General features: G+C 48.2%; 4 protein-coding genes, 1 long non-coding RNA gene and 1 other non-coding gene across 9 annotated transcripts in view; 3 read left to right on the forward strand and 3 right to left on the reverse strand.

Annotated features, from left to right (window-relative positions):
* Window positions 1–25,367: 25,367 nt before the first annotated feature.
* On the forward strand, window positions 25,368–25,531 carry LOC142870673 (U1 spliceosomal RNA). The gene has a single exon (XR_012919036.1). It is a non-coding gene; the product is annotated as a U1 spliceosomal RNA (small nuclear RNA).
* A 6,664-nt stretch (window positions 25,532–32,195) lies between these two features.
* PTPN5 (protein tyrosine phosphatase non-receptor type 5) lies at window positions 32,196–92,008 on the forward strand. Of its 3 annotated transcripts, none has more exons than XM_012780618.3 (15): window positions 32,196–32,313; window positions 50,171–50,302; window positions 56,003–56,079; window positions 76,869–77,062; window positions 77,607–77,714; window positions 77,920–78,003; window positions 78,486–78,727; window positions 80,031–80,220; window positions 82,486–82,570; window positions 86,518–86,597; window positions 86,782–86,919; window positions 87,420–87,530; window positions 90,021–90,181; window positions 90,273–90,386; window positions 90,817–92,008. In XM_012780618.3, exons 2-15 carry the CDS (start codon window positions 50,283–50,285, stop codon window positions 90,908–90,910), a joined length of 1,698 nt encoding a protein of 565 aa, XP_012636072.1. In that variant the 5' UTR covers window positions 32,196–32,313; window positions 50,171–50,282; the 3' UTR covers window positions 90,911–92,008. The 3 variants fall into 3 exon arrangements, with proteins under 3 accessions (XP_012636072.1, XP_012636071.1, XP_012636074.1); XM_012780617.2 differs by lacking the exon at window positions 32,196–32,313 and adding an exon at window positions 32,532–32,750; XM_012780620.2 differs by lacking the exons at window positions 32,196–32,313; window positions 50,171–50,302 and adding an exon at window positions 56,841–56,962.
* Window positions 74,052–77,105, reverse strand: LOC105879962 (uncharacterized). Its single transcript, XR_002223635.2, has 5 exons — window positions 77,020–77,105; window positions 76,333–76,554; window positions 75,200–75,267; window positions 75,026–75,100; window positions 74,052–74,157 (listed from the first exon to the last, which is right to left on the reverse strand). It is a non-coding gene; the product is annotated as an uncharacterized LOC105879962 (long non-coding RNA).
* Window positions 92,009–94,109: 2,101 nt separating the features above from the next.
* IGSF22 (immunoglobulin superfamily member 22) lies at window positions 94,110–113,766 on the forward strand. The gene is given in 27 exon segments (XM_076001386.1): window positions 94,110–94,825; window positions 96,833–96,967; window positions 97,639–97,775; window positions 99,071–99,170; window positions 99,254–99,293; window positions 99,487–99,661; window positions 100,491–100,548; window positions 100,551–100,600; window positions 101,133–101,295; window positions 101,942–102,016; window positions 102,019–102,210; window positions 103,129–103,413; window positions 104,169–104,213; window positions 104,216–104,286; window positions 104,369–104,510; window positions 104,650–104,946; window positions 106,038–106,340; window positions 107,605–107,781; window positions 107,960–108,088; window positions 108,692–108,988; window positions 109,451–109,539; window positions 109,933–110,056; window positions 110,059–110,124; window positions 110,785–111,167; window positions 111,881–112,077; window positions 112,079–112,188; window positions 113,528–113,766. Coding segments are annotated over 27 exon segments (4,020 nt in total). The 5' UTR covers window positions 94,110–94,716; the 3' UTR covers window positions 113,599–113,766.
* On the reverse strand, window positions 113,757–119,415 carry TMEM86A (transmembrane protein 86A). The gene is made up of 3 exons (XM_012780631.3): window positions 119,226–119,415; window positions 116,828–117,092; window positions 113,757–116,497 (listed from the first exon to the last, which is right to left on the reverse strand). The coding sequence occupies exons 1-3, from the start codon at window positions 119,244–119,246 to the stop codon at window positions 116,061–116,063; spliced, it is 723 nt and encodes a 240-aa protein (XP_012636085.1). The 5' UTR covers window positions 119,247–119,415; the 3' UTR covers window positions 113,757–116,060.
* A 6,745-nt stretch (window positions 119,416–126,160) lies between these two features.
* Window positions 126,161–142,600, reverse strand: part of MISFA (mitochondrial sheath formation associated) — a 51,842-nt gene continuing 35,402 nt past the window's right edge. Inside the window, exon 3 of one of the 2 annotated variants that reach the window (XR_001157944.3) lies at window positions 126,161–126,462. The gene's annotated coding sequence lies outside the window, so the exon portion shown is untranslated. Of the gene's footprint in view, window positions 126,463–142,115 lie in introns of those variants that run through there. The other variant, XR_001157946.3, reaches the window with a different exon arrangement.

Raw genomic sequence — 142,600 nt, forward strand, 5'->3', positions numbered from 1 at the left:
TAATCATTGTATTTCAAACCATGCCAAAAATCTCTTTTTTACTTTATTACTGTTGGTTGTTTGTCCAACAACATGCCCTGCAGCCTCCTGCCTTCACTCTCTTCTTATCCAGGGTGAGGTTTTAGATGATGTCTGAGTGCCCTTCTCTCCCACACCTGTTCCACTTAGTCCTTGGGCCAATCTTCCTCTGCCACTACTCTGACAAGATCAGCAATGACTCCACATTGCTAAATAAGCCCAGGGTCAATTTCTTGACCACTCAACTGTAACTCTCACTAATTACTGACCAATGACTCCATCGCTTGGGATCCTGGGACACTGTACCCTCCTGGTTTCCCTCCTTCCTCACAGTTGCTCCTTTACCTGTTTTGCCCATGATGTTCACATGCAACCCTTATCATATACTAAATTCCTATATGCATTTCTCTCTGAGTCTAAGATGGTTGCTCCAAGATAAGTTTCTCTATGGATGGTTTAATAGGATTTGTCCAGACTCTTAACAGCTGGAACAGCTCTAAACCCCTTCAGGCCTCTTCCTTTTTCAGTCTCTATTAACTGTTCACTCAGCTCCCTGAGGATAAGCTCCAAAAGACTATTATCTAGTATTATTTACACTGAAGATCAAATGTCTGACACAGTGCAGATACATAGCATGTCTCTATTAGTTTGCTAGGATGGCCGTAACTCAGCAGCACAGACTAGGTGGATTCAACAACACAAGATTATTTTCTCACAACTCTGGAGACTAGAAGTTTGAGATGAAGGTGTGGACAGGATTGGACAGTGTCTTATTCTCTCTCCGTCTTCATGTGGTCTTTCCTCTATGTGACTGTGTCCTAATCTCCTCTTGTCTGGGATCACAAGTCCTGTCAGATTAAGGCCCAGGTCTACAGCCTCTTTTAAACTTGATTATCTTTAAGTCCCCATGTCCACATACCATACAGTAAGATTCGGACTAACTGGGGTTAGGACATCAACATATGATTATTAGAAGGACCAAAATTCAGCCCATAACAAAGTCCTTATTAAATAGTCATTGAAAGAGTGCATTCAAGAACTTTTCTGAATACTTAGAATCTAATTCAAATGACACTTTTAAAAATGATGATTAGTTTAATTTGCCTGTAGCTTGAGGTAAACAAAGAATGAAAGCACAGGATAAGATTCAAACTGGATTTGCACCCAGGTTTGAGGACACCTCACCTTCTCATTGGGTATTTACCCCTGTGTGCCTCTTTTTGCTGCCTCTATAAAACAGACACAATCATTCACACACTGCAGGTTGGTCGTAACACACAGACATCATACAATTGTTCTCATGTCTTGTTTGTGTTCCCAGGGGCACGAATTCAGCATTTCTGAGCATGGATTCAACTACCCCAGCCTGGAGCATGGAATTCACAACAAAGAATGGAAGTAACGAGACCTATTCCCAACCTTGTGGATTGGAAACTCTGATCTTTCCTTGCCTGACCGGCATCATTGCCCTGGTCGGGCTGGCGGGAAACGGCATTGTCGTTTGGCTGCTGGGCTTCCGCATGTGCAGGAACACCTTCTCCGTCTACATCCTCAACCTGGCGGTGGCCGACTTCCTCATCCTCTGCTTCCCAATGATACAATCTCTGAAAAATCTCACTGAGTTCTTCCATTATCCCTTCTTCATCCCTTTTGTTTTCATCTATGTGTTGGCTTTTTCCTACCTTGCAGGCCTGGGCATGCTGAGCGCCATCAGCGCCGAGCGCTGCGTGTCTGTCCTGTGGCCCATCTGGTACCGCTGCCACCGTCCGACACACACGTCAGCTGTTGTGTGTGGCCTGCTCTGGGCCATGGCCCTCCTGCCAAGCACCATGAATCTCTTCTGTGTATTTCTGCACATTGGTGACCATTATGCTTGTAAGACATCTAAAATCATCGCAGCTGCGTGGGTGATTATTTTGCTTGTGGTTCTCTGTAGCTCCAGCCTGGCCCTGCTCCTCAGATTCCTATGTGGTTCCGGGCGGATGCGGATGACCAGGCTGTATGTGACCATCCTGCTCACAGTGCTGGTCTTCCTCCTCTGTGCCCTGCCCTTGGGCATTGCCTGGCTGTCATATTCATGGATGCAGCATGATGTTCAAGTCAAATGTTATTTACCTGTAGTTTCCATGTTCCTGACGTCTGTCAACAGCAGCGCCAACCCCGTCATTTACTTCTTTGCGGGCTCCTATAGGCAGCGGAAGCAGGAAGGGCGGCAGACCCTGCGGCAGGTTCTCCAGCGGGCTCTGCAGGACACCCCTGAGGTGGATGACCCCGGGAGCAGCCTTCCTCAGGGACCCCTGGAGCTGTCGGAAAGCAGATAGGCCAGGGAGGAGCAGCCTCTGCCCTGGGCAGTCAGATGTGACTCACACAGCAACTCTCTCTGGCAGCTTCGCCTTTGCATGCATTTCTCTCAAACCTCGTGCCACTGAAATGTCTCAGTAATTCCCCAATGCCTTCAAATAGATCTCTTTTTAACCTGGCTTTTCTAGCTTTACTCAGAGAAAGCATTATCTGAAAGTACATTGTCTCCATGCTTCCTGGCATTACCAATAGTGTTCTCATGTTATCTTCCTCTGAATCTTTCTATTGAACACATTTTGTTTGCAAGTTTCATTGTAGTGGAAAGCATGCCTGTCTCAAACCACACAATTCTTCTACATAATTGTTTTCTACTGACAGTATCAAGAAAGACTCCTTATTTATCACTCAGAATATGTTCCCCTGAAAATTACGTTCACTCTGTGACCGGGAGGCCATGCTGCAGGGGGGAAGCTGGCTCTGAATGAGTGAGCTCTGCTTCCCATAAATCTCACTGAGTTCTCAGATATTAGAGAAAATAATGTCCTTAGAGACAGATTCTCTGCCTTCATAAAAACATTCTAGCAAATTGGTTTTATGAAAAGTATCCTTTGACCATGGCATGTCATTTTCCCATGGCATGGTAACAAGTTAGCCTTGGTTTCTAGTAAAGAAAACCATGGCCCCCTGCCCTGGAAAACTTGTGAATGCTCATGTAGGTCATCCTGCACCTGGAGACCAGTGTAGGGTCTATAAATATTCCCCATTTCCACCTTCCCTATTGGCAACCTCAGTATTGTTTTCAGAGAGGAATTTATCTCGAAAACCATTTATTAGATTAAACTTTCCTTTATTTTTAAGAGGACTTCGTATACTTCCAGTTTTTGCAAAATTGTTCTGCCTGTAGTTTTCAGTTAGTCCCATATCCAGTGACCGTAGGAATCAGGATTGAAAACATCTAACCTTTTCATGACCAGGTCTGTTACACTATACTGATAATAATGTTGGGTTAGCACTGAATTCTGATACACGCTAGGACAGAGATGAACCTTGAGAACATTGTGCTAAGTGAAAAAAGCCAGACTCAAAAGAATAAGATTGTAAGTTCAACCCCTATAATGTATACAAATTAGAAACAGGGTACCATGAGGAGAGAGCACTGAAAAATTCCAACATGTCTTACTTCCATGCTGAAGAGAAATGTCATACACAAGCACCCAGGTGATGCATCATGGGATTGTTCCAAGAAATAAGAGAATGTTCACCAGGTGGCTCCTCATGGTAGACATCAACCTCAACGAAAGTATATTGACAAAACCACAAGACTATTAAGCTGAATCTTACAGCAGCCCTCAGTCTAGATTCTGACATCACTCCATTGCACAATTTCTGAAAATATTTTTCAAGGAGAGTTCATGCAGGTACTTAGGCCACAGGAATTGTGCCACTACCTACTCCCACTATGCTGTGTTGCAGCAGAGGAAGCCCTTAACTCCAGCCAGGCCCAACTCAGCTCCAAGAAATCATGAGATATGTAGACATGCAGAACCTACGAGTGATAAATTGAGAAGAACAATGGACCTGGACCCAGGAACCTGGATTCTAAGGTGACTACATGACCATCATGGTTCTTGTGCCCATTCTAGACAACCCAAGCATATAGTGAGGTTATGGAATGCCATTTGTGCTCAAGTATCTGTTTTCAGACTATGGTGATAAGTTTGGGCTTTACCATAGATGTGGACTAAAGTTAACTCCAGTTGTGATTCAAGCAACCTGAAAAGTTTATGTCTCTACACGGTGACTATAACTATAATATGCACATACTCCTCTCACCTATGTGGCAGCTAATGGGGTTTTGAATATATTGCTGTGACGTTGTCTAAATATTTCTGTGATATGTATTGTGCACCAACACTGCCAACACACCAATGGTGGCTCTAAATACAGATGGGAATTGGTTGCTGTTCTCTAAGAGGTTAAGTAGAGTGTGGAGGACTAGGTCTCCTTACACATGCCTGTGATATGAGTGCAATTGTTCTGAATCCTTCCAGCATGCAAAGGCAGAGATGGGAAGCCAACAGGGATAAAATCTCATTAGTAAGCATTAATGTAGATGTGAATAGATCAGGGGATGCTTCTTGAAATATTTGGAATTTGGACTCAGGACTCTCAAATTCCCTAAGCATGTACCCTCTGTCACTTTTGTCATCATAAAAAAATTTTTGAATTAGGCAAGGAAAGATAAATAGGATCCAGACAGATGGAAATGTTAGAAGAAGTCATTTATGGTGGCATTGTTACTAGGAGCATACTGTTGTTTAGGGAATGGTAATAAATATGTAAATGAGTTTGATTCCTTATGCTACCTAAAGTGCTGGTCATGGTTGCAATATCCCTCTCAACAAGGATTTTAAAATTAGAGTCAGCACTTTAGCTATGACATGGAGTCCGGCCATCATCTGTGCACATGTGTCTTGCTCTCACTCTGTAAACCTGTATGTTATTCTTGCTCTATAATGCTATCTTGCTCCCCCTCAATAAATTTCACCTTGTGATTGCCTTACAAAAAAGAAAAAAAACTGGAGTGCTCTGAACAATGAGCAATGTCTATTGGAGCCTTAAACTGATAAGGTTTAAATGTGAACCTTAAATGTGAGTAGGGATAACTGAAGGGTCTGGTACAAGTTTTACAAAGTAATTTGGAAAACTTGGCCACAAAACTGTCAAGTACAGAGGGTCAGTCAGATGAGCCCAGCAGGATCCGTTACAAAGGCAATGTCTTGCTCTCCTGACCCTCCTCCCACAGGTATGTCCCACGCTCCAGTGTCAGAATACACAGGTAAAGACAACAGGGAGGTAGAACAAAAAGAAATGGGAGGGGCAGAGTAGAGGAGAAGAGAGAAGCAGTGCAATGTACCCATTCCTGTGGTTCAACATTTATGCCTGTAAAACGCCCAAATTGGCAGCATGGGAAATGGTTCATCTTTAAATTAAATTTAACATTTTAGGCCTCATTAAAAATTCAACCTTAACCCTTTTTATAGACTTAGGTATGAATGATGACATGTGAGTTGGTAACCAGTGATCACAAACCTACTTAAATTGTGCATGTCATTTTGCACCTCTTTTGAAATGTGGTATCTATAGTGCCTTGACATTTAGCTTAATACACCAGTTTTTATATCCTATCACACATATGAGAAAATAATGCATTAGGTTAGAAAATGCAATTAGGTTCAGAAATTGAGTGAGAGGAGAGGTTCACATTTAAACCTTTAATTATACCTGTAAAATTTTATTTATTCATTTTCAAAGAGATTTAAAGCAAAAATCATGATATTATAATGTGTGCCTCATTTCAGTGGTGTGGGTATGAATCCCTACTACATTATATTGTAACCTGTGTTTCTGGTTTACAAACTTTTCTCCAACATCCCCCATGTCCTCATTCTTGGGGTCTTCTACATCCAGGTAGGGAGGCAATCCCACAAACTGATCTTTCAGTCCTTTTTTAACATTTCATCCAGAAGTAATTGCAAACTAACAAGAGGTTACAAACATAGTGTATACCATACCCTCCCCAAGCCACAACATACACAAACATATGAGGAAGGTGGTGTGAGCACACAAATTAAGGTGGTTCTTTACAAGTCAGGAATAGAGGCATCTAGAGAAGTCAAATCATCTGGCACCTTCATCAGGAACTTCTTCTCCAGCACTGTGAAAAAATACGTTTCTGTTGTTTCAGCCTCTCAGCTTCTGGTCTCATGTTATGGCACATCAAGAAGACTAACAGGAACACAGCAGGGAAGTAAGAACATAGATTGTCTTGTTGGGACTTTTGTATTACTTAAACAAATTTTTTCACTTACTTCACATTTAAGAGAGAATCCTTGATATTATTGGCTAATTATCATTAAAAATGACTTGCTCAGGGATCAAGATGGTGGACGAGAAACACCGCCAGAAAGAGTGTCTCTGCAGAAAAGACAGATTCTAGCAGAAATTAGAAAAAAGAGGCAAGAAGGCGAGCATACAGCAGACGAGGGCTGGAAGGAGGGGTTTCTGAGACCCCGGGAGACTCCACGGGAGGAGGCTGCAGAGGAGAACTGGAAGCTGAGACCGCCGGAGCAGCCCGGAGGCCAGCAGGAAGGGGAGGTGGATAAATCACCTTTCCCCTCCCCTGCATTTGGGACTGCTGGTGGGCTTCCCAGCAGGTGGAGAGACCTGTGGACACCAGCCCAGAGATGGCCGCCGCCAGCTAGCGGTGAGCCTGTAGCGTACACAGCACCAGACTCCAAAATCCCTCGGGCACCTCCATGTGCACAGACCCGAGCCGCGCGGCAGGCATCATATTACCTCCTTCTCCCCTCTGCTGACCCTACCTGCAGCTGCCCAGAGAGACAACACAGCCACCAGCCAGAGGCACCTCCAGGGAATGGGACCTTCCCTTTTGGGACCCTACAGCTCACTCAGGGGAACTCAGACTGTGAGCTCCCTACCCGCCAGCCCTCCCAGGTGCTGCTGGCACGGTGATCCCAGGAGAACGGTGCCGACTCAGAGGCTGAGAGACATAGGCCGAGCTTGGGCTCCCTGTGGGTGAATTGGGAACGGAACTCCTCTCCCTGGTGGGGATACAGTTTGAACTCTGGGACCCAGAGGTCGGACCTGCAGACCAGATCCCATGCACTGAGGGCTAGCATTGCTTGGAGCACAAAAGGGATATTTGTGAACAGCCTGCTGAGGTGTGTGTGCTCCAGGGGCAGATCAGAGTCCTAGAAGGCAACCCTCCCACCAAAGGGAGGCTGTGCGCCCAGCCCAGGCAGCTTTTCTGCGCAGGGAACCTCCCCACAGGCATCACAATCCAGGGAGGCCTGGTGGCGTGTGGTCTGGCCTGCTGGCAGAGGCCCAGGAGTAGCTGCGGAGTTGGGGAGGGTGGAAAGAAGCGAGGCCTGCTCCAGACTGAGGGTCTCAGACAGCCCCACCCCCACAAGCAGACTTTCTGGCTGATCGGCACCATTCCAGCCCCGCCCTGACAGCTTTTCCTGGAAGCAGAGAACAGAACTTTGACCCCTGTTAACGGCATTGGTGGTGCCTGAGGGCAGGCTTATCCAACCCAGCTCCACCCAGAACAACAGCTGATAACAAGACACAAAAACAACAGCATACCCTGTTCCTCCAAGCAAGCGACACCTACTGACAGGGACGGCATCCTGCACAGCCTTTTCACGGCACCCACTGACTCATTATACAGGGAGTGGTCAAATCTCACCCACAGACACCACCTAAGGGCTCAGAAACTAAACAAGGCGTGTGAATACCCAAACAAAAACCTAAAGGAAAGAAACAACAACTGATCGACATGGGAAGAAATCAGCGAAGGAACTCAGGAAATATGAAGAACCAAACGGAAAACACACCCCCAAAGAGGAGCACCAGCCCCCTAGAAACGGACACCAACCCAATTCAGGCAACCAAAATGACAGAAGAGGAATTTCATATGTGGATCATAAGAACACTCACCGAGCTGCAACAACTCCTCAATAACCAACACAAAGAAACCACAAAAAGCCTCCAGGACCTAGAACAAAAGTTCACTAAAGAAATAGACACAGTGAAGAAAAGTTTAACTGAACTCCTGGAAATGAAGAATCAATTCAGGGAACTACAAAATACAGTGGATAGTCTCAAGAACAGGGTAGATCAAACAGAAGAAAGAATCTCAGAGATTGAAGATAACACCCTCCAACTAAATAAAACCATCACAGAGATACAGCAGAGAAACAAGAGAAAAGAGCAAAGCCTACAAGAGCTGTGGGATTATGTGAAGAAACCTAATGCGAGGGTCATAGGGTTACCAGAAGGGGAAGAGGACAACACCCAAGGGTTGGACAAGCTATTTGAAGATATAATAGAGGAAAATTTCCCAGGCCTTGCTCAAAATCTCGATAAACAAGTTCAAGAAGCTCAGAGGACCACTGGGAGATTCAATGCAAACAGGAAGACGTCACGACATGCAGTCATCAGACTGACCAAAATATCAACTAAAGAGGCCCTTCTAAGAGCTGTAAGACGAAAGAAGCAAGTGACATACAAGGGAAAGCCAATCCGAATAACACCAGATTTCTCTAATGAGACTTTACAAGCAAGGAGAGACTGGGGACCCATTCTCACTCTTCTGAAACAAAACAATGCCCAGTCTAGAATCTTATTCCCTGCAAAACTAAGCTTCATATATGAAGGAGAAATAGAGACATTCTCAGACAAGCAAAGTCTCAGAGAATTCACCAAGACAAGGCCAGCCCTACAAGAAGTACTCAAAACTGTGTTACGCACAGAACACCATAATAAAAACTCACGAATATAAAAACAACCAAAACCCAAAGATTAAAGGCCAGATAATACAATGGCTCAAGAGAGAAATCAAAGCAACAACATCCAACCCAACAGAATGATTAGTAATCTACCTTACCTATCAGTTCTCTCAATAAAAGTGAATGGCTTAAACTCTCCACTCAAGAGACATAGGCTGGCTGAATGGATAAGAAAATACAGGCCAAGTATATGCTGTCTTCAGGAAACACATCTAACCTGCAAGGATGCATATAGACTAAAAGTAAAAGGGTGAAGATCAGTATTCCAGGCAAGTGGAAGCCAAAAGAAGGCTGGCGTGGCAGTTCTAATTTCAGACGATTTAGTTTTTAAACCAACAAAAGTTGTGAAAGACAAAGAGGGTCATTACATAATGGTGAAGGGCACACTTCAACAAGAAGAGATAACAATTTTAAATATATATGCACCCAACTTAGGTGCACCCAGTTTCATAAAGCAAACCTTACTGGATCTAAGCAAATGGATTAATAGCAACTCCATAATCACCGGAGATTTCAACACCCCACTGACGGCACGAGAAAGATCCTGCAAGCGGAAAATTAATAAAGAAATAATGGACTTAAACAAAACCTTGGAACAACTGGATCTGACTGACATTTACAGAACATTCTACCCAAAATCCACTGAATATACGTTCTTCTCATCAGCTCACGGGACATTTTCTAAGATTGACCACATCCTAGGACACAAAGTAAATCTCAAGAAATTTAAAAAAATAGAAATCATACCATGTACCCTCTCAGATCACAGTGGAATAAAAGTAGAAATCAACCATAACAGAAACTCACATTTCTACACAAAAACGTGGAAATTAAACAACCTCCTACTAAATGATTAATTCATAAATGAAGAAATCAAGATGGAAATAAAAAAATTCTATACTCCTACACTGCTGGTAGGACTACAAATTAGTTCAACCTCTGTGGAAAGCAATATGGAGATACCTTCAAGCGATATAAGTGAATCTACCATTTGATCCAGCAATCCCATTGCTGGGCATCTACCCAAAAGATCCAATGACACTCTACAAAAACGACACCTGCACTTGAATGTTTATGGCAGCACAATTCATAATTGCAAGGCTGTGGAAACAGCCCAAGTGCCCATCAATCCAAGAATGGATTAATAAAATGTGGTATATGTATACCATGGAGTACTATTCAGCTCTAAGAAACAACGGTGATATAGCACATCTTATATTTTCTTGGTTAGAGCTGGAACCCATACTATTAAGTGAAGTTTCCCAAGAATGGAAAAACAAGCCCCACATATACTCACCAGCAAATTGGTATTAACTGAACAGCACCTAAGTGGTCACATAGGTACTACAGTAATAGGGTATTGGGCAGGGGGGAGGGGGGCGGATATATACATACATAATGAGTGAGAAGTGCACCATTTGGGGAATGGTCATGCTGGAAACTCAGACTTGTGGGGGGACGGGGGAAAGGGCATTTATTGAAACCTTAAAATCTGTACCCCCATAATATGCCAAAATTTAAAAAAAAAAAGATTAAAAAAAAACTTTCATCTTATTACTACTTTTGCTGTATCCCATAGGTTTTGATATGTTACATTTTCATTTGTTTCAAGAATTTTTTAATTTCCTTTTTAATCTCTTCATTGACCCAATGGTCATTCAGAAGCATATTGTTTAATTTCCATATGTTTGTATGTTTTGAAATGTTCCTGTTATTGATTTCTAGTTTTATTCCATTGTGGTCAGTGTAAATACTTGGTATGACTTCAGGGTTTTTTAATTTACTTTTTTTGTGGCCTCACATATGGTCTACCCTTGAGAATAATCCTTGAGCCAAGGAGAACAACACGAATTCTGCAGCTGTTGAATGAAAAACATTCTGTAAATATCTCTATAAAGTCCATTTGTTCTATAGTACAGATTAAGTCCAATGTTCGTTGTTAATTTTCTGTCAGGATGATCTATCCAATACTGAAAGAGGAGTGCTGAGATCTCCAGTGATTATTGTATTGGCATCTGTCTGTCTGTTTAGCTCTGATAATATTTGCTTTATGTATCTGAGTGCTCCAGTATTTGGTGCATATATATTTAGAATTGTTACACCCTCTTGTTGAATTGACCCCTTTATCATTATATAATGACCTTCTTTGTCTCTTAATAGTTTTTGTCTTGAAATCTGTTGTATCTGATAGAAGTATCGCTATTCCTGCTCTTTTTTGGTTTTCATTTGCATGGAATATATCTTTTTCCATCCCTTTATTTTCAATGTATATGTGTCTTTATAGGTGAAGTGTCTTTCTTGCAGGCAACATATAGTTGGTTTTTACTTTTTTACCCATTCAGCCACTCTATGTCTTTTGATTGGAGAGTTTAGCCCATTCACATTCAATGCTATTCTCAATAGGTAAGGACTTACCCCTGCCATGTTGTTACTTGATTTCTGATTGTTTTGTGGTCCTCTTTTTCTTTCTTCCTTCCTTCCTGTCTTCCTTCATTAAAAGTGATTTTCTCTGCTAGTGTGATTTAATTTCTTGCTTTTTATTTTTTGTGTATCTGTTTAAGGATTTTTGATTTGAGGTTACCACAAGGCTTGCAAAATACATTTTATAGCCAATTATTTTAAACATATGACAACTCTGCTTACAAACAAATAAGCAAAGACAAATCTAACAGAGATTCTACCCTTTACTCCACCTGGATTTTTAACTTTTGTTGTTCCCATTCACATATTTTTATACTACCTATCTCTCAAAAAGTTATTTTTGATAGGGTTGTCTTTTGTCTTCCTACTCAAATATAAGTGGTTCATACACCACAATTACGGCAAGACAGTATACTGTATATGTGTCCTTACTGTTACCAGTGGGTTGTATACCTTCAGAAGATTTCTGATTGTTCATTAACATCCTTTTCTTTCAGTTTGAAGAGCTCCTTTTAGCATTTCTTATAGGACATGTCTGGTGTCAGTGAAATGCCTCAGCTTTTGTTCGTCTGGGAAAGTCTATTTCTGCTTCATGTTTTGTTTGTTTGTTTGCTTTTGTTTTTATTCTCCTGGATGTTCCTTGCAAATCTCCTTCATGTTTAAAGGATATTTTTGCAGGATATAATATTCTAGGGTTAAGGAGCTTTTTCCTTCAGCACTTTGAATATGTCGTGCCACTCTCTTCTGGGCTGTAAGGTTTCCACTGAAAAGTCTACTGCCAGATGTGTTGGAGCTCTTTTACATGTACTTTTTTTTTTTTCTTTCCTTGCTTCCCTTAGGACCTTTCCTTTATCCACAACCTTTGGGAGTTTGATTATGACATGCCTTGAGGTGGTCTTGTTTCAGTTAAATCTGCTTGGTGTTCTATGATTTTCTTGTACCTGAATATCTATATCCTTCTCTAGGTTTGAAAAGTTCTCTGTTATTATTTCTTTAAATAAATTTTCTACTCCAATCACTCTCTCTACCTTTGCCTTGTAATCTAGGGAATTCTCTTGTATCTTACCCAAGCTCACCAACGTGGCACCACCCGGAGTCTTTAAGAGTCACAGCATGACTGGGCTTGGGGCACTCCCAGTGCTGATATGGCTGCAGCTATTGGCTGCAGGCCAAAAACTCTTATATTTGCTCTTCTAAGGGTATTTTCTAGATCTTGTTGGCATGCTTCATTGTTATTTACTCTTTCTTTCTTTTTTCTTTTGTGTGTATTTTCAAATAGCCTGTCTTCAAGCTCACTAATTCTTTCTTCTGCTTGGTCAGTTCTGCTATTGAGAGACTCTGACGTATTTCTCAGTTTTTCAATTGAATTCTTAAGCCCTAGAACAGGCGTTTTCAAACTGCGGCCTGCCAAGGACATTTATCAGGCCCGCCAGGTATTTTTGCTGCTGCTGCCTGTCCTGCTTAGCAGCCAACTGGTCCCAGGCCCACAGTGCGCATGTGTGGAATGTGTGCCGCACTCTCCAATGGCCCTCCAACGGTCTGAGGGACAGTGAACTGGCCCCGTTTAAAAAGTTTGAGGACCCCTGCCCCAGAATTTCTGCTTTTTGTTTCCAATCTCTTTGTTAAATTATCTGATCAGCTTCTGAATTCCTTCCTGTGTTGTCTTGAAGTTCATTGAGCTTCTTCAGAACAGCTATTTTGAATTATTTGTGTGAAAGGTCACCTATCTCCCTCACTCCAGGATTGGTCACTGAGACCTTAGTTTGTATAGTGAGGTCATGTCTTCCTGGATGCTTTTGATGCTTGTGGATGTTCGTTGATATCTGGGCATTGGAGAGGTAGGTATTTATTTAAATCTTTATAGTCTGGGCTTGTTTGAACCCCTTTTTTTTTTTCATTGAGAAAGAGTCTCACTCTGTTGCCCAGGCTAGAGTGCCATGGCATCAACCTAGCGCACAGCAATCTCAAGCTCCTGGGCTCAAGCAATCCTTCTGCCTCAGCCTCCCGAGTAGCTGGGACTACAGGCATGTGCCACCATGCCTGGCTAATTTTTTCTACATATTTTTAGTTGGCCAATTAATTTCTTTCTATTTTTAGTAGAGATGGGGTCTCGCTCTTGTTCAGGCTGGTTTCAAACTCCTGACCTTGAGTGATCCTCCCACCTCGGCCTCCCAGAGTGCTAGGAGTACAGGCGTGAGCCACCGCGCCCAGCCAAACCCATCTTTCTTGAGAAAGCTTTCCTGATGCTCAAAGGGACTTGAGTGTTACACTCTAAGCCTCTGGTCGCTGCAGCCATATCAGTACCCCAAGACCACTGTCTCTGAGCCTGCACAGCCACAGGAATTGCCTGAGGACTCCAGCCCCTGTGGTCCAACTACCTTATGAATTTAGGCTAGCCCCTAGGCTCCTCTTTTTGTCAGTGGCAGGGCTAGCCAGAACTCAGATTTCTGGGTGGAGGATTTCTCTTTGACTGGGCTGGTCAAAATGCTCCCTTGTGGGCACCAGCAGAACTCTGCCCTATGCTGTGCTCCCCTGTGCCAGGGCAGCCCTGACTTTCAATGCATGGCCACCACAGTGGAATAATAGACATTAGACATTCCAAAAGTTGGGAAGTATAAAGGGGGTAGGCTTGAAAAATTATATCCCCATGAGCACTTCACTCTCCCTCCCCTGGGTATACAAATTCTCTGTCCATTTGCCATGCAGAGGCAGCACTGCCAGGGGATGAAAGAAGGATGGCATAGGCAATGCAAGACTATCTTTTCAGCCCTCTTCAGTGCCTCTTTCTTTGATATCATGTTAAGACCAGGTAGTATGATCACTCATCCGATTTTTGGTTCTTCTGAAGGTGATTGCTTGTGTGGCTAGTTGTTGAATTGGGTGTTTGGGCAGAGAGAGGGACAATCAGTGCAAGTTTCTTTTCTTTTTTTATTGAGACAGTCTCACTCTGTTGCCCTAGCTAGAGTAGTGGTATCATCATAGCTCAAAGCTCATTGCAACCTCAAACTCCTGAGCTCAAGAAATCCTCCTGCCTCAGCCTCCCAGTAGCTGGGACTATAGGCGCAGGCCACAACACCCAGCTGATTTTTTTTTATTAGAGAGGGGGTCTCACTCTTGCTCCTCTCAAACTCCTGAGCTTAAGCAATCCTCCTGCCTCGGCTTCCCAGAGTTCTATGATTACAGGCGTGAGCCACTGCACCCAGCCTATGGTTGGAGGTTTCTATTCAGACATCTTGCTCAGCCACCTCCTTTACAGTCGACTGATTTTTGACAACAGTGCCAAGAACACACAAGTGGAGAAAGGGCAAACTCTTCAATAAGTGATGTTGGGAAAACCACATATACACATGCAGAAGAATGAAATTAGACCCTTATCTTACACCGTATACAAAAAAACTCAAAACAGATTAAAGAGAAATATTATGGGAAACTGTAAAGCTACTAGAAGAAAACATAGGGGAAAAGCTCCATGATATTGGTCTGGGCAACGATTTCTTGGATAGGACCCCTAAAGTAAAGGCAACAAACAAACAAACAAACAAAAATAGACAAGTAGGATAGCATCAAACCAAAAAACTTCTGCAACACAAAGGAAACAAAGTAAAGAGACAACTCAAAGAATGGGAGAAAATATTTACAAACCATACATCTGATAAAGGGCTAATATCCAAATTACATAAGGAACTCAGATGGCATAATAGCAAGACAACAGCCCAATTTTAAAGTGGGCAAAGGATTAAAAAAATGAAATAATGTCCTTTGCAGCAACTTGGATGGAACTGGAGGCCATCATCTTAAGTGAAGTAACTCGGAAGCATAAAATCAAATACTACATGTCCTCACTTATAAATGGAAGCTAACCTATAGGTATATATTGCCATCCACAGTGGAATAATAGACATTGGAGACTCCAAACGTTGAGAGGTGGAAAGGGGCTGAGGGTTGAAAAATTACTTATTGGGTACAACATACACTATTCGGGTGATGGGTACACCAAAAGCCCAGACTCCACCACTATGCAATACACACATGTAGCAAAACTGCACTTGTACCCCTTAAATCTAAAAACAAACAAAAAAATGTAGTGGGAAAAGGTCCTGAATAGACATTTCTCAAAAAAATTCATACAAATAGCCAATAGGTATATGAAAAAAAAAACACTCAGTATCACAAATCACTAGGAAAATGCAAATTAATGAATTATCACCTCATACCTGTTAGAATGGCTTTTATAAAAAAAAAAATAAAAGATAACTATAGTTGGAGAGAATGAAGAGAAAAGGAAACTCTTATACATTGTTGATGGGAATGTAAATTAGTATGTCCACTATGAAAAACAGTAAGAAGGTTCCTCAAAAAATTAAAAATAGAACTACCAAATGACCCAGTCATCTCACTTCTGGGTGTATATCCAAAGGAACTTAAATCACTATGTCTAAGGGATATCTGCAGTTCCATGTTCACTTCAGTGTTTTTCACAATAGCCAAGATGTTTCACAATGGCCAACAACCTAAGTCTCCATCAACAGATGAATGGATAAACAAATGTGGTATGTATACACAATGGAATACTACTTAGCTTTTAAATGGGGAGGAAATCCTGCCATTTGCCACAACAGTGAGTGAATCTGGAGGGCATCGTGCTAAGTGAAATAAGCCAGGCACAGAAAAACAAGTACCACATGATCTCACTTATATGTGTAATCTAAAAAATTGAACTCATAGAAGTAGAAAGTAGAACAATGGTTAACAGAGGTTAGGGGAGTGGAGAGGGAGGGAATGAGGAGTCGTCAATCAAAGGAAATGTTTCAAATAGATAAGAGGAAAAGGTTTGAGTTATATTGCACAGCACAGTGACTGTGATCAATAATACCATATTATGTATCTCAAAAACAATTCATTAATAGAGTAAATTTCAAATGTCTCACCATAGAAAAATGATAGTTGGGCCGGGCGTGGTGGCTCACGCCTGTAATCCTAGCTCTCTGGGAGGCCGAGGCAGAAGGATCACTCAAGGTCAGGAGTTCGAAACCAGCCTGAGCAAGAGTGAGACCCCGTCTCTACTAAAACTAGAAAGAAATTAATTGGCCAACTAAAAAAAAAAAAAAAAATATATATATATATATATATATATAAATTAGCCAGGCATGATGGTGCATGCCTGTAGTCCCAGCTACTCAGGAGGCTGAGGCAAGAGGATTGCTTGAGCCCAGGAGTCTGAAGTTGCTGTGAGCTAGGCTGATGCCACAGCACCCTAGCCGGGGAAACAGAGTGAGACTCTGTCTCAAAAAAAAAAAAAAAAAAAAAAGAAAAATGATAGTTAAGTGAGGTGATGGATATGTTAATTAGCTTTACTTACTCATGCCACATTGTATACATATATTAAAATATTAAAACATCACATTATATCCCAGAAAAGGATACAATTATGATTTGTCAATCAAATTATATTAATAAATTAAAATTTTTAAAAATTCAGGTCTATCCACTACTGAAGCCCATGCTTTTTCCACCATACCACTATTTCTGTATTTAATAAAATGTTTGTTTTCAAATCATTAAAAAATAGATGATTCTGATGCCCAGTTTCAAAGAAAGAAGGGCAGGCAGGCAGGGAGGAAGGACAGAAGGGAAAGAAAGAAACTATATGCATTGTCATGGACCAAGGGACCCTCTCAATGGTCAAAAGGAAAAGCAGTGAGCACATGGAATCTACTGATCTTACTACATACCACATCATCCTAAAGTGTCTACTCTGATAGTGGTGAAGCGGCCTCTTAAAGATGCAGCTGAGGTGCCAGGTCCTTAATTCAACAGCCACTGTAGGTGAAATGCTCACCATGAATACAATATCTGGGTCCAGGAACCAAGAGATGGAGGCAGGCGTGGCCCGACTCACCATCACTCCCAGGGACTCACTTAGGGAACCTGTGCTTCCTAGGTATGTAACTCAGGCTTCTGGGAGGCTAGAGATCCTGATCCCAGAGGAGCTTGCTAACACTAGGGAACAAAAGAAGAGTCACACTGAAGTTGAAATGGTGGCAGTCTCCCGGTCACTTTGTGCTCTTCATGCCACTAGACCACCAGTCAGAGAAAGGCATTGCCATTCTGGCAAGAGCAATCAACCCTCATGAGCCCTCATGAGGAGGTAGGGTGGCTGCCACATAGTGACAGCAGGGAGGAATGTTTGCCACTAGGGCGTCTCTTCTTACTCCCATGTTAAGTTTAGCTGTGAATGGGCAAAATACAGACACCATAGCCTGGAAAGGACATGATAAAAAGGAATTCAGACACTCAGGGATGAGGTTTTAGTCACTCCACCAGTAAAGCCACCTAGACCTGCAGAAATGCTAGCTGGGGAGTAGAGAAGGGAGGCGGTAAGTATCAGTTACGGCCTCCAGACCAGCTGCAGAACTGGGGCTGTAACTCATCCCACATCCCTCTCTTATAACTCTCCCCACAAGTTTTGCCATCCAGAATCCTGGAGAAGCTGTGACAAGATGCAGTGATTCAATATGAGAAGCAATGGACGCGAGTGCCACAAGAGGTGGACAACAGCAGAGCTGTTCGTGCACCAGTTCCCCTTTTTCCAGTTTGATATGCTGACCCCCAGCTGCCAACTGAATCCCTGCTAGCAGCTCTCACTTGTAACTCCACCAATGCATTGTCCTTGGGTGGTTGGAGCCACCTCACAGTTTATATTACCCTCAATCCAGGCTGCCTTGACCCCAATGGCTGACCAACGCATGGAGCTGAACAGAAGCCCCGCTCCCTTAACTCAAGCTGGGGCAAACTGTAGTACAACCTCCACTCCAGAACCCCTTGCAAGATCATGCTGAGGCTAGACTATGCTGAAATCATATTTTTGCTCAGCTTCTACCCCTTCCCTATCCTCCTCCCCCATTCCCTCACAGGCCTCTCCTGAGAGCTGCTCTCAACTAATCACATGCACATGAATCTCCACCTCACATTCTGCTTCTAGAGACCCTGGCCTGAAATTACATAAGTGATCTCAATTTCAACATGGACACAAAGTTTAAATAAAGCTTACATTGAAGTAATGGTAAATGCAATTTGAAAGTCACCCTTTAGACCAGTGATTCCCAGACTTCACTGTGATCGAAATATGGCAGAGTTCTTAAAATGTCATTTCCTAGACCCTATCCTGGACCTACTTAAACAAAACTCCAGACGTATGATGTGCAAGTCTCAGCTTTTTAAAAGTTCTTCTGGTGTTTCTGAGTATCAAGATTTTGGAACCCACTGGTTTAGACAATTCAGTTGTATCGGATGGTTTATATATACCTCTATATGAACTTAAAGTGTGTGTAAAATGAAGTCTTGATGTTCCTTCCAATAATACAAGTCTATGATTCAGTTAACTATTCATTAGAAAGCAATATCTCTTAATTGAAAAGAATGATCTTGATTTTAAACCAATCACAGGATTACTCATAATTTAATTGACAGTCTAGAAAAAATTCTGATATAAAAATTTCTGAAAGTGATACATGTTTAACTGATTATATTTTATGAAATGGTAACAATATTTTTTAGTATGTAAGTTATACATGTTTGTTGCTGTATTAGAATAAACCAGGTCCCACTGTGGCAAAAAACAACAATGTCTCAGTTACATACCACAGTACACATTGGTTTCCTTTTGATACAAAGGCTCTAGTACATCTGGGCACCTCTCTAGGGCAGCTGTCCTCGAGGTCTATGGCTCAGTAGTGCCAGAAGCTTGCATCTTGAGATCTTGAGGCACCTCCAGCTCAACATGAGACTTAGAGTTCACTGTTGCTAGAGAGACTCGCACAGGAACTTAAATGCTGTGGCTCTAAGATAACCCTGATCACTGGCCCATTGACAGGAATTATTCATATTATCCTACAATAAGCACAAGACCAAGGAGGGATAATCCTGCTGTCTGCCCAGAATCAGAGGATGATTGTATTTTGGGGAGATTAGCAATGTCTATAGGAGTTATTAAATAAAATGTGGAAGAGTTATGAAAGTTAAAAAAAGAAAAAAATACATATATATGCATGGTATCACTACTGTTGGGTTTTAGTTTATTCCCTTTGAATCTTTGAAAATACAAGTTCTTTTCAATAACATCTATTTTTATTTTACAATTATCCATTCTCACTGTAGAATAGTTTTAAACATATCTATATATACTAGAGAATATTTAAAACACTTGCAATCTCAACTCCAAAAGATAACCACACAGGATTTTTAATCAAAGTTGAAATCACACTATTTACACTTGTTTGTAATATGTTTGTTCTCCTTATCAACATATACAAATTCAATTTTCATTTCAATTTGCTAAATGACCACTGATTGTGATTTCAGGCAAGGTACCTCTCTTTGTGTCTCAATTACTCTTCTCTAAAATAAGTATGTTAGAAGAGATCATCTCTAAAATGCCTTCTGGCTCTGGTGATTTATGAATATATGCAACTCTGATGCCTGTACATGTTCCCCTCTCTCCTGTCCTCTCCCCCACAGGCTACACCAGGACCATTTGTACCTTGGAGAATAAAGACCTGGAACCAGTCTCCCTGGAATCCACTTTCAGGACCCAGGACAGCTCCCAGTGGTAGAGCTCCTGTCTGTCAGGGTGATGTACTGAGGCCTCAATTGCTCTCACTGTGATAGTCAAATCTCCTTAGGGCCCCTGGCCAAAATCATTGTTATATATTCTGCCAAACCACACTATCATTACTTGGAATTGATGAATCTTAGAATCTCTAGATCTCTAGTGAAAAAAAAAAAAAAAACATTGGAGGTGGTTTTCCCCAATAAAATGTAAACCTAAAACTAGGATTTTGTTTTGTTCACAAATATACATTCCATCACTTAGGAAAGTTTTTAGAATATAGTAGGTACTCAGTAAATATTTGCTCATTGGAATAAGTGAATCTAACCTTACCCAACCATTTTCTAGAATTCCCAAGAAGGAGTCATGCAGCAGTTGCTTCTACATCGCTAGCCACTGAGGGATGATTACCTCCTGAAATAACCCATTCCATTGTCTCACTGAGAGACAGGCATAACAAGAGGAAAGCAGTGTTGAACTCAATATATCCTCTACCCAAACTGCTAAGTCGAAAACTGAAGTGCAGAGGGGAGGTATGCCAAATGAGCAAAACGCGTCTCTGAAAGAGAAAATAGCACAATAGCATACCCATTTGTAATCTGTATTTCACTTTATAGGACATTTATGTCCATTTTTTTATCCTACCTTGTGGGTTAGACAGAGACAGGATTTAAATTCAATATATTTATTAATGGCAGAACATTCTGCAATTTTTACATAGGTCACAAGGGGGCGGACTTGTACCTTAAATCACCACTTCTCACTTCTCATTCCTGGTGCTTGGCACCTGCAGAATCTGAGGGACATGTGGGACTTGAAAAAATAATCAGAGATATTTAGATCCTGTCACTGACCCTTTCTATGACAAAAGAATGATGCTAAAAGGAAGATTATGAGTAGATATTTGCAGATATTTGCAGCATATTGCATCTAGTGAGAAAGGAGAGAAATCCCTCTTTTACCACCTTAGATAGCCAGAGAAGAGTCAGAGGAGAGACAGCCAAAGACCTACAGCTGAGTATTACAGCTTCAGGGTGAAGGAGTCCCAGGGCCTTGCTGACCTGGAATTGGAGTTACAGAAAAGACACCTGCTGGTGCTACTTCACTCTTAAATCTCGGCAGCCTCCTTGTAAAATGCTAGGGCTAGAAAGAATTGCAAGAGCATCCAGCATTCTTCCACTCTCCTATTTTAGACATGGGGAAACTGAGGCACATAGAAAAAGAAATTACTTGCCCAAAGTCAAATGACTATATGGTTGCAGAGCCTGAATTAAAATCCAGGAGGTGGCTGGGCGCGGTGGCTCACGCCTGTAATCCTAGCTCTCTGGGAGGCAGAGGCGGGCGGATTGCTCAAGGTCAGGAGTTCAAAACCAGCCTGAGCAAGAGCGAGACCCCATCTCTACTATAAATAGAAAGAAATTAATTGGCCAACTGATATATATAGAAAAAATTAGCCGGGCATGGTGGCGCATGCCTGTAGTCCCAGCTACTCGGGAGGCTGAGGCAGAAGGATCGCTCGAGCCCAGGAGTTTGAGGTTGCTGTGAGCTAGACTGACGCCATGGCACTCACTCTAGCCTGGACAACAAAGCGAGACTCTGTCTCAAAAAAAAAAAAAAACCCAGGAGGTTATTTCACTGACTATTTAAACGTTTGGCTTGTTGGAGGTGGTCTTTAGAAATAACACTCTGGATTCAGGACAACCTAAACTCTATTGGTGACAAAGACAGACTGGTCTTTGTAGAAGGGGTTATTTATTGTGGTATCTTTTGCTCAAAAGAGAAAAGAGAGAAAGAAATAGAGAAGAGAGGGAGGGAGGGAGGGGTGGAGGAAGTAAGGGAAGGAGAAAAATAAGAGTTTTCTCATGGCCTTGTCTCCGGGCAGCATCTGTTGCTGCCCTGACTTCCTAGCAACTGCAGCTATACTGCATTGTTGGAAGTGTTCATTTTCTTCAAAAAAAAAAAAAAGAAGAAGAAGAAGAAGAAACTCCCAAAACAAAAGGCATTTTCTTCCAAAGCCTTAGATAAATCATAATTCCAGGACAAAAGAGTCAAGGGTGAGCAATCTCTCAAAAACCATCTGCAGAACAACCCATTTCTGAAGTGCAGACTTGAAGGGCCTTGGAATCATTGTATTCAAATATCTCACTTTGCAAATGAGAAATGTATGGGTTCAGAGCAGAAGTGACAGGGTCATAACTCAAATCTTTACAGAGGCCAGGGAAATGAAGCAAGCTGGGGTCAGAAAAGAGATATTTTAGATATGTTACAGGAAATGTGTGACTTTCCCTTTTAAGAAAAACAACAGAAGCCCCACAGGTCTCTTGCCTACCCCTTGTCAAGCTTAGAATCAAATCAAGAACTCAATCCCATTTACAATAGCTGCAAAAAATAAATAAAATACCTAGGAATATACTTAACCAAGGAGGTGAAAGATCTCTACAAGCAGAACTACAAAGCACTAATAAAAGAAATTGTAGATGATGCAAACAAATGTAACAACACCCATGCCCATGGATGGTAAGAATCAATATTGTTATAATGTCCATACTGCCAAAAGTAATCTACACATTCAATGCAATTCCTATCAAAATAAAAATGGTATTTTTCACAGAATTAGGAAAAAACAATCCTAAATGTCATATGGAATCTAAAAAGAGCCCAAATAGCCAAGGCAATACTAAGCAAAAAGAACGAAGCTGGAGGTATCACATTACCTGACTTCAAATTATAGTACAAGCCTATAGTAACCAAAACAGTATGGTATAACAGTAGACACATAGATCAAAGGAATGGAATAAAGAACCAGGAAATAAAACCATGTATCTACAACTAACTGATCTTCAACAAAGCAGACAAAAACATACATTGGGGGAAAGGTCACCCTATTCAATAAATGATACTAGAAAAATTGGATAGCCACATGCAGAAGAATGAAACTGAACTCCTGTCTCTCACTATATATAAAAATTAACTCAAGATGGATTAAAGACTTAAATGTAAGACCTGAAACCCTAAAAATTCTAGAAGAAAACTGAAGAAAAACTATTCTCGACATTGGCCTAGGCAAAAAATTTATGACTTAGAACCCAAAACCAACTACAACAAAAAACAAAAATAAATGGGACTTAATTAAACTGAAATGCTTCTGCACAGAAGAAATAATCAACAAAGTAAATAACCAAACTACAGAATGAGAGAAAATATTCACAAATTATACATCCAACAAAGAACTAATATCTAGAATCTACAAGGAACTCAAATCAGCAAGAAGAAAACAACCCCACTGAAAAGTAGGCAAATGGCATAAACGGCCATTTTTCAAGAAAGAGAAACAAATGGCCAACAAACATATGAAAAAATGCCCAAATCACCAATAATCAGGGAAATGCAAATTAAAACCACAATGAGATACCACCTTACTCCTGTGAGAATGACCATATTAAAAAGTCAAAATAACAATAGATGTTGATGCAAATGTAAAAAGGGAACACTTATACAACTGTTGGTGGGAATGTAAATTAGTACAACCTCCATGGAAAATAGTTTGGAGATTTGTCAAAGAACTAAAAGTAGACCTACCATTTGATCCAGCAATCCCACTACTGAGTACTTACCCAAAGGAAAAGAAGTCATTATATCAAGACACCTATACTTATATGTTCACTGCAGCACAATTTATGGAATCAACATAAGTGCCCATCAACTGAAGAGTGGATAAAGAAAATGTGGTGTATACATATACCATGGAATACTACTCAGTCATGAAAAATGAAATAACATCTTTTGCAGCAACATGGATGGAACTGGAGGCCATTATCCTAAATGAAGTAACTCAGGAATGGAAAAACAAATACCACATGTTCTTACTTCAAGGTGGGAGGAAAGCTATGGGTATGCATGTTCATACAGAGTGACATAATGAACATTGGAAACTCATTGAAGGGGGGTGAGGGACAAAAATTACAATGTACATTATTCAGGTGACAGGTACACTAAAAGCCCAGATTTCACCACTATACAATTTATCTATGTAACAAAAAACACATTCATACCCCCTAAATCTACTGAAATTAAAAAAACAACAACACAACAGAGCAAACATGTTGATAAATGGCAAATAACACACACCTTCACTAATGGGGATAAGAGGGAGGACTGTGGCAACCTGGACACGCCCTGCCTCAGGGCGACAACTGCTACCCAGCTCCATTTGGTCACTGTCATGTAACGATGTGAGCCTATAAGTTGCTAGATCTTCTGTTATTTTTTAAATATGAGTTTTTAACTCAAAATTCCCCAATATTTTTTAATCATGGCCACTCATTTGAATTCATTGCAGTCCAAACAGAACCCTAGTGGAGTCTGGATTGAGCCTCAGGTTTCTAGTTTGCACCCTCTGGCCCAGGGCACTGTGGGTGGTGGAGAAGGGGCCCTCTGGGACATCGGGGGCTCCAGTTTCAGCTCAGCCATCCACCAGCTTTGTGCCTCCCAAAACCACTTCTCTCTGGCTTCTGTTTTCTCATGTAAAGCATGAGAGAGATAAAGTAGGGGATCTCCGATGTTTGGCCTGAAAGTCTCTGGGTTTCTGACAGTCTTTGCAGATGGAGATTCTAGATTATCAAGGCAATGTGGAAAGATCGTGGCATCTGGAGGCAGAAGTCCAACAAACTCCTGTATCTGTCCATGCCCCTGTCCCACTGGACCTTTAAACGCCACATATCCACACTGCCATGGCATCCGCCTCATGGCTCCTCTGCTAGTCTTACCCACAAGGGATAGCACCATCCCTCAGCCATTTGCCCCCCAACTCAAAGAGCTTGCCCTCACCCACAACTTCTCCCTACCTGGCTACCCTCATCCCATCAGCAAATCCGTCAGTTCCACTTCTTACCTCTCAACTCCGCCCACCTTCTTCCAGCCCCAGCGCCAGCCTCGGTCCAGACAGCCATGACCTTTCACGGGAATCATTGCACTGGCCCCCTGACCGTCGCCCCCTCTTCATTCCTGGGCCCCTCCCAGTCCATTCTTAATATCGCAGTCGGAGTTGTCTTCATAAAATGTTGCAGCTACTCTTTCCGCTTCTGAGCTCAGTAGTGAAGGGATGAACAATTACTCGAAATACATAGTGTTGCGAGGGAAAACACAAAAACCTAAAGGAGAAAATGGCCTCCTCAGCTCACGTCCTCCCCGCATTTATTTCCAAGGACACATGCAAAGGGTCGGGGCCATTTGTTAATTTTTTTTAACAACGTCCATACAGGTCAGCTGTTTTCAGCTGACCTTTGCACTCAGCAAGCAAGCGGCTTCAGGCAGGTGTTTTCACCTGACCCTTCGCTCACCTCGCTCACGTTCTTTCCATCTATCCATCCTTCTAGGCCCAGCCTCTGCAATAGAGCACAAGTTCCCAGCTTAAAATCCTTCTGTGGTTGCCCTCAAGATGAAATCCAAACTCCTTAACATGAGGCCTTTGGGTTTTTTTCTGGCCTGTGCGCATGCTTGAGCCTTTTCTCTTGCCACTGCCCTGCACTGGTCAACCTCTGGAGAGAAGAAACCGTAGCTTGCTCACCAGCGAGTTCCCAGAACCTAGCACAGTGCCCGGCCCCTGACAGCCACGTGCTATCGCATGAATGAATGAGTGAATGATGATACTTACCTGGCAGGGGAGATACCATGATCACGAAGGTGGTTTTCCCAGGGCAAGGCTTATCCATTGCACTCCGGATGTGCTGACCCCTGCAATTTCCCCAAATGTGGGAAACTCGACTGCATAATTTGTGGTAGTGGGGGACTGCATTCGCACTCTCCCCTGTAAAAAAAAAAAAAATGAGTGAATGAATGCATGGGTGAATGTATCAATCTAAGGACGCTACCACTTACTAAGTGTGACCCTAGAGTGTGCCCGCTCTTGCTTTTTCCACCTGTAAATATGCCTGTCCTTACTGGTCGTAGTGAGGAGCAAACTAGAAAAGAGGTTTACATGAGCTTTAGAACCAATAAAAGCACAATCGAGACATAAGTTACTACCTACCTTCTCTGTGCTTCAGTACCTGCCTCGTAGCCGTAAAGTACGAGTTAATACATGTAACATGCTTGGAACAGCACCTGGCACCGCACTGTAAGTGGTTATCAGATAAACAAGCATTTGCTGTGCTGATGGCAATGACAATGATGACTGAGCTTTACAACCCCCTGAGGTGCCAGGTGTGGTGCACATTTGCTCCTTTGGGGCTGCTCTTGTGGTAACAGCCTCCCGATTTCCTTTTGGAGGAAGTCTTGGGTGAAGTTGTGATGGGACTATCAATTACAGTGTGCCCTCCCCTAGCCAGTGGGGTGAGGCCACAGCAAGAACTCAGTCAATTGGACTCTCTCTCTCTCCTCGGACTTTAAGTGTTGAGTGGCAGGAAGGAAGTAAAAAAAGTTAGGTACTCGTACATCCTTGTGGGGACACCTAGATGTGACTGTGGGGATGTTGCTGACCCTGCAAACTTCTGGAGCTTCCAGACCTCCACCTCTCTGCACCTCATTCTTCAGCCTTTTCCATTCGAGAGCCCCCGACAGCCTTCCAAGAAAGCCCCCTTTGCCTAGGTTAGGCAACTGTCATTTCTGTGGCTTGTTTTCAGAAACCCCTGACCGTACTTTGCTCCAGGGCCAGGAGACTCGTCAGCCACTGACCCACTGTGCTACCTCAGACAAGGCGTTTCTCCTCCCCATGCCTCAGTCTTCCCCTCCATAAGTGGGGTTCCTTGACCAGGCTGGTCATCCCCAACCCTGGCCAATCAGCAGAATTGCCTGAGAAACTTCTTTAACATTGAGCCTCACCTCAATCTCACTGAATTACATTTTCTAGGGCTGGGCGCCTCCAAACCCATATTTTTTAAATAGTTTCCCCAGATAATTCTGAGACACGGTCAGCTGGGAAAGACCGGGCGAGGCGGCTTCTGGGGGCCCTTCCAAAGCAGAAAGGCTGGGATTCCTCAGGCCTTCCAGCGTGCCACTGCTCTCTGGTACCCACAGCTCATGTCCAGTTCTCATCACTCTCCCAACCTGGAAACTTCCCACAGCATCCCAACACATCAGAATAAAATCCAAATTCCTCGCACGGCCTTCGAGGCCCTGTGCAGTCTGGTTCCTGCACTGCTCCCCTACCTCACCTCTCACTGTTATCCTGCTGTGTCTAGAAGAGAAAGTTCTGCCCAGGAAGCTCTTCCCCTGCTCCGAGTGGTCGGTTCCTTCTTGCAGCTCAAGTTATCTGTTCCAATGATATAAACTCTGAAAAATCTTCCCTGCATACAAAACTGAAGGCGGCGGGCTCTCTCACTTTCACTATCACTCCATCCTCTTTTCCTTTTTTCTTCATTGGACTTACCATTGTCTGAAATTATTTGTTATTTTAACCTGGTTCATTGTCAGTGTGTCCCCACTAGAAGGTAAGTTCCATGAGAGCAGGGAAGCTGTCTTGCTCTCTAATGTGCACCCAGCTTCTGGAACAGTAGCTAGTTCAGGAGAGGACCTCGGTAAAATATTTGTCGAATGACTATGCTTTGTCGGAGCCCACAACAATGACCTTGGAAGAGAAAAAGCTCTGGTTCTCACTGCTCCTGAGATAAGTGTTTCTGATGTTTCTTTCTGGGATCAGCAGCCAGTTGCCCTTGGCCTTCACCTTGAGCTGACAGGCTGGCGCCTGCAGCTCCTGGAGGCCTGTCCTGGATCTGTGACCAGCCTGTACAGGAAGATCATACTACACACTCCTTGTCTGCATACACCCCAGCAATTGGTCTCAGCTAAGGTCCTCCTCTAAGAAACCTTGCAAACGTCCTTGGCTGCTCACTCTTCAGGCTTGCAGCCAGGAAATTAGACTCCAGAGGTGAGCTCTTAGGAACACCAGGATACCCTTTCCCTTTAAATCAATTGTTTTACAAAAGAACCTCTGCTTTTTATTTTCCCTATAGCATTCACTCTAAATCCCAAATCCTTGAGCTATGACACGTGGGCACTATTGCTAGACCCCTAAAAGGATTGCCTTTGCTAATTTAGGTGTGGGGAAAATACACAGCTTTCATTTTGAGATCCAACCCAAATTAGGTTCTTGAATCCCATTTACCCATTTGCACTAACAATAACACAAATGTCGCTGGCCACACAAACCCTGAGGGTCTACCATCAGAAAACCCTCCTGAAAATTTGCTCTCAGAGCTAAGTTCTACAGCTACTTCAAATTATTTTTTGGAAGTGTGTAGGGGAAAAGGAGGAAAAAAAGAGAAGGGAAAGAAAAGAAAGTATGAGCTAGCAAAAAAAAAAAAAAAAAAGTGGCTTCCTTTGCCACTTCAGCTATATTGGTCTGTTTCTTCCCCTCCAAAATAATCATTCTGGCATTCAACAAAAGTTTATTGAGTACCTACTATATGCCAGGCATTGTCTTACACAATTAGGATATATCAGTGATCCAAACAGGTAAAGATGCCTACCCATGTGTATTCCAGTGGGAAAAGACAGACATTTAAACAGTGAATATATTAAATAGAATATCTAACTTATAATTCATAAATGTATTAATATAGAATATATTCTAGACTATCTTATAAGAAATATACAATATAAAACTATACAATATTATAACATAGTTCATAAAAAAGTTATCCAATATATTAGAAGGTAAAATGAGCCATTATAAAAGAAAAGATAAAAGGAGACTGGGGACTCCTGAAGCAAGCAGGAAGAGGCAGGCTCCAGTGGTAAGTAGAGAGATGTCAGGGTAGGTAGGCCTCACTGAGAAAATAACACTTGAGCAAAAACTTGAAGGATGTAAGGGTGGTCTGTTCTATGTAACTGACTGCATCCCTTGCTTTTTGGCATCCAAGATGATCAGAACCACATTTGAGGCTAAAGCACAGTACTCTAGAGCCTCCTGTCTTTTGTCCCTGGGAGAGACAGACCGGGCCAGTGGTTAAGGACATGGGTTCCAATACCAACCTGAATTCGAACACTGGCTCTACCGCTTACTTAGCTACATAGCTCGGGGCATCATGTTCATTTGTCCGATCGTCAGCTCCCTGCGCTTCAAAATGAAGATAATAATAGTACTTACCTCATAGCACTCTTTTAAGGATTAATGAAATAATGTACGCAGATTCCTTTGTACACAGGAAGAACTCGATAAAAACCAGCTGTAATTATTGAGCCTTCGTCTCGTCTCTCAAAGTTTATTTACATTTTCCTTGGTCCTGATTCTTTACCCTTGTTGATATTTCACCATTGTTTTATGGTTTCTGCTCCTGTGGTAAGCTACCTCAAGTCCTTTGTGGATTGGGGTGGGTTATAAATAAGTAAGCAAATAAATAAAAATCTGGATAGAGGAACATTTCCACTGAAGCAAAACATTTCATTACCAATAGAGTGAATTGCAAGCAAGGCCAAATGCAAGAAATATTGACTCTAATCTTCAACAGTCCATCAAAAACCACTGGTGAGACACTCTTGGGTTTCTCAGACCATCTTTCTCTCCCCCTCCGCCTCTTTCTCAAACCCTTCTTTCTCCCCCCATCAAGAGATGGTAAATGAGTTACACAAAATGACTCAATAGTCTTCCTAAATCTTCCCAACCTCATAACTGCTTCACTGCCATGGACCTCATAAAACTCTCCTTCTTCATCAGAGAAGAGAAAGGAAATCAAAGGAGCCACTTTCCATGATGATAGGGCTAGGGGACAGGGGTGCTGGCTAAGTGAACAGAGTCAGACTAGAACCAGGCTAGAATCTCATTGCTGCCATTAATTAGTGGGCTCCGTGGCCATTGGAAAGCCCCCAGACCTCTCTGCCTCAGCTTCCTCGTTGATAATAAAAGTACCTCCCTCCTAAAGTGCTTGTGCAGATTAAAGGAGAAAATGCAGGAAAGGAACATAAATAGCTTATTTTTAAAGCCCTCAATAAATGCTAGACTTTCTTTCCTTCACTGTGCTGCGTCCTGGGTAATGCTCTTCAATAAGAGGTTGTACAAGGGCAGAAACAGGGTGAAAAGACTAGTTTAGTTATATCCCTATCTGATAGAAACTCACATCAATGGAGCATGATCATTTTTTGTGCCCCTACTACTTTCTAGAGATGTTATCACACCTCTTCCTCGCCATAGCCCTTTGAGATGGGCATTATCATCCACATCTGACAGCTGGGGCTGGGCTTTGAGCTCAGAGCACATAGCTGGGAAAGTCTGGGAGGCAGCTCAGCCTTCCAAAGCTGCCTTTATGAAGGGCAACGACTAGCCTCCACCACGGGACATTGCAGGCAACACTAACAGGAAAGGTACTAGCCCACTTGGAGTGCCATGTGACTTCTGAGCTAGGGACAGCAAAAATCTGGACCAGGCTGACACTGTGAAACTCTCCAAGCCCCTCTTCCTCCCCTTCCCTCCATCAGCTCCAAGGGCATTCACTGCTAAGCCATCCCTGCTTCTAAGAACTGGGAACTGGCTAAATCTGAATTTGAAACATGCACCCCTTAAGTGACCTTAAGTCAGTCACTTTTATTCTTTCTGGTTCCTCTTCTGAAATTGGGGACATCAACATGCCTACCTCCCAAAGTTGCCGTGAAGATTAAACAGAGCAGAGCACTGAGAACAGACGGAACGGTGCCTGGCAAGTACTAAAGTGCTCATTTACGGCAGCTGCTATTGTTACAGTGACGCAGTCTGGGGAAAATCAGCCTTATGTGATCGGCGGTGATGGCACCGTCAGAGAGGAAGAGCAGGTCCTTGCGCACTGGCTGACGCATCTACCCACACTTCCATACAGCCCAAGCAGAAAGGCCTGGTTATCTGACATTTGTTCCTCCCTTCCCCTCCACGGGACACTCCTTGAGGGTAACACAGAGATCTAGGTGGGCTCTTGCCCCTCTCGGGAAGAAAAAAGACTGTCAAAGCCCAGCCTACGGCATTCTGATCAGAGCCCTTGGTCCACAGACTCGTACTGATGGGCCTGTCTGTGCAGGGAGCTCAGGAGAGAGAAGATACCCAGCCCCACCTCCCAGGAGTTCACAGCGCACCTGGGGGAAAAGACAAGAGACCACTGTCACAGCAGACAGAAAATAATGAGGGCGGAGTGTCCCTGGGAATATCAGAGAAGGCTCCATGGAGGAGGTGGTATTTAAGCCAGCATTAGTCAAGACTGAGAGGACGGCATTCCAGGCTGAAAGAACAGCATGAACAAAGGCCTAGAGATGGGAAAATACAGGGTTTGTCTAGAGAACGGAATGGTTTGGCGAGGCTGGAGGATGGGATGGGAGGCGTCTGAGGAGGAGGCTGACGGAGAAAGGCCAGTGAGCCTAAAGGACAAGGAACAACAAAATAAAGGTCATAACTACCATGGATTAAATGGGAGTGGGCCTGTAATTTTAAATAGGACAGTCACAGAAGATCTCTCAGAGATGACATATTGAAGAGATAAAGGAGTGACTATCTGGGGGAAGAGATGCCAGGCAGAGAGAATAGCAGTGCAAAGGTCCTGAGGCCACAGCGCAGCTGCCATGTTGGTGATGCATTAAAAAATGCCAGGGCGACTGGAGTGTGGGAGGAATGGGGAGAGTGGTAGGAAGAGAGGTTAGAGAGTTAAAAGGGAACCACCTCACGAAGGGTCTTGCAGGTCATTATGGGGTCATTAGCTTTCACTTGGATGAAATGGAGAGCCATTGTGGGATTTCCACTAAAGGAATAACGCAATCTGACTTACGTTTTAAAAGGATCGCTCTGACTGCTGTGTAGAGAATCAACTGCAGGGGGCCAAAAGTGGAAGCTGAGAGACCAGTAAAGAGGCTATGGCTGAAATCCAAGCAAAGGAGGGTGGTGGTAGGAACCAGGGTGGTAGCTGTGTGGTGGTTGTCTCAGCTCCCCCGTGTAAAAATAGAGCTTGGGATCCCTGCCCTGGGTGCAGCCCAAAGCTTCGGAAAGCTCCCATCAGGATGGAATGTCGGAAACCTCCGGCCATCGGGGTGACAGCATGAACAATGCGGGGTTGTGGGGTGCATGGGCAGCTCCTTGGCGTCCAAGCCGCTAGCACCTACGAGAAAACCAAGACAGGTGCGCGCCCCGTGACGCGCTTCAGGAGGGCAAGACCCCCTGGAGAGATGGCTGTCCACTCGCTCTTGCTCCCCAGAAGCTAAAGGAGAAGTGGGAAAACACTCGCCTCTGCCGACTCCTGGAACCGGTCCCGGGTAGCCGGCATTGCGTGCGCCAGGGTATGCGGCCGCTCCCCGTGCGCAGGTGTGGGCATCGAGAGGGGAGCGCCACAGCACCCCCCCCCAGTGCAGCGCACTCTCCCCCCGCTCTGACCTCTTTGTCTCGCTCGCCCCTACTCCCCTCGGTCGGCCTGTCTGTCCCGCCCCGGGTTCAGCGCGCCCGGCCCGGCTTGGGTCCCTCTGGCGGTCGCCGTGGCAGCGCAGCCCGGACTGGGGCTCCCGGGAAGAGAAAAATCATGAATGAAATGTATGCGGTGCTTCCACTCCCCCGCCCTCCCGGTCCAGGCAACCTTGGCGTGGGGGCGATGCCTGCGGGGACTCCGGGCAGAGTTGCTGGGAGAGGAGGGGCACCTGAAATGCGGTCAGCGGGTAAGGGTCTGCGATCAGAATCCCTCGGGCCTTGGGCGCTGCCGGAGCTCCCCGCCCCCCACCCCGCCAGCCCCGCGGGCCCTGCGCAATTCCCGGGGAACGGCGCAAGCCCGCCCGGGGGCGGGGCGGAGCTGGGGCTGGGGGGAGCCGGCAGACCCGGCGGCTGCGCCGGTGACTCCGCCGCCGAGGCGCATTTGCTAGGGCGGTCGGGCGAGGGAGCGCGCACGGAGCGCGGGACGGAGCGCCGGGCGGACGGACCGACGGACGGACGCCCCCGCACACGCAGACGCACAGAGCTCGGCGCGGCCCCCGTCGCACACACACTGGCACAGACACACATAGGGACACACGCAGACACACGCACACTCGCGCGCACACAGCCTCCCTCCAGCCTGCCAGCCCGCCCGCCCGCCGGCGCCCGGAGCCCGCTCTGGCCGGTAAGTGCGGCGCCTCCGTCGGCGCCTTTGTGTGGGGATCCGGAAGGTGGAGGGCGCTGGTCCCTCCCGGGGCTGCCCTGCAACGAAGACCTCCCTCAGCCTTCCCGGCCGAGGAGCCGGCGCCCGCCCCCGCCACGCCCCCATGGGGCTCCCGACGCCCCCAGACTGGGGGAGGGGGCTCGGCGCTTGGTAGCCGGGAGCGAGCGGCGGCCACTCCCCACGAAGCTCATGCGCGGTTCCGGGAGGGAGCGGGATAGCGGTCCCGGGTCCGAGTTTGCGGTCGAAGCTAGTGCGCGGCTCTTGACTGCATCGCCTCTCCGGAGTCAGGACCCCTGGAGGAGGCTGGAAATCGCCGCCAGCCTGCTGGCCTCTGAACCGCGCCTCCCAGCCTTCCCATCGCTTCGCCTCCCCCGACCCTTTAGCTTTAGCGCCCGCGTCCCACCCACCCTCAAAATAAAAGCCTAGTGCGTTCCCCTCCCCCAGCATGCCAATTTTTACTGGATGAGGCCCAGACTCCTGCAAAACCCTGAAATTGCCCGGGTCAGAGCCTTGGGGGGCTTACCTTATCATGGATCACCTGGCTTAGAGGGTCAGGACCAGAGGAACCTTGGGAGCTCATTTAACCCCCTCACTTTACAGTTGGGGAAACTGAGGCCCAGTAATGTGTCTTGACCAAGGTCACTGGAGAGTTAGTGGCAAAGCCTTCACTAGAATCTGGGGTCCCTGGCTTTCATACCCATTTCCTTCCCCATTCAACTAGATCCTATCCCCATTGAATTGCCAGAACCCCAAAATTCACCTGAGTGTACCATGAGAGTCTGTAATTCCAGCCCTGCCCCCACGTGAAGCTGCAGGTGCCATTCAAAAACAAACAACAACAAAAAAGATTGGCCTTTAATGTACTTCACCCTCAAAGGAGAGCCCTCTTATGCCAGTACTCAGGTTTGGGACTTAGGTTGGGGGAATGAAGAAGCCCTGGCCCAGAGATCAGACGCTGGGCTGTTAGTCCTGATCCTCCTAAGAGCCCCTGACCCTGAGTGTCCTCAGCTGGACCAGGTGATGTGGTTGGCATTCAAGGATTCATCCTCTTTCCCCGACTATGACCCAACTGCATGCCCTCCCAGTCACTCTCCCCTTGTCCTTCAGGGCCCAGGTCTTCTAATCCAACCAGGCTCCTTTTGTCACTCCTCTGTGGAGGTCCCCAAGTCCTTCATGCCAGGCCACCTCTTCCTCCTTGGTGTTTGTTGAGTGCAGCCTCTTGGTGTTGCTAACAGAGCTGCTGGGGAAGCTTGAGTTACAACCACACCAGGCTCTGGTGGTTTCTCAGCACAGGGCTCCCTCAAGGACAGCAGGGTGTCCCCAGAGCTGAGCCGGATGCCTGGTGCAGAGAGGGTGCCCCGAGAGGTGTGTGGAAGGAGTACAAGCATAGATGGATGGTGAAGGGATGATGTCAGTCACGTTCGAGGAGACTCTGGGTAGTGTAGTTGGCAAGGAGGGCAGTGTTCAGTCTCTAGGGGCCTGAGGCTCTTTTCTCAAGAACTTCCTTCTTGAGTTCTTGAGTGGGGTGAGCAGCCTGGTGTGGAGCACAGCCAATGTGGTCACGTGGCATACCTCCAGGGGCCGTCGCTGACGTTATCGTCCACGTAGATGCTGTTGTGCTCCACGAGGTGCCACTTACATGGACTTCATAATGAATGGCAGCCCCTGGGTTTTTGCCATGCAGAGGTTTCTATCCTGAGATCGAAGAGATCTGGGTTCCGGGCCCAATGTCTTCCTTGCTGGCTGTACAGTTTCAGTAAATGCTCATAACCTCTCTGGGTCTCAGTTTCTCCATCCAGAAAATAAGATCATTGGATGGAGATTTTCCAGAGATCTTTCAGATCTGAACTATTTATTGAAGGTGGGGGGGAGAGGGGAAGGAGAACACTTATTTATGTAACTGCTACAAGGCTTCTTTTACTCTGTGAGGGAATAATTCCTGACTCAAAGAGCTAATGTATGTAGGGCACTTAACACAATGCCTGGGGCATAAAAAAACCTCAGGAATTGGTAGCTAGTAATACCATTAGGGCCCCAGCTTTATATATAAAGCTGAATAAGTCCTCCACTTCTTCCCGTCTTTAGATCATCCAAAGACTTGGGATTTTAGGGCCTAACATTCTCCCTCCTAAAAAAATATCTCTCCCCCACTGACCTATTCCTGGACTTAGGGCTCAGTCAGCATAAGACATCCATGGAACCTCCCTGGGAGGAGCAGCACTTGTGATTATCAGTTATTTTGCACCTTAGCATCATATAACTTAATCTTTAAATAGTGTCGAAAGCTTTTTGTACTCTCTGGCACTTATACTTACTCCTTGTAACACACTCGTGATGGCAATAGTGTTATGATACCCATTTTACAGATAGCATAGTTAAGACTCAGAGTTTAACTTATCTAAGGGTTCATACCTTAAAAGTCTCAGAGAGTGAGGCCTCCAGCTCAGATGATCTGAGTGCAGATTCTGAATTCTTTCATCTGCATCATATTGCCTGTCCTTCCCTGATAGTTGTCCTAAAAGAGAGACAGATAACCCCTTAAAAAGAGTTGAGAATAAAGGCAAGATTTTATTCTTCTAGATCAGGAATGGCTTTTTGAAAAAGTTAGGCAGCATTTGAGCTGGGTCTGAATGATTTGTACATTAGAAGAAAGGAGGAAAAATATTTCAAGGAATGGAAATAGCATGAGCAGAGAACGGATGGGCAGTGGGGGCTCCTAGGACAGTACAGAAATTGGAAAGCAGTTCATGCCAATTGGGGCAACAAGGATAAAAGAAGAGTTGTAAGAAGAAAGGCTGAGTAGGAAGTTAGAGGCAGTTGGGGAGGGGCCACTGAGTGCCAAGCTAAGGGATTGGTCTTTAGTATTTGAGTGGGGAAGAAAGATGATCGAACTTGACCATGAGGAAAGTCACTCTGGCTGTTCAGTGGAGAACAGATTGGAGGGGAAGAGCCTGCTGGCAGGAAGCCCAGGTAAGGAACGATATCAATGGTCTAGGTGAGAAATTTTTCTAGGTGAGAATATTTCTAGGTGAGAAATGAGGGTCTGGACTGGGGGCAGTTGTAAGAATGGGTGGAAAAGGGAGTTGATGTAAGAGGCCATAATGTCACCAAAATTGGCCACTGATTAGATGTGGGAGCTAGAGGGAGGGAGGAATAAATGATGGCAAGGCTTGAGACTGAGTGGCCAGGGATGCCAGTCACAGAAAGAGCCCAACAGCAGGTGAGGGCAGGAGGAGGAGTGGGGGAGGGCGGTGGATCTGACAGAGACTGTCATGATTCCTCCTGCAAAGCCAGCTCACCAAGCACCCTTAACTGTGAAGAACCAGTTCCTTCCTTCCTTCATTCATTCATTCTCCAAATTTGTGTAGACATCTGTTACATGCCAGCTTGTTCTAGGCTCTGGGGATACATTGCTGAAAAGACGAACTTCCTGCCCAAGCTCTACCAGGGGAGACAGAAAATAAAACATAAGCAAAGATAAAATAGTTCAGGGGGTGAGCAGTGCTCTGGAGAAAAATAACGCAGGATGAGGGGTGACTGGGTGGAAGGGGAGAGGAAGAGATTTCCCTTTAAATAGGATTGTCTTTGAGGAAGTGATATTTTGGATAAAGACTTAATAGCATTCAAAGAGGAGGAGACCACAAGTGCAAAGGCCCTGGGGTAAGAATAGGTTGGTGTTTTCAAGTAACCTCAAGTGTGGCCATAGGAGACAGGCAGAAGGAAAGAATAAGGAAAGAGTAGGAGAAGTGGTCAGAGCCAGTCTCATAGGTGCTGTTAGGCTGAGCAATGAGAAATTGCGTGGCGTTAATGAGTCCAACAGAACTTGAGTCCTAGTCTCCCTGTATTCTTAGTGCAGACCAAGCTTGGACCTCCGCAGTGGCTCACTGAATAGTTGTTGAATGAACAAATGTTGGAAATGACCATTTATGAATGAGACTTCATATCGTAGACTTTCTGAACCAATAAATAAAGATATTATGGCATCATAAGGGCATAACAAGCTGTATTATAATCAAAATGATAAAGCCGAGATGACGAATGTGTGTGTTGTCGTTCGAGTATGAAAATTGGAGTGAAATCTGATATTTTATTTGGTATAGCTTGATATCATAAATATTGCAGTTGACTAAGACTAAATATTAATAGTAAAACATATCTTAAATGACTGTAAAACAATTTAAACAGTGACAATTTTGGTCTTCCATCCCCCCTTCCAGAGCCAATGCTTCTGACTTCATGTCCTATTTTCTGTCGAATAACTCTTATGTGCTCTGCCATCTCTTTCATGGAGATTTTAAAGAAACTCGTCTCTAGCACAAAGGCCCATGTTTGCAGGACAAGCCATTATCATCTCCAATAAATTGACAGATTCCCAAAAAGGCAGAGATGGCAGAAATTTTAGAAGTATAAATTCTTCAGGCACTTAATTAATTGGTTAAATGGATCTACAAATGGAATGGAGAAATTGGCTGGACCATGCGAAGGGCAAGTTGACATGTGGCTCAGTCTTAGCTCTGGGCCCCCCTGATTCAAATTGCATTCAAATCCACAGGTCTGTGACCTCCAGAAACTAGAAACTCAGGTCACCCCAAAAGGAAAAAACCCTAAAAACTCTTTTAGTTTATGAAAAATGCTATCACCAAAAAGCTCTTCCTTGCCTTAAACTAGAGTATTGTGGAGAATAACATTTCCCCCCATGCTTCAGTGTCATCTCCATCTTTTCTGCATCTGATGAGATGTGGAATGAACACCATGACCACCAATGTCTGGCAAAGCCCAGGAATTCCCAAACTCTTGGACTGAAGAAAGCTTTTCCCACTAGCTGCAGCACATGCAACAAGAGCCACCCTCTCTTCCAGTGACCCCCTTGAAGCAAGGGTGACTCCAATGTCCATACCTGGGGTGCAGGATCTTGGGTTGGAAGGGGATCCCCTTGAGCTAGATGCAGTGGAGTCACAGTTTGCAGATATGGAAGGGAGCAAGCATCTTGGTGGGAATTCCTAACTTCGGGCTAATGTGGGGGTAAACTGTTCACAGCCAAATCCTCTAGTTAACTGGGATGGCAAAATAAATACCCTATGTTGCCCTCCCTTTTTGTGACGAGATGGTTGGTTGCAGTCATTAGAGAGACATACCAAGTCTCAACATGTCTTTCTGAAGAGTCCACATGAACTATCCCCTCCCCGCCCCCACAATTTCTGGAAGCCATTCAGAAGGGGTTTGTGGACTTTAGTGGTGGTGGTACATGGGCATCCAGGGTTGACTTTGAAGATTTTTCTAAGACTGACAACAGGTATATTTCATCATCTGCCTAAGGGTGTTGCCCAACCCTTAAAAAATAAATTACAATTGTGAAAATAACACAACCAGACTCCATACTAGAAAACAAATGTAAAGAGTAAGCATTATTTTGTATGTCCCATTCTATGTTTTCTATAGATCTGTATTTTGTAATAGTTGAAATCAGTCCATAGATAGCTTTATAGCCTGAATTTTTCACTTAACATTTTACCATAACTTCTCTGTACATACGTGGTCATCATCTTATTCTCAGTGACTTTTTCATACTTTATTTAACCTTTTTTTATTGCTGGACGTAGCCAGGAGCAAGCATGTCCATGCACACAGCTTTTCTGTCCCTGAGTCTCTGGGCGTCCATGTGAAGCACCCTCAAGGGCTATGATGGGACTAACGGTGGTTAGAGAGGGGTGCAAAGAAGAAAGCACATGGTGGCCCCAGGTCCTGGGGTAGAAAGGGAACCAGGAACACCGGAGCTGCAGCCAAGGAGAAGGTGGAGAGGGAGGCGGATCACGGGCAGGAGGCCACGGTCGCAGAGCACTGGGGATGGTGGTGGCCGAGGGGCGTACAGTTCTGACAGAGGGAGTCCCGCCAGTGTTTTGTTTGTTTGGTTGGGACGCATTGATTTGTGATAAAATACACATAAAGTTAACTATTTTAACCATTTTTAAGTGTGCAATTCTGTGGCATTACGTATATTCCCAATGTTATGCAACCATCACCACCATCCATCTCCAGAACTTTTTCGTCTTCCCAGAGTGAAACACTGTATTCCTTAAATACCAATTCCTCATTCTCATCTTCCCCAGAACCCTGCAACCTCTATTCTACCTTCTTTCTCCATGAATTGGCCTAGTCTAGGTACCTCATATAGATGGAATTATATAATATTTGTCCTTTTTTTGTCTGGCTTCTTCCGCTTAGCCTAATGTTTCCAGGGTTCATCCATGTTGTAGCAGGTAGCAGCATTGCATTTCTTTTTAAAGCTGAATATATTCCATTGTATTTAATATGCATATGCCACATTTTGTTTATCCATTCATCTGTTTCACCTTTTGGCTATTGTAAATGATGCTGCTATGAATATTGGTGCGCTAGTATCTGTCTGAGTTCCTACTTTCCATTCTGTATGTTGTACAGCTAGCCGTGGATTTGCTGGATCATGTGGTAATTCTAGGCTTAAAGGTGTAGGGTGCTTTTTTTTAAAAAAAAAAAAAGGACTTTTGTGTGCCCCACATGAAAAAGACCACTGAGTGAAGTCTTGGGGGTGGAGGGTCCAGGAAGAAGCCATTAATTTTAAAAAAGTAAATTTTGTTTGGAGGTAATAGGAGGGAAGAGGGAATGGAATACAAATGAGTCCAACCTCCATTTCTGAAGAATTATTGTGATTTAGAAGCATTGTGGGTGGAAAAAGAAAGCTCTCAGGAGAGATCCTAGTGGGTGGAATTCATTCACACATGCAAGTATTTACTGTGCTGGACATGGTGGTGGACATAGGACCCTCGGCAATCAGCTGGACCACAGGGACCCTGCCTGCAAGGAGCTAAGGCTAGTGGGGGCGCCAGAGAAGTAACCTGGCAACAGTGGTTCGTATTGCTGCGTGCTATTGCGATGCTAATAATAAGCGCTACCTTTTGCTGAGTGCTTACTACATGGTCTCACCTAACCTTCGTAACAGTTGAGTGAACAAGATTTTTATGACCCTTGGTTTGCAGGTGAGGAAACAGATTCGGAGAACTTGAGTAGCTTGCCAAGAACACAAAGCAAGTGAGTGGCAGAGCGAGAATTCAGACGGAGGCAGTTAGTGTGCTTTGGTGCAGGCCGAGGGCCGGGGAGCTCGGGAGAGGCACCTGCCCCGGTGGAGGTCAGAAAAGACTTCCTGAAGGAAGAGGTCTGCTGAGCGTTGTAGCATAAGTGGGCTGTGTTCTTCTTCAGCCCGTGGTTTAAGAAAATGGTTTTCTGTAGTAGCAGCCGTAGCAGCCAGAAGTCCAGCCCGGCGTCCAGTGACTCCAAACTCATTTCGGAGGAAGATGATCACTTTTGTCATCCCTGGTGCTTATTGTGAGGCAGGAAGGCCAGCTGCAAAGCGTTTCCTTTCCCCACTGACATCTGCTGCGTCTCCTACTTCCCCCGCTGGCCTGCGTCCCCTTCAGTGTCTGGGGTGCCTTAGCGGGACCTCCTGGCAGCTTCAGGCCAGTGATCTGGAGTTAGGCAAACGCAAGGCCCGGCAGTGGCAGTGACGGTCATATGTCCACCTTCCGTGCCACATCCCCGTCCCAGGATGCCTGGACCTCGTGGGTTCCCGCCACCCCCAAAGCCCTGTCTGCCCCAGACACAGAGGTCGCCGGTTCCCCCTGCTCTTTCCATTCCTCTGTGGCCCCCCGGGGCCTGTAGCAACGGCCCTCGACAGGGACTCTGCTGGTCTTTTGAGGGGAGAGCTCTGTGCTGTGAAAGCGTCGCTGGCCTGTCCCCTGTTTATTCGCCAGTGGCACCCTTCAGTCACTGTGACAGCCAGAAGCACTCGCACACATTTTCGAAGTATATTTTACAAGTAGTCAAGTGTTCAGATCTTAAGTGCTCTGTTCAGTGAGTTTTGACAATTGTATGAACTCGTGTAGTCATCACCAAGATCAAGATGGGAACATTTCCATCACCCCTGAAAGTTGGTAGGTAACAACTGTTCCCAGTTCTATCGTTGTACTTGAGTTTTTGTCTGTTCTTGACCTTCGTATAAATGGAATCATATAGTATGTGGTCTTTTGGGTCATGAAGTAGTTTTTGAGATCCATCCATGTTGTCTCCCCCCACCCCCACACACACAGATTTCTAAATGCCAACTAGAATGACAATACCTGCCTTACTCCCCCTGCAAAAAAATGGCCTGTGTGTTAAAATCAGCGTGTCTTAGGCTGATGCACGAAGCCCTGTGCCATGTGGCGAGAGTCCCTCTCCTGCCCGCCCTCCGGCCACACCTTGCCCTTTCACCTCTCCAGGCCTTGGCCCCTGCCGTGTTCTCTTCCTGGGGTGCCCCCCCACCCCCACTGTCCTCCAGGTCTCTTCTGCACAGCCTCCCAGCCCCTCCCCTTGTGCCCTCCCACGTATGCCCATGAGATGGGCCCGGTGGACACTTGACACATTTCTGACTGTGCTCCCTGGGCCGGGTGCTGGTGGCGGGCAGGGCCTGGGCCTTAGCCATCTGGGTATCCCCACAGGCCCCGCACAGGGCCTGGTAGTCAACAAACAGTTATAAGATTAGAGCAGCGTTTGCCTCGAGATTATCTCAGAGACAAGCTGGATTTAAAATAACCATGCAAAATGTATTCCAAACCACCCTCTGAAGCTGATAAAAGAAAGGTGGTCAAAAAAGACACAAAGTCTAATGTCTGACTACAGATGATAAATGTAGACTGAAACTGAAATGTAGACTGCCAGTGAAACAGAGACCACCACCCCTTCCCCAGGGGACCTGGCACCATGGGAAATGGCATCAATGAGTGCAAAGTAGCTCAGCTCAGGGAGCCAAGGGGAAGGGGAAGGGATCAGAGTCAATCAGGGAAGGCTGCCTGGAGGAGGTGAGTTCCAGGGGTTTTCAAAAAGGAGTCTGTGTTGAGCCCAGGAGAGAGCTGAAAACATGATCCAGGGCAGCCTGGATTGTGGGCCTGCTCCGTCCTCCATGACCCTAGTACTGAGTCTCATGCAACTGCCCTTCCCTTCTCTTTCACTTCTTTCTGCTCATTTCTTCTTTTTCTCTGATTTGGCCTCTCCTCCCATCTTCCTTCCAACTCTGAGTATAGAGGAGAGAGCTGGATGTACAATGCCCTGCCTTCCATCCCTCCTCCTCTGCACTGGCCTCCCCATCATGGGGGATATAGAAGGAGGCCCGTCCCTTGCCCCTTCTCAGCCTGGGCAGCTCGCAGAAGCCAAAGTTTTGGGCAAGAGAGCCAGGGAGCAGCCCAGGATGGGGGTGCAGTTCATGGCCAGGTTCCAAGTCACAGAAACGCGGGGGGTGGGGGGGAGAATTCAGCCACAGGAGAGGTCTGTGTGTGCTGAACTCACTGGGGAGCTTCCCTGGGGGAGGCCTGAGCTGAGGTGGACCTTGGAAGGGCAGGAGCCCACAGCTCGAGGGGAGGAGCAGGGAGGCCTGTCCAGGCAGGAGGAACAGGCGACACCAAGGCTGAGAAGCAGGAGGGAGCATGGCGGGGACGGGGCAGGGGGCTGGCTGATTTCATGGTGGGGGAGTTTCTGGGGACTCCCGCAAAGTTGGGTTTCCAGTTCTTTTGCCCACCCTTCCAGGTGACGTGGGGACCTGCACACAGCCTGGAGCTCTCCAGAGGGCAGAAGAGGTTCCTCTGGGAAGGCCCCTCTCAGCCTCAAGCTGTTCTTTCTTGCGTTGTTCTCATTAGCTCCAGGAACACCTGACAGGGCCTGAGGAAACAGGAAGCAGACTTTTGTAGCTGGTGGCACTGCCTGACACAAAGAGCAGGAGTGTCTCCCGTGCTGAGTCGACTTGGAGGGAGACAGGAGATGCAGCTTTGAGCCAGGGCAGCTGGGTGCCTGCCTCAGGATTGCCTGGCTCTTTCTGTACACATCACTCACTTTCTAGGCTTTGCCACAACCCTGCATCTCTTGTCACTTCCATGTAACATGGGAGGAAACTGAGGCTCAAAGAGGTGAAGACACTGGGCCAGGGCCCCAGAAGGATTTGGTGGCAGCACACAGCATTTCATCCAGGTCTCTCTGCCTCTGAATCCATCCTTTTTCCATATGGCCATGGTCGTGTGACCTCAGTCAGTCTGTCATGCTTTGAGAGATTCATCCTGGTGACCGAGGACCTCTGTTCACAGCCTGCCCTGGGCCCAGGTTTCCAGCTGTCCACTGGTAGAAGGCAGTGAGAGGATCCGCCATCCTTGGCCCAGGACCCAGCTCTGTCCTCTCTTCTCCTTTGGCCACCTGAGCAGGACCAGGTGACCACTTACCTGCTGTCATGTCAATCCCTAACCCCTCTAAGTGCCTGTAGCTTCTGTAAAGTGGGATGATGATGTCTTCTTCATGGGGTTGTCTCAAGGGGCTGATGAAATAAGGTGTTGGAAAGCATGTGCCACATAGTAGGTATGCAGCTGGTGTTTATTAAATCTGAATTCAGGCAATCATGTCCTTTCCACCTTTGACTCCTAGTCCCACCTGGATTTTTTTTTCCTAGTTTATTCTCTTTTCTGGCTAAGGAGCCTTAAGATGCATTCCAAACCTAGCCTCTGCCTTCCTCTCCCAGGCCTTGCTTCTGACTCAGTTTGGCTGACTCTTCCCCCAGACCCTAAGGTACCAGGATTTTCACAGCCTGTATTGCCACAACCTGAGCACAAAGGGTTAAATCAGGTTGCGGTGGGGACCCTGATAGGGAACTAAAGCCCCCAGGAGTGTGTAGCCAGAACTAGGGGCCTCCCTAGCCTCAGGTGGGAGCAAACTTAGCTCTGAACTTCAGCTCTCCCCTCTAAGTTCATCCAGGCCCTGGAAGAAGAAGGAGCTTTGTAAGCGATGAAGAGTAGAGCAGATGCCAAAAGAGACCATCATGGTTGATCCGGAGCAAGGCACAGCCTGCACTGGCAGTCCAGGCCAAGGGACAGCCTCAGGGACGTCTAGAGATGAAACCAGAGGCACAAAATAACGTGTGATCAGAGTGGGGGTGTAACCAACACAGACTAGATCAGAATTCTAGTTCCAGCAGGAGATGGGAGAGCTGTAAGGGTGGACAAGGCCTCAGTACTAGAAGGCAGAGACTCTGCCTGCCAGGGCAGAAGGCCAGGGCTGAGATTGGGCCAGTGTCAGCGCCAGACAAGCAGCAGTGAGACTGAGTTAAACTCTTAACAGTGTTGGTAATATTGGCTAGCATACTGTGTGCTCTTCCAAGAACTTTAAGTTTACTTGCCACAGTAGTATTATGAGTAAGGTAGTACTGCTAATCCATTTTAAAGATGAGGAAACTGAGGCATAGAGAGATTGAGCAAAACTCCGGACCTCTGCCAACACTAGCAGCATGACTCTTCCCATTCTAGCCTGAAATCAGAGCACTTACACTATAGAAACTGGCAAATGCCACAAATCAGGGCTTTTTTTTTTTTTGGAGACAGAGTCTTGCTTTGTTGCCTGGGTTAGAGTGAATGCTGTGGTATCAGCCTAGCTCACAGCAACCTCAAACTCCTGGGCTCAAGTGATCTTCCCACCTCAGCCTCCCTAATACCTGGGGCTATAGGCATGGGACTACAGTCACAAGCCACCACGCCCATCTGATTTTTTGTTTCTATTTTTAGTTGACTGGCTAATTTTTTCCTGTTTTTAGTGGAGATGGAGTCTCACTCTTGCTCATGCTGGTCTTGAACTCCTGACCTCAAGCAGTCCTCCCACCTCAGCCTCCCAGAGTGCTAGGATTACAGGCATGAGCCACTACGCCTGGTCTAGGGCTTTTTTTTTTTTAAGAACCAGTTTACTAGCACACTGCAAGACATGTCCCAGAGTCTCCATGGACCTCATCTATGGGGAGAGAAACAGACAAGGCTCGACACAGGCTAGGTCAAGATGATGAAAACTAACATTTTTAGGAGCTTCCTGGGCCCTGTTCTAAGCATTTTACATGCATCTCATGTAAAAACTCTGCAGGGTAAACACAGTTATCCCCATTTCACTGACGAAGAAACTGAGGCACAGAAAAGTCAAGTACCTTGCCCAAGATCAGGCAGCCAGCACAAAATTTTTGATCCATACTTGGGCAGCCCAGTGACAAAGCCTGTGTGTTTAGTACTTCTGTGACGTTTTTAATGAGCCATTTATAAATGCAAAGATTCTAACCCTCTTTTCATTTATTTTTTTTAAGAAATATTTTTGCTGGGGGGCCGAGGCGGGCGGATCACTCAAGGTCAGGAGTTCGAAACCAACCTGAGCAAGAATGAGACCCCCGTCTCTACTAAAAATAGAAAGAAATTAATTAGCCAACTAAAAATATATGGAAAAAATTAGCCGGGCATGGTGGCGCATGCCTGTAGTCCCAGCTACTTGGGAGGCTGAGACAGAAGGATGGCTTGAGCCCAGGAGTTTGAGGTTGCTGTGAGCTAGGCTGACGCCACGGCACTCTAGCCTGGGCAACAAAGCGAGACTCTGTCTTAAAATATATGTATATATGTCTATTTTTGAACATCTGCCTGGTGCCAGATATAGTATTAGGTATGGGAAACCAGAAGTCCACATCAGAGATTATAAACCTAGTGATATAAAGAAAGCCTAGGCCTGGTGTTGAGGCAAACTGAGTTTGAAGCCTGGTCGTGCCACTTCCTAACTGCGTGACCTTGACCAAGTGACTCAGTCCTTCCAAGTCCCAGTCTGCCCACGTGTAGAAGGAGGATGACTGTGTTTACCTCGTAGAGTTAGAGTGAGAAGGGAATGATGCAATGCACGACAGTGCTTGGGATACTGCAGCACGCAGACCCTCACTGGAGCGAAGCTGCAGGGATTACAGGCCACAGGTCTGCGCACACGTGTAGCTCAGTGCGAGGCGGAGATGCAGGCTTCCCCATTGGTACTGACCGTGCGGAGTGAGAACAGGGAGTACCCAGCCCTTCCTAAGGGAGTAGGGAAGGTTCTACTGAGGAGGTGATGTTCAAACAGGGTCTTGAACAAATAAGAGTTTTCCAAGCAGAGAAGGGAAAGGGGGGCTTTTGCAGTAGAAAGAAAAGTACATTCCAAGGCAATGTAGCTACCTGACTAACTGAACGGAAATACCAGAACACCTCCCCCCAAGAGGTGTGATCACAACTTCACATTTGTGATTGCCTGTTTTCCCTTAGTAAATTAAACTGCATACCTTGGGTTGGGGGTGTAGAGAGAGGAAGCAGGAAAGAATGTTTTCAGAATCTTGGAGAGCAGAGGATTAGACCAGATGACCTTTGAACTGCAAAATCCAGCTTTTCCATCATCTTTTGGGCTCCTGTCTGCCACACAATTTACAATCAGGCAGGACCATCGGCAGTATCAAACCATCACAGCTGTCAAACGCCACCTCTGTCATAAATGGCTCAGGTTGAATCCGCCCTCCACACTGGGAAGTTGGACTCCATGGACCAAGGCCTGTTTCCCTGGTGCTGTGAGCGCCCTCTGCTGGTTCACCGCCGTTCCACCGTCTGCCTCATTAAACCCTGACAGCCCCAGAATTGAAGCCTGACCTGTAAGGAAAGGTCTAAAGATCATCTCATTTGACCCCTTTGATTTTCATTGAGGCTGCTGAGACTTAGGTAGGGGACATGACTGGCTCAATGACCCAAATGACTGATGGAACACAACTGCCACCATCACATACCCTCACACACACACACACACAAACAGCCTGCCAAGGCCAGCTGCCTGGGCTGCTGCTTCGAGTAGGGAAACCCAAGGTCATGATGCAGGACAGGACTTCTAGTCATTCTGCTCCTGGGGAGGACACAGCAATGAGCTCCTTCAGGGCACTGGGTGAGGGGACAGGCACAGGAATCTGCCTCTAGCTCCTTCACTAACTCACTTCACTGTATGAGCCTAGCAGAGTCACTTCACCCCCTGGGCCTTAGTTTCTTCATCTGTAAAATGGGGATCATCACATGCTACTCCGTAGACTTATGGTGACAATTTTTTTAAAGAGCACATAGAAAGCAACCACTGTAATGTTTACTCTCTTCCTATGTGTGGGGTATTGTTTTCAGCAAAGGCTAAAAAGTAGAAAAGGACAGAGGTTAGGATTATGGGTGGTAGGGGGCGGATCTGCAATGACTAACTAACCATGTGGCCTTGGGCAGGTCACTTCATTTCTCTGAATCTCCATTTCCTCCTCTAGAAAATGCGGGTAATACTAGAATGTTCCTCTGAGGGGTGTCCTAAGGATTAAATATACTAGCACCTGTAAGGTCCTTAGGGCAGTGCCTGGCCTTTGTCGTATGGATTCAGTAGTGGTGGCTGCATTTCTGTTGTTAAGACTATTGTCATTGTTATCCCCTTAGTCAGGGGGCTGTGGAAGAAATCCCTGAATAGGTGGCCCTAAGATTGATTCTGCCCTCTCCTGCTTCCTTCCTCACTCTGATCACATCCTCCTATCTCCTTCCATCCTCACCAACCTGACCATGAGAGAGGAGAGTGTGGATTTTAGAGGCTGGGAAGGTCCACAGAGCCTGAGCTGGATCACTGTGAGGTTCTCGACCCTGTGCCCCTAAACTGCAGTCAGGACAAAATGCTCTGGGCTCAGCCATGAGCCCGGATCTCTCTTGATGCTGCCAGTGCAGCTAGCCCCTGCTGCTTGAGTCCTGCAGGGTGGCCAAGGCCAGCAGAGCATCTTTGTGTGGCTCTGCTCTCACCCAGTCTAGGAATTTGGCAAGACAGGGGCTCCTCCCTGCAGCCCCCTCCTCCTGAGAGCACAGGTGGCAGCAGGTAAATCCAGTTCATACTTGACCTTGAGGCCAAACCACAGATACTGCAGGCCTCACAGTGCCTTCCTACTGTCAGGGAGGAGGGACACATGGTCCTGGGATGCCTCCCCTGCCCTAAGGCTGCCCCAGACTACTAGGCAATGTAGAGCCCTTTGCCCTTATCTAAAAGATAAGCTCCCAGCCCTGTCCTGGGAGTTTGTGCATTGTCTATACCTCAGTGGTCCCCAGCCTTTTGGCACAAGGTGCCTGTTTCATGGAAGACAATTTTTCCATTGCCTTGGGACGGAGGGGGAGGAGTGGTACGGAGCTCAGGCGGTGATGCGAGGCCTGTTTCCTAATAGGCTACAGACCGGTAGGTAACGTGCCACAGCCCCAGAGTTGGGGACCGCAGCTATACCTGCTTCCTCCCACCACCATCCTCATTTCTCTTCTCTGCCGTGCCTTTGTTGGTCATTTGCACAGTTCCTGAGCACCTGCTGTTTACCAAGCACCATGATAGTTATTTTCACATTTCTCCTACGCACTGGTAATTCCCACCTCAATCCTGGGTAGAAGGTATTGTCAGCCCTGTTTGACACATGAGAAAAATCTAAGGCCCAGAGTGATACAGACACTTTCCTAAAGCCACGCAGCTGGACTAGAGCAGAGTGAACATCTGTCCTCAGGCAAGGCTTCCTGGAGCAGTTGAAGATTAAGCTGGAGCTTAATATCTGGGTTGGATTTTGAGGATGGGTACAAAGATGGTGTTCCAGGCAGGACAGAAGACCTATGCAAATGGGCAAAAAAGAGAACGTGCTTTCTGGTCATGGGGGTGATGGAGAGGCAGTTACAGTTTGAAACTAGAGTGGCTGGAGCAAGCAGGTGGTTCAGCAAAGGGGGTAGTCCCCAGCTACAGCCCCAAACCAGGACACCCCCATCTCTTTCCTGATTGCCACAACCACCCTTCACCTAGTCTCGGGGCTTCCAGGTCAAGAATTTATTCGTGGCATTGGTAGATTGCTTAAGCCTCAATATTGGATATGGGAGAAATGTCTCATTGTGCTCCTTAAATGAAATTACACTGGACTCAGAGCTTCCCATCATCCCTCGCTGGGAGGAAATTCAATCTCAGTAATTACTAGGGAGCCCCTCCAACCTGCTGCCACAGCCTCGTGCCAGGGGTGTTTCAAGGAAACCATGCTGGTTAGAGCTGAGACAGCCTCAGCCCCGCCTGAAGGGCCCCTCCGGGTCTGCTGTGTCTGTGCCCTGTCGGGGGGCACCATGTGGGGCGGTAGGGAAGCCCCAGATGCTGAGATCCAGCCCTCTCTACGTACCTCAGCGCCATTCCCAGTGGTCCTGTCACCGCCCACACACACTGGGCACCAGCCGTGGAACCCACATGCCCGTCACCTTCCCAGGCCTGGAGGCCCCTCTCCACCCCCTCACACTGCCCCCTCCTTGCCAAGAGCCCCTCCCTCAAGGTGCTCCAGTTGGCATATGGCAAAGACCAGAAGGGCAGCTCCTCCAGGAACTTGTCTTTTGGTCTTGCAGCCAAACCTTTCTGTCAAGAAAGCAGGGGAGAAGGAAGAAACCACAGACTAGCATCTCAGGAACTCGTCCTGTCCCACGCCATACTCCCTTTCCACACCCCCCTCATACACCGAATTTCTCTCCGCTCCTTGATTGGGCCCTGCTTTCTCTCAACCCCAGGCCCGTCTGCATGCCCTCCCCCTGCCTGAGCACCCACCCCCTCCTCGCTCACCCCACAGCCACAGGCCCCTGCCCTCACCTCTCACTGGAGATGGCGCTTCCTGGGGACCTCCCCTGACTCCTGCCTTGCTAGGGGCCTCATCACACTCCCAGGGCCACCTGTGCCGCCATTGCCTTTGTTCTTACCTGCATCCCCCCCACCCCAAGATGCTTGTAGTCATTGTATTTCCAGGGCCACAAACCAGGCCTGCACATCTTAGGTGTTTAGTAAACATGGGTTGAACAAAAGGATGGTCCAGTCCCTGGATCACACTCACACAAAAGAAGGAAAACTGTATTGCCCGAGCCCCTCAGCAGGCTGGGCCTGTGCGGCACCTTTCCGTGTTCCTTCCCTGGGCCTCCGCCGGGCCCACACCCGTCTCCCACCAGCAGAGCAGGGATGGAAGGGAAGTCATTCATCTGGGCACATCCCAAGCAGAGAACACTTAGCCCCTGTGTTTGGGATCCAGAACACTCAAGTTTGCAGTCTGCTCAGACGTGGAGGCAGATGGCTGGACAGTGGACAGCTGGGCAAGGAGGGTAGGCAGCTTGGCAGGATGGAAATAGCAGTGAACTAAGCATCGGGAGTCCTGGGCTCAGAGCCTATCCATTCCACAAGTTCGAGGCACGCATCAGTCTGGGTTCTCGGGTCGCCAGCAACAGAGGCTGACTCTGAGTAACTTAAGCAGAACAGATATTTATTAGAAGGCTTTGGGGTATGACACAGAAATGACAGGTAACTGACCTCTGCTGTTGGGCTCTCTGTGTGACAAGGGGCAGGCAGGGCACCAAGGGAGGAGAGAGCTGCCTCCCAAAAGGAAATCTGGATTGTGTTAACTACCTGGAAACAACTACTGACACACTGTGTGACCCGAGACTGGTCACTTAACCTCTGTGCTCCTCATTTTCCCCTTCCAGGTGTTCTGAAGCTGGCTTCTCTCCTCCGTTCACATCTCCAGTTTGCTTTTTGCTGATCAAACTTCCTGCCCTGGCCCCAGATGGCACCCCTCCCTGTCCGGACACCTTGGGAATGAATTATGAGGGAGCTAGGTGAGTGAGCGCATGCATGGTCCCCCGCAGCCTGCCCACTGAGGGGGCTAAGCCTTCTCCACATGCATGCTCTGGGCCATGTGACTCATTTGCACGCGGTGATCAGATTCATGATTGCTTTTCTGTGAAACCAGCGTGTCCTCTGCCCCCGCATGCTGAACATGCTCACAAAAGTCTCGATGGTGTTATGGGCTTCTTTCTGGCCGTGTTCAGGCCGTCTTCTCTAGGTTGGGAAGCTCCTAGCTGGAGTCTGCCCTCCCAGACCCCACAAGCCACCAACCCTGAGACCCCGTCACTGCCCTACATTTGACCTTTAATGTGTACATCCACAGGCCCAGGCCGTGTACGGAACACCTGGGATGCAGAGGTGGCTGAGGGCGTGAGGATGCTCCCCAGTCACTCGGAAGCTGGTGGGGGTGGCAGGTGCATAAACAGCTAACTATAGCAGCAGAACAAAGCACGAGACAAAGGGAAGTGTGAGCCAGGTGTAGGGGGGGAGCCCGGAGGTGGGAGAGCTTGGTTCTTCCTGGGAGATCAGGGAGTGCTCCATGGAAGAGGTACCGCTTGAGTCGCACCTGGGAGAATGAGTAGGATTTGGAAAAAGGGGGAAAGGATATGTCCAGGTTGAGGGAACAGCAGGAACAAAGGCTCGAAAGTAGGAATGGACATATTGATTCAATGAATAGATATGTCTGCTGAGGTCAGAGCTTTAGGGGGTGGTTAGAGCTCAGTGTTGATAGTAGGGGGTGTTTAGGGGGTGCCAGGAGCAGGAAGCCCAAGGTAGAGGGCGTGTCTGCCTGGGGTTGGCTCAGCCTCACACCCAGGAATCCTAGCCTCAGCTTCCCAGTTCCTCCTTGTTCCTGCCACAGAGGAAGTGGGCTGAGGCTCTTCTGCCTGCCTCACCAAACCTTCTAGCTCTTTCTCTAAGTCCCGGGCAAAGCTGGCATCCACTGCAGGTTGTCTCCTAACAGCACCCACCCAGCCCCCATCCCAGCCCCCAGGCAGAGGGGAGGTGCCTCCGTTAGAACACTACCAGCCCACAGCTGTCTGTTCTATGTCCACCCCACTGGCCATGAGCTACTGGAAGATGGGGTGGGTGGTCCAGGTGGGTTTCTGCACCCAGCCCTAGCGGGGTAGCTGCACCTTACCTTCACACATACGAATGAATGAATGAAGGTGATGACATTCAAGCCACAAGGGGCTAAAAGTCTGAGCACCTTATGTTATAGATGAGGCCTCAGACTCACGGTGAGGAAAGGATTGCCCACAGTCATAAGCATGTCGGGAGCTGAGCATTAAGGAGCAGATTGGTCCACGGCAACGCTGCTCACAGTGGCCAAAAGGTGGAAACAACACAAATGTTCAACTGATGAGTAGATAGATACAGTGAAGTCTGCCCTACAGAGGAATATTATTTAGCCCTAAAAAGGAATGGAACACTGTTATGTGCTACTGACTGGGGTGAACATTATGCTAAGTAAAAGAAGCCAGACACAAAAGGCTACATATTTTATGATTCCATTTATATGAAATATCCAGACTAGGCAAATCCATAGAGACAGAAAGCAGATTAGTGGTTGCCAGGGGCTGGGACACAGGGAGGGGGAAAGCGGAGAATGGGGAGTGACTCCTTAATGGATACAGGGTTTCCTTTGGGGATGAAAAAAATACCCTGGAACTATATAATGGTGGTGGGTTGCACAACATTATGAATGTATTAAATGCCTCTGAATTAGACACTTTAAAATGACTAAAATGGTAAATTTTATGCCGTGTGAATTTCAAGACAATAAAAAGAGTAGTTTGGGACCAGATCAGATGCTACCATCTGGGCCTAACGTCCATTCTTCAAATGCATGATACTGTCCCTCTCCTTCCCATTACAGACCTCCCAGGCCAGGTGTGGGGCAGCCCGTGCCACCTCTCTCAGGCAAGGAAGCCACATGGTCAGGTGGGAGAGGGCTGCCCCACCCAGGGGGCAGGATTCCTGGCTTCTAGGCTGCTGCTTGCTTGTGTGCCCCTGCTGAGGGCCACCCCATCACACTGACCAGCCTGCTTGCAATGAGTACCAAATGTTCCATGCATCTCGGCCTCCTGCCTCGCTCTTGCTATTAATATTTGCTCTATGCAAGAAGTTCTTTCCCTCTTGATCCATCATCTACCTAGAAACATCTTTTAAGAATCAACTCCTGTCTTCCCCTTAGAGAGGACTTCCTCCTCCGCTTCCCCCTCACCACGACCTGAGCTGAGCCTTCCCCAAGGTGTCACATGCAAAGCAGGCATCAGGTTGCAATCACATGTGCATGTCTGTCTCTTTGGGAAGACTGGGATACTGTAAGGAGGGGCCTGGGTTGTTCATCCTGGTATTCCTGGGGCAGCTCTGGGCCTTACTCACAGGAGATGCTCAGCAAAAGTTTGTCAAATGAGGCAATGGCTTTGGGGAGGTTCTTTCCCTCCTGGACATTGTCCATCAGTGAACTAGGGGCAGGCTGGCAGATTTCCAAGGCCCTTCATCTCTGGGGTTCTCTGATTCTAAGAGCAGCAGTGGGGAGCCAGCCCAGCGAGTTGCAGCCTGTTGTTAGAGGCCAGCTTCCTGCTCCTGTTGCCCAGCAGATAGAAGTGGGGAGGGAGAGAGGGAGCCTGCAGCAATCCACTGCAGATAGCTATTTCTGCTCTTGGAGGGGAGGGAGGAGGGCAATGCCCAGAGACGGGGCTTCTCCATCCAGCCCGAAAGGGCCATCTACTCTTTTTGGAAATCTAATTAAACCCTCCCCTGGACAGCCTAGACATGTAGGTTCTGGCTGGGGCTGCCTGGAGTCCTTCGACTACAGGGCAGAGCAGCAGGCTCTTGCTCCATTTTCCTCTGCAGTCAAGAGGTGCTACTCTTTCTGCTTTTCTGATTATGAAATTAGTCATTTTCTAGGAAGCTTATTTATAGAGCCCGCTGCACACATGCAGCACTGAGCTATTCTGAACACAGCTTGGGGCCTGAGGCTTAAGGTGTGAAAGCAGGTGTGAGTCACACACGGGTCCCCTTCCAGAGGTATCCGGACCTTGCCTCTCCGTACCCAGCCAGGGTCAGCCCTTAAGGGCTGTCCTTCAGCTGCTCTTTAGGGTAGAGAAAGAAGAAGTTTAGGATTGGGAGATTGGGGATAGGTGTTCTCAAATATGATCCCTGCAGCCGCCAACTCGATACACAACCTAGAGCAAGTCAGACCCCCCATTCTCTGCCTCAGTTTCATTTTCTGTAAAATGAGAGGCCTTCCAGACCTGTTAATTCTCTGGCTGCTCTAGACAACAGCTGTGGAGGAGGCTTCCAAGGGGCTTAACAAAGACCTGCCCACAAAGCAGCTCAGGTGATGGCCATACTTGAGGTTCCTGGTGTTTCTTCCAGAATGTCAGGGTAACATTCCACAAGTATTTTTTTATTGAACACCCTCCTGTAAGCCAGGCACTGTGCTAAGCTCTGAAGATATTAATACAATGGTAAATAAGTCACAAATAGTGGTCTCTGCCCTCATGTAACCTACAGTCTAATAGTTGAAACAGATGTTAAGTAATTAAAATGATACAGCTGTGTCAAGTATATACTATGAGTAAAAAAGTACTAAAAAGTAGAGCTGAAGGGGCTCTGCAAGCAGAGAGAAAAGCATGTGCAAAGGCACTGTAAAGAAAAGAGCCTGTCTGGTGTGGCTAGAGTGCAGAGGTCAAGGGGGAGAGGGACATGAGATAAAGTGAGAGGGATAAACTGGGGCCAAACCACACAACATCTAGTGAACTATTTCAAAGGATGTGCGTCTTTGTTCTAAGTACAGTAGTTACCATGAAAGTATTTTTTTCAAGAAAGGTTATGTGATAAATGTTGAGTTTTAAGGAATTGATTCTAGCTCAAGCCTTCCCCATCCAGTTGCGCGGGTTGTAAACTGCACAACTTATGTAAGCCATACATAGCATTGGAGACATGTGGAGGATGTTTTGGAGGCCAGCCTGTGTGGATGCCAGAAACCAGTTAAAATACTGCTGCAGTAATCTAGGCAAGCGCTGATGGTGGCTTGGACCAAGACAGAGATGGTGGGGAGGGAGAAAATTGGAACAACTCTGGAGACATTTAAAGAAAGCATTTAGAGTGAGGCATTTACCTTGAAGGTAGTGACCCCCTCTCTGCAGGAGAACTGGGCTCTGGGACTTGGGGTTCTCAGAGACCCTGCCAACTGCAGTGAGGAAAAAAATAAAATAATACAATGCCAAATAAGAACAGAAGATACCAGAGTGAGAAGGGTCACCCTTAACCTGGCCTGTCTGCCCTTAATCATTTAAAATCTGCAGTTGGGTCTGAAATAGGCCCCAGGACCAGTCTGGAGAGAGGCAGGATTGTAGGACTGGTGGGCAGAGAGGCAGCTGACCCCGTGGACTTCTTGGAAGTATTATGCTGGCAATACTGTATCAGAGGTTCTTTTGGTTGCCAATTTCAGAAATCAAATCCCACTGGCTTAAGCTATAAGGTGGGAATTTATTGGAAGGATCCTGAGGCCTCTTGTGGTCTTGATGGACATGTTGCCCAATCCAGACTCCATACGACAGGTGGCGGCGGAGCAGCTCTGAGGCCCCCAGCAGCAGATGTTTGTGGATCTTCTCTCCAGGGCACCGCAGCTACCATGATTCAGCACCAGCTACCACAGGCTCCGGGCCCTCCAGAATGCATTTTCAGTGTGCAGTGGAGAGGGTCTGATCAACCCAGCTAGCCTGGCTTGTGTGTCCAGCCTTGTGTGTCAGCTGGCTGCTGCCAAGGGCCAGAGACATGAAGGGTGGACCGGGCTATCAGAGGCCACGCCTGCCTTTCAGGCCATTCCCAGAGTAGAAGAACCCCTGTGAGCTCTGTGGTTGCCCTCAGAGGGACATATGTCTACTTTAAAGATACTTCCTGGGGTCTAGCTGATCTCTAGCAACCTTTTTCCAGTTTACCAGATGCAGAAGAAAAGCTAGAGACCCCAGTGCAGTCCTATAAGGCTACCCTGATGGACTAGAAAGAGGGTTTTCTGATTTCAGAAGGAAAACATTTAGAATATGCAAAACATATATATAACTACTTTTTCCAGCTATTTCTAGAGAAGAGTTTTGCATGCCACATTCCATTGCCCGAGACACAGTGCACTTGTATTCTCAGGGAGCTGGACACAAGACTGTGGGCTACCCAGAATCCTCTTCTTGTTCACCCATGGTTCAAAACCACAGGAACTGGGAGACAGAATGGCACAGCAGTGAGAGCATGACCATGGAACCCTAGACCATATTTTCAAACCTAGCTCTACCCTAATGAGCTGTGGGACTTTGGGCAAGTTACTTAACCCATCTGAGCCCATTTAAGAATCCCTAATTCATGGGATGATGGTGAGGACTCAGCATGGTAAAGTTCGTAAAGTGTTTTGCACGTAGCAAACCATCCTTCCATGGTGGGGATGACAACGATAATGGTTGTGATGACGCTGTTGCTGACACTACAAGGAAGACACCTGCACAATTCTGCTCCCGCCTGTGCAGCCTGACCCATCCATAGGTTGGTCTTCTCCTCAAGTCCTGCGATGATGTGGGGTTATTCAAAGGGACACAGAGTATGGGAGAGGGAAGCTTTTTGTCTTTGCCCAGGATTTTGTACTGATCTTGGTTCAACAGCTTTATCTCGCCCTTTTCGTCCTGCTGCAGGAGTGAGAGAAAGAACCGCGCCACTGATGACTCCAAGGGAGGGGCCCTGGACATGTGCTGCAGCGAGAGGCTGCCGGGTGAGTCTCCCAGCACCCTCGCCCCCAGAGCTCTGAGTGGGGAGAGAGCGCCCCGGCTGGTGCTGGGGCCGGAGGAAAGCCTGGTTAGCTCTGAACACGCTCGAGAGGGATGCCGCAGCAGCTCTGCAGGTCTTCATTTAAACAGGGATTTTCGTTTTCTGATCCCTTATGCCTCTCTGACCTGTCAGAGCTGTTCTAGACTCTCCTGGAGGAATGAGCTGCAGCCAAGGGTATGCTAGGAGGCAGGAAGCAGGGCGAAGAGCTGGGGAGCCCAGGGCTGATAGGGACGTGACCACTGCCCGGTGGTGTGCTGGGCAGATTTCTAGAGGTAAGAGTAGGAAACACAAACAACTGTAACACGCGTGAGCCAAGGTGGGGTGTGGGATATGGAGAACTACCCGCCAGCCCCGTTGCGAAGCTCAGCTTGAGTGTGAAACTGCTGGGGAGCCTCACTCTCTGAACCATGGGCCATTGCGGTCACCATGGAGACATCCCCAGGGCACTCCCGCCCGCAGGTGGCAACATGTCCCAGTTGTAGAGCCAATACCCAGGTCGTGATAGACAACCTTGGAAGGAATACAGGAAAGTGGGGGAGGAGTTTTAATTTTTTTTGTTAAAGTTTTCATCATTTGTTTTTCTTCTTACAACAAATGTCCATTGTAGAAATATTAGAAAATAAATACAAGTGGGGAAGAAAGAAAAATCCTATAAACAGCATACATTTTCATATCTCTCCTTTCAAACATTTTGTTAAAAAACAGCCTTTGAACTCTAACTTTGAAGTCTCCTACCTGTACCACGTCAGAAACCTCATGATTGGCAAGAAACCTTAGCACGGAGTCTTCACATGGCGCTCTCTAAGATAGATGTTGGGAACAGCCAGGTATGACCCTAAAGCGACGGCTCTTCAAAATAAGCCTGTGCGGGTGCCATAGCCCCTGATGAAGGCTCCTCAGGCAGCCTGAGGCTTGAGCCCTCTGATGCAGTTCACCCTCTCACCAGTAGGGGGTACCATTGCTCAAAACACTTTGGATGACCTGTGGGGATGGTCTGGGGTGGACACGATCTCATAGGAGGAGTGGTTGTGGGGACCAGAAACATCTAGCTTGAAGAAGAGTGTTCTCCGAAGGGATGTGAGAGCTGTCTGACTATCTGAAAGGCTGTCTTGTTGGGGCGGGGGCGGGGGTGGCAGCAGATCCATTCTTTGTATTTTAGGGTGATGTAAGCCCGATACATAGAAATTAATGATAGGCCTGTTGGCCCACGGGGCACAGAACACTCTCTGGCTCTAAAAGTGGCCTAGTCATAGGGCTTGATAATTCCAGGGGAAGAAAATGAGTGTTCCGTCACTGGAGGCATTCAAGCATTGGCTAGGTAGACATCAGAGAGGAAATTTCCACAATGGGTGGGAGGTCCAGATGACATCAAAAGTCCCTTTCAACTATTAAACAGTTCTGTGATTCAGATATGAGTCATAGAATTCGGAGATGATTCTACGATCAGGGATGGCCCCACTGGCTAGAAAAAAAAATCCACAGAAAATAGGGCATGATGAATAGGGTCTAAAGAATAGCATGGTGTGGGGGAAGAACGAGCATGGATTTGGCATTTGAGTCTGGCTTGCTGCTTCAGGCTGTGCGTTTATGGACACATCACTTAACCTTGCTGGCCCTCCCGTACATGGAAACAACAGTGATGTGAATATTTATCCTCACAAGGGTCCTGGGGAAGTAAATAAATGTAACCGATCAGTCATTCATCCAACAAATATTTACTGAGCACCTACTAGGTCTCGGGTGCTGTACTAGGTGCCAGGGATATAGTGGTGAAGGAAACATAGTCCCTGCCCTAATGAAAGTTCATGGACAAGTTTTGCTTTTAGCTGCTTCTGGAAAATGGGATGAAGCCACAATAGAGAGGCTACAGTAATACGCATAATATGTTTAATTCTAACTCTCTCTCCCATTCCTCCCCCAAACCCAGCAACCAGTGTAGAATGGAAGAGGAGTATCAGTCATCTCCGTTGGAGCTGGCACATTGCCTTCCTTGTGCAATGGCCCAGGAGTCGGTATCATGTGCTACCTCCACCTAACGAATGAGGGACCAAGGCCCAGGGAGGTTAGACGGTCTGTCCAGGGTTACTTAGCTGGTTGAGGAAGGACTCACTCCAGGCAGCCTTTGCCCAGAGCCCATGTCCTCACCACCTGTTCTGCCTTCATTGTTCCCATGGAGCCACCATCACCTTCTCTTTTTTTTTTATTTCAGCATATTATGGGGGTACAAATGTTAAGGTTACGTATATTACCCATGCCCCCCGTCTCCCCCACCACCCGCCTGACCACCATCACCTTCTGACACCCTGTGGACAGAGGCAGGAAGAATTGAGGTGTGTTTGTGCCAAGGAGGAGTTTGGAGGAGGTGGGCAATGTCATTGTGCATGTCCCCATCTGTGTCCTTCCTCTGGAAATCCCTGCCTTTGAAGGCAAATACCTCTATTTCATTGCTGCATCTTCCAGTTCCAGTGTTTATTCCCTCATTTCTTCAATCCCTCACTGCTAACTGGATACTGCTGTAAGCACTAGAGGTTCAGCAATGATCCCAACTGAGAAACTGTCCCACCCTCACAGGACAGTACTATGTGCTGGCCCCCAGCTGGGCTTGGGACGCCCACTGGCGAACTACTTAGCCTCTCTGGGGCTCCCATCACAACATGGCAAGTGTAATCCTCACTACCACTTAGAGTTGTTGGAGGATTCTATGAATGAATAGCTTAGAACAGTGTCTGGCATGTAGCAAGTACAGTATAGGCATTCGCTATTAGGGGAAAGATGGACAATAAATAAAGTTAGTAAAATGTATAGTGTGGCAAGTAGTGGTAAGTGCTATAGAGAAAATTAAAGCCAAGGAGGGGATAGGAAGGGACTGGAGTGGATTGGCATTATGAATAGGGTGGACCCGGAGCCTGGCGTGGCATAGATGTCCACAGATGTTTGTCAGCCGAAGCCACTGACCTACACTGTAACTTGGACATAAAAGGAAATGGAGGTTCATGGGAGAGAGTTGGGGCACTGGGCCTTTAGAAAGAGCCCGTAGGCCCTGCAAGCAACTGCACAATGATGGTGTAAAAACACAGCCCTGGAGGACTCTCTCCCCTTCCCTGCTGTCTTCCCACTGGGCGAGATGGGAGGCAAGGCAGAGCAAGGGCCAGCCATGCCTGCGTGACTCATTCGTTCTCACACACACCTCCGGATGGGGACAGGGTGGCCAGCACTCCCAGCCACGGTCACTCGGGCCTGAGCCAGCGCCAGGCAGGTCACACCGTCCTCTGAGATGAGCTTCCTGGGATGGAAACATCCGCAGGCATCGACAACTCCCTGGCAGCCCCCGCTTCCCCCGAGCCAGGCACGCGGCTCACACCCCCGGGCGTCCCCACGCGTGCTCGCATGCTCGTGTTTGTGCTCGCTTGCCACAGCCTCATGCCCCCATACACACATGCACGTACCCACGCACAGTCCCCAGGCACGTGGCCTGCCTCTGTCTCACGCTGCTTTGCAGGGGCGGACACATCCCTCCAGGCTCACACACCTGCATGTCGCCTTCCTCTTGCACGCTGAGCTCTCCCAGCTCCATGGCTCCATCCACACTTCCACTCTGCGTGCTGCCAGGAGACGGACAGACATACCTGTCCGCCTGTGCCCTCTGGAGGTGTCTTTCTCTCTCTCCCACAGCTGCACCCCCTCCGCACGCGCAAAGATCAGCAGGCATGCTTCTTCCCTCCCCTACATTCTCTGTCCTCTTCCCAGTTCCCAGGTACCGTGGGGCACTGGGTATACACCGGCTGCCTTCCCCACCCCATGCACACGCACACATGTATATTTTTCTTCTCCCGTAAGCATACACTCTTTTTCATATGGTCACCCTCCTTTTCTTCTCTTTCACTCCCTTTCTTGCTCACTTTACTTGCAATCAGACACACTGGTACATTCAAGCTCACACTCTCCCTTGTTCTGTGTGTAGGTGTTCACATTTGCAAGAAACCAGGCAACACTGCTGCTACTGGAGCCTCCACTCCTTCCCCCCATCCAGCACCACTACCGGCCTGGCCTGGGACCCCGCAGCTTCCTCAGGGGTACAGGATCAGGGAAGGAGGTAGACAAAGCAACAGCAGGTGCTAGTGGGGCCAGTACATGGAATGGAGCATTGTCCCCAAGTGTTGCTGTCAGCATCTCTGTCAGGCAGACTCAATGGCACGCCTGCTCCTAACATTTGCAGGGACCAAGGCCAGACTACAAATGAGGTCTCTGGTGGGACACCGCCCCTTGCTCAGTCCTGCACTGCAAGGGCCCTGGCATACATGCATGTGGACGCATCAGTCTGTGTGTCCACGTCTGGCTCGTACTGCACCCCAGTAGCTGTCCCGTGGCCACCCGTCAAACCTAAAGATACCCAAGCAGGAGGCAGTGTCTGCCCTTGGAAGGCTGTACCTGGGAAAGAAACCCATGCAGGCATCAGGCTATTTGGGCAGGGAATTCTGGAGTCCTAGTAGCCAGAGCAGGGCCTGTGAAGGGGGCATAGATACCAGGTAGTCATAGACTCCAGATGAGCACATCTCCAGAGCCCTGTGGACTTCTGATCTCATGGGGAGTGGCATGGCCAGAGGAGAGGGGGTACAGGGTACAGACCAAGGACAACACTGCTCTTAGGAACAGGATACTTCCAGAGCCTTCCTGCAGGCAGCTAGCTGGAGCCATGACAGTCCCTGCCAACCTGAGATTTAGGTGCATCACGATTAGCTGAGTTTATGCAAGGTTGTGAGTACACAGTCAAGGCCTGTGTAGGCCATTGCCCTTCTGGTAGGAACAGCTGTCCTCTTGCTCTGGCACCTACTGTTCATCTTAAATCCTGGTGTCTTGAAGCCTGTCCCCACCCTAGGCCTAGGCGCTGTGCTCTGTATCATTCTGAGTAGTAAGTGAACCCTCCTCTGAGGCCAGGGATGAGGTGTGGGTCTCAGCAAAAGGCCACTATCTATCCCAAGTGCCACTTTATGGAGTAAGAGGTTGGAGGCCCATATGGAGGAATGCTTTGTCATCATAATCCCGCAGCAACTACCTCTGACCAGCAGGAGGGATCGGGTCATAGCTGTCACAGCTATCCCACCACGTCACTGATGAAGTCTTATACCAGAAACCAACAGAGCCAACTGGAAAGGCGGCCTGATCCTTTTATCAACTTCGATTTATTGAGCATTGACTATATGCCCAATACTTGCCAGACACTGGTGAGACAATGACGAGGTCCCTCTCGAAGAGTTCAGCATGCCAGGGAAGGGTGCACAACAATGCAGCCTTATCATTGTGAGTCAGGGAAGGCTTCCTGAAAAAAGTGCCCTAGAGGATGAGTATGCTCTTGGTTCATGTCTTCAGGAACCTGCTATCAAGTATTTTAAGGAGCAGGTTAACCTCATAATGCGCCTTGTCCCCATCTATTAATACTAATACCTGTTCTCACAGAACCCCCTAGACTGGTGTCTAGTGCTAATTCAAACTGATCCAGGAGCAGGTCCAGGAGCCCAGGTGGACAAACACAGAGAAAATGACCTGGTTGTAGTAGTATTGCTGGGATGTCACTTGTGCTTGTCACCACTTAGCAGCAAAGATTCTGTTGATTTTTCTTTGTTGAATTGATGGTTCTGTTTTCATTTAAGACTTTTAGTGCATTTAGGGATATTTATTGTGGCTGATGGTATGAAGAGCTTTTCCTTGACTTAAGTCTTCAGAATGGATAAAGTGAAAGCAAATACCATTTGGAGATGCTCAGAACATTGATTGGGTAGCATTCTACAGTGATACCATCATCTTGAGAAGAGAAGTGCCAACCCCCGTACCTCCTGGTCAACAATAGTAGGGGTTAACTCTTCTCAGACACCAGGACAGATATGGAGGAAGGAGCCCATCTAGTAGGGCCTTGGGGTGCTATGGAGAGGCAGATAGATATGAGTTCGAATCCCAGCTCTGCCACCAACAAATAGCATAACCTCAGGTAAATTATCTCACTGCTTTGAGCTCCAAATTCTTCACTCTAAAATAAGGGTGATAATATGACAAGATCTACACAGAGATTTTGTGAGGATTAAATGAGTTGATGGATGTAAAGTGCGTATTACACAGTGCTCAATACATGGTAGCTAATAACAACAATGATGATTGTTCCAGGATATGGAGCATGAACAGAAAACCCTTCGCCTCTTTGTGTTCTTGTCCCAGGGCTCAAGTGTCAAGCCCGGACTGGTCCTTCGGCAGTGGAGTGGGTAGCATAGCTTGTGGTTCTTCCATGACTCTACACCACAGGTCTGGGACCTCACAGAACCGGCACAGCCACAGCCGGGAGTGTTTTCTACATGCAGAGTTGGGCAGGAAAGGGGGCCAGAGTTGGTGGGGAGAGTGATTTCTTCACCAGGATAGAAATAGTTCTGATATTCTAGGAAGTTACCTGGATGTGTGATGACACTAAAAAGAGAGTCTTTGCACCTGGAAGAAAGAGTCCATCTGGAAGAGCCCTGCTTCCGCAAAGGTAGATGCCAAAGCCCTTTTAGACAAATGGGCATCTGGTGTACTCCTAAGATATGCAGTGACAGGTGCCGCCACCTTTTTCTTTGGCCTGGCCCAGTGACAAACACCCCAGCTCTCGGAAGTTCTTTGTATCTTTTTTTTTTTTTTTAAAGAAAAAACCTTCGACCTTCTGTTTAAGCTCATTTCTTCTTTTCAGATCTCAGCATCTGTTTTGGTTGTCTGTTGCTACCTAACAAACTGTCTCAAAACTTAGTGGCTTAAAACAACCGCAGTTTTATTTGCTCATGATTTGGGGGCTCACGCAGGACTCAACCGATTGGTTCTTCTGTTCCATGTGGTGTTAGTTTAGGTCATTCCTTTGGCTATATACACCTGGTGCTGGGCTGGGATAGCATGTCCAAGAAAGCTTTTCTTACATGTCTGCCCCCTCAGTCCTCCATTTGGAGGAGGAGTCATGAAAGAACCACAAGCTACACTACCCACTCCACTGCCTTTCCCTCGATGCAGCTAACTTGGGCTTCCTCACAGCATGGTGGTCTCATGGTAGTTGGACTTCTTCTATGGCAGCTGGTTTCCAAGAGGGGCAAAAACAGAAGCTTCAGAGCTCTTAAGTCCCAGCCTCAGAAGTTACACAATTTCACTTCACCACATTTTATTGATCAAAACCAGTGACAGGGTAAGCCCAGATTCAAAGGGAGGGAAATAATTGCCACCTCTTGATAGGAGGAGTGTGGAGAATCTGTGGCTGTTGTAATCCACCAGAGCATCTTCTCTATAAGCTTTCATATTCCTCCTACTACTAGCTTCTTCCTCTCCTAAATCTTCTTTCCCCCAGCCTCTATCCCATGTCCCATTCTTTTCCCCAGCTTCCCATTACTTAAGCTACTCACTCCTGTTGATTCATCTTAGTCTTGCTGGGTCTTCTCTTTTCTTTGGGTCTTCTTCCTGCCACTCCAAAGAACACAGCTATATGCAGGCCCACCCCTGATAGGGCCTGTCTATGTTACATCTAAATGGTTAAAAGTTAGAAAGCAAGCTAATAAATTTTCAAATGAAATGTGTTCTATCCTTCTACCTTGACAAATATTCATTTGTAAGGAGTTGGAAAGCCAGGTTCAGATTTAGAATTTTGAATCCTCAGAGTTCTGTACCAACACATGGACTCTAGGGAAAGCCGGTGTCCGGCTCACCCCAGACCACAAGGACACTCGTGCACGTTTATGTGGATGGGTACTCAGCCCGCACCTCCGAGCTCCAGACACACCTTTTGCAGCCACCTTAGCCAGTCCTAGGTGTGCACACAGCAGGCATGGTGCACCCTCATAAAGCAGTCAGAAAAGGGGGCCATTGGGCTCAGGTCTACGTGGGTGGGGAAGTCTAGGGTTTTGAATACATGGTCTAAAAGGGGGACTACCCTTTGGCTGCATGGACCCCTCACCTATGAGGAAGAACATCCTGGTGAAGGATTGAAGCAGGGCACTCAGAGTGTGAGATCAGGACAAGAGACATTTTCCTGGGTGTGAGGACAGTGCTGAGTGTGTCTGCCCTTGGATCGGGCATCGCCTTTCACAGATGGCCTTGGACAAACCCCTGTCCTGTTCCACCCCTCCCATGAGACGTCTGCACGGCAAAATGAGAAAAGCAGTCTTTCATGGTAGTTGTGAGAATTCATTGGGATTATTATGGATGTGAATAAGGATTTGTAAACCATAAGGTCTCACTCACATCTCATGTTTTATGGTTTCATATCATTGGATTCAGAAGCCCTGGGTGGGAGTAAAGTTGGAATTTGCCCTTTCCAAGCTTGGAGTCTTGCACGAATCACTTTACATCTTTAAACTTTGGGATTTCACACATGCACATATGAAAATATGTGGGGTACAAGTGGGGCTGTTTATTAGAACCCCAGTGTTATTGCTTTTTAATCCTGAGTGATTAAAACCTGAAGGATCTAAGGGACCAGGGAGAATCATTAACAACGAAAGAACTAGGCTGTCTGAACCAAACATAACCAGATGTCAACTGAGGTTACATTGCCTTTTAAAATATAGATGAAAAGCCTGCTCCAAATTTCTCATTGCATGTCATTTTCCTAAACAAAGACAAGGCTTTGCATAAAGCAGCCCTCTTCTAAGAACCAATCACCATCCTCCCCTCCTCCCAACCCCATTTGGGCTGTGGCTAATCGTGACTGCCAGATCTTTTTGCCTATGTCCCTGTTGAACATCACCTAGCTTAAGATGGACCACTTATTGATCACAAACAAGGCCATTTAGAATTGTGCTTCTCTCCTCCACCCAGTCCAGTGCCACCCCCTGCCAACCTGAGCTGCACCGCAGTCAGTCCTGGCATCCAGCAGCATGGCCAACCCTTGGCCATTCCCAGCCTCTTGGACCTCCCACTCCCCAGTGGGAATATGGCCTGTTATGAAAGTCCACCTTACTTGGTGACCTGATGAAGGGGTGAAACTGTTTGCAGTAATTGTAGTTTGCTGCATAAGAAATTACCCCAAAACTTTGCAACTTAAAATAACATTTATTATCTCACACAGTTTCTAAGTCAGGAATCCGGAACAGCTTAGCCACGTGGTTCTGGCTGGGTCATCTGGAAACATTGACCATGGCTACAGGACTCCAGAACTTGACTGCAGCTGAAGAATCCACTTCCAAGCTCACTCACAGGTGGTTGGGAGGCTTTAGTTCCTTGCAGCCTATTGGCCAGAGATCTCATTTCCTGTCCAAGTGGGCCAGGCCACAGGCTGCCTGTGTGACCACACAGCAGGGCAGCTGGTTCCCCTCAGAGTGAGAGATCCAAGAGAAAGCACACAAGGGAGAGAGACAGTGCCCGAGATGGAAGTCACGGTCTCTTATAACCTAGTCTGGAAATGGCTTGCCTCTCCTTCTGCTGCGTGCTGTTGGCCATGTGGACTAACCCTGGTTCAGAGAGGGAGGGACACAAGGATATGAAGACCAGGAGGTGGGCCCACTGAGGGCCACCTTGGAGGCTGTCTGCCACATTGCTTAAAAGTTGAATCCTTGTAATCCAAAGGAGCATATTCTTAGGACATGCCTACGTACAGATTGCCTTTATCAGGGGACAAGTTCACCAACAAAGAGAGAAAAATACCAGAAAATACATCAGAAGGAAACCAATGTCTTTCTCAGTGTGGTAGGATTGTTGATGACTTGGTATTTCTTTGTGATTTTATGGGAGGGAGAGGCTCTCCATATTTTCTAAAATCATTAAGAAAAAGTGGTCACTTTGAAATACTAATTAATCCTTACCAAGCAAAAGTGGTAGCTAGTGGGAGGGGCCCTCTGAGGTGAGTCACCTCCCTCTGGTTGGGTGGCTCAGCCCGGCAGGTGGAAACCGGGGCTAACCTAACCCTGGGGATCTTTGTGGGGCTGGGTAATCCTTTCAGGGACATCTGTGGAGAGGCATGAAATCCCTGTCCCTGTAGAAAGCCAACAAAATGACTCAGAGGTCACATGGGTGACCCAACTCAGAGAAGAGGAGATTCAGGGGTCTCCTTCACAGCTGGCTGTGCCACAGCTAAACTTGTGAGCCTTTTCTCCTTCAGGGAGTGTTGATTTCCAAGCAGCCAGGTCTCTCTCTGCAGCTCTGCCAGTTCTAGGATGCAGACAGGATGAGCGGTGCTCAGTTTCTGTTCATTCTTTCCCCATTGAACCTTGGCCGAACTTTCAAGTCAGAGGTTTTATTGCAAGTGTACTTGGAGAAGGAAAGGGTGATTATCAAGAGGTTTTAGAGCATCGTCAACCATATTTCCCTTTCCCAGTGCATGGTCCTGTTATCTCCTGTAGGCCACCAGGTTTCTCTTCGATTTTATTCCCTTAGTTATCTCTTTTTATTTTTTTTTTTTTCTTTTTGAGAGAGAGTCTCACTCTGTTGCCCGGGCTAGAATGCCGTGGTGTCAGCCTAGCTCACAGCAACCTCAGACTCCTGGGCTCAAGCAATCCTTCTGCCTCAGCCTCCCGAGTAGCTGGGACTACAGGCATGCGCCACCATGCCTGGCTCATTTTTTCTATATATTTTTAGTTGTCCAGCTAGTTTCCTTCTATTTTTAGTAGAGACGGATCTTGCTCTTGCTCAGGCTGGTCTGGAACTCCTGAACTCAAATGATCCGCCTGCCTTGGCCTCCCAGAGTACTGGGTTTACAGGCGTGAGCCACCGCGCCCGGCCAGTTATCTCCTTTTATCTCCCACTGCTATGCCCCTCTCTCTATAGTTAATGCAGTTAATCTGTATTTTTTTTCCATGTTCCCTTGCAGAATGGGTGACGATGTTTTGTGTCCTGTATTCTTAATTGTGTACATCGTGTTGTGATAGATCTCATTCTTTTTTTTTTTCTTTTTCATTTTGTGTGTGTGTGTGAGAGAGAGAGAGAGAGAGAGAGAGAGAGAGAGAGAGAGTGTGACAGGGTCTCACTCTGTCACCCTGGCTAGAGTACAGTGGCATCTTCATAGTTCACTGCAACCTCAAACTCCTGGGCTCAATTGATCTTCCTGCCTCAGCCTCCCAAAGTGCCAGGGTTACAGGTGTGAGCCACCACGCCGGGCTAGATCTCATTCTTTTCACTTGGCACTGTGTGTCTAAGCTCCTTTCATGTTTCTAAGGGCTGCATAGTATCCCCAGTGTGTCCCTGGATACTGGCCCACCATCTCCCCAGCGATGGGCTTGAAGATGCTCCATTCCCCCACACCCACTCCAGAAGGCACAGGAGGAAGCATTGGTTTCCGTGCTCCCTTAGGGACTGTGCGAGAATTTCTTTGCCATTTATGCCCTGGAACAGAGCTACCAGTTTCCAGACTCTTCTACTTGCCAGACCAGTTCCAGTAGAGGATCTGGAAGAAGCCAGAGCAGAGAGAAGGAAGGTGCTGTGGGTGGAGCCTGGGGAGCTAAGCAGAGACCAGAGCATGCCAGTCCTTATTCGCCAGGGCAGGCATTTTGGTCTTTAACCTAATAACAGAAGGAAGCCATTGCATTGAATGAAAGCAGGCAGTTCAGCGTGGTTTTTTTTTTTTGTTTTTTTGAAGGAGCAGTGGATCTTTAGATCCAGAAGACCCCTAAAAGACGTCTAATCCCACTCTTTGAATTCACAGAAGGCCTGGAAAGTGCTTAGAGGCAGGGAGATGCCCAAAGTCTCACATCTGGATAAAGATGGAGCACTTGGGCCTCTTGGCACCTTGCAAACATGTTGTGAGCCTTCCAGGTTGCTGAGAGCCGTCTGATGGTAGCAGCCTCTGGATGCTTGGTATTTGTCTGCCCTGCTGTCCTTGTGGGAGCCTTGGACTGAAGAACTCACCTGGACTTTCCTAGACCCCTGAGGGCATTTAACAGGGTCCACCAAAGAGCCCCAAGCTAAGACCCCGCCTTCCTCTACCAGGCCCCAAGCTCTAGATCTTCAGAGATTCACAGGCAGCCCGCATTAAACATCCCGTGCTAGCTTAATGAGAGAGCTGAACTAGAAGGTTAAAGACAGGCATGCCAGTCTTGGTTCTACCTCTTACTCTCTGGACCTCAGTTTCCTCATCTGTGAAATGGGAGAATAGAACAAGATGCTTTCTCAAGTCTCTCCCTCCCTCCCCATGCTCATGTGCTTAAGTCTCAGGCACTGGGGACCTCTGGTACCCCATTGCTCCAGAGCCTCAGCTCTCAGTTATTTTAGTTCTCAGCGTGGGCAGCTGGGAAGGGGGCACCCTTGGAGTTTCACTGACCCTTTTCACCCTCGTACTTCTCAGCCTCCACTCCAGAGAGGCACAAAGAACTGAGCCTTTGTTTGCAGCAACAAAGCTGTTTGCAATTTCAAATAGAACCATTTTATTATATCCCATCCAAAGAGTACTTGAGTTGTGTTTTGTTTTGAGAGCTTGTTAGCATTCCGGGCTTAATTAACTGGCAGAGACAAAGCTTCCTTCCTGCCCCCAGCCCCAGTCCGTGCCCACTCCATCCACCAACCCCAGTTGCCAGCCAGCAGCCTCAGGGCCCCGGCCCACATCCAGGTGGGGTACCTGTTGTCCTCCTGGGGGGCTCACCTGACAGATGAAAGGGAAATCCTTACTGCTGTCTCCTTCACCTCCCCTTCTCCCCTCCCCCCTCATCTCTGGATGCCCACTTCCATTTATTGAGCATTTGCTATGTGCCAGGCACCAGGCTGAGCATTTTGCATCTTTTGCCTCACGGTGTCCACAAAGTCCTAGGGGGCAAGTTCTAGTGTATCTATTTTCCAGAGGAGTGATTGAAGTTCAGAGAGATTAAGTCACTTACCCAAGGTCAGGTGGTAAATGGCGAAGTTAGGCCTCATGCCTAAGACTGTGTGACCCCAAAACCTTTTGCTGCAAGCCACTATAAGACATTACCTCCCTGGAAACAAAGCCACTTGTAGGGACAGGGAGAGCCACAGTATAGACTTGTAGGGTCCAGTCTTAAAGACTTAGTTCGTGTTACTTGGAAACCTGCCTACCTTGAGCTTCCAGACACGGATACCACTCTTGCCTTGCAGTGTAGCACAGCCTCTCTGACGTCTGCAGACAGCGGTCAGTTGCCCTGCCCCGGCTCCAGACCACACACTGGGCCGCCTTGCTTCCTAGACCTCTTCTCATCATCTTGGTCCCAGTCCTACTTTTCTGTGCCTCCCCAGAAGAGTCCCCCAACCAGAGCATGATGGATTATGCCAAGGGGAGAAGACCTGTCCCCTCTGCTCTGGGATGGCCCTGTCCCCTCTGTTCTGAGATGGGCTGAAGCTCTTTCTCAGGCCAACTTCCCCTGACAGGGAGAAGAAGCAGTGGAGGCCCAGTCTGGGCAGGCAGCACAGTCAGGGTAAGAGGACAGATGTTGGCACCAAACTGCCTGGCTCTGAGTCCTGGCTCTTCTGTCTATGAGCCGTGATGGCCTTGGGCAAGTCCTGTAGCTCCCAGATGTCTGTCTCCAAAGGACAGTCCTGTTACCTGTCTCATACTCTTGTTATAAGGGTTGAATGGGTCAGTATTTGAAATCAGTCACTGAAGTCTCCCTCTCCCTCTCCACAAGGCAGCCTCGGGGTAGCCAGATTTCTCACATGGCTGCCAGAATGTTCTAGAACAAGTGTCCCTAGAGAACTAGCAAAGGCTACCTGGAGTTTTCTAGCCTAGCTTCATGGTCCTATCACATCACTTCTGCCCCCTTCTGTTCAGGGCAGTCAGCCAGGGAGGGGACATAGACTCCACCTATTGGTAGGAGAAATGTTGAGGAATTTACAGGCGTCTTTTAAGACCACAACAGGAATTAAGTTACAGAGAGGTTAAACTTGCCCAAGACATGTAGCTGATACATGGTGAGCACCCACATTCTAGTCCAGAATCTTCTTATGCCGGAATCTTTTTCCATTTCCCACCCTGTCCTGCCTGCCTGGGGAATGCAGAGATGCGGAAGACGTGGGCCCTGCCCTCAGCCCGCTGTCCGCCCGAGATGGACTCACTGCCAGCCCAAGCCCGTCATCTTGCTACCTTCTCTGCGGCCCTCTTGGTCTTGTTGCCCCCCAGTAAGCAGGACTAATGGGGTGGAGGGGCTGTGGAGAGCCAGTACACATTTCCAGAACCCCAGATCCACCATCCGTTTGCCTTTGGGAGGAGCTAGAAATTTTTCTCATGGGGGCTGTTCTCACTGCTGGGAGTCCCGACGCTGGTCAGTGCTGGGGTTGAAACATAAAACATCTCGAAGGTAGGAGAGGATCTCAGTGAAGGGCCAGGCATTGTGCAGGTGCTCGGCAAATGTTTGTCGTGGTTTGGGGGACTCTACTCTCAGGCACCACATACCATCTGACTCCTGGTTTGCCTGCTACACACCCCCGAAAGGTAGCAGAAAATGAGGGGCCACCACTGAAGCCTTTCCCGGAGAGGACAGAGACCACAGCAGTGCCCAGCGAGGCCAGGCTCTCCCTCTCAGAGCCCAGGGCAGTGCTGAAGGTGTGATATTGTGATGGCAGAAATGATTGGGACCATTCCTTCTAGACTTTTCCACCCCTCAGCCCTTCTCAGTTCCTCTAGCAGCACCTCCCTTGACTTCAGGCCTACCCAAGTAAAACTTCGAAAACCTGCCTCACCCCATCCCCCTCATGGGTTCCTCGACCTTTCTGTGGAATAAGAGAAAGATTGTAGACTCTAGAGACCCATTGACTGGATTCAAATCCCAGTTCTGCTGCTTCCTGGCTCTGTGACCCCAGGCTCTGTGGCCCCACACGTAAGATCTGGGCAGTCATGTCAACCCACGGCAGGGTTGTGAGTGTCGAGTAGCATTAGGCTGACAATGTGCCTGGCTCCGAGCTGACAGAGCGAGCATAGGAGGGCAAACCCTCCCTGTCGATTAACCTGCCCACAGAGGAGAGCTGGTAGAAAATTCCCCAAGGTGACTCCCGTACGCCTCCCCACTCCCCTCTGTCCCCACAGTGACATAGGAGCAGTAATCCTACAGACAAGGACTCAGTGTCTACTGGCAGTGTTTTTGGACATGGTAACAGGCTATGGAGCCCAGCACCATCTCCTAGATAGATGAGGGGCAGGGGGGATATTGGAAACTTCTCCAAGGTGACGTGGTGTGGGACGCAGAATGCCCTGTCATGGGCTTAGGGGCTTAGTCTCATCTAGTATGTTGCCAGTAGTATGGGCTCTGGAGGCAGACTGCCTGGGTTCTAGTCTTAGCTTCTGCCCATTTATTGGTGGACCTTGGCCAAGGGACTTAACTTCTCTGTGCCTCAGTTTCCTCATCTGTAAGATGGCAGTAAGAGTAGCACTTACCTTCTAGGATTGTTGTGAGGATTAAATGTGTTAATGTGTGTAAAGTGCTTGGAGCAGGACCCCACATGTGGTAAGCACGCAAACATGTCAGCAAATGGTGGTTGCGGTAGAAGGCAACATCCGAGCTCGGACATTGACTGGCTGTTACCCTTGGGAGAGCGGCTTCTCCTCCCTGGGCCAGTTTCTCCACCTGAGAAATTAACTGCCCGGACCACATATCCCTCAGGGCCTGTGAGGCCCTGACAGTCAGAGGTTCTTGAAGCCCGGGCAGGTCTGAGCATCATGTTCTGTTGGGCAGGGCCCCCGTGGCTGTGTGGGCATGGCTGGGCGGTCACTACTGGCCACATTGGGAAGGGAAGAAAAGCTAACTGGGACAGAGCCTCCCTCCTCACATAAACAGGAACAGGCTGAGCCAGCCTGCCACTCCGGTTCCGGTGGGCTGCCGGCCTGGGAGCTCAAAGGATGAGTCACTGACAGGAGCAGCCGCAGTTTTGGAACTCAGGCAGCACCAGCCCCGGGGCACAGGGTAGCTGCAGAGCTTAATGGTGAGATTTGGGAGCTAGGTGACAGAAGAGGGATCATAGTGTTTGCACGTGCCCCAGGTGAAGTCTGAAGGCCATTTGCCTGCATGCCTTACCCAGCACTCCTAGCACTTTGGCCTGGGATCCTTCCAGCACTGCTTTCCTTCACTTCCTATGTATAGCCTTGGAGGATCCGTTAGCCAGGGATCAGGCACAAGAGCTTCACCACCACCCCCATGCAGCTGGTTAGGGTTCAAGGTTCCCCCAGACCCGGGGCCTGCCACCCTCCCAAGCTCTCTCCATCCTCCCTGCCTTGCTGCAGTGACCTTTTATTGAGAAGCAGCTTGGCAAAAGGGACACATCTCTTAATGTTGGGAAGCCCTGGGTTCAAATCTGAGGTCTGCACTTAACTTGGGCAAGGCATTTAACCTCCCTAAGGCTTGATTTCTTCTCCTGGAAAATTTCTTCGCCCTGTGCAGGAGGCAAGCCCATGAGAAGCCCAATGTTAAATCACTTGTCAGCAAGCTGCCTCTGAGTCAGAGTTTCATGCGTGGCAAAGCAGCTACCTCGCTGTGAACTATTGAAAAGCCAGCCCTTGACACAAGCAGCCACCTCTCACCAACAAAACAGGGGTGATGATGATAATGTCTACCTCATAGGGCTGCCGAAAGAAGCCAATGCAACTGCGTGCGCAGAAGCACTTCAGGAACTGCACAGAGCCAGCCCAGTGAGGTGGCATTGTCATTCCCAGAACAAGACAGTGAGTGAAAGAGACAGCAGGGCAGAGAGAAGAGCTGACATTATCTCTAGGAGCAGAACAGAGGCCAAAAGGACAAATGGGCCCAGTACCACAGTGGTCTGTGCAGGTGGGGACTGTTTTGTTCACTGCTTTATCCCCAGAGCCTAGCCTGGTGCTTGGCAAAGCAGGTACACAGTAAATACTTCCTGAATTGCATGAAATTGAATCTTGGTGTTCCCAGTGCTTGGCATTTAATTAGCGCTCAGTAGATGTGTGCTGGACTCACGCACAAATGCGCAGGGACTAAAATCAGAGAGGTGGGATCCTAGCCCAGTTCTCCATCTCTGCAACTTCCTCTACTTTCTATTGCAGATGCCCACTGCCCACCCCTAAGATCAGGGGCTCTTAACCTGAGGTCCATGGGTCTCCCTTAAAATAATATGTGGCTTATAATGCGTGTTTGAAAATGTATCTTTCTGGGTGAAAAGATGTCAGATTTCTACTCAGAAGAACTTCCAAATAAACCTTGCTCTGAAAGATATACATATACCAGATGCCCAGTAAATACCTGTCATTTGGATGCATCTGGCCTCCAGGGCTGCCAGATGCCCAGTGGTTTAAAAAAAAAAAAAAAAGTTAAAAAGCCTCCTCCTTTGTCTCTGTGATATGCATAACAGGGCCCTACCAGCCTGCAGTTTTTCTTCCACCCCCATAATGTGCAAGGCAGCTAACCTCCTGTCTTTCATATGCAAACGTGATGATCACACGGTATCCAAGGGACCTGCCTTCTAAGTGGCTGTTCTGCTGCTGGGTGGGTCTCAGAGAGTTGCACATTCTCTGCCAATCTCTTATATCCCAGCCATGTATTTAGATGTGACAGGTGGGAGTCAGGGCCTGAAACTTGGGAATACTACGTTTCATGATATCTGAACTCAGAATTTTGATCTTTTTTAAAAAACAGTTTTTCTCACTACAAATGTGTGTATGTATACACACACACCACATATATATCTGTCTATTGAAGGAAATTTAGGATATGTGAATGAAATCACCTCTAATCTCACCACCACCCCAAAGAACTGTTGCTAACACTTGGCTTATATTTTTCCCATTTACCATATACAGCATTTATTAAGCACTTACTGTATGCCAGGCATTTACTATGTTCCAGGCTCTACAGCACTATCATGTTAACCTCTAACCTTACATCAGGTATTTTTCATCTTTTTATAGGTACATTTATCCTTTCTTAATTTTTAAGGCCAATGAAATTGTACTGTTTTGTAACCTTGCTTTTCTCACTCCATACCGTTGAAATTTCCTTCCGGGTTATTAAATATTCATCAACAGAGTCATTTATACAGCTGCGTGATGTTTTATTGCAGGCAAGTTCCATGCTTCTCAGACTAGGGTGCATGTACCCCTGAGGGCAAAGCCACGGGATAAATGTCACACATCTTCCTGAAACATAAATTTGATTCGAAGCTTTAGGAGGGGAAAAAACATTATTTTAATATCAAAATGAGTACAGATATGTCATAGTGTAGAACACAGAACACCTAAACATCTTAAAACAAAGTAGCAAAGTCTAAGATCATGTGAGCTTTCTATTATTCCCCAAAGGCCCTTGTTCCCTCTCCTCTGAGGTTGGCAGAAACATCTAAGCAGCACTGAATTCTCATTCAAGCCCCTCTTTTTACTGATCCAGGGAGGAGAAGAGATTGCCCAAGGTCCCCAGTGTGTGCAGTGCAGAGCCAAGGCATAGAGGCCAGGTGACCCCCAAGCCTATACCCTTCCCACCCTTTCATACTTGCCATCGCCTGGCAACTCTGTGTGAGTGGAGACCGTGCCCCTTGAGAAATCAACCCTCTGCTTATCAATAGTAGGAACTCTTGACTTCCTACATGATCCATCTTTTAGCAGCAGCTTTCCCTTTTACACTTTGTTCCCAGGATCTGAGGTGACTGATCAGATGGTAACAGTGACCTGCAAGGGCAAAGGTAGATGCCCTTCCCCTGCATAGCACTTCGATTTATTGCTTATTGCATTGTGTTGTAAACATGTATTTACTGGTCTGTTTTACCTATGAGACTGGGAGCCTTTTGAAGGCAAGAATTGTGTGTTATGATTATTATAATCTGCCATTTATCGGGTACCTACTAAATGCCTGGCACCATGCCAGGTGTCTCATCTATAGTATCTAAGGTCTTTATAACAGCTTTTCAAGGCATGTATTATTATCCCATTTATCAGGTAAGAAAACTGAGTACAAGATTATCATCTGCCCATCATCATTCACTGATTTAGTAAATATTTATTGTAGACTTACATGCCAGGACTGTGCTAGATGCTGTAGACAATTGTGATGAGCGAAACTGATCCCACTCCTGCCCTCATGGAACTTCTAAGAGAGTAGAGGAGGTGATAGTCAAAAATTATTTTACAAACCATAGTGAGTGTAATATAGCCTAGAGTCCATGTGACTGCCTCAGATCGAACCCACCTCCGCCACTTAGCAGCTAGGTGACTTTGGGCAGCTCTCTTAATCCCCCTGCACCTCATCTTCCTCTTCTGTAAAATGGAAATAACAGTAGTACCAACTTCATAGGAGTAGTGTGAGGAGTAAATAAATTAACATATGTAGAGCACTCAGAATAGGGCCCTGCACATTCCGGGCGTGTTGTTGCTGCTGGTGGGATGAAGGACAGGCATGGAGTGCTAGTGTGTGATAGGGCAGGACCCACTTCAGGAGACATCCGATTGAGATCTGTAAGGTGAATAGGAGTGACCTTGGCAAAGTATGTGGGAGGCAGGGGAGGGGAGCAGGGTGTTGGAGGGGTGTTCCAGGCAGAGAGAATGGCGTGTGCACAGCACAGGGGGCAGGCTTACCTGAGAAACCTAGACAACAGCAGGTGGGAAGGGGGAGCCTGTGATACATATGCGGTGTCTCCAGGACCTGGGCTCTGCGCCACTTTATAGATGTAGGAGATGGGAGATGCTCAGTAAATGTTTGTCGAGCGAGTGGGCAAGCACATGGACAGACAACTATGCAGGCCTTATGTGGTTCTGTTGTCACCCAACCAGAAAAGAAATCCATTGTCCCACATACACCGTGATGTGCAGACAGCTCCATCCCAGCTGTCTAGCTGTACACATCCATTTTCTAGGCCCCTCTCTTCCTAGCAATAAAGTAAACCATGTGAGTTTGGGCAGGGACATCCAGTATCTGGGACTCACTGAAGTGACTGCATCTGCAACCCCCATAGTATAGCCAGGGGCTCAGATCAAAGCCCCTGGTGTTCAGACTTTTTAGTAATGGAAACCTGTGTTGAAATAATCTTAGCGCAGCTCCAGGATATGGACGGGTACAGGCAGTGCTTCCTCTCTTGAGGAGCACTTGATCCCGGCCCCTGATGCACCTGAGAAAACACAAGGATGCTGAAAGCATACAGTTAGAAAACTAAGGCTAGAGCCCAACCTCCATTTTCCAGGTGGGGAAACTGAGACCTATAGAGGGAGTGACTCTCCCAAGGTCGCATCAACTAGGGGCAGAGCTAGAACTGGATCCCAGACATCTAATACCAATTCTGCTGCACCAAGATGTTCCTCCACATTGCCCTGACTGTCCCCTGTCACCTCTCAGTGTGGGGGTCTCGGGGTTGGTGGGGGAGACCAGTGGCTGTGACCTTGTCACGAGCCCAGCCTCCAGCCCCACTCAGGGCACAGATCCCGAGAGACAAAAATCCGGAGGGCGGGCGTGGGCCAGTTGTTCAGGGTCACGTCCTGGTTATGCCGTGTCTTTTTTCTTCTTCTTCTTTTTCTTTTTTAATTGGGTTTGAGGTGGTTGTTTTTTATTTCCTTAAGAAATGGAAAAGAATGAAACTGCGTAAATACAACGATATTAACTCCCTGAAAAACCTCCTGCCATTTTAACTCTGTTACTGGAGAAATAAAAGAGAAATAATTTGTCCACCCACACTTAGCTCTTTCTGACGAAGGTAGGTGAATATTGCTTTGCTAATCGAGGGTGACTGCTGGAAGTGGAGCCACGCTGACTGATCCCGGATTGAGAGGCAGCCACAGCAACCCCAAAAGCAGCGGCCCAGCGCGGGTCGCAGAGCCCTGTGCGCGGAAGGGGCCGGCGTCACCGGCCGCATGCCCGCCTTCTGCAGGTCTCCCCCAGCCGGTAGTGATGGAGGCGCTGGACGAGGCCGAAGGGCTCCCAGACTCGCAGAGAGAGATGCCACCGCCCCCTCCTCCCTCGCTGCCCTCAGAGCCAGCTCAGAAGCCACCACCTCGAGGCGCCGGCAGCCACTCCCTCACCGTCAGGAGCAGCCTGTGCCTGTTTGCAGCCTCACAGCTCCTGGTAAGGATGTCGCAGGCCTCGCGAGGGCCTGGAGGAGGCGGGCGGAGGGGCAGCCTCCACTTCCTCCCCAAGATGGCCGCCTGGGGGCGGAGGGATGAGGGGCCTCCTTGGCGTCCCTCAGGGACTCCAGGCTGGTGCGCGGGGAGGCTGGAATTCCGAGCTAAGCCCTCACACTCGCCCTCCCGAACCCCAGAATCAGGAGCACAGCCCCCTCCCCTGGCCCCCCACTCCTGCAGGGTTCTCTCCGAGGACTCCTGTCTGTGGAGGCCTTTCGGGGAGACTTCCCTTTCCATGTCCGACCTGAGGGGTCCCCTCTGGGAAGGGCTTTCTCTTGGCTTCCTTCGGTCAGCTTTTGTCCAGGGAGAGTCCTGAGGCCGCCTCTGGGCACACGGCGCCTGGGCCCTTCCGTCAGCTGCCCAGTCTGGACCTCAGAGGTTCAGGGGACTCCAGGAGGAGCCCCTTTGAGGCTGGAGCTGAGCTCAGCAGGGGAATATGGGGGCGAGAGCTGGGCTCTGAACCCAGTCCGCTCCCCTGGCTGCCCCAGCTTGCCTGCGGGGTGCTCTGGTTCAGCGGCTATGGCCACATCTGGTCACAGAATGCCACGGACCTCATCTCCTCCTTGTTGACACTTCTGAAACAGCTGGGACCCACGGTGAGTACACTGCAGGGAGCCCCAGGGTGGAAGGGATCTGGCAGGGCCCTCCAATCCCACCTTTCCTGAACCCCCGAAGTGCTTCTGCCTGCTCCCCTCCCCCAACCTGGGACGCAGTTTTCAGAGCCTAAGTTTTGTCACTGCTGAAATAGATGAGAACACTGCCCTGGCCACCACGCTTACCTGTTTTTCTGCTGTCCCCCAGGCCTGGCTGGACGCTGGGACCTGGGGAGTCCCCAGTCTGCTGCTGGTCTCTCTGTCTGTGGGCCTGGTCCTCGGCACCACCCTGGTAAGGCACCTCCTGACCCAGCCTCGGTACTCACTTCCTGTGACCCTGCGCCCCTGATCCCCACCACTCCCACCCCACCCACAGGCTAGACATGCCGGGTAGGACGAGGATGGGTCTCTGTCTCCTCCCACCAGTGTGCCCAGTCTGGAGTGAGAGGCTCGTTCTTTCTGAAAATTGGTTTGCAGGAATCTGGGCTGGGGAAAGGGGCTGAGGCAGGGAGAAGACTGGTGTAGGAACCTCCAGGCGCCACCAGGAAGGGCTGAATCCACTAGTAATAGAGGGTTGGGAGAGAGGGGCAGGGAGGGAGAATGGGGGGTGGAAGCTGTCATCTAGGTGAAGGTTGTGCCATGTAGACAACTCCAGGAGAGCAGGGCCACTTTAGACACATAGAGGGGCCAAGGACTCAATCCCATGGGCACCCCAGGAACCCAGGAGGCAGCTAGTATGGTCCCAGGTCCATGATGCCATATACCCCCAATCAGGTTTGGCACCTCCTGAGGACCGCCCCAGAGCCACCCACCCCACTGCCCCCTGAGGACAGGCGCCAGTCAGTGAGCCGCCAGCCCTCCTTCACCTACTCGGAGTGGATGGAGGAGAAGGTCGAGGATGACTTCTTGGACCTGGATCCAGTGCCTGAGACTCCCGTGTTTGACTGCGTGATGGATATCAAGCCTGAGGCTGACCCCGCCTCTCTGACCGTCAAGTCCATGGGTCTGCAGGAGAGGTGGGAGGGGTGGAGGGGGGCGGGCTTTATGGGCCCTCAAGCGCGCAGCTCTCCATCAGATGGGTGGATGCCTGACTCTGATATCTAGGGCCTAGGACAAAGCTGGCCTCCTGGCTTAGCCAGTGTAGACACGTGTTCTCGAGGTCATTCGTGTGGGTTAAAGTATCCTGACATGAATGCTGAGAAATACCGTTACTGCACATGCCCACATAGGCATACCCAGGTATATACACATTCACACTCACACACTTTTGTGCAGTCAAGAGTAGGTCTCTTTACTGCAGGACTTGTCGTGGCCTTTAACATGCGTGTGTTCATGTAAATCAGCAGGAGTGCAGTATATGGCATTTCCCAAAGTCACTTGAGTACAGAATCGTCCATATAGAGTGCTCATAGTGGCCGGGCGAGGTGGCTCACACCTGTAATCCTAGCACTCTGAGAGGCCGAGGCGGGTGGATTGCTCGAGGTCAGGAGTTCAAAACCAGCCTGAGCAAGAGCAAGACCCCGTCTCTACTATAAATAGAAAGAAATTAATTGGCCAACTAATACATATAGAAGAAATTAGCCGGGCATGGTGATGCATGCCTGTAGTCCCAGCTACTCAGGAGGCTAAGGCACCAGGATTGCTTGAGCCCAGGAGGTTGAGGTTGCTGTGAGCTAGGCTGACGCCACGGCACTCACTCTAGCCTGAGCAACAAAGCGAGACTCTCTCAAAAACAAAAAAAAATAGAGTGCTCATAGTGTTCCACAGAGCACACTTTGGGTATAGACACCCTCTTTTCAGAGCCTAGATAGGTAAGCCAGATCACACCAGATTTGAATTCCCTACACAATATCATGGAAAGAACGCTGTATGAGGAGTCAGAAAACTGAGCTTTTTGTTTCTGCTGTGTCACCCCCTTACTGTGAGAGCCTAGGCAATTCTTACCTTCTCATGGTGACTCAGTTTCCCTTTCTGTATAATCCACCTGTGGACCACAGGGAGGAACTGCCTCCAGCAGTGACAGAGGAAAGGCCAGAGGAGGGCCATGTTGGGATGCTGGGGTTGTTGGGGATAGAACTTTTGGACCCCAAACCCCCAACCCAATTGCTGCACTGTAGGAGGAAGGAGACAGAGTCAGGCCTACACCTCAAAGCTGAGATTCCTACATTTTTGATGGGGGTCTTGTCACACTCCCACTCCTCTTCCTCGAGCCCACCCTGTTCTCACCTGCTCTTGCCCTCCATCTTCCCACCCTCAAGGCCCCCAGCCAGTGCCCCTCTTGGCACCTGAAACTTACTCCCCCTTTCCTGGTCCTTCCAGGAGAGGCTCCAACGTCTCCCTGACCCTGGACATGTGCACCCCGGGCTGCAACGAGGAGGGCTTTGGCTACCTCATGTCTCCACGTGAGGAGTCAGCCCGCGAATACCTGCTCAGCGCCTCCCGCGTCCTCCAAGCCGAAGAGCTTCACGAAAAGGCCCTCGACCCTTTCCTGCTGCAGGCAGAATTCTTTGTGAGTCCCCCTGAGCTGGCTACCTCCCTCTGGATGGGCCTTTCTACTCATGGTAGCCACCCACCTAGCCAGGCAGTGGGGCATGGGGCCTAAAACTCAGCACCTTCAGTAGACTAACATCACTTCATTATCAGCTCTCCCACCATCGTGGGCAAGCTCCTTCCTCTCTGAGCCTCAGTTTCCTTATCTGGAAAATGGGGATGAAAATAATATGGTCGTTGCAAGGATTAAAAAGATTGATAACGTATGCAACACACCTAGCAGCGTGATTGCTATGCAGTGGCATTTCTAAGTCTTTATCACCCGCTACTGTGCTTTGAAAGCCATAGAAAGCCTTCTCTTCTGACTCTCCTATTGTCTCATCCTCCTCCTGCCAAGCATTGTTCATCCGCCTTTGAAACCTCTTCAGTCATCTCCCCTCCTTCCCACCCCTGGGGCTCTAGCTTGGATCCTGATCACCTCCCGTCTGCCTCTGCCACAGCCTCCTGCTGCCTCCTGTTGGGTTTTTAGGGGCCCAGTAAATGACACCCCTGTTTACCTGCCTTTAGGGCTCAACCAATGAAGAGCTAAGACGTAGGAGATCACAGTATCGCCTCTATTGCCAGTGAAATTCAAAATGAGCTTAGCAATATGTCGCAAGAGTGAGCTTCCTCATAATGAGCCCCAGAATTGAACAAACTTTCCACCCACCACAGGTGGTGCCGGTACATCTCCAGCCTTGCCCCACAGGGGCATCCCTGTAATTCTTTCTTGACAGGAGGGCCCCCTCCCAACCCCACCCCCAGAGGAGGAGGAAGGAAGGGACTGAGGCCCCAGATCCCATTTCCTCAATCAAACTTACCTATCGATGGCAATTGCCCACCTCTGTGGGCAGGAATGGGGAAGAGGCTGTGAGTACTGGGAGAAAATTCCTCCTGGTAGAAGCCAGAGGGGTGGGGAAGAGTGTGCCTCCCTCACATCTCCTTTCTTCTGGCCTCTTGCCCCTGCCCACCCTGCTCCGTACCTGGACCAGAAGGCTCTCCCCCCTGGGAAGACCTCCGTGCCGATGTTCCCAGAACCCAGCACCGTTTGGATAGGCAGTTGGCCCCCCTCACCTGAGCTGGTGCAGCCCCGGCCTCCTTTGCCAGTGGTCCGCCCCATCCCCTACCCCTGCAAACTAGGCGAACCCCACCTGTGCCTGTCTCCTCCCCCACCCTGGATGCCTCCAGAAAGCCTTCCTCAGCCTCCCCAGCCTCATCTCCTGCTGCGTTCCCACCACCATCATCTCCCCTTGAAGAAAGAACTTACGTCCTAACGTCATTTCCTGTTCGGTGGATCATTGTTGATTTTGCCAGAGAGGAAGGAACGTGGCCTGTGCACCCATTGCAGGGGCAGTTTTGCACGTGTTGGTTTTTTCTTTGATTCTCACAACCACCCTCAGAGGTGTTACAAACTTCATTACACAAAGTCCACACTTAGTGTGCCGCAAAACAACAGAAGTATGAAACTAGGTGCAGACAGGTGCTAAACTATGCGGACAGATCGGAAGGGAGTGCAGAGGCAAGAGGCATGGGGGAGTTACCCCAGAGGCCATTGGGAAGACACAGAGTCAAGGGTGACCCTTGAAGGGTAGGCACAATTTGCAGGAATGAAGGAGCGGACCAGTGGTCCCAGCAAGTGGAACGCCATCAGCTCAGAACTGGAGGCAGGACAGAGAATGGCAGATCAGCAACAGAGAAGAGACAGGCACAGCTGGAAGTAAAGACAGGCCAGATCCAAGAAGACCTCATATGCCAGGAGAGAAGTGCCCACTAAGAGCTCTTGACACAGAGTGATTGGAGGGTGCACATCTGGAGACTCAGAAGGAGGCTTCAATTTCCTGCTGGAGAATCAGGGAAGGCTTCTCAGGGGAGGTGGTGGGACCCGAGGAGATGAGGATGGGGCGGTGTTACCACAGAGCAAGCAGCACGAACCAAGCTCCCAAGGTAGGGATGCCCAGAGCAGGAATGGCAGCCATTGACCAGGTCGCTTTTTGTCTTGTTCTTCATTCATCAACCATTTATTGAGTGTCTACTATATGCCAGGCTGGCCTTCAATAAGCAGTAGTCGTGATAACATTTATTATGCACTCAGCATGTGCCAGGCACTGTTCTAAATGCTTTATGTACACTAACTCATTTAAGAGTAACTGTTGAACGAATGCATGCACTCAAGCCAGCCCCTGGAACTGAATGTCTGTGAGGGCCAGCCCATAGGTGCTCACTCCCCCGTGTCCTCCTCCTGCAGGAAATCCCCATGAACTTTGTGGATCCAAAAGAGTACGACATCCCTGGGCTGGTGCGGAAGAACCGGTACAAAACCATACTTCCCAGTAAGTACTCGCTGTCCCAGGGACGTGGGGGCCGGCTCACCTTCACCTGGGTGCCCCTCCCCTTGAAGAAGACCTCAGAGCTGGGCCTCCAGAGGTGACAGGACAGTCACCACTGGAGGAGAAGGGATGGAGAGCTGGGAGGCGACCAGTGAAGAGCTGGGGGGTTCCCAACCTGTGAGAGCAGAGCCTAGTGCCTTCCCTCACACAGCACTCTGGACCTGTGCCCTGCCTGGCCAGGTGTTGTGCTGGGCTCCACAGAAACCCAGACAGAAAGGGCGATGATAACAGCAGCTCCTAGCCACTGTGAAGGAAAGTTGTTTCACATCCTTTATCTCTTCAGAGTGGGCAAATAGATACTAAGGAGAGGAAATTGAAGCCCAGAGAGGTTAAATGGCTCACCCACAGTCACACAGCTGGGAAGTACAGAGATGGATTTCAAACCGGGGCCTCTGTGACCCCAGAATCAGGCTCTTTGTCTACATTGTAAGTCCTCTAACAGATAGATCCACCCCATGGGAGAATGAGCTGCCTCTGTCAGATAGTGAGCTTCCCATCATTCGGTGTGTTCAAGTAAGGCTACAGGAGCAATCCCCTCAGAAGGTCTCAGAGGGATTTTCTTTCTTTGGAGGCAGTTAGACCAGGTGACTTGATGTTCCTGTTTCAGCCCTGGGGTGTCATTTTCAGGTGACTTTTATCAAGCCTTTGTCTGCCTGCCACCCCTGCCAAATTCTGGCCCCAGACCCCAGGGCTAGCTTGGGGGTGACTTGTTGAAAGTGAATCCCCACAAACCTACTCCACTCAGTTGGTGGAGTAGCAAGGCTTTAAAAAAGCAGTTTTGCCATCAGCATCTCCAACAACATGTAAGATGTCATGACTTATTTTTAACTTTTAAAATAGCGACTTGTAGTTGCTATGGTTACAGAGTGTCTAGGTAGTTCCGGTTAAACAAAGCGCCATTTAAGGCCAGGATGCATTATTCAGGGATGCTCACCTCTTCCCTCATCTTGCCTTCCCCTTCCCAGCCCTACCCAGAGCACGGGGCTAGAGGACCCAGAACCCAGGGCTTTGCTGGCTGCTCAGAGCAGCCACTGGGAGAGGTGGGAGCAGGCTTTGATTCTTTGCGGTCCCCACCAGATTGCTAAGAGGCTCAAGCCACCTCCAGCCATGCTTAGAGCTTTCAGGCCCCAAAGCCCAACAGAGAATCTTGTGTGTGCTTAGCAGGAATTGACCCTGCACCCTCTATGAGTCTGGGTTGGGGGCAGAGGGCAGGTCAGGTTTGGCAGGGGACACCCTGAGGTTTGTTCTCTCGTTTGCTAGGCACACATTTCCTCAGCTCCTGCCTCTAGGTCTGAGAATTTCAATGTGAACAAGACACAGACTGTGTGCACAAAAAGCTCCCAGTCCATTGGGAGAGACAGGCCCCTGCACAGTCATAGTCAGAGTGACCAGTAGCACAGCAGGCATCATGGGGGACAAGATGCAGAGGAGCAATTTCTGTCCCTCTCCCCACTGTATCCCAAGCACTAAAACAGTGCCTGGCACACAGTAGACATTTTGCACCTGTTTGAATGAATGCGTGAATATCTCCCAGGGCTAGCTCCTCTTCTCCATCCTCACTGCCAAATGACTTTTGGGGGGTAGGGCTTTCATGTTCCCCAATTCCAGGGGGCACCATTTACACAGACTACACTGATGTAAAGCCCCTGGCATCGAGCCAGGCGTGGCAGCCCTGTGATCCTTGACACTTCTTACTTAGATCATTGCGGTAATGTCCTACCTGGTCTCCTGACTTCCATATCCTCCTCCCCTGTCCATCTTCTACCCTTGCCACCAAAATGATGCAAAACAGAAATCCTAATCGTGTCATTCTCTTCCTTAAACACTGTCATTGTCACCCTTATAATCCTCTTGTTTAGGTCCAGCTCTCTAACCAAGGCTTATGAGACCCTTTGTCATCGGGTTCCTTTCCTCAGCTCGCACCAGTCGCCCCCTTGTCCTGTGCACTGGAATCTCAAAGCACAGTATTCCCTGCAGACAAGGAGAAGGGAGGTGGCCCAGGCAGAGCTTCTGATTCTCTCTGCTGCCAGTCACCCAGAAGCACCCCCTTCCACTTATCCTCACTCCTCTCCATCCCTGCCACCTGCTGTGCCCCTCTTTTAAAAGAACTGCCCCACCTCCCAGGTGACCTCCCAAGTCACCTGCCAAAACGTCAGGCAGTGGGGCTGGGGCAAGAAAAGGTCTAGAGAGGAGAGGCTTGGGCACATCACCTTTTCTGTTTCACCTCCCAAGTTTGGGATCCTTCTTTCTATCCGTTAACTTATAGTGAACCTTGTAATAATAGCAATAATAACAGCAACCGCCTGCAACTTAGTATTTACCATATGCTACTCTAACTGAATGACTAAAGGCTCTACTTGTTAACTCCTTTTACCTTTACAAAATAAGTGAGGTCATTGTGGAAGGAATATCTCCAATTTATAGGTAAGACACAAGGAGGTTAAGTAAATTGCCCATATTGGACACTGCTAGTTAAGTCATACATCAGGATTTAAACCCAGGCTCTCTGGTGTAGACTCTTAATGACTCCCCTGTACTGCCTTTTGAGAGCCCCATGATGTGCATGTTGGAAGTGCCTTTAATTCGGCCTTCCCTATTATAGGAGAGAAACTGAGTCCTAGCGAGAGATAAAACAGTAGGCTGGTGACAAAGCTAGAGCAGAACCCAGGACCAGAACCCAGAACCCAGCCGGCTTCCTGTCTACCCCCATACCTCCCCATCTCAGTCTCATCCTCAGCTGGCTGACAGAAAAGTCAATACATGGAGGCTCTAGCTGGAACAAAACAAAATCTACTCTAGGAAGAGCAGGATGTTACGGGAATCTGTAACTGTGGGATTTGATGTGTAAATAGATTGGAAAAAAAATCTTTGTGTACATGTGCCCACACAGCTAAGACCCTACAGTCTCATTCCAGATGTGGGAGACTTCACCCTTTTTATCCCAGTAGTCTTCCTCAGCTTTCTACCCCCCAAATGTTTTGTTTGTTTTTTGTTTGTTTGTTTGTTTGTTTTAAGAGACAGGGTCTCACTCTGTTACCCAGGCTGGAGTGTAGTGGTGTGATCACAGCTCACTGCAGCCTCAAATTCTTGGGCTCAAGCGATCCTCCTGCCTCAGCCTCCTGAGTAGCTGGGACTATAGGTGTATACCACCACAACTGGCTATTTTTTTGTTCTTATTTTTTGTAGAGACAGGGTTTCTCTGTGATGCCCAAGCTGGTCTCAAACTCCTTGCTTCACGCACTCCTCCTGCCTTGTGCGTGCCCTCCTGCCTGACCTCCCAAAGTGCTGGGATTATAAACATGAGCCACCACACCCAGCCATACTCTCAAATGTTAACAGCTCTTTATATTTTTTTAAAGCATTTTACAGTTTATATAACACTTTCACATCTGTTTTCTCATTTTTCTTCCCAATAGCCCAAGAAAGTAGGCATCTTTGCCCTCATTTTATAGGTAGAAAAACTGAGGCTTTGAAAGGCCATGAATTTTACAAGCTTACATAGAAGCCAGTGACAGTGTGTGCTCAAACTCTAGCAGCCTCCTGCTGTCCAGGATCTGCACGCTAGGTGATTCCTTTCTTGACTTAGCTTCCTTCTCTCAGAACAGAAGACACAGTAAGTACAGGGCAGCCAAAGGGGCACAGGCAACGGGTAGGCATTGGAACTACAGATGTAGTGACCCAGGGCATCGTTCTCTCTCTACTCTACTCTTCGTCCTTGGTCCACCCTGTCCGAATGGACCATGGGTGGGTCAATGTTTTGCTGCGGAGCAAGGGAAGGAAGAACTACCAAAGTCTCAGAAGAAATGTGGGTGCCCAGGAGTGGGCCACAGAAGGTGGGCCCTGCACAAGAGGGCCCAGCTTCCAGCCTCACCTGTCTCCCCCCACCCCAGACCCTCACAGCAGAGTGTGTCTGATCTCACCAGACCCTGATGACCCTCTGAGTTCCTACATCAACGCCAACTACATCCGGGTATGTATCCCCATCCCGATGGCCTCCCACCGAAGGGGAGGCCTGAGTTGAGGGGACCCATCTTCCAACCTTGTCCCCAAGCCAATCTGCCTCCTGCCAGCCCCTGGGAGGAGCCTGGAGTGTGGGGGCTGGGCCCAAGGAGCGCTGCCTCTGACCCTGACAGCCTGGACTTGGCTGGCCGCAGGGCTACGGTGGGGAGGAGAAGGTGTACATCGCCACTCAGGGACCCATCGTCAGCACGGTGGCCGACTTCTGGCGCATGGTGTGGCAGGAGCACACGCCCATCATCGTCATGATCACCAACATCGAGGAGATGAATGAGGTAGGGACCAGCTTTGTGCCCTACACTGAGCATCTCATTTGCATATTAATCCTTGACGATGATCTTGTGAAGTTGGCAGCATTCACTACCAAGATGAGGAAACGGGAGGCTCGATGAGGTTAAGTCATTTGCTCAGGGCCACACAGACAGCAGCCGAGCCTGGAGCTGGCCTCTCCACCTCCAGTGCCCAATACCTTAAACATGACACTCTGCTGCCTCCCAGCCTGCCAGGACTGATGATGGCTGCCTCTGTACCCATCGTAGCCCATTAATTTGAATCCTTATAAAAGTTCTTCAAAATGGGCATGACTTCCATTTATTTTCCAGATGAGGAAACTGAGGCTCAGAAAAGGGAAGTAGCTTATAGGTTATGAAGCTGAGGTTTGAACCCAACACTCTGTAGCAGCAAACCCCCTGCCCTTGTGTCTCTCTCCACGGGCTCTGGAGGGGCGTTGGGAAGGGAATAGGGTTGCATCGCAGCCTGATCTGGGCCCCTGCAGAAATGCACCGAGTACTGGCCAGAGGAGCAGGTGGTGTACGACGGTGTTGAGATCACTGTGCAGAAAGTCATTCACACTGAGGATTACCGGCTGCGACTCATCTCCCTCAAGGTGAGACCTGGGGCTGGGCTGAGAAGATGGAGTATAGTGGCGTAACTGGGGACTTCACAGAGAACAGGGCCCCACAGTCCACTGTGGCTGAAATACAGGCCTGTGTAATGCCCAGCTTTTACGGACAAGCAGGGACCAAACCCATTATATTTCCCAAACCTCAGTTGCATTTAATGTTGTCATTCATAATGCCGTCTACCTCTGCTTCAAATGTACCCAAGGCCAGGACTCTCTGGGTGAGGGGACTTTAGCAGCTTCCAGAACTGTCCTTAAAACCGAGGGTTCATTATAACTTTGAGATCTGCCTAGAAACATTGCTTCACCTGGAGTGCTGGGTTTCTGGCCTGTAGTGACCAATCTGTCCACCAGAGAGCAGGCACTCCTTGCTGCTTTGGGGTTGCACAGGGAGGCAGTGGTTACAGAAAATGGCAAGAAAAAGGAAGATGTATAAAATATGAGCAATACAAAACAGCTCAGAAAAGTGGGGGAAGGTATCCTCCCACCCTGAAGTTGTGCTTCTTTCAGGATCAACATAAGAGAGGAGACTGTTCCTTTGAATTGGGATGAGTGGGTTCTGTTTTTGAGAAATGATAAGACCCATATTTGGGGAAGGTAGAGCCCACAGTAATAACCTGGAAGGCTTGCAAGAGGTGAGCCAGGCACCAGGAAGCTGACTCCCTGTCCAGAAACAGCCAGAGAAGTTCACTGATGCTGACAGCTGTAGTGTGCAGCCACAGAGAATGGGCTCAAGGCCTGAGACTTGTCCCTCTGAGCTGTTCTTTCCCTAGATAGCCTGCTTGGTAGGACACAGGGGACACCTCAGCCACTGAGGGCACTCCCCACCTGGGCAGCTTGGAGATACAGGTCTTGCTGGAAGACAGGAAGGGCCAGGGAGCAAGGCTGTGGTCTGTGTTACAGTCAGGTAACCCAAGGAGCCAAGGAACGGGCTTCCTAAGTAGAAATCACCCAGAAAGAGAAGCTGAGATGAGGCGTGGGCTGCTCATCTTCTCAATGCCATGGAGATGTTTGGGGAAAAAAACAGGACATCTTGGGGTTTGAGGGTATTTACTTTTGTCTATAAGCCATCACAAGTACCTGGCCTGGCCTTGGTTCTGAGTTGGGGACTGGGAATACAGAGCTGTCCAAAACCTGGACTCTCTTCAAGAAGTGCCCATGAGATGGTAAATACTGAGTGAGAGCTAGGTAAGCATACAGAAGGACACTCTGCCAGCCGGCATGCTCAGCGAGGGCTTCCTGGAAGTGGTGCTGCTGATTGAGGTCTTAAAGAATGAGGAAAAGTTGACCAGCAGCAAACAAGTGGGGAGAGCGTTCCCAAAAGAGAAAAAAGTAAAAGTAAGGGCATGGAAGATGGAACAGTTGTGTGCACATGCTCTTGACACTTTATATACAAACCTTTTGAAGTCTAGGAACATTAAGTACAAGTGTGCAGGGCAAGAGATATGCCTGAAAGCATAGACCCTGTGCTGGGTGTCATCTTTGCCAGGCTAAGGACTAAGGAGAGTGAGTTTTATTTGGGTGCAATGAGAGCCATCAAAAAGTACTGTAGTATGTTCAGGTGCTGTAACAAAATACCATAGACTGGGTGGCTTACGAACAACAGATTTAATTCTCACTGTTCTGGAGACTGGAAGTCCAAGATCAAGGCACCAGCACAGTCAGGTTCTGGCGAGGGCACACTTCCTGGTTCCTGTCCTCTCCTGGCAGAAAAGACGAGGAAGTTCTCTGGGGCCTCTTTTATAAGGGCACTCGTCCCATCCATGAGGGCTCCACTCTCGTGACCTTATCACCTCCCAAAGGCCCCACCTTCAGATACCATGATGTCAGGGATTTGGTTTCAACATATGAATTTAGGAATACACAAACATTCAGTCCGTAGCAAGGGTTCGGAGCAGGAGAGCAGCATGTCCAGATTTGTGTTGTGGACAGATCATGTCGACTCTGGATCTGGAGCAGGCAGGGATGAGGGAGACGTCGCACGCACTGGAACAATGATAAAGGTCAAAGTGGAGATGTTAGTAGGGTGGGGACATGAAGAGGCAGTAAAACTGGCAGCACTTAATGTGGATGGAGGTGGGATTGGGCAGGCAAAGCATAGCAAGGTGAGAGGGAGAGTCCCGGGGCCCTGGGTTATGTCACTAAGGGACAACTGGCCATTTGTTAAGATAAGGAACTCTGGAGACAGTCATTAATTGGGGAAGGGGCTTTTGCCCTCTCTCAGATGATCCTGGAATTGTTGGAGCAGAAACAAAGAGAAGACTAAGGCTGGTGTCACCAACCAGCCCTGACTACCAGGCTGACTTTGGGTCTCTGTTGGGTGCCACTGGGTAGTATGGCCTAGGTGGGATGGGTACAGGGTCCCACTCTCTGTCCTTCCTGTGTCCGTCCTCCTCCCATGCCATCCCATCTGGGCTGGTTTGTGGGCTGACAGAGTTCACACGTATCTGGGGTGGGCCTCTGTCTCCTCGACAGAGTGGGACTGAAGAGCGAGGCCTGAAGCATTACTGGTTCACATCCTGGCCTGACCAGAAGACCCCAGACCGGGCACCCCCACTCCTGCACCTGGTGCGGGAGGTGGAGGAGGCAGCCCAGCAGGAGGGGCCCCACTGTGCCCCCATCGTCGTCCACTGCAGGTGGGTCCTCCCAGCCAGCCACTGCAGCAGGGCAGCCCCCCACCCGCTGGGCCGCCCTGCCCCTCACCCCACCCATCCCCTCGGCCCTCAGTGCAGGGATCGGGAGGACCGGCTGCTTCATTGCCACCAGCATCTGCTGCCAGCAGCTGCGGCATGAGGGCGTGGTGGACATCCTGAAGACCACGTGCCAGCTCCGTCAGGACAGGTCAGCCCACGGGCAGGGGTGGGGCCCACGGGGGAGCTAGAGCTCTGGGGGCAGCAGGGAGAGACCAGTGTGTGCATGGGGATGAGGGGCAGATGGACACTGGGTATGGACTGGCGGGCAGACAAGGAGTAGGGAGGACAGCTGGGAGGAGGGGCAGTACCCAGACATTTGGGGCTGGATGAAGAAGGAAGAGAAACAGAGCTGGTGGACAGAAGGACAGGGACTGAAAGTGGAGGGACATGTCATCTGTGTCCCCAACAGGAAGGGGCAGAAGGCAATGGCTGGCAAGGGTTGGTCTCTCCAAGCTGCACAAGGACAGGACCCCTAGTGTGCCTCAAAAATGATGGGCGCTGCATGGGTTTTGGGCAACCTCTCACAGCCCATCCCTCAATGAGCACATCCGTCCCTGTCACACATCTCTGCCCAGCAGGGGCGGCATGATCCAGACATGCGAGCAGTACCAGTTTGTGCACCACGTCATGAGCCTCTACGAGAAGCAGCTGTCCCACCAATCCCCAGAGTGACCAAGCTCCCCCTCTGAGGTCCTCTGGGCACTGCCCAGCCTAAGTGGGGCGTTCACCCTGGCCTCCCAGGGCCCTACCTCAGGTCCTGGGCCTGCTCCCTGCCCTCACCCCCTCCTGCTTCCTTCCCTCCTGTCTGCTCCCGCCTCCTGTGTTAACCTGGGCCTGGCCCCTGCCCTCCAGCATAGCTCTTCCTCCTGTACATACTGGGGAGTGGGGGGAGGGGGGACGTGCCAGGCCAGGCCTGGGGCCCCAGGGCCTGACCTACAACACGCAGACCTGGGGCCTCAGTTTTTAATGATGGTTCCATCGCTACTTGATCCAAAACGTTTCCGTGCCGCACTCCAGGCGTCTTGCTGCAGCGTGTTCGTCCGTCCATCCATCTCTGCTGTCTGTACCGGACACTGTGTCTCCTCGGCCCGGGAAAGGGGTAATGAGCTCCAGCTCCCGAGCAGCCAGGCGGATGTGCCTGCCTCAGGCCCCCACCCCTACTTCTCCCGACAGGCAGAGTACATTTGGCCCCCAGTTATTTGGACCAGGAACGGGTGGGTGCTGAGGACCTGGAGGCCAGGCATGGGGAGCTCCTGAGGGGTTGGCAGAGAGCTCTCAGCTGGGGGAGAGGTCTCTGGGTTGGGGTAGGCATCACAGCCAGGGTGGCCTCTGGGTGTCAGGTGCCCCCAGGAGGCAATGACCAGCTAGTGAGGCATTGGGAAGGAAGGGGACAGATGGGGGTGGGGAACCCAGAGGATCTGGGCCCTGGTTGGGGGAGGGGAGGGGAGCTCCGGGGAAGGGGTGGGGACTCAGCCCCAGATCTGTGTGAGACGTTTCTGTGTGTCACCATGGGAAAGCCTTCCCAGAAGTCTCGCTGCGTGTCGCTCCACGTGTGTTCCCATGTCCATGTGTGCGTTGAGAGCCCATCAGCAGGGCATGCATGACTCTTTGGCAACGTGTGTTATCTTGGAGCCACGTGTTTTTATTGCTGACTTTAAATATTTATTCCACGGCAGAGAGACATTTGGTGTCTTTTTATAATTCGCTCGTGGTCATTGAATAGAGCAATAAACGGAGCATTTTGAGCAAAACTAACCTCTTGGGTGTGTGTGTGTGATTTCCTCTCCCTGCACTCCTGCCTCCGGGTTCTCCCAGACAAGCACACAGGAGCCTGGCCCTCGTGCTCACTGGCGCCCCTTGTGGATATTGGGAGTATGGAGTGAGTCCAAATTTGAGAAGCCCAAATAAGTCCATTCTGCAGGATTCTCACACACCCTCAACCCCAGCCTGGCCAGATGCTCTGGGCCATGGCGAGCCTCAAGGACAGGTGGGGAAGGCTTCCAGGGAAGGCAAAGTATCTTCCAGACCACCAGCTCCAACAGATGGGCCAGAAAGGCCAAGGCTGGGGCAAGGGGGTGTTCAGGTCATACCCAGGGCTCTCCCTGTTAGCCAGCATTTACCCCATGTTAGCTCCACAGGTCCCAACAGCAGCTGCAGCCCAGAAATTTCCCTTGTAAGGCCTGGGCTGAGAATAGCTCCTCCCAAGGGTCCCAGGGAATCTGCCCATGGGCTCAGATCCTAAGTCATCCTGGACACTCCTGCTCTATTCTTATCCTCTGCACCCCTGAGATGGAGCAAAAGTAGCTGTGATGTCACTTCTGGCAAATGGGGGTCACCCCAGGGCAGGAGGGCATCTGGGGAAGGGCTGCTGACCAACCAACAGCTCCTTACAAGATGCTAGAACCTTGGGTTGGCTAGTCAAGGGTCTAGGCATGCAAGGTGTGCTACAGACAATGAAGAAAGAATAGGGGGTGGGCATCTCAGAGAAAGGGGATATGCTCTCCAGCCACCCTAAAAAAGAGATCTACCCCTGGAAGATGTGGGTACCTTACTACCCAGATTAGAGAGATTGGGCTGTTAGAGTGGGAAGGAGTTAACATTTCCTGTCCTCCCCCAAGGTGGCCCTGTAAGTGCAACATGAATGGTACACCCTGGATTTATGCAAAGTAGCAGATGTCATAACCGACCCCAACTCTCCCTCTCCCAGTCCCTAGAAAATATACACCTGTTGCCTTGCTCCCTAAGCCCCATTGGACTGTGTGTGCACATGTACCCAAGCGTGTGCATGTGCACACTCACACACGCCCTGAACTCCTCAGCTCAGAGGGGTCCCACCCAGCTGTAGTGAGAACCAAAACCTCTAGCACAAGGGAATAGGAAAAGTACCCCTGGACTTCCACCCCAGCCTCCCCACCATTTCCTCCAGCTCTGGATCCAGCCTTGCTTCCTTCTCCCACTTCCCATACCCCCCTCCTACTCCTACACACACAAAGCAGTCTGCCATCTAGCTGAGACAGCTGCAGAGCCTGAGTAAGGGATCGCCCCCAGGGGGCCAGACATTTAAGGCCTGGGTGACTCCCAGTGGCCCCACTTTTAGGACAAAGGAAGGAGGAGACCCGCCACCCTACAGTCCAGGCACTAGCTGAGACTCCAGAGCCGTGGGCATCACATTTGTGTTGGGAGGACCTGTAAGTGTAGAAGGTAAGGCTTCTCTCTTCCCTCTGGACGGGGCAGAGCCTGCTGCTGCCTTCTGAGTCCAGACTCGGACACAGGGTGGAGGGCACGAGCTGGGATGGGCGTGGCCCCGGAACCCGGAGGTAGATATGGCCCAGGCAGAGAGATGTGGGGAGTAGAGGGGTGGTAAAGTTCAGCCCCAAACCACCTGGCTCAGAAGAAGGCCTTTGGGCTCTCTGGAAGGCCACTGGACTGGAGTCAGGAAGCCAGGCGTCTGCTCTGAGTGACCTTGGACAGGGACTTTCTCTCAGACATCAGTTCCCTTATATATACTAAATAGGGGTTTAAAAATGGCAGTGCTGGTTAAAGGCTGGCAGATACATCCATTAGATGAAACACTGTGCAGCTGTTAACAGGAATGAGGAAACTCTTTATAAACTGGGGTGGAAAAATCTCCAAGACGTATTAAATGAAAAAAGGGTAGGATAGTGTGTGTAACGGGCTTACCTCACGTGTCAAAACAAAAGGAAGAGGACAAGAACATGCTCCGTAATCCTATTTGCATGCCGGCACTCCAGGAGGAGCCCAGAGACCAGTGTAGCTATTGCGATAGGGAGGGCTGGGACATGGGGGGACTCGGGAGGGGGAGGGAGCCTCTTCATGTAGATTTTAATGTTTCACTGCTTATGTGATTGAATTGCCAGCTCAAAGAAAAATGTGAGATAAAAACTAAACCTCTGCCTTTACCATGTCACAAATGAAAGCAGAGCTGTAGAAATGTGTTGCCATCTGTCTTAGCATTCCACCAATGCCAGTGGTCCCCAGAGACAGGAAGAAGATCCACAGCTTCCTTGTAAGGCCCACTCCAGTTATGGCTTAGTCAGGAGGTTCCTTCTTGGGTCTGACTTCATCCTCTCCTGATGAAACATCCAGCACTGCCTCCCTAGTTCCGTGTAGCTATCAGGAGGTATCCTCAACTCCTCCTGGGCCTTACTTGGTTGGCAGGGTAAATCTAAGCCCTGTGTCCTTTCCCTCCAGACCATAGAAGGGTTTGGAGTTACTCAGTGAGGGGAGAGGCCCATTGGTTCCTGTAATCAGCCAGGGAAAGGGAGCTAGGAAGGGAAGAAGAGGCCGGAGAGAAGAGGCTTGCTGCCTGACTGCTCTCCAGGCCCTCTCCTGTGCACATCCGTCTCTTCTGTGTCCACACACACCTCTCTGAATCTCCCTCCTCCTCCCTCCCTTGTCCTTCATAGCCTCATCCTCTCCGCGGTCCTCACAGGTGAGTGCCCACGCCTGCTGTCACCATGGCAACCATGTACCACCAGCAGATGATGCAGGAGCATGTGTCCATGGAGTTCTCTAGCTCCTCCACCCACGTGCAGACCTTCTCCCAGACAACCAAGATCGTGGGAGGCAAGTGGAGTGGGGATGGGGGAGGGATTGAGAAGGGGCAGTCGTTCTTCCTTCACACCCACCCGCTGTGTGGCCTCAGTTTTTGCCACAAATGGGCCCCTCAGAAGCCAAAAATACCAACAGCAACCCCCTCCCAACCTGTGCTGCTAATCTGGGCTTTGATAAAGCTTCAGCCAACTAAATGTTCACCACAGATCAGATCTCCAGGAAACAGCTTAGGAAAATCAATCACATGGATGTGTGTGAATAATAAACTCTTAATTGTTTAAGATCAGAGCCATAGGTAAATGAATTGTATCTCTGATGGTAGAATTTTAGACATGGGGGAAGTTAGGAAGGTAGCCACCTTATCTAAATGTGAGTAATGCTGACCTTGCTCCATTTAAGAAACAGGAGACTTGGTACTACCAGTGCAGAGAGGATAGGCTCGTAAACAAGTGACCTAAGCACCCAGGCTCTTAGCCCCTAGGGGCCAGACTTGGGGGAGGGCAGATCCAAGGGAAAGCTGAGAAATGGTCTCAGAGAAGAGCAGACTGTTTTAGTTGTGTCTCTAGTGGAAAGAGATTAAAAGATGGCTAGGGGCCAGGATATTGAATACCCCTTCTCACAGTCACAGCCCCTCCCTCAAAGTCCCAGAGGGACAGAGTCACTCAAAGCCCTCTGTGCATAGAGGTCAAGGCCAGATAAACACTCTACCAACAAACCCCTCCTGGCCACTGAGGCAGAGCAAGTGGAACAGCTGAGACTCAAAGCCTGTGGTCTAAACCAGAAGTTGCAAACACAAGTGATGTATAGTGGTGATTCTCAGAGTCACTGCAGTATAGGGGGTAGGAGAGAGGAGAGGGGTGAAAAAAGGATGATAGCTGAGTATCACACCAAACCATTAAATCAGGTATTTTTTTAAAGCTCTCCAGTGATTCTAACATGCAGCCAGAGTTGAAAACCACTGACCGACAGGGTCCAGGCAGAAATGTGGGAGAAAGTGAAGAGGACATGCCCCAACGAAAGGGGCACCTGCTGTTCACCTCCCACTGCCTGTTGCCATATGCGACTATGAGTCCAGTGTTGAGAATCCAGAAAGATGAATTTTTATGTGGAATCTTTCCATTTTCAGAGGTAGGACTGTTTTTGTTTCAATATTGTGGAGGTCATGTAAAAGACATCTTCAGGCCAGGTGCAGCCTGCATACTGCCTGTCTGAGACCTCTGGTCATTATTTAAAAGCAGGCCATGAGAGCTTCTTAATACGTTTTTCATCTCAGTCCCTCAGATTAGTGGGGGATAATAAAGGTCCCTACTTCACTGGGATGCAGTGAGGATTAAATAAAATCATCTCTGACATGTGCCTAGCATGGTTCCTGACACCAGGGAAGTGCTTCCTGATTCAGAGTAGTTGTTATGAACTGATAACTCACCATTTTTTGTAGTTTATACTGCAAAAGCACTTTTTTGTTTTCCAAATGTAAAACTATATCACCACAATAGATATGCTGTTTTAGATGGGGAGATTCCCAAAAATATCCCCTTGGAGGGGGACGGTGTCCTGTCCCTCACTCAAGGATCACCACTCCCCAGGCAATGAATGCCGAACCCACAGAATGGCAGAGAGGAAATCTAGAGCAAAAGCAGGCCTGGCCCTTCTTCATGCTACTGGGGAACCAGAACTTCCAGGAGAGAAGTCCAAAGACCAAGGAAATCCCAAAAAGGGAGACTCCTTTAAAAAAAAAAAAAAAAAAATTAGGACTTCAGGGCCATGGCCCCAAAAAAGTGATTGACCGCTGAGGTGTGGGAAAGGAATTAGCGTCCCCTAGTGGTTGAAGTTTGCCATAACAGGGTGACCCACCAACTCAGGTCCTCCTTTCTCAGACCAAGCTGGTCCTGCCCCCGCTTTCCTTAAACTCCATTTGTTCCCATGCTCCACTGTCTTCCCCTCAAGAAAAGCTCAGTCCTCCAATCCTGGGGTGAGCTTCCACTGGATCCCATGCTGACCTCTCGCCGGCCCCCACAGAGGAAGTCGCGACCACGAGGAAGTCCTCGAGCACAGTGGAGCTCTTCAACTTGGTGACCCGGAGTTCCACCATCCCTGCGGGCGAGAGCGTCCCTGAGTTCGTGGAGAAACCTCAGCCAATGACCGCACCCGAGGGTGTGTCGCTCCCCGTGGCCCCCCAGGTCCCCGGGGCTGCTTCGCTTTCTTGCTTTCTTTTCTTTTTCTCTTTTCTTTTCTTTTCTTTTCTTTTCTTTTCTTTTCTTTCTTTTCTTTTCTTTTTTCTTTTTCTTTTTCTTTTGAGACAGAGTCTCACTCTGTTGCCCAGGCTAGAGTGAGTGCCGTGGCGTCAGCCTAGCTCACAGCAACCTCAAACTCCTGGGCTCAAGCAATCCTCCTGCCTCAGCCTCCCGAGTAGCTGGGAATATAGGCATGCGCCGCCATGCCCGGCTAATTTTTTCTATATATTTTTAGTTGTCCAGCTAATTTCTTTCTATTTTCAGTAGAGACGGGGGGAGGGGGTGTCTCGCTCTTGCTCAGGCTGGTCTCGAACTCCTGAGAGTTCCGCCCGCCCGCCTCACCCTCCCAGGAGTGCTAAGGTAACAGGCGTGAGCCCCCGCGCCCGGCCGGTGCTTCGGTGCTTCGCTTTCTAACCTAATCCCCCAGCCCGCTCTGCCATCCCAACGTCCCCGGTACACGGACACCGGCAGAGCCTGGCCAAGGGCTCCTCCTCGCCCGGGGCCAGGCCCAGGTCTCTGAGAGCAGGCGCGGACGGGGAGAGGGTCTAGACTGGTGGCTAAGAGGGGAAATGCGTCCTGTGCCCACCGCAGGGGACAAAGCGGTGTTCCGAGCCCGGGTGCAGGGGAACCCCAAACCCAACGTCTCCTGGAAGAGGGAGAGCGGCATCCCCATCAAGGAGTCCGCCAAGATCTTCTACGACAGCGTTAACAAGGAGCACGTGCTGAAGGTGCGGAGACCCGCGCCGGAGGCCCAGCTACCGCTGAGGCCGGAGGCAGGGGACCCCGGGGCGGGCCGCCAGTCCTCCCACCGCCCACAGCCGCAACGGCGACCCAGAACTGGGCGCTAGGGAAAGAGGCAGTCGTTGCTCTAGAGGCGCGGCAGGATAAGAGAGGCGGAGTCTGGAGCGGGGTATCGCCAGAAAGCAGAGGACCGAAGTGATGGGCGGGGCGAGGCACAGCCAGGGCAAAGCCAGAGCGAGGCGGCGGCTGGGCCAAATGCAAGCAAAGGGGCAGTTTGAGAAGGGGCCCAAGGGTGAGGGAGCCAAGGGGAACCAGAGAGCCAGCCGGTGGGGCGTGGCTAGGAAGGGGCGGGACCATGGTGCCTGGGGCAAGGCCAAGTTGGGGCGGCACCCGGAGGCGATGAAGGACTGGTCTCAGAGGTGGGATGAGGGTCAGGGTTCCCGGAGTCTTCGACTGACCCCTCCAGAAAGGGCTCACTGAGGGCCCATCGTCCTTAGGTCTAACTAACTTCAAGGACACTCTGAGAGCTAGATCTTACCAGCTGCAACCTCTATCTCCAGGATCTTTGAGGACAGGGAGGCATGGGTCAGTGGGACACCTAAGCTTATAATGACTCCTGTCCCTGTAATTACTCGGGTCCTGCCCTGACTTCCCGTTGTGAAAGGCAAAGTCACCCCAGGCCCCCACAGGCAGGTCCCTTCTCCTCCCAAAGACCCATCACTGGACCGTCGCCCCCAACCACAGCACACACAGGCTGCCCCAGAGTCTCCCTACTGGCCAGCCCTCACACAAGCTCATGCATTCTGCAGACACTTTCTGAGGGCAGACACCTTGGCTTCTGGCTGTGAGCACCATGCAGAGGGACACCAAGGCGGCCTTCCTCACCACTGTTTCCTCTGGGGCTCAGCCCAGTGCCTGGGACAGAGAAGTAAATTATGTTAAATGAAAAGCTCAGCCCAGTGGCAGGAACTGCACGTAGAGTTACAAGGCTGAGGAAGGAAGTCCCTGCCTTCTAGGAGCTCACAGCCAAGGGGGAGAGTCTGATGGGAAAGCAATTCGATTGCCATGGAATCAGGCTACCAACACACATACTCACGCTGACTGCCACCTCACACCTCCAAATCATAGAGACTGCTCAATCCTCTACATGTACACCCAACACTCACCTCCTCCCCACCTCTTATAAAAAATAAAAAAATAAACAAGCCCTCCTTCCCCATCTCACAGAAAGTTTCCCTGTGGTTCCTTCCCCCCCCCCACTAATGGCCTGACCCTGATCCAGCTGGAGCCACTGACCTCTGATGACTCTGACAACTACAAGTGCATTGCAAGCAATGAACATGCAGATGCCATCTACACTGTGTCCCTGATGGTGATTGAAGGTGAGCCAGCCCCCTCCTCCTGGCCTTCCCTCTTAGGGACTAGATGCCCCCTTTTCTGACCCTGTCCCTCTCTCTGTCCTCAGGTCAAGAGAAAATGGATTTCAAAAAGATGTTGAAGAAAAGGTGAGGCTGGGAGGCCCTTCTGCAGGGGGTGCTGTCTCCCCACCCAGGCTGGAGCCTCCTGAAGGCTTCTCTCAACAGGGCCCTGAGTTCCAAGAATCTGTGGAGTGGGGAGGGGCATCTCAAGGTTGGGAAAGGCCTCCTCTGTCTTCAGAGAGAGGCTCTGAGTATAAGCTTATTTCCCTCCTACTCCCAGGGCTCCCCCTGCTCCCAAGAAGCAGAAGAAGGTGACAAATGAGAAAGAGATGCTGGAGATTTTGTCCAAGGTGCCCAAGAAGGACTTTGAGAAGGTCTGCATGGAGTATGGTTTCACCGACTGCCGGGGGCTACTCAAGAAGCTCAAAGAGATGAAAAAGAAAGTGGAGGTGGAGGTCAGTGCCCAGCAGGGAACAAGGGTATGCAGCCCAGGGGCTGGGCCTCCCCAAAAGTGCTGGTGCCTCCACATCTCCCAGTAGCAAGTCTCCCCCACCCTGCACACACATACTCAGAGGCATAGTCTCTACTGCGAGAGGCAGAAAGGAACTCAAGTCACCTTGCTTCTACCTCTCCTCTCATCCCCACTCCCTGATGTACTTGCGTGCACTTTGGAGTTAGAGAGTCCTGAATTCAAATCCCAGTTCTGTTGCCTTATTAGCTGTGTGAACTGGGGCCTTCTTGAGCATCAGTTTCTTCATCTACAAAATGAAAAGTATACTTTCCTCTTTCATTTGTTTTTGGGTTGTTGTCACTCATTCAATCAACCGATTTACATTAAGCATCTACACTGGAATTAAATAATCTATATAATGGCTCAGGTATATAGTGACTGTTCCACAAATGGTGGTTCTTTTCTCATTCCCTGTCATACTGCTCTCCTCCTAAATCTTCCAACTGATCAATGGGGTGACACAGATGTGCTGTAATATATGATATCAGAACTATAGTTTCTTGGTCCATGATCTTCCAGATGATAGTAAGACCCCAGTGTATCTTGGCTCTTGGAATATGAACTGATTCTTTTTTTTTTTTTTTTTTTTTTTTTGAGACAGAGTCTCACTTTGTTGCCCAGGCTAGAGTGAGTGCCATGGCGTCAGCCTAGCTCACAGCAACCTCTACTTATTTCTCCCCAGGCCCTTAGGGGCTCCTCCAGGATTGGGGACACAGGCTAGGGAGGCTCCAGATGCAGCTGACACTTGGCATTTTGTAATCACAATCTCTCAGGCCATCAGGATTCTGAAGCCTCTGGAAGATATAGAGACCAAGGTTGACACGACAGTGGTCTTTGCATCATGGAGCTGAAGGACCCCAATATCAAGATGATATGGATCAAGGTGGGGAAGAGCCTGGCCATGGCCCACCCCAGCAATATCATTTCCTTTCTGCACCCACTCCCTTCTCAGACCCTCTTGTTATCAATATGTGAGGGCCTCTCTTCCATCCCATCAAGAAGATACCCCTTGGTATGGTTGTAAGAGACTGGGGGCTGGGCTCTATTTTTAGCTGTTCCCCTACTTTGCTGGTTGATCTGAGATAGTTACATTCCTGTCTATGCCTCAGTCTACCGATCTTTAAACTGAAGGCTAGATTCAATAGTCCTGAAGGTCACTGAAGACCTGTGTCTCTAAGAAAAAGCATCTAATGAACTCATGCACATTAGGAGTTTAGGCCTGGAGGGAACCTGTGGGGAGACAGGGTCTGGATCCCACCAAGCCACATGATGAGGCTAGAAAAATGGTAGCAGTCTCTGGGTGTGTTTAGAGAGGTGGACTTGTACCCTCCAGCTCAGGCTGACTTTGGGGAATGGAGAGCCCTGGAAGTCTCCTAAAGCCCCTCATCAGCTTTCCTCCCTGTTCCATGAGACAGGGTACTGAGCCACTGAGGATCCAGTACTCCCTGGGCAAGTACGATGTGAAGCAGGTGGGCACCAAGTACATGCTGGTTATTACCAACGTGAACATGAGCGACGCCGGCATCTACAGCCTGTCTGTGGGCGACAAGTGGATGAGTGCAGAGCTCATAGTGCTGGGTATGAGTGTGGGCATCGGGGGGCACAGGGTCAGAGGAGAGGAATGGCCAGGGATGGAGTTCAGGGAGATATTAGGGCGAGGACCGTGGGGCTATGCAGGAAAGGACTGCGTGGGATGGGTGTCCACAGAGGGATGAAACATGAAATGTAAGAGAGAGGACTGTGAGATAAGTGCCATGGGGCAGTGTAGCCTAGTAGTTAAGAACACAGACTCTGGAGCTAGACTACTGGGGTTCAAATTCCAGCTGCTGCCACTTATGAGCTGTGTGATTTAGGGCACGTTATTTAACTTCTCTTTGCCTCAGTTTCCCCATCTGTAAAATGGGGACTAGAAGAATCTACCTATGTGAGAATTGGATGAATTAAATGTGCAAATTGGCTAGAATAGTGCCTCACATGTATCTGAAACTACATAAATACTTTTTTAAATTGCTGTTAACCTTATTAGGGAGGAGACCACGTGAACATCATGGGAGGGGACTCCAGAGAAGGGTTCACAAGCAGAATGAAAGGAAGGGTGCTTCCCTCCAACTAAGGGCTACTGGAGGCCGAAGACACCTGAGTCCCCATGTCCCCTTCACTGTTCCACCTTTCAGGGGGCACAGGGCTGCAGCCCAATGACTGCCTTTCCTACTCTCTGGTGCAGATGAGCCACTAAAGTTCTTGGGAGATATGAAGCCGCAGAAGGTGACAGAGCGCCAGACAGCAGTGTTTGAGGTCCGCCTAAGAAAGATCCCAACTTTGTGTGGAAGTTCAATGGGAAGGAACTGAAGAGGGATGACAAGTATGAAATCATGGTGTCTGAGGATGGTCTGACCCATACACTTAAGATTAAGGATGCCAGACTCAGTGACAGCGGCGAGTTCTCTGCCCAAGTGGGAAATCTGGAACAGAAGGCCAAGCTCACCATTGACCGTGAGTAGTTGGGCAAGAGCCTGAGGGGTGGGCTTCATGCCACAGCGGCCTCATGTGGGCAGTCATCATCCATCCATCCATCCATCCATCTCTTCTTTGCAAGATCCTATGATGAGTAGTAGAAAGATAGGGTATTCTCCTCTCTGTTAACCTCTAGTCTTAGTGGCGGAGGCAAATGGAAAAATGAAATAAGAATCAGTTCATATTCCAAGAGCCAAGATACACTGGGGTCTTACTATCATCTGGAAGATCATGGACCAAGAAACTATAGTTCTGATATCATATATTACAGCACATCTGTGTCACTCTTGACTGCTCACATTCTGATATTATAACTAGTATAAGGATTTGTACATGATGGAGTATACATCAATGACCATGTCATACATGTAAACCACACCTGGGATCTATGTCACATGGAATCATCATTGCTGTGATGGAGAAAGACACAGAAACTGTTGGAGCCCCCAAAAAAGGCTGACAATGACAGAAATGATATAATGAGGTGATGTCTGAGCTTTACCAAGAACAAAAAGTTCAGCTTCCAGAGAAGGGGGGAGAGTAGAGAACATCCCCACCAAAGGTGACTGCATGTCCAGAGGCCCAGACACCAGAAAGACAATGCAGGTGTGCATTGTTAGAGATTGTTAGAGATCTTGACTGAGGCACTGTGAAAGTTCTTTCCCCATTTTACATATGAGGAAACTGAGACGCAGGCAAATGAGTTGTGTACAGTCGACTCCCAAGTAACGGGCAGAGCTGGGACTCTCCCTGTCAGGTACTTTGGTGGGTCACATATTGCACACAAACAAATTCAACATTGCAAATTCCTGCCCAAAAGAGGGGCAGGGCAGCATGTGGCTGCAGAAAAAGGATGTAGTAGTTTGGGAGCAGGCCCAAGAGTCTGTCTGTCCACAGGCATCCCCATCAAGTTTGTGAGCACCCTCAAAAATGTACGTGTGAAAGAGAGGAGCCACGCATGCCTGGAGTGTGAGCTGACATCCAAGGATGTGATCCTGCACTGGAAGAAGGACGGACAGCTGCTGGCACACGGCACCAAGTACAGCATGAACCATGAGGGCAAGCGAGCGGAGCTCATCATTGAGGATGCACAGCTCAGCGACAATGGCAAGTACACTGTGGTGGCCATGCAGGATGGGGACCCCACTGAATACTACAGTACTGCCACCGTCACTGTGGATGGTAAGACCCACCCTGTCAATCCCCACTGACCAATCCCTCTGATCCTGCACTCCCCTAAGGTGGACATTGATCTGTCCCGCTACTGACCCAAACCCTCCCCCAGACCATGGCCAATTTGTACCTCTCCACTCCACCACTCCCATCTCCCCAATTCTGACCATGCGCTGAACATCCATACCTCCTACTAGACCCTGGTCATCCTCTATCTCCCAGACTCTATCTCAAATCCCCTGACTTCATTCTTTACTTTCAGACTCTAACCATCCACAGCAACCCTGATCATCCCAAACTTCTTGATCCCAACCGCCTCCTACTCCCTCACCAGAACCATTCTCTACTGCCCCTGGCTACCCCTAATGCCCAGTGACCCTGGACATCCCACAGAGGAGCATAAGAACAACTAAACATCCCAACTCCACTAACCACCTGCATCTCTGCCATAGATTTCCCTCTCCAGCCAATCATCCTAAGTCCCACAGACCATGGTTCACTAATCAATTCTCCATTAACCAACTTCCAGTCTTCCTGGCCACCACTTCCTAAGCCACTGACCTTTCCCCAACCCCCTCCCATCTACTTGCTACTTGTCCCCATCCCCCAATCGCCCACTGACCACTGGCAAACCACCTGTTCATCATAAATTATTTTGATTGACTCAGCACCTGACCGTTCCCACGAGCAAAGCCACCAGCCCTTTTCCTATGAGTTCCCCTCACCCCAACACCCTCACCCGTTCCTGCCCGCTTTCTCCCCAGAGCGTCTGCCCACGGTGAAGAGCGGGATGTCCGACGTGCACGCGGCCACCCGGCCGAGTTGTGCGTAGTGCTGAATGATGAGAAGGTGGAGGGCGTGTGGCTGAAAGATGGCAAAGAGGTCCGGAGCAGGAGCCCGGGAAGGGGGCGTAGGAGGTCGACCTGGCCCACGCTCGCACTCACGCCCGCCCCTGGCCCCTCAGATCACGGACTTGCCGGGCGTGCAGATCGTGAAGCACGGTGCGGTGCACAAGCTCATCTTCCCCAATATAGGCCCGGAGCACGAGGGCAAGTACACGTTCCGGGCCAAGGGCGCGGAGAGCGAAGCCTCCTTGTTCATCGCAGGTATGGTCCCGCCCAAGGCAGGCAAAGCTCAACCACGCCTGGCCCGCCCACATGCTCATAGCTCCTCCCCCTCCCCCTTCCCCATCGGCTCCTCCCCCACCTTCGAGGCGCGAGCCTTCCCTGCCGCCCCGCCCTGCAGATCCTCCTACCATCGACCCTTCCGTACTTGAGGCACTGGCGGCACACCCAGTAACCATGAAGGTGGGCCACACGGCCCACATCAAGGTGCCTTTCCGGGCAAAACCGCTGCCCAAAGTGACGTGGTACAAAGACGGCATGGAGGTGACCGAGGAGGAGCGCGTGATCATGGAGCGCGGCCAAGACCAGGCGCTGCTCACCATCACAAAGTGCGTGCGTGAGGACAGAGGCCTTGTCCTGCTCAAGCTCAAGAATGACCACGGCTCAGCCACGGCCACTCTGCACCTCAATGTGCTGGGTGAGGGCAGGGCTGGGTTGGGCTGGGGCACCAGCTGCCCAGGCTCAGGGGGGAAGGTGGGCTGGGAAAGAGGCTGGGGATGGAGTTGGAGTTGGGGCTGGGAATGGTATTGGAGGGCTGGCTTTGCAACCAGGAGCTCACTTCCTAACTTCCTAACTAGGTGGCCTTGGTCAAGGGAACCTCTCTAAGCCTCAGCTTCTCACCACCAACGGGGTGATTTTTTTACCCCTAGTATCTATTTCTAGTGAATTTAAAGTACATAGTCAAGTGCACAGCACATAATAGACCTTCAAATATGTTACTTAAGTATTGTTATTGACTTGAAGATGAGGGCATAGTTGGACATAAGGTGAAAAAGAGGTGGGATCGAGGGATGCAGGTGAGGTTGATTGGGAAGAGCAGTGAGGATGGAAGTGAAATGGAGTGGGGTGAGTTAGGCTGGGGATAAAATAAGTTAGGAGAGGAAGATGGAATGGGGGGTGAGAATGAGATGTAGGATTGATCTGAACATAAGGATAGGAAAGAGATGAGGAGCTGGCCTTAGTGAACATGCAACATACACACATGGTCACCAAATCCTCCACCTGCATTTCCATCAAGCTGAGCGGTGAGAAGGTTTGCATTTCAATTCAGTTCAGCAGCATGACTGAGCACCTCCTCTTGTGTTCTCAGTGCTGGAGACGCAGAGATGAAGTATCCCCAGCAATTCCTCAACCCAAAGGGGAGGAAACTGGTAGACAGATATGTAATTATAATATAACATAAATTGTGATACCAGAAAGCACTGGTGTTCTGGAAGCTCAGAAGATGGGGAGAACTCGTCTGGAAGGGGACGGGGGATCAGCTAAAACTGGGGCCCCTCCGGTCTTCAGGCCACCCATTCCTAGGCAGGAGGGAGGCTCAGGGGGACAAGGATCAAACTCTTTGGGCAAGTCTTAGAAGGAGAGGCAATGGACACAGGCAAGAGCAAAGGATTCCAAAAGCTCAGGATCCAGCTGTGCCCCATCCTGGCCAGAACTCCAGTGAGTAGGAGGAGGCCCTTCTGAACCTTGGCTCCAAAGCCCCATTCTGAAGCTGGTCTCTGTCCCCAAATCGTCCCAAGCCTCCGCAGGGCAAGGTGGAGTTCCTGGAGCTCTCAGGTAGCTGCGTGCACATGAAGTGGAAGGCTCCAAAGGACAACGGCGGGCGCCCTGTGACACAGTTCATAGTGGAACGGAGGGCAGTCGGCAAGAAGTCCTGGATCAAGATAGGCGAGGTAGATGGCAAAGTCACCGACTTCTCCACCAACAAGGTGGAAGAGGGAAAAGCCTACCAGTTCCGTATCCTGGCGGTCAATTCAGAAGGAGTGAGCGACCCGCTGGAGACTGACGAAGTGTTTGCAGGAAATCCCATAGGTCAGTGAGATCACCTGTGCTCAGTGGGGAACCCAGGGGTCAGGAAGTGTTCAGCCAGTGAGGAACTCTGGTCTGTGGGAAGTTCCACGGGATCATCTCTCTAGCTGTCCTGTGAGACAGACTGATTCCAGAACATCACTTCGGGCAGGAATTCTCAACCTCTGCCAGTCATATCACATGCACAGTACACTCCCATAGGTATATGAAGTACAAGCACAATTCCAGGGAACCAGCTCCATTTTCTCCATTCCAGAAATCATCCCAGAATTCAAGTGAGCATGATATTGCTTTAGGGATAACTTTGAATCCACTCTAATTTTTTCCCAAAGAAAACCCTTGATGACATCAGCATTTTAATTATGATTGCTAATAAATTACTTGCTACACCCCTCCCAACTGATCTCCATATCTCAGTGTGTCAAGACAATTGATAGAGAATTGTGGCATGGGGGTCACATGGGTGGGAGGGTATTAAGTCAGTGACTCTCAATCTTGGCTACACATTAAAATCACTTGGGGACTTCACAAAAATACTAACACCTGCCCTCCATCCCAGGGCAATTAAATTAGAATATTGAGCCCGGGAAGGTGGCTCATGCCTGTAATCCTAGCACTTTGGGAGGCCAAGGCAGAGGAATCACTTGAGCCCAGGAGTTCAAGACCAGCCTAAACAACACAGTGAGACCCTCATCTCTACTAAAAATAGAAAAATTAGGGGGCTATAGTGGCACACACCCATAGTCCCAGCTACTCAGGAGGCTTAGGCAGGAGGATAGGTTGAGCCCAGGAGTCTGAGAGGTTACAGTGAGCTATGACGGTACCACTGCATTCTAGCCTGGGCAACAGAGTGAGACCTGTCTCAAAAAATAAATAAATAAATTGCAATAGCAAGGTGTAGAACTCACACTAGTTGTTGATGGTGGGTTTGTTCTTACTCTCCACTTGATGTTAATGTATAACCAGAGTTAAGAATCATTAAAGGTTTCCTTGTTTTTTTTGCCAAGCAAAGTGGTTCACACCTGTAATTCTAGTACTTTGGGAAGCCAAGGCAGGAAGATTGCTTGAGCCCAGGAGTTTGAAGTTACAGTGAGGTATGAAGATGCCACCACACTGTAGCCTGGGTGACAGAGTGAGACCCTATCTCAAAAGCAAACAAAAAAATTCATTAAAATAATTTTCAAGGGGCAGCAGACGTCAACGTGGAGTAGGCAGCTGTCTACATGCTCCCTCCTCCTGACCTTTGCCCTCTCTCTGTCCCCTACAGAGCCCCCTGGTCTTGCATCCCAGCCTCAAGTGACTGATGTGACAAAAGAGGCCATGACCATCATCACATGGAATGGCCCAACCCAGGATGGGGGAGCCCCAGTGCTCCGCTACATTGTAGAGCGAAGGAAGAAAGGCAGTAACCTGTGGGTGCCAGTCAACAAGGACCCCATCCAAGGTGAGATTCCAGAGATAGAGACCCAGGAGAGACCAAAGGAATGGAACCATTGCTACTCTGTCCTCCCGCCCCTAACTATTTTGGAAGTTGTAACAACACCCCATGACCTCCTTGTCCTTGGTCTCTCACTCTGGTCTCTCACCCCATAGGCCTCACAACCCTCGGTTTCCCATTTCAGGCACCAAGTACACTGTGGATGGTCTCCTGGAGGACACAGAATATGAATTCCGAGTTATAGCTGTAAATAAGGCAGGCCCTGGGCACCCCAGTATGCCATCCAGCTCAGTAGTAGCCAAGGATCCCATTAGTGAGTATGGAGCTGCTGGGCCCCACAACATAGTAGAATTAGCTCATTCAAAGTAGAGAGAGAATTTCTTCCCTGGGAAAATCACCCAGTCCCCACTCTCTGGAAGCTGCCAGCATTCCAGAGGGACAGGATTCACACACAAGAGAAAGCAAAAAATAAAGATTGAGAGTCAGGGATGGTGAGGAGGTAGGATGCAAAAGAAGTTTTTATCAAGCTTTGAGCACTTCTGGTTAGGTGAGGTCACAGGCTGGTGAGGAATGAGTGAGGGTGCTGAGTGTAGGAAGGAGGGTGGGGGTGCTACCTGTCAGTGGGTGTGGTAGAGATGGCTGGGTTAAAGGCTGGGGTTTTAAATATAGTGTATGTATAAGATATGTTGGATTTGGAGGGTATTGACATTAGGATGAAAGTATGGAGTTGGTAAGAGAATTAAATTTGAATTTGGAGGTTGTTGAGCATACAAGGTTAGGTATTGAGGGAGTTAACTGCGGGTGTTGGAGATAGAAGTGGTGAGAGAAAGGGTTCAGGAGTACTGAGTGTGGGAAGCGGGCATAGCATTGAGTGTGGATGAGTCTGGGGGCTGACTGTACGTCTGTTCTACCCCAGAACCCCCAGGCCTGGTGCAGGGCCTGCACATGTCTGATTCCTCCAACTCCAGCATTTCCCTGGGCTGGCGGGAGCCTGTAGAGGGAGACCCCCCCTCTGGCTACATCCTTGAGATGCGGGCTGAAGACACCAAGGAGTGGTCCAAGTACACAAAGATCCCCATTTCAGGCACCTGCTACACTGTGGGAAGCCTCACCGAGAGGCAGAAATACTTCTTCCGCATCCGGGCTGTGAATGAGGCTGGGGTCGGGGAGCCTGTGGAGCTAGATGAGGGAGTCTGTGCCATGCCACCACCAGGTGAGGACAGAGACAGGGCTGAGGGTTCGTACCCAACATCCTAGCTCCAAACTTTCCTCCCTGGGGCCTCATTCCACAGGAGAAAATTGGGTGATTCTATGATCAAGAAAAAGTCACGCATACCTGTTGGACAGAGCTAGGGGTAACCCCAGGGGTTACCCTTTAAAAAAAAGACTTAAAAAGACTCATTGTGTGCTAAATAGTATCAACTCTGTGTCAAGGGAAATGTTAGGGACATAGAAACAAGACGCAGGACCTGCCTTCTAGGGTCCTACATGCTAGTAGAATAAGACAGATGAGAAAACAAATGCTTCATAGTGTCGCAGAGCAACAAGATGTCTGTATGGCCTTGAGTGAGGGCAAGAAAGAAAAGAGGTTGGGAAAGACTTTGGTGGGAAGGCTTAAAGCTGAGTCTTCTTAAAAGAGAGGCCCATGCCCCCACCTCTGTTTCCTCCGTCTCAGCTGTGCCCAAGTTTGACCTCAGTGCCTGGCTGAAGAGTCACATGGTGGCTCGTGCTGGGACAGCCCTCTGCATCCACGCAGCCTTCTCTGTGAGTTTTCCCTGACCATCGCCCCCATATGCTCTTCACATAATAACCAAGGTGGCTACTGTAGCCATCGTTAGTCTCTGCCTCTGACTCCGCCCCTCACCAGATCCCTGGCGCTAAAGCCTGGCAGGAGACTCCTTGACATGGAGCCAGGGGAAGGTCCTATCCCCAAATACCATCTAGGTCTGTGGTCCCCAACCCCCAGGCCACAGCCTGGTACTGATCAGTGGACTCTTGGGAAACAGGCCTCGAATCACTACCTGAGCTCTGCACCATACACACCCCACTCCCTGGACCATGGCAAAATTGTCTTCCATAAAACCAGTCCCTGGTACCAAAAAGGTTGGGGACCACTGATCTAGATGACCAGTGGTGCCATCTCCTGTCACCACCCAGGGCTCACCACCGCCCGACGTGATCTGGCAGAAAGATGGCATCCCCACCAAGGGCCGGGAAACCATCACCAAGAGCAAAAACCAATCCCAGTTCCTCATCAATAGCACCAAGCGCTCTGACTCAGGAGTTACCGAATCTTGCTCCAGAATGAGTTTGGAGAGGCATACTACGACATCCATGTGCGTGTGGCAGGTACGGAGTTCCTACCATGGGGAAGTTGTGCCTTATGGTAGTGAAGCCTTCTTTGAACCCACAAAGCAAAACTGTGTCAGCCTTTGCCTAATGAGAGGGCTGTTTCCCTGCTTTTTCTCAAGGGCCTAAAGCCCTGGAGGCATTGAACTAGGACCAAGACTTTGTTTCGGTTTCTGCAGTCATATCTGGTGAGCTTTGGGGCATATACGAGTAGGGTTGGCAGAGAAAGTAGAGAATGGGTAAAGGGGGGGCAGGGAGAGATTAATCCATTAAAAATTAGGGTGACCTCTTAGAAAGGGCTGGAAGCTATATAATAAAGCTCTAAATGCCCAAGGAAGGAAGGGATGAACTTTTATTGAACAGTAACTACATGCCAGGCACTTTACCCACTGTTTCCAAGAAATAGTAGTTGTTACCCCTATTTTGCAAATGAGGAAAGGTGTCTCAGAAAAGATAAGTAATTTGCCCAAAGTCACAGGGCTAATAAATGGCAGAGCAGCACTTTGGAAACAGGTTTTTCTGACTCTAAGACACCAGCTGCCTTAGACTAAGACGGGATGTGCCCCATCCCACCTTCCCTCAGGCTTGGCGGGTGGCCAGTGTGTGGGCGCAATACTTCAGGCCCCCCAAGGTCACTTACAGACCTTCCAATTCTTCCAGATTTTCCCCCGCCCCCCACAAACCTACAGCTGTTTGAGGAGGTCCCCAACACGGTGACTCTGACCTGGAACCATAGCCCCGATGTGCAAGAGGACGGTGAGGCCCACTACGTCATCATGAAGCGGGATGCAAGCACGGCCACCTGGTACACTGCGGCCGGAATCTTCAGCAACAAGTACACAGTGACCCGGCTCCTCCCAGGCAGGAAGCACTACTTCAGAGTGGTGGCTCGGAATGAGATCGGTGACAGCGAACCGCTTGACTCCAGGGACACCTGGCTCGTCAATAAGGACCAGAGTGAGTCAGGGGCCTTGAGGGTTCGGGTTAAATCTGGAAGCCCTGATGGTGGGGATCGCACCAGGGTCACCAGGAGTACCCAAGAGGTGAAAGAAAAGTCTGAGAATCTTTGCCATGAAAGAGTTCACGTCTGGGACGCTGGGGAGAGAAGTAGATGTTGGAGAAGCCTAGCCGGGGAGGTATTTTTCCTCCGAGTGCTGTCAGGGGTGAGATTAACTTTGAGGATGGAACTCTGGGGATGGGAATGACGGTAGAGGGGCAGGGAGGGGCGTGGGGCGTGGCTAGAGCCACTCGGTCTGCTTAGTGCTGCGCAGGGCGGGACGGACGGCATCTGGGAACCCTGGAGGTAAGGGGTTAAGGGGCGGGACAGCGTTCAAAAGAGGGGCTCAAAGGGAACAAGAGGAGACCGTGGACGCTGAAATGACGTAGGGGAAGCTTGGAGGCGGAGTTAAAGGCGGGGCAACAACTGCAACACCCAGGTCCAGGAAGCTGGGGCTGGGAAGACATCTAAGACCCCTGGGTCTGGAAAAGCATAAAAACCTGCGAACCCTGGAGTGGCTGGGGGCGAGGGGGAGGGACGGAGGTGTGTGAAAGCGGAGATGCCCTTAGAAACGAGTATAAAGTCCGAGGCCCCAGACTTGATTGCATCTGGGAATCTGGCCCAGGTATTCGGGGTTCCGTGTGAGCTGGGTCTCCAGCGCCTTCCGAGCTCTAAGACGGGGGTGGCAGGCGGGGGGGGGGGCCTTGGGGCACGCTCACGGCCCGCCTTGGCCCCTACCCCCACCTCGCCCCCACGCAGTCTGAGGACCTGAGCGCCAAGCTGAAGCCCTACGAGCAGAAGGACTGGCACGCGCCACGCTTCCTGACCCCCCTCAAGCCGCACACGGTGCTCCGCGGCCAGGACTGCACCATGACCTGCGCCTTCCTTGGGAACCCGCGGCCCACGGTGACCCTCTACAAGGGCGACTCCAAGTTCTAGTATAACTCCACCAGCGGCGTGCACCCTCGTCATCCCCACCTGCACGCTCAAGGACAGCGGCGATTACAGTGTGCTGGTGGAGAACGAGCTGGGCAAGGACCGCAGCAGCTGCACGCTCACTGTCTACGGTGAGGGCGCCACCGGCCGCCACTGGGCCAGCCTGGCATTTGGCAAGGGGGGGGACAGGAGAGGGGGAGCGTCCTGGCTGGAGCAGAGACACACAATGCTGTAATCATGGGCCATTTGTCAGCTCTCTTCGTTTGGCTGGTACGGTTTTTTATTTAATCTTTTATCAGGTGGCGCAAACATTCTTAATTGGCCAGAGTTCTTGCCGCTCTCCCATCCTCTGGATGTCATTTGTTATGCGCACTGGCCCATACAGACATGGGAGTTTTCCATCCCTAGATAAGATGTGCTTTGCAACCTTTGGTGGGCCTTCAGCTACCTTTAAAAAAAGATACTGTATTAAACCAGACTCACCCAATCACAAACTCTCTGGCAGGGTTCTGGAAGGAATCTATATGTTTACAAAATCTTGCAGGTGATTCTGATGTGCAACCAAGATTGAAAACCACTGGTCTTGGATAAGGACAGAGGGGAGGCACAAATAAGGGGAGGACTGAAGGGAACCCTCCCTTTTGCACACGCATGCCCTGTTTCTGCTCATATGTACACACGTGCAGGGAAATGTTTTATTCCTTCCCCACACAGTCTGCTGTCTACATAGCTACACAGCTAGCAGCATGAGCACTCTAAATGCAAAGCTGACCTGCCTTGCTTTGTCTTCCTAAAATTACCCTTCTAGCTTTTCCCCTCATGATAAAATTCCAAAGTAACAAGGTTACTCTGGTCTCCCCTCTCCCCTACCTCTCTGGTCTCATTTTCTGCCACGCCCTGAACTCTCCATGGCACTCCATTGCTGTGGTCTCCATGGTTACAGACCTTTTTTATTCAGTTATAGATGCCTTTCCTTGGGGAAAGGACCATATCCTGTTGCTCTGTCTCTCCAGTACTTAGCTAAGTGTCTGGCACCGAGATGATGTCTCCAGAGTGGCTGCTGAACTGCAACAGAACTAGGCCAGGGAAAGCACTGTGGGAGCTATCCGGCTTCCATTCCACAGCTAGAGAGATCCCTGATAATTTACCTCTGGTTGTAAGCGATGGGCCCAGGGCCCAGGCTCCACCACTGAGCAGCCATGTGACCTTGGCAAGCTCCCTCTCTGAGCCTGTTTTCTACTCATAGGACTCTGAGGTGTAAATGAGATAGCGTATGAAGTAACTGGCACAATTCCTGGCAAATATTTGGTGCTGAGTAAATGGCAACTCTTGATCCCATATACTCTGTCAACCTCAGGATTAAGGGTCCCAGGGTCCAGCCCCTGGTTCCTGCACAGGAACTCCAAGTCCAGCAGGTTAGAATTACCCTGAAATCACTAACACTAATAAATACTTGCTTTGCTCTTTCAGACAAAGATGACAAGTCAATTCTAGCATCCATCACCGAGAGTCTGCAGAAGAAATCAAAGTACCTTATGTGAGCTCCAGCCGGGCCCAGGCATCAGGAGGCTGCTGTGATGTGGGGCTTCCTGGCCCATCCTCTGCATGGCCCAGTGCAGGCAGCCCAGGTTGCTCTCTGGTGCTTGTCAGTGTAAACATGCAATGAAGGGAGGGGACAATAAACTAAGCTCATGCTTTCCTGTTCCTGAGAGTGGTATACAGCAAAAGGATGGAAGTGAGAGTGGGATGAGGATTCCCAAACCTAGACTCCTAAGAGCCTTGTCCAAACCCATGCACAAGGGAGTAACTAGCCCCCTTTTGACTGGGCCTTGATTTGCCTCCCCTGCCTCTGTGCCCACACTGTACCTTCCCCTTCCCCTTAGGGAATGGGGGCAAGTCTTCCTGACTTGATCTTCCTCCCCATCCTGCTCCCTCCCATGTATTCATACTAGGTAGGTCTGTGTTCAGAGTTCTGGGGTTTGAAAGGATCAGGACCTTGCCTCTTCCATGTCCAGGGTTCCCACCGTGAGAGCTACAAAGGATTGGTCACCCAGCTCACTAAGTTTCAAATCTATGTTTTGCAGTGAAATTCTTCATTTAAAAAAATAATCTTAAGAAGTTACTGGACTTGAAACAAGGATAAGGGGTCCTTGAGCCTGTCTCCTCTCCTTATTCCTTTGCTACTCTGTACCAGAAATCTCTGTAAAGACCCTAATTTGAAAATCCTTGATTCATCCAACACACATGAGATTTGAGTCTCCTATATCACATCCCCACAAATGTGCAATACCTCTACAAAAAGGCATATTCACCACCACCTGAGGCTTCCTTTTGTACTTCTGGGTTAGGGCATTGCCTGTTAAGATGCAGATGCCCTTGGAGTGAGGTGACAAATTATTCTGCCAGGGCTTTACAGCTAAAGTATGAATCAGCCAATCTAATCCCATTCCTCCCAGCTGTTCAACCAAGCCCAGAGCACAAGGAAAAGGAGATACTTGAAGGGTATCTGGAACAGGCAGCAGGTCTGGACTGGGGAGGGGAGGTGGTGGGCAGCAGTAGAAGACACTAGGTAACTAAAGGTCACCACAGGTGCTGGGCATCTGTGCATAGGGAAGTGCATAATGACAGATTTGGATAGTGGCAAATACTAACCATCCCCCATCCTCCTGAACCACATCCTCACCCACACATGTGACCAGGGAAGTGCGACCCACTCCAACCAGCACAGTGTCACCAGAGCCAGGGAGCCAGCCTGGCGCCAAGATGCACTGGCCAAGACTATGATCCAGGATGTGAGGGCAGCCAGGGCCCTGGCACCATGCCCCCAACCCCTCTCCAGGACAAGCACATGCCACACAAGCAGACAAGTGGGGTAGCCAATGGCCCTTGATTTTTATTTTTATTTTTTTCACATGGGCAGTAAAGGATGGAGTTGTCTCATCCTTGCTCCCCTTGCATTGTATGTGCCTTGGGTCTTATAACCCCAGAGTGTCATTGGAACCCCCTCCTCTTGCTCCTACTGTAGGAGGGGATGGGAGAAAAGCATTGAGAGTGTGTGTGTTGGGGGGGGTGGAAGGGTCCCAGCTCTCTGAGCCAGGCTCAGCACCCCCTCAGCAGCTCCCTGAGGCCCTCTCCCTATGAGACTTTGACAGACAGCAGGACAGAGACATGTGGCGGAGAAAGACATAGGCAGGCTGGGAGACAGACTATATACAAACAAGAGACACACAGACACACAGGCTTGCCCCTTCCTTTGGCATGGTTCACCCTAGCCCTGGGGACAGGGTCTGAGGGTGGTGGTATGGGGCCTGAGTTTTGGGCTGGCCTGCAAGAGAGATGGGGCCAACTTGAATCCTTGGTACCCCAAGCTCCTGACCAAAGAAGTTCCCTCTCCTGCATTGTCTGGACAGACACCCCTTCACCTTCCCACCCACCACTTAGAGATTCAGATTGTTCAAGTAACAAGGATAGAAGAGGGAAAGGGAGACTCTCCTCTCATCCAATCTTCCCAACTGGAGGCCTCTGAAAGAGACTTCAAGCCCTACGGCTGGGCCTTTTCAGTACAGATTTCTCCCCTCTTTCCTTCAAACTCTGTGTAGATCAGAAAAGGTGGGAATGAGTGAGCCCAGCATTGCCATTGGTCCTAGGCATAAGAGAGAGAGAGTCAGATTCTTCCACCTAGTAGGGGAAGGGGGGTCAGGAAGCTGAGCACCATCACCCTCCAGAGGGGCTCTGACAGTCCTGATTGGGTAGAGGTGGGGAGATGTCTACTTCTGGCTCCAGCAAGGGGTTAGGCTGGCTCTTTTAGCTCTCAGCATTGTCCTGGACCACTAGCTTTGCTAGGGAGATCCTTTTCCTTCTTACCCCCTCAAACTTGTAAATTCCCCACATAGTACCTGCTGCCCCAGGCTGGCACTGCAGCCATCCTGATCCAGCTCCTGCAGGTTCCCAGGGTCTGGACCCCAGCCCCAGGAGGAGAGAGGGGTGACCAGACCATGGCACCTCAGTTGGCCTTGCTCAGTCTATAGTCTTCCACGGGATCCCGGCTCTCGACAGCTGACAGGGCGATGAGCATCTGGGCAGCGTAGTAGGTGGACATGATGAGTGCCCGTGAGTAGGGCACGGGAAAGCAGAACTTGTTGAGGGCGATGGTCAGGTCTGAGATGATAAAAAACACTGCGCCCCCGCCAGCCGCCAGCTCAGTCCAGCGCCAGGCTGCCCCGACCAGCCGCAGCCCTGCTATAGCTCGCCAGCCCATGAAGCTGATAAGGGCCACATAGACCCCCACCAGGTAGGTGAAGGCACCTGAGAGGCATGGGTAGAGGAGGGCATAGCACAGGCCCGATAGCACTGCCATCACCAGACCTGTCCGAAGAGCCAGTGGTCGCATGCCAAAGGCTGAGGCGTAGAGCATGTGGGTCACAGCGAACATCAGCAGACCTGGGAGTGAGAAGGGATGAAGGACGCTGAAGGCAGGCTTGGTGAGGAACGAGTGACGGGTGGGGTGGAGTGTTTGGGATAACCCAGCAGCTTTGCTTTGCAAGTTTAAGGGGTGGGAAGATCCACAAAAGTAAAGGCCATCACTCCCATTCCCCTGAAGAACTCTAGAACTGATCATCAGATCACCTGCAAGGTCATCCTCCAACAGAGGCCCTCACAGTTCCTGGCCACAGAAATCTTCAGATTCCCCATATTCTGGTTCAAAACCTCCCTCTTCCAAATCCCTGCCCCCTCCCAGGGACCTCCCAGGTAGGTACTGTGACCACTGACCGTGTGCAAAGAACCCTTGGTCCTGCCAGATGAGGAAGGCATCACCTAAAGCAGAGAAGACAAGCCCCACAAAGATGCGAGTGGCGCTGGGGTGGGCCAGCAGGAATCCCAGGCCGTGGGCCAGAAGGAAGAGCCAGAGGCAGAAGATAGGCAGGCACTTGATGAGGGCGCTGACCCACGACGGGCTGGACGAAGGCAGCCAGAGCACAAAATACACGCAGGTGGCCTTGAAGAAGGGCACCAATTTGGGTCCTTCACTCTTTACCTGGAGGACAGAGGACAAGGACAACATTCAGAGCTTGGGAGCTCACAAACCCATAGGAGTTTTCAAAACCAGCACCTCCAGTCTGGGCATCTGCCCAGAGACAGGTCCACCCCACCCCTGCCCCAGCTCACCCCCACAACACCCACCTCACTGCCACCTCTGAGCAGGGAGGGTTGACACAGAGAAACGCAGCCTGGCCTGCCCAACCAGCCAGCAGGATGTGAACAAACCTATCACCACCCTGAGGCTCAGTTTATTAGGAGGGGAAGCCCTCCTCTATTTTTGCTACCTGTGTCCACTCTTGGTGCTGGGGATGGGCTGGAATGGTCACTCACTGGGCAACAAACCATGGAATAATGTCCCCTTCTGCAGCCCAAGGCTTCTCCCTTCCTGCCCCCTCCCTCTCCCTTCCCAGGGCCCCTTTAGCCCCTCTCTGCCAGCATCAGCCCCCAGCTGTCTGGAACGGAGTGAAGTCAGCAGGAAACCACAGAGACGCCCTGACTGGCAAACTCGTGATCCCCAGGGGTGGGGCCAGGGCACAGGCTTAGGGCCCTGGCAACACCAGGTGAGTGCCAGGAATGTGGGAGGGTGGGCACTGCCAACCACCTCAGGCCCTCAGGCCCTCTCCTCCTTGACCAGTCTGCTCCTCAGCCTCCACCTGCCCCAGCCTAAAGGTGAGGTCAAGGGCAAGAAGAAGTGCCAGGGATGCTAGCTAGAGAAATGGACCCATAAGTTGAGAGCAAGAAAACTGTCCCTGAGACACCAGAGAGTTCAGGGACTGTGGGGAGGGAGTGTGCGTGTCAGTCAGTCTCACTTCCCAAAGAACAAGAGCAACTCAAGGCACACTAGAAAGAGGCAGGAAGGGGGGAGGGGTTCTCTTCCTAGCTTCTGATCTGGAGCCAGCCACAGACTGGGAGGAGATGGAGAACTGAGTGGGGGAAGTTAGAGCAGCTGACTTGGTCTCAGCCGGATTAGGGGGAGGGCGGCTAAAGAAAGGTTGTACCCAAGGCCACTGCAGGCAGAGTCCAAGCTGGGGGAGGGGGCTGCTGGGGATGTTCTGAATATGTGATCCCTGAAGCTCCTTTGCATGGGCCGCTAGGACAGGAGGATGATATGGAGCAGTGGGGGTTCCCTGTTAACACACTCTGCTCAACCTGATTGTGTCTCTGGCTGGGTGAGCTGTCCAGCACAGGGCTCTGAGGACACACTCGGACTCCCAGACCACCAGACACCTAAGGACTGATCACACTCTGATGAGGGGGGTTGGGAAGAGGCAGATGGGTGGGTCCAGGATCCAAGCCTGCCCTTGTTCTGCCAGAGGTGAGAGCAGGGAAAAGAGATGACTTCCCCTTTCCATGGAAATTCCCCCATCAAGGCCGGTCAGAGTAGGCGCATGGTCAGAGGAGGTGGCTGGAGGGGATGCCAACCGCACAATCCCCATCATCCACCTGCCGGCCCTTGGGAACATCAACGTCAGCTCCATCCCCTCCCTCGGCCCCATATTTTCTGGAAGGAGAAAGCGGCAGTAGCTGGGGAGACCTTAACAGTCCTGGAGAACCCAGCACTAGAAAAGGAAGGTGGGCAGACGAGATAAAAGGCTCGAGTTATGAAGCCTGAAAAGGAGGTGTCGATGGAGAAGGACCCCTCTTCCTCTGGCGCGTTAGCAGCGCTGCTTTAGACTCAGGGGAGTCCCCGAATTGTTTATAAGATGAGGAACGAGAGGAAACAAACTTGGGACGGGATTCCCAGGAGATCGCTGTCACCCTCCTGGCCCCCCAGCCTCCCCCACGCCTCCCTGTGTTCTGCCTGCGCAGAACCCGCCGGCAGGCTGCCGTCCCCTCCTTCCCGGGCTGCGACCCCGCGGACCCGCGCCAGATACCCAGATCAACAAAGTCACGCTTCCGAGTCACGTGGCCGGTGTTTTCCTCCCTCCCGCCGGCGGGCGGAGGGCGCGCGGAGGAGGGCGCGCGGGTCTGGGGGCGAGGGGCCGCGACAGCGCCCGCCTCCCGCCGGGGACGCCGGCCGTCTCCGACCCCGCCCCTCCTCGGCCCCCGGCAGCCTGGCCTGCCGAAGCCCGGTCGCCAGGCCGGTGGGCTCCAGCCGCGCCGGACACTGGCGCGCTCGCTCACTCACCACAGTGACCGGGGACACCATGGCGGCGGCGGCGGCTGGCACCCCGGCCCGGGCTGCAGCGGCCAGGACGCGCCCGCGGCCAGGTGAGCAAACGACGACGATACACAGCCTCGGGGTGACGGACAGTACCTCCCGAGCGCCCGGCTCTCGGGGTTCTGTCTGTGAACCCCACGACGTCACCGCAGCCACGGCCAATGGGCGGGCCGGAGCCCGCGGGGAGGGGCCCGGCTGGCGTCGCGGGCCAGGCCCCCGGGCTCCTGCTGGGAGGAACCAGGCTTCTCCCAGGGGCGGAGGCGGGCCCCGAGGCCCCGCCCCTCCGGGAGGCCGTGCCAAAGCATCCAGGAACGTGACCGTGACCCCAATGCCTGAGTGAGGACCGAGCTTGGCTCAGAGACAAACACTTTCCTGTCCTGGACGCGCAGCTACACACATTGTCTCATAAAACCAGGAGCAAAAGGCAAAGACAATTCCCTTCAGCCTTTATATACGTAGTCCACGCGGACACAATCGCAGTTAGACCCGCAACCTTCGCTGTGTACAAACACATATCCAAATGGACACGCAGTGGTCAACAGACACAACATATACAGGTGTACACAGCAGCCATAGACCCATAGTTGTAACATATTCACGAACACATACAGAATCACGATTGCCCTTAGGCACTAAACAAGTACACAAGCACAAAACCAGCTATCACAACTTGACAGGCATCCTTCAACATAAGAACAGAGACGCGTATACAGGCAAGCAGCAACCCACGTAGGAGGGTTGTATCTGGAAAGTATCCAGTCATTGTTACTGTAACAATAACAGTTACATGGCTGGATACTTTGGAGACAGCCCTTGGGTGTATGTTAACCGTAAGATATAAGCAAACACAGATACTCGATTGTCCTTAGGCACATACCTCTCACAACTCAGAGACAACACACACACTAGGACACACCAGGAATGACAGGCAGACCTGAACATACTTAAGGACTCAAAGGAGTAGGAACTAACTTTGACAAAAATACATTGTGAATTTAATGTTGATTTTACACAGGTGCACAGCACATTTGGAGATGCACATGTTCTGAATCATTGCAATCACATGGGTGGACTGGTAGGTGGTCAAATGGACTAGAATCTAGACCCAGTTTTGCCACTTCCATGCTGTGAGACTGGGTGGATCACTTCCCCTCTCTGGCCTTGATTTCCTGACCAATAAATTGGGTGAGTGATCTCTAAGCTTCTGCCCAACCCTGGCATGTGTAGGATAAGGAAGCGGAAGGGCTGCTGGTTTTAGGAAATTTAAGTCTTGGCTTCCTGGAGATGTAGATTTCAGAGGATGGGTGAGTGGTCTGTGATCTGCCGTAGAAGGACAGTAGCTGTGTGCCATGCTCTGGGAATTAGGGGGAAAGGGGTGACCAGAGTTTCAAACATCCTGGAATGGTGACACGGGCCCTAGTGCTGGCCCCCAGTCTTGTGATGGCTGGGGAGAGACCTACAGGCTGAAGTCTTTGGTGAGCCCCTCCCACAGTGGACCTCTTCTTTTTTCTTCTGGGCCCTACCCAGCTTTCCCTAAACCCTGTGCTGTTGATCTGACACCCACTTAGAGGAAGGATAGTCCTTTTCTAGTGACAGAATTGACAACCAGAGATTCAGAACCTGGTGCAATAAGGATGAGAATCAAGTCTTGGGAGGGGGATCACCCAAAGTCTTTCTCCTGCCCCTTCCAGCCCCCTCCTTCATGGAGTCCTGTGGGTCAATGAACTCTGCCTGGTCTGTTTTCATTCCAGTCGGGGGCTGTGGAGAGACTCACCTTATCAGAATGGGGAACTAGAATCCCTGCCTCTGTGGCTTTGTCATACACAAACACACACCCCCACAAAGCGTGCTGCCTGGAAAGAACACTGGACTGAGGAATTAGAAACGCCATACTCAGTGTGAGTCCTTCCTTCTCCGCAATTTACTACCATAGTTGTAGAATTGAGCACGTCACTCCGTCTTTATAGTCTCAGTTTCCTCATCAATAAAATGAAAGAATCGGGCCAGAAGATAGGGGCAACCATTCTAGTTTTCCAGTCAAACCTGCAACATCACCTAAGGGATAGTTCTCAACCAGAGAGTGGCCAAGTCAGGGCATTTTTTCCAGTTCTCTGGACCTTAGTTTGCCTGGCTATAAAAATGAGAAGGTGTACGCTGAGATGGCAGAGTTTAAAAGTAATAATAAAATAAAATAAAAATGACAAGGTGGACTATTTCAGTGTTTCTCAACAAGTGGTGCCTACCAAAATGATTTAGGAAGCTTTTTTAAAAACACAGATGTCCTTGTCCCACCCCAGACTACTAATTCAGTGGCACAGATTTTTAATAACCTAAATACCTAAATATACAACATACCTAAGTATACAAAAACACACAAATACCTAACATCCAAAAACATAATGTCTAGAATTGTCATCCACAGGGTTTGGATCAGTGCTCAATTACTCAATAGGCAAATTAATCATATACATAGGTTGCCCACAAAGCAGAGGCATCTCCTGTCTATGCTGACTATTCTCCGTCTGCCCTCTCACCATCCAGATCCATTCTTGGCTCTTCTCCACCCTGGCCCGGAAGCCTGAGCTCTGTAGACTGTATCACCAAGGCTCACCAGGGGCCTGGCTTCCGGTTGAGCTCAGTTAAGGGGTCAGAGGGTGGATGAGGCCTGCTGGACTAGGCTGAGATTCTAGCAGGGCTAGAATGCTCTTCCATGGCTACAGCTCCAGGCTCCTTCCCTGTACCTTCAGCCCTGGAGTGGCAATGGCTTCCCACTATTGCTACTCTTTAGGTGCCTCTTCACCCAGTAGCTGGTTTCTTTAACCCTGCCCACATCTCTGCAAGTAATCATTAACACATTAACTGCCATGGCAGTTGTATTTAATTCACTTTAGTTTTGACCCCAGGGCCACATGAAGCATATATAAAATCTTACTTGTTGATGTTCTTATTGTTACAATTAATATTAACAATTTAATTCTAAAAACTTGGATTAAATGAATAGAAGTTGATAAATTTTGCTTTTCTATTTACATTTACCTTTAAATTATACTCAGAGTTTTTATTTTATTTTCATAATAAAACACTGTGGCCAGGCTGGACACAGTGGCTCACGCCTGTAATCCTAGCACTCTGGGAGGCTGAGATAGGTGGATTGCTCGAGGTCAGGAGTTCAAAACCAGCCTGAGTGAGACCCCGCCTCTACTATAAATAGAAATAAATTAATTGGCCAACTAATATATATAGAAAAAATGAGCCAGGCATGGTGGTGCATGCCTATAGTCCCAGCTACTCGGGAGGCTGAGGCAGCAGGATTGCTTGAGCCCAGGAGTTTGAGGTTACTGTGAGCTAGGCTGACGCCATGGCACTCACTCTAGCCTGGGCAACAAATTGAGACTCTGTCTCAAAAAAAAAAAAAAAAAATGTGGCCCCGAGGAAAAGCTTCTGATTTTTTGTGTGGCAGTCAATGTGTTAAATTCTCTTCAGTTAAATTCTTGAGTGTGCCAGAACCCTAACCAATACAGGCACCAACAAAACAGAGGCACTACCCACTTCCCCCAAAAGAAAAAGCTATCCTAACTTCATTCATATAAGTAAGAGTTTTTGTTTGTTTCAAAAATAAATTTTTATTTACTATTCAGTGTTCTTATTTTGAATTGCATATTGCAGGAGACAGAGAGTGGGACAGGGCTACCTGAAAAATGGCATTTCTTCTTCCTTTCTGTAGGAAATGGGAGGAATTAGCATGCCTTCCTTTTCAACCTATTAGCATGGTCTTCTTCACACAGCTCTGTAATTTTCTCTGTATTTGTTTGTCTTCTCTATAGGAATGTGAGCCCATTCACTCATTCATTCATCTAACAAGTGTTTACTGTGCACCTAATATGTGCTAGCCACTGTGATAGGTGCTGGGCTGAAAATATTGAGTAAATATAGTCTCTGTCCTTATGGAGCTCACAGTTCACTTCAGGCAAGCAAGTAAACAATTGTGCAATGTGGAAGCTGAAATAATTGAGGTATTAAAGTATGTCTCAGGTGACTTCAAAATGACATCGGAATCATCTAGCACAGATTTGGAAATCACAGCCATGTCGAAAGCTATGGGGATGTGATTAACCATGGAGGAATCTGGTTGGAATAATGAAGAGACCCAGGCCAAGCACTGCAGGCGCAATGATATTTAAGGCAATGGCAGAAAAAGGAGAACAAGGAAGGAGACAAAAACACAGGCAAACAGATATGCTCTGGATGTATTTGGCACACCCGGATATACCCAGACCCAAGTACACTCACAGGGAAAGAGACAGGCATACCCAGAGGAGTCTACGCTCACACAGGTGATCTGTGGTTTTTGTGGTTTGGCTCCCTCCTTCTAGAAGAGGTGTCAGGTGCTGGTTCTGTTTCCCAATTGTGGTGGGTCGGAAGTTTTGAGGACAGAGGGCCATAAGCCATCTCCATTACTGACTGTGTGCTCCATGGCTTCAACCCCAGCCCGGGTGTGTTCCTATAGGTCCCTCCTGCCCTTTCAGCTTCCAGCAACTAGCCTAGCAATACCAAATCCTAGTAGCACCTGTCTTCTGAAGACATCTAATCTAGGAGGCCTCTGTCATGTTAAAGCCCACTTGGGTCAGAGAGGTGAGGCCTGAATTGGCCAGGCCTCCAGGGCCTGCTCCTGGAGGTATTAAAGAAAAGGGCAGGCAGGGCGCAGTGGCTCATGCCTGTAACCCTAGCACTCTGGCTGAGGCAGCGGATTGCTCGAGGTCAAGTGTTCAAAACCAGCCTGAGCAAGAGCAAGACCCCATCTCCACTAAAAATAGAAAGAAATTAATTGGCCAACTAAAATATATAGAAAAAATTAGCTGGACATGGTGGCGCATGCCTGTAGTCCCAGCTACTCGGGAGGCTGAGGCAGAAGGATTGCTTGAACCCAGGAGTTTGAGCTTACTGTGAGCTAGGCTGACGCCATGGCACTCTGCCCGAGCAACAAGTGAGAGTGTCTCAACAACAAAAATTAAAGGGTAAAGATTTTAGCAGAACTCTTCCTCCAGATTCTTAGGCCTAAATTTTGATGCTATCTTGAGATAATCTGTGAGGAGGTGTCACTAAGGATATTCTGGGCTCTTTTGTTAGCCTCGGGGCTTGAGGCCAGACAAAACTGGGTTTAAGGCTCTTCATCTACTGTGTGGCCTTGTGGAATTGTTTAACCTCTCTGAGTCTCACTTTCCTTTTCTATGAAATCCCAAAGCTGGCAGGGGTGGTGTGGAAGGAAGCCTGTTAATGCATGTGCCATGTCCTCCAGCAGAGCCCCTCCCTCGTAAGATGCCTACTCTTCTTTCCTTTGCCTATTGACAGGGGCCTCATCAGGCTTCGAGACACAAGAGGATTTCTCTAACTGTAAAGCTCCCAAACCAAGGGTCTCCTATTAGGGTTCAATTCACGGATGCCACAGGAGAGATCTCTTTTAGAGGGTGTGTGGGATTAGATGGCCTCTAACACCCAAGCTTCAGAGTTCCAGGCTCTGTGAAATCCAAGTATTTGTTAAGTCCCTGTGTTGTGATCCTGCAAGTACAGCCCTCTCACTGACTAGTCCCTTCCTCCTCTGTCCCGCCCAGACCCTAAGCTCTCTGGGGTGCCCCTTTGGGTTGCTCCTTTCCCAGTGTTGGGAAGTTAGTAGGAGAAAGTAGTGACAAGAAAGGAGATATGTCTGGGGGTTGGGCAGGAGAATGGCCTTCAGGGAAAAAAAAATATACCTAGAAGATTTCACCGATCAGGCCCCAGGACTCTGAATTAGTAATTCTCTCCTCAACACCAGAGCCTGAGGACTATTCTTGGGATAATGGGCCAGAGCAGACCTCCCTGTCTCTTCCTCTCAGAGACTCCATCTTCCCAATCTCCCCTGCCCAGAACCTTTGTCTAGTTAACCTCACTCAGATACAATCATTCATTCATGTAACCGGTATTTATGACAGGCCAGGCTACATCTAGGACACAGACATGAACGAAGACCTTCCCTCCTCACAGAGCTCACCGTCCAGCAGGAGAGACTGACACAATGACCACAGCCTTAGCTTCCCACCTCCGCCCCACCTGTCTCTCCTCAGATCTCCCGAGACCAGGAAAATGGGCAGGGACTGTGAGAGCTGTCTGGGCCTTTCAAGAGATTCCTCCCAATAGACCAGAAGTGGAGCAAAGGGTAGTGAGGCTGAGGCACGCTGTGCAGGGGTCAGGAGATTTATTTGTGTTACTCCAGCCTTTCCTACTCCAGCTTGGCTTTCTGCCTCCCGTCCGGAAAAGTGTGGGCTCTGGGAACATGCAATACTTGTGTATTGCAATAGGGTTTAAATGAGAACAAAAAAGTAGGTGCTCTGACCATACTCCTCTCCCTGCCCCCAGTCCTGATGGCTCCCACCCTGGCCAGCCAGGCTGGGAAGGCAGTGGGCAAGGTAAGGGTGCAGAGCAGCTCCCTCCTCCCCCTCTACCCCCAGAACTGAAAATTCAACTCATTCTTTTTATTAATGCACATACACGCATGCACACACACACATACCCCACCCCACACACTCTGCAACAAGCATCTGAACCTCCGTTGCATGCAGAGGTATTATGAGTAATCTCCATTTGCCACAGGGAAAGCCAGCAAGAACACAGGCTCACCCCAAGGAAGAGGGATTGCATTGAAAGCAGTAATAACCACATTTTGGGATTTCCGGAACCAGGCAAATTTTTGAAAACCTTTGACACTGAACCAGCATTGCCTATTTTTTTTTTACCAAATAAGGACATTAAAAAAGGAAACAAACTGTCAACAGCCATCACCATCACTTCATAAAAGAAAAGACACTTTAACCCTAAAAATGAAGAAAATAATCTCAGAATTGAGGTCAATCTTTTAAATAGACTTTAGCTTAGTGAAAAGAGTTGCATTGTTTTTATTTTTCCCATTTCTCCTAGGCCTGGCCAAACCATCATCAGGGACCAGCAGCAGTTTGCTGGTGGGCATTTGGGGATAGGGAAAATGAGGCATGTGGCAGAGAGGCCAGCCATGTGGCAGGTGAGGGAAGGCAGCCTGATGTCAGGAGAACAGCTTTGGTGGTCAGTCATCCCTGGTTCGAATCTCAGCACCAACAATTTTTCCTGGGCAAGTGAATGAATCTGAGGCCTCAGCTTCCTTTGAAATGGGGAGATAAATAGTTCCCTCAGAGAGTTTCTGTGGGAATTAAATGAGAAAAGTATATAAGACACCAAAATACAAGGCACCTGATACTTAATAAGTATTTAATAAATAATGTTTTCCTTCCTTCGAGGAAACTTAAATTCAGTGTGGGCTTTTATCTTCCTGGAATGACTTGGACATGGTCTTTTCTGAAAATAACTGGGGCTTCTCAACATTTCCAAACTATGGAGTGCATCAGAATCACTGGGGAAGCTTGTTAAACATACAGATGACCAAACTTCACCCAGGAGGTTCTGATTCAAGGCCTTTAAGGTGGGGCCCTGACACCTGTATTTTAACAAGCTCCCCAAGTGATTCATATGCACACCAAAGTTTGAGAACTTCGGCACTAAATAACCTCATTGAGCCATTCATCCCATAAGCATGTGCTAGGTGCTGAGCAGAGGCAAAGAAGAAAACAATGTATCCTTTGAAATGCCACTGCCTAGCAGAGGTCCTGGCACATGCGAGCACTTACTAAATAGTTATTAAATAATGGCCTTTAAGGAGGTGCATCTTATGGGGGAGACAGAAATAGGAATCAATAAATCAGTAGATAAAGTGGGCACCAAGGAAAGGGTAGCCAAAGAGAACTGCAGAGGGAGCTGTCTGAGAAGGCTTCCTAGGGAAGAGGGCATCTAACAGCTTAAAGGATAGGCAGGGTTTACCAGCTAGGGTAGTGCATGTATCCAAAGACATAGAGATGTGAAAGAATGACTAGATGTGTCTGCAGCTTTGAGTACCAGGGAGAATGATGGGCAATGAAGCAGGAATAGGTGTGCATTTGAGGACTAGATTGTGGTTGGACCTGCTCTGTTAAAGAGTCTCAATTTTGGCAGAAAGTCCATGGGGAGCCATGAAGATCTTCAGAAAGGGGGTGAATAATCCAATTTTCACTGTAGAAAGCTCATTCTAGCAGCAACCACTGTGGAGAATGAGATGGCACAGTCAATATCAAAGGCAAGGAAAACAATTAGGAAGCTTAGCAATAGTCCACGAGAAGGATGGAGGAGATCTGAACTGGAGTGTTGGCAGCCGAATATAGAAGGGAGGCATAAAGACCCATTCAGTTCCTTCTGGTATCAGGATTCTGTCATCCCAGTATGGCCCTTTTCAAAACTTACGGGAAAAAATTTTTGTCTATAAGGCTAATATAAAGAAAAGATAGTGAAAGTAACACATATTCATTATCAAAATCTTAAAAATATAGAAATATAATAGAAATCACCTATAATGCCATAGTCCAGAGATAATCACAGTTGAATCAATTGTTTTACATGCATATGTCAGCTTTTAAAATGTAAATTTATCATAATTAGTTTAATCTGCATATTTTTGGATATGTAAATTGTTTTCTTATTATAAACAATGCTGTAATGAACATCCTGTACATAAACCTTTGCCCACATCTTTGATTATTTTCTTAGGACAAATTCTTTCTTAGAAGATGATTAAACCCCAAAGGGAATAATTATATTTATGATTCATAAATTGTTCTCCAAGCAAATTGTCAAATTACCCTCTAAGAAGAATTTCTGCTTTTGTGACAAATATGAAGAACACTAATAAATAACCATGCACATTCTTTACTTAAGTGTGATGTAAAGATCATATTTCTATTGCAATTAATTTTCTACAAGCTCCATTTCCTACAATAATAGCATATATTTTCTAGTGTTTGCTGTATTCCAGAAACTATGCTGGGTACTGTACATATATTTTCTCTTTTAATTCTCACAATACCTTTATGATTGCTACCATTTGAACATATCCCCCCAAAAAATATGTGTTGGACACTTAATCCTCAGTGTAACTGTGTTAAGAGGTGAGAAGTTGAGGAGGTGAATATGTCATGAGGGCTCTGCCCTCGTGAATGGATTAATGCCGTTATCACAGGACCTGGTTAGTTATCAAGGTAGTGAATTCCTGATATTATGATGAGTTTGCCTCCACACACATGCTAAACACGCGTTTGCCCTTCTGCCTTCTGCATTCCACCATGGGATGACACAGCAGGACGGCCCTTGCCAGCAGCCGGGGCCATGTCCTTGGACTTCCTAGCTTCCAGAACCATGAGCCAAATAAATTTCTATTCATTATAAATTGCCCACTTCGTGATATTGTCTTATAGCAGAATGAAATGGATGAAGACAACGACATAGGCACTATCATTACCTCCATTTTACAGATGAGGAACTTGAGGCTCATAGGAGCAGGTTAAGAGATTGTCCCTAGGTTGCATATGAAGAAATAGAAAATTATAAACCCCAAATAATTCTTCAATCAGCTTTGGTCAGAAATTATATCTGAGGCCAGGTGCAGTGGCTCACGCCTGTAATCCTAGCTCTTTGGGAGGCCGAGGCAGGCGGATTGCTCAAGGTCAGGAGTTCAAAACCAGCCTGAGCAAGAGCGAGACCCTATCTCTACTAAAAATAGAAATAAATTAATTGGCCAATTAATATATGTAGAAAAAATTAGCCAGGCATGGTGGCGCATGCCTGTAGTCCCAGCTACTTGGGAGGCTGAGGCAGTAGGATCACTTAAGCCCAGGAGATTGAGGTTGCTGTGAGCTAGGCTGACGCCATGGCACTCACTCTAGCCTGGGCAACAAAGTGAGACTCTGTCTCAAAAAAAAAAAAAAAAGAAATTATATCTGAAGCCAGAAGCCACAAGCCTTAGTTCCTCTATTGAGGAATGTTAAAAAGAAGATTTTTGACACAGGTGCTTGCAGATGACAAAGTGTCAGCTAGCCATTACATCTTGATCACATTATGAAAAGAACGGAGCTTTACATATCAGTTACTGTTAAATTTATGTGAAACTACATTTCTTCTATATCCTGTCATTATAAACTTGAGTTGTTATGGACTGAATGTCTGTGTCCCCCTAGATTCATGTGCTGAAGCCCTAACACCCAATGTATTAGCAGATGATGACTTTGGAGGCTAATTTAAGTTTAAATGAGGTCATGAGGGTGGAGTCCCCATAATGGGATTAGTGACCTTATAGGAAAAGAAAGAGGCCCTCACGGTGGCTCACGCCTGTAATCCTAGCACTCTGGGAGGCCAAGGCGGGAAGATTGCTCGAGGTCAGGCATTCGAGACCAGCCTGAGCAACAGTGAGACTACTGTCTCTACTAAATAGCTGGGCATGGTGGCGGTGCCTGTAGTCCCAGCTACTCAGGAGGCTGAGGCAGGAGGATGGCTTAAGCCCTCAAAAAGAAGAAAAGAAAAGAAAAGAAAAGAAAAGAAAAGAAAAGAAAAGAAAAGAAAAGAAAAGAAAAGAGAAAAGAAAAGAAAAGAAAAGAAAAGAAAAGAAAAGAAAAGAAAAGAAAAGAAAAGAAAAGAAAAGAAAAGAAAAGAAAAGAAAAGCAAAAAGATACACCAAAGTGTTCTCTCTGCCATATGGGGACTCAGTAAGAGGGCCACCATCTACAAGCCAGGAAGAGGGCACTGACCAGATTCCAACCATGCTGGCACCCTGATCTCGGACATTCAGCCTCCAAAACTATGAGAAAATAAATATCTGCTATTTAAGCCACACAGTTGAAGATAGTTTCAAAGTTTGTTTACTGAGAATGACAAAGAATTACTTCCCTGTAATATGACAGGTTGGCTTTAATGATTTCAAGACTTATTCGCATCCTTGAGACTATAAATTTTTTTTATAGAAAACTACTTTTGTTAAAATGTTCGTTGTAGGCAATTGAGTAATGTACTCAAGGTTACATACCATGTTTATCATAAGAGGTTAAACTTACCAACTTATGACTAATTCCCTAATATTTCCCTGGCTTGATTAAATCACTTTACCAGTAAAGCTGATTTCACTTGTTTCTTCAGACAGCACCAAGACCACTGCCTTCAATATTTGCTCTCATAGTGCCTATATCAAATTGTTCTTTGGCAGATGTCATCTCAATTTGTAATTATACGCTCAATCAATTAATTTTATTATCTGCTCCTTCACTTGCTTATAAGCTCCATAAGACATGAGAGCATGCCTGTTTCTGGTTACCATTATATCACTAGTGTTTAACATAGTACCTGGCACATAGTAGGTGCTCAATAAATACTTGTTGAATAAATGAATGAATGTCTAACCATGCTATTCAGTCTGTAGGGGTCCCATTGAGGGAGGAGCTCTAAAAATGATGAGGAGAGAGAGGTAGGACTGGATATTATGGCCAGAAGGAGAAAGGTTACTGATAATGAGTAGTTAAGGGGTTAATAAGAATGGCAATGGGTACATAGTAAAGCAATGGTTCTCAAACTATGTTCCTGCAGGACAGCGATAGTTCATTATTGCTCTGTGGGCTGGCCTGAAAATGGAATTGTACCACTAAAATAAAATAATTCTAGAGTTCTCATTGTTTTGCTTTTTCATTTTTCTAAAAATGTTTCCATATGGTACCAATCCTTCCACCATTTGCTTTAGTTTCAGTGCCCATATCATAGAAAGATCTATGTCGTAAAAGAAGTCAAAAGCAATCTTGAACAATCTGAACCCTCCTGCCAGATTGTCTAATGTCAATTTGTTTTCTGGCACTGCTTCTTTTATGTCTTCTTCCTCATCGTCTGGCACTGGTTTGGAAGCTCTCATCTCCATCAAGTCCTCTCCTGTTAATGCCTATGCAGTGTAACTAGCTGTTGAATTTCTCCAACATCCATTTTTATTTATTTATTTATTTATTTATTTATTTTGAGACAGAGTCTCGCTCTGTTGCCCGGGCTAGAGTGCCGTGGCATCAGCCTAGCTCACAGCAACCTCAAACTCCTGGGCTCAAACAATCATTTTGCTTCAGCCTTCCGAGTAGCTGGGACTACAGGCATGCACCACCATGCCTGGCTAATTTTTTCTATATATTTTTAGTTGTCTGATTGATTTCTTTCTATTTTTGGTAGAGACAGGGTCTCACTCTTGCTCAGGCTGGTCTCGAACTCCTGAGCTCAAACGATCCTCCCGCCTCGGCCTCCCACAGTGCTAGGATTACAGGCGTGAGCCACAGCACCCAGCCGCTACAACATCCATATTTTAAAACCCTTTCCCCTCCTCCTTTTTTGCCATACCCACAGTATCTTTCGTGATTTCCTTGATTGGCTCTGTCACAAATTCTATGAAGTTATGCACAACATCTGGACACAGTTTTCTCCAGCAGACATTTATTGTTTTGAGTTTGGTGGGTTTCACAGTTTCTTCTATAATAACAATGTCATCTTCAATGGTGTATTTCTTCCATACTTTCATGATGTTCTCTCTACTGGGCTTCTTCTCTTCCATAGTATTGACAATCCTTTTTATAAGGTACTGTCTGTAATGGAGCATTAAAGGCCCTTATGACTGCCTCATCGAGAGGCTGAATTAGAGATGCTATGTTTGGGGGCAAGTAGACCACTTCAACACCTGCAGCGTTGAACTCATGTGGTTCTGAGTGGCCAGCGGCAATGTCCAATATCAAAAGAACCTTAAAAGGCAGTCCCTTACAGGCAAGGTACTTCCTGACTTCAAGTACAAAGCATGGATGGAACCAATCCAGAGAATTAGTTCTCATTGTCCAGGCCTTCTTGTTGTGCAACCAAAAGACTGGCATCTGGCATTTATCTTTTCCATTCAAGGCTCAGGTATTATCAGCTTTACAGATAAGGGCAGTCCTGATGATAAACCCGACTGCATTTGCACAAAGCAGTAGAGTTAGCTTGCCCCTTCCTGCCTTCAATCCTGGTGCTTGATTCTCTTCCTTGCTAATAAATGTCCTTTATGACTTTTTTACACCGTAATAGGGCATTTTTGTCTGCATTAAAAACCTGTTCGCTTCAACAAGCCATGATTTTGAAAAAAAAAAACAAAAAACAAAAAAAAAAAAAACCTGTTCGGGTAGATATCTTCTCTCCTCAATGATTTTGTTAATAGCATCTGGGAATTCATCTGCAATCTCTTGGTTGGCAGAATATGCTTCTCCTGTTTTCTTGACAAACCATCTTTTGCTGCCCTTAAACTCTCCAGCTTTAGATTCTTCACCTTCCTTTTGCTTTAAGCTGTCATATAATGACTTTACTTTTTCTCAGGTCATATTAGAGTCTATAGGCATGCCCTTCTAACAGCAATCCTGCACCCCCACAAAAGCCGCACTTTCAATACAAGAAAGAAAAGTATTTCACAAAAAGTGCAAGACTTTTGCACCTGTTGGCATAGCTGCAGTGACAACTTCATGTATTTCCTTTTCTTCTTCTTTTTTTTTTTTTACAATGGTTCTTATACTGGATTCATTTATCTTGAATTGGTGGGCAATCATAGCTGCAGACATCAATCTAAAGTACATATAAGCAATTCAAGTTTTATAATGTCATGACTTTTCTCTGCTTCTTGGGAGCACTCCCAAGATCACTAGTGACACTTCATATGAGTCTAATGGTGTTATTCAAGATTTACAACATTACACTGAATATAATGAAAAATACACAAGAACTGTGACAGATCACTTTATACTGCCATTTGTAATTTACTGGAGAAATGACTTGTTCACTTGGAGATGATTAGCATCACACACTGTTTTAAACAGATACAACACTTGAGCTCACTGCAATAGCAACAGGAGGTGGTACGAAATTGTTATAGTAGTACAGTATGTACGACGGTTAATTCTAAAACTGCATCTTTACCTTTGCTTACATTTCTCTCAACTTCAAATGGTGCCATGTATGGTCTGTGTTTGTGCAAGTTTTGATAAATTTTAATTTTTTATAAGAGATTTGTATATTTTTATGGTAGCAAATTATAAAATAGACTAGTAACTACATATATGCATTCGTGACATACCTAACCTTTTTGTAATTTTTTCGACATTTCTAGGCTATGCAGTTTGTCTGTATTTTCAAATTGTCACAAATCTAAAAAAAATGTCCAATACATTTATAGAAAAAGCCATGTATAAGTGGACCCTCATGGTTCAAACTCATGTTATTCAAGGGTCAGCTATATTTTGTTATGGCAACCCAAGCCAATTAAGACACCCTATTTATGCCATTATCTCATGACTCCATTATGCTCAACTCTCAGTTTCTTTGTCATGTAGCAGCACCACCAGGTTACATGGTTACTCATCTTCCAGATGCCCTTGTATTTGCTTCACAAGGTATGTCCCACCTGGCCTCCAACCCGCCACACCTCCCACAGATTTGAACATGCCCTTCTCTGGGACCCTCCCTCCTCCATAAATCAAGATAGGAAAGAAAGAGACACTGATATTTAACAAAGCAGTTAAAAACATAGGCTCTGAGACCAGAATGTCAAGGTTCAAGTCACAATTCTACACTCTGTCAACCCCCTGTGCCTCAGTTTCCTTATCTGTAAAATATGCTCACTGTATGAGTTAGTCTACCTATAGCACTTGGAACAGTTTCTAGCACATAACAAGTACTCAATAATTGTTACCATTGTTAATACTCTGTCCCAGGAACAATGCTAAGTGCTTCATATATGGCATCTTATGTAATCTTTATATCAGCCTTGCGAAGTAGAGATTACCATCTCCATTCACATATAAGCAGCAATCCTGACCACTCTATCATTTTACTGTATTTTATTGTCTTTATAGTACCTACTACCATTCCCATGTGACATTATGTATTAGTATTCCTGTTTACTGTCTGTCTCCCCAACAACTCTTCACACCTGAAAGCTCTTAGAGATAAGGAATTAATACTTTGTCTTGTTTACCTTGGGATTCCAGTGCCTAGTAAATTCTCAATAAATGCTTTGAATACATGTAGGATTGAAAGAGTGAAAATAAGGAGCTGAGGTACAGAGAGGTAAAGTTGCTAGGCCAAGGTCACACAGCAAGTAAGGGGCAGAACCAGGATTTGGCATCAGGTCTAGGTGGTTGTAAAAATCTGCAGTTTCTCTACTGCTGCTTCTTAGAGCATATTGGATAAATATAGTTGGGAGGAAGAAATTGGGGTGGGGGACAAGTGTGGGTAACATTCAGCTCCTTAAGCCAGAGCTTCCTCTCTCTCTTCCCACTGGTCAAGTGACACCACCGCTGGCAGAGTCAACATTGATACCCAAGGTGCTTTCAGGGCTAACACCCAGCTCCACCTTGTACCTATGTCTCCATATGTCTCCACATCCAAGAGACAGCAGATCTGTCAGATAAATATCCACGGGTTAAATCAGTGATCAATGGCCACATGCACTTCTTATTTTGATATTAGTCCAAACATGGCCCACCAGTCTCTACTCACATGGTATTTTCTTACACTTTTTAACATCACAGTATTAATTATTAATCTTTGTTGATATTTTAATTTTTGCCAATCTGAGAGATGGAAAATCACTCATTTTATTTTAGGTCCGTTTCACTATGAGTGGGACTAAGCATCTTTTCGTATTTATTAGCCACCTATAAGCCGTGCTCTGTGAGCTGCCTGTTCCTGTCCTGTGCTGATTTGATTTGCGATGCTGCATGAGGGTCTCGAGCAGCCCCCAAGCCCTTCCTTCTCCCAGCTGCTCCTCTTTCCCCACCGCCAGCCCCGCCCTCCGCTCTGCTCAGTTCTCTACTGCCGCCTAGTGACAGCGGTTGGATTTACCACAGGCTCTCGCTGAGGCTCTAATTGTCTGCCCCTCCCAGGGGCTAAACTTCCTGCTGGAATCCCGCCCTTGGTTCCTGGATAGGATTGCCAGGGTTAGCAAATAAAAATGCAGAACCTCTTGTTAAATTTGAATGTAGAAAACAACAAATTACGTACTAGTTGCTACATACTGGTACTAAAAATTGTTTATCTGAAATCCAAACTTAAATTGATGTCCTGTAATTTATCTGCCAACCCTATTCCAAGGCTTCCCTCTAATCCCAGTCCCCACCCCCGCCCACCATGATTTACCGCCTTTTATTCTCAGCAAGTTCCATTATACTACGTTGCACCCCCGTGGTTTCCAAAATGGTGACTTTAGGTGGCACATGAATTTTGTCGTTACTAAAACCTTGGCTCTGGATTTGGATCCTGGGTTTGAATCCTCGCTCCAGCCACTTCTCATGAAAGTAAGACCCGCACTGCTGCCTCTATTTCCTCAAAGGAAAGACAGAATAATCTAGGAATTCCATCGTTGAGTCATTTCTAACGTTAAATCATTTACTGAGCACTAAACACTTTACATATGTCAGTTCCTGTTGCTATTATTATTAGAATAAAAAATTTCCTTTTCAAAAGAAAATTACTCAAAAGGAAGTCTTAATTTCTGCTAGTACTGTTCCAACACTTTCTAATTTGCTAATTTCTTTTAAAACTGTATCTAGTCAGAATTTAATCATTTTATTGCATTTGTTTTTACAGTTGCCTTCTACTTATGTCAAGTGGTACGGAAGCCCCAGATTTCTTTTTAAAATTTTTAAAAACATGAAGAAAAATAAGCAGTTAACTAGTATAGATGATAAATGGGAATGGCAAAATTATAAGGTAGCTTCTGAAATTATTTAAGTTTGGGAAATACTGTCCTGTTCCCATCCTGGGAGACAACACAGATCAGAACTGCTCCAACTGAAATAATGCACTCCTCCTTTGGGTGGCCTGGGTTCATCACTCAGTGGGTGCCTAGGGGAGGGGGAAGAGCTCAAGGATATGCAGCTGTTTCATAAATACATAAACATCTCGGTGGGACAGGGAGGTGTCTGAATACTGGGCAGGGGAGTAAGAAGGGAGGGAAGGAGAAGAGGAGGCAGTTCTGTGCTGGAGGCTTCAGAGCACAGCTCTAGGGGCAAGAGAGGGGCAGAAGTGAAGGCAGGTTTTTGACCCAAGAGAAGTAAGAATTTTCCAGTGGTTAGAAAAGGAAACTTTCATCCCTGGGGATGTTTGAGTACAAGGGCCAAGTAATCACAATGTGTCAAGGCTTCTCAGAATCTTTTAAACCCCAAAGGCTATTTATTATTCTTACTGAAAAATGTCAAGGACTCCTCCTTCCAGGCTGAAGAGATGTTCCCCTAAACTCAGTTCAGGTCCATATTTGAATTCCTGTCCAGGGGGGTTCTAGGAAGACAAGAGACTAAGGATCTTTGTGGGTTAGGCTTTTTCTTTGCCTTTTCTTTCTTTCTTTATTATTATTATTTTTTGAGACAGAGTCTCGCTTTGTTGGCCAGGCTAGAGTGAGTGCCATGGTGTCAGCCTAGCTCACAGCAACCTCAAACTCCTGGGCTCAAACAATCCTTCTGCCTCAGCCTCCCGAGTAGCTGGGACTACAGGCATGTGCCACCATGCCTGGCTAATTTTTTGTGTATATATTTTTAGTTGGTCAATTAATTGCTTTCTATTTTTGGTAGAGATGGGGTCTAGCTCAAGCTGGTTTCGAACTCCTGACCTTGAGCAATCCGCCCGCGTCAGCCTCCCAGAGTGCTAGGATTACAGGCATGAGCCACCAGGCTGGCCCCTTTCTTTATTTTTTTACTTACTTATTTATTTAGGAAACAAGGCCTTTTTCTTTTTCTTTTTTTTTTTTTTTTTTGAGACAGTGTCTCATTCTGTTGCCCAGGCCTAGCTCACAGCAACCTCGAACTCCTGGGCGCAAGCAATCCTTCTACCTCAGCCTCCTGAGTAGCTGGGACTACAGGCATGTGCCACCATGCCCAGCCAATTATATATATATATATATATATATATATATATATATATATATATATATTAGTTGTCCATTTAATTTCTATTTTTTTTTTTAGTAAAGACAGGGTTTCACTTTTGCTCAGGCTGGTCTCCAACTCCTGAGCTCAGACCATCTGCCTGCCTCAGCCTCCTAGAGTGCTAGGATTACAGGTGTGAGCAACCACACTCCGACAGGAAACAGGGTCTTGCTCTCTCACCAGGGCTAGAGTGTAGTGGCATCATCATAGCCCACTGCAACCTCAAACTCATGGCTTCAAGTGATCCTCCCACCTCAGCTTCCCCAAATGCTAGGATTACAGGTACGAGTGACCACGCCCAGCCTTTTTCTTCCTTTAAAAAAAAGTATGCCTTTATAGATAGTATGGTGATGATATTTTAGTTTTAAATACTCGTTTTATACATAGGATTTGAAACATAGTAGTTAAGATAGTTGAGTCTGCATGGTCTGGAGCAGAGTGCCTGAATCCAAATCCTTGCTGTTCGGCTATGTGACTTTGAGCCAGTTACTTAACCTCTCTGTGCTTCAATTTTCTTAACTGTAAAATAGAAACAATTCTAGTCTCATAAATTGTAAGAATTAGGCCGGCCCGGTGGCTCACGCATGTAATCCTAGCACTCTGGGAGGCCCAGGCGGGAGGATTGCTCCAGGTCAGGAGTTCGAAACCAGCCTGAGCAAGAGCGAGACCCCCGTCTCTACTATAAATAGAAAGAAATTAGCTGGACAACTAATATATAGAGAGAAAAAATTAGCCGGGCATGGTGGCACATGCCTGTAGTCCCAGCTACTTAGGAGGCTAAGGCAGAAGGATTGCTTGAGCCCAGGAGTTTGAGGTTGCTGTGAGATAGGCTGATGCCATGACACTCACTCTAGTCTGGGCAACAAAGTGAGACTCTGTCTCAAAAAAAAAAAAAAAAAAGAAGTATGATCATAGCAGGACAACTCATAGTAGCTCCAGACTAGAAACAATGCAAATTTCCATCAACAAGAAATAAATTGTGATATATCCATGCATTGGATACTACACACGTAAGGATGAATGACATATAAGTATACACAGAAATATAGATGAATAATAACATTGAGCAAAAGAAGTCACAAAAGAGCATATATTGTATGATTCCATTTATATAAAATTCAAAAAGAGGCACAATGAACCTATGCTTTTAGAAATTAAGATAGTGGTGTCCCTTGGGGGAAGGGTAGTGACCAGAAAGAGGCTTCTGGGCCTGTCCCCAAAAGCCTTAATCTGCCTACTTGAGTGTATTGACTTTGTGAAAATTCATCTGTACACTTGTGATTTGTTCATTCTTCAGTATGTTTGTTATACTCCAATTAAAAGATTACTTAAAAGTCAAAACTGGGAAGGAATAGCACCCACAATCTTGTGACCATAAATAACTACCATTATCATTTGGGGGGATCCATCTAAGCAATTTTATGAATATATAAACATATAAACAGATGAGCTCATACTAAACTGTATATCCTTTTTTATACTTATCACCTTTTTTCACTTATTAATAATATTGAACACTATTTCATGTACAACACCATTTTTAGTGGTTATAGAGTATCCATTATATATGCACACCATGATTAATTTAATATACTCTCTGTTATAGCAGAACATTTAAGCTATCTCCACTTTTTTGTCAGTATGAAGATCACTTGGCAAAAAATATACTTAATTCATTTTTGTACTAGTTTTCCATTGTTTTCTCCCTGTATTTTTGCTGAGGACTTTTTTTTCTTACTTCACTTTTTATTTCCTTTCCATCTCCTTTTTTCTTGCTCACTCCATCGTACTCAAACACACCTAAATATCTACAAGGGTTCAATCCTTGCTCACTTTACAAAAATAGAATCGTATGTATTTCTCAAAAACTTGCTTTTTTTCATTTGACCAAAGCCCATAAAGCAATAGATACATATCTAACACATTTTCTAAGTAGCTGCCATAATATTCATAGTTTTAGTCATTCTCCTATTGACAACACCCAGGTTGTTTCCAGGGCTTAGCCATTACAAATAATCCTGCAACAAATATCCTCATACATATAATCTAACTATGCCAGTTCTCACTTTATTGCCTCAGTTCCAAATTCACCCTTTTTGACTGCTCTGTGAGAAATAGTCCTGGGCCCTTTAAATCTTTTTCCTTTGCAAGTGACACTGAAACTTTGTCACTAGAGGGCGCTAGAGAGACAGTGGTGAAGAAGAGAGTATTTTGCTTCCTGGTTCCTGTGTGCTCCCTTGGCAGGCTGCGGCAGTCCCCTTGGCATCTTTAGTCCTCTTGTTAGAGTAACAGACTGGGAGGCAGGGCTGAGACCAGATGCGGGGATTGCAGAGTGGGTGCAAGTGTTAAAGTCTAACTAAGCGGGGCTGATAACCACAGACAAGAACCAACTTCACCTGACTTGTCAGCTATCTAGATCACCTTACATAAACTTTGACTAATACCGACATCATTTGCATTATGGTTTTAAAATTTCCCCACCCTTGAAATCACCATGACAGTTCCAAAACAACTACATAAAGTATGAAAATGGGAGGAAACCTAATTCTAGGAATTACTACCCAAATCCTTAGTAAAAACCAATCCCTTGGCCTTAAATATTCCTCTCCTCAATTAATAAAACTTCTTAAAACCAAAAACCCCTTCCTTTCCGTGCAGCTGCTATTTTCAAGCCTGCCTGCTGCCTCTCTTTTGTGAGAGCATACTTTCACTTTTGCTTTCCATAAAAGCTGCTTGCTTTGGCTTACATGGTACACTCTGAAATTGTCCTGAAATTCTCTGATGATCACCAAGAATCTGAAAATAACCTCCACTCAGAGGCCAGTGACACTCTAGCTCCTGCAGCACAAGGCAGTCAGCAACACCAGCAGCAGCTTCCTCCCGGCACTCTCCCTTAGGGGGTTTGTAGAAGAGGACCTACAGTGAGACAGCTTCCCCCAGCACAGGCAGATATCTAACAAGTTTCAGAGGATGGATTGCCAGTGGATTCCACTGACTTCTGTCACTTAGTGAGCCATAATCGTGTCCTCTCCAACAAGGTCTGGATTTCAGTGGAAGGGCGGGAGATTCTTCCTTGGATGCTCTAACTCAAGTCTAGTTAGGGATAGTGGTTGCTCCCTGTGTTCTTTAGGATTCTCTTTATTTCTTATCAGACAATCCCTCATTACTCTAATCCCCTATTATAGTTAATAATTCTGAATATTGAAGGTCTCTGTTCAAATTATTAAGTGGTTTCTCTATTTTGATTAGACTTAGACTGGCATTAATACAATAGCTACTGTGTTGCAATGGGTACCATGGGTTTTTTTCTATCATTCACCTACTGAGAGCATCCAGATTGTAGGTTTTAGCCAACAAAACTGCAATAAATATCCTTGTACATATTATATAACCTCAGGCACTGATGGTTTTATGTCTGTGGGTTCCACCCCAAAATTGGAATTGCTGCTTCAAAGACACCAAGGAGCTTCAGCTGGTTCATGTAAGTGAAAAACCATCAGAGTATCATCTGCTGGATCCATTCTCCTCAGTTCCCGCTTTCAGCAAGTGGTCTTGTCTTTTACTTGACTGAGAAAGTGAAAGTTATCGCACAATAACTTTGAAATGGCCTCATATCCATTTCAAAATATTTTGGTTTTCATCTTTCCTCTTTCTTTATGCTCTTCTCTGAGGAAAGGTATCCTCCCTCTTCCAAAGCTAATTTGCCTTCTCTGTTTAATCCATATGTTCATTTAACCAGCATTTACTGATGTCCTTCTATGAGGAAGGACCTGTGCTAGGGGCTAGAGACATGGAGATAAGCAAGCACTGGCCCCTGCATGCACGGTGTCCTTCGCCTCTCTTCTTGGAGTTTACTCATCTCTTTGAATACATCTCACCTATTGTGCTTTCCCTTCAGTGTGGACGTGTACTCTCATCTTTCCTCTAAGGCTAGTTGCCCTGTGTCCAGCTTTCCTCTCACACTACTGTCCTGACACTTGCCATTTATTGCCAGATTTCCCAGTGGTGGCCTTGACTCAGTGCCCCTGATGTCTCTCATCTCATTTTCTTCTCTCCTTGTAATTGAGCTCTGCACTGCCCCTCCCATATGCTACTGAAACTACTGTCTTGGAAGGCAATAATTACCGGTATCTACAAATCCCAATTCAAAGGCACCTTCTCAGACTTCATAGTCCTCGGCATCTCTACTCTTCAGTACTACTGAACAACTCCTCCTCCAAAACACATTGTATCCTTGCATTAAATGCAAACAACAGAAAACCCAACTCAAACACCAGTTTAAACATAAAGAATACTGTGTAGTAAGAGAATAAACACATGCATGAGAATGATAAACTCCACACTCAGGATAACTGTTACCTCTTCAGTGGAGTGAGGAGACTGACTTGAGATGGGTACACTGGGGTCTCAACTACGTGTGTAATGTCTTTGTTCACAAACTGGATGGTGATTACACAGGACATTGTTATATTATTCTTTCTACCTTTTGCTTGTCTGAAATATTTTATAACAAAAAGGCATGATAATATATACCCAACTGCCTAGTAGACATGCAGTAAAATGTAGCTATCATTATTTTTAAACAAAAAGAATATGCACAGGCTCATGTAGCTAAAAAAAAAGCATAAAAGGACAAATTTTGGTTAAACATGAAAGATGGTTACATGTATTGATTTACTTTCCCTCTAGAAGGCACAGTAATAATAAAATAATATAATAATGATAATTACACGCATTTATTAGATGCTCGGTAGCTACCAAGTACCGTTCAAAGTTCCTTGCATTTATTACATCTTTAATTTCACAACAAACCTCTGAAATAGGTGTTTCGTTATGCCTGTTTTATAGATGAAGGCTTAAAGAAGATATTTATTTATTTATTTACTTTTTTGAGAGAGTCTTGCTCTGTTGCCCGGGCTAGAGTGCCATGGCATCAGCCTAGCTCACAGCAACCTCAAACTCTTGGGCTCAAGCGATCCTCCTGCCTCAGCCTCCCAGGTAGCTAGGATTACAGGCATGCGCCACCATGCCTGGCTAATTGTTTCTATATATTTTTAGTTGTCCAGCTAATTTCTTTCTATTTTTAGTAGGGATGGGGTCTCACTCTTTCTCAGGCTGGTTTCGAACTCCTGACCTTGAGCAATCTTCCCACCTCAGCCTCCCAGAGTGCTGGATTACAGGAGTGAGCCACCGTACCTAACCAAAGAAGGTATGTTGTTTCCTGCAAAAATCAACTTAAAAGAGGCTCTCAACTTAGGATACCAGCACAGTGGAAAGGAATAGTAAAGCATTAGATTCACATCAGAAAGATTAAGTTTAAAAATTCCTGAATGGTGGGACTATTTTGCTTCCTTCTTCCCTGATTTAAGTAAACTGAAAAACAAACGGGAAAAAAAGATAGCTAAAATAAAATATTCAAAACCTGAGTTGAAGAAATCTTGTAGGTAGAACAAAAATTCAAGTGAATGA

Source organism: Microcebus murinus, chromosome 4 (assembly GCF_040939455.1).
Source record: "Microcebus murinus isolate Inina chromosome 4, M.murinus_Inina_mat1.0, whole genome shotgun sequence".
Taxonomy (NCBI): Eukaryota; Metazoa; Chordata; class Mammalia; order Primates; family Cheirogaleidae; genus Microcebus; species Microcebus murinus.

Coding starts and splice junctions, on each gene's coding strand:
- PTPN5 (XM_012780618.3), top strand. CDS start 50,283: ATGAATTATGAGGGAGCTAG. Junction 80,221..82,485: donor TGCTGCAGGCAGAATTCTTT/GTGAGTCCCCCT, acceptor CTCCTCCTGCAG/GAAATCCCCATGAACTTTGT. Junction 90,387..90,816: donor TGCCAGCTCCGTCAGGACAG/GTCAGCCCACGG, acceptor TCTGCCCAGCAG/GGGCGGCATGATCCAGACAT.
- TMEM86A (XM_012780631.3), bottom strand. CDS start 119,246: ATGGTGTCCCCGGTCACTGTG. Junction 117,093..119,225: donor TGGTGTCCCCGGTCACTGTG/GTGAGTGAGCGA, acceptor TCTGTCCTCCAG/GTAAAGAGTGAAGGACCCAA. Junction 116,498..116,827: donor CCAAGGGTTCTTTGCACACG/GTCAGTGGTCAC, acceptor TCTCACTCCCAG/GTCTGCTGATGTTCGCTGTG.